Here is a 101,588-nt window from a genome sequence, read left to right on the forward strand (position 1 = left end):
AAAATTCCTGCAGATGCCCATACTTCTGAGCAGTATACATTTTAAACGAGCTTCGATGATTATGGTTCTAAATAATCTGTAGACATCCAGAAGAGGTTTGGCCTTCATAAATTAATGAACCTATCCATCAACTCGATTAACTCAGGGTGCTGCTTAGAGTAATTTCTGTCACCTGGAAATCCCCAACTATTCCGCTCTTCTGTTTTAGAAGACACCCATTGCGAGATGTGTGGAGAGGTGCTCTCCAGGGCACCAGAGAAAAGTTCCAGAGGGGAAGCCGGTTTGCTGCTATGGTTGTGATCGTTGTCCAGAAGGGACTTTTTCTAGCCAAGCAGGTAACTGATGGTTTGAGAGTCATATTAAAGAACATCATTTCTGGGACAATAGTGGAATAAGGAGAGGGCAGATCATGGATTAGGGGCAGAGTCAGAAATTTTCACTAGGAATAACATTAGATTTTGGTTTGCATACCTCTATGGTTTTCCTGCAAAAATGTTCAATTTAGATCCTCCTCCTTATCTGTAAATCTTTAATACTTATGTGCAAGAACGTCATGTTCTCATTGGCTCAGCTTAGCAGCTTTCTATGTTTCCATCTTTAGTCATTTTGGCTGTTTTATCTGAAGCTGTTTGGGCAGAATGCTGATCTCGGTAGGTGTAGTCGTCCATCTAACAATCAGGGCATGATACCCCAATGCCAAACAGATTGTCTTTTTTGCTATATTGTCTTCTCTCTCCCAGTCTGTGTAACAAGAACTGTGCTGAGGGGATAGTTCATATTCTGAAGAAAATGGCAGCTACTGATTGACATTCATTCATTGTGGGCTGAACTGGCCACTACATAATGAACATCTGAGTCATGTTTGAGATACTTCAGTAGCTGTTATTCATTCCAGATGCAGTTCACTGTGTCCCATGCCCTGATGATCAATACCCGAACAAGAACCAAGACCAGTGTATCTTCAAGAAGATCCACTTCTTGTCATATCAAGAGACACTGGGGTTCATTTTAGCTGCTTTAGCTCTTTTCCTCTCTGTGATCACATCTCTAGTGCTGGCAACCTTCATTAAACACCGTGACACTCCAGTCGTCAAGGCCAACAACCGAAATCTCACCCATGTCCTCCTCATCTCCCTCCTGCTCTGCTTCCTCTGCTCCTTCCTGTTCATCGGCCGTCCAAGGAATGTTACCTGTCTTCTCCGACAAGCTACATTTGGCATAATCTTCTCTGTTGCCGTTTCTTCTGTGTTGGCAAAAACTGTCATGGTGGTTCTGGCCTTCATGGCCACCAAGCCAGGAAACATGGCAAGAAAATTATTGAAGAGACAGTTAACAGACTCCATTGTCCTGGCCTGCCCCTTCATCCAAGCTGTAATCTGTGCTGTCTGGCTAGTAACCTCACCCCCATTCCCAAATGTGGACTTCCATTCCCTGCCCAGAGATATTCTAGTGGAATGTAATGAAGGCTCAGTCACCATGTTTTACATTGTCCTGGGCTATATGGGTTCCCTGGCCCTTAGTAGCTTCACAGTGGCTTTTCTAGCGAGGAAGCTGCCTGACAGCTTTAATGAAGCCAAGTTTATCACCTTCAGCATGCTGGTGTTTTGCAGTGTTTGGGTCTCCTTTGTGCCCACCTACCTGAGCACCAAGGGGAAGTCCATGGTGGCGGTGGAGATCTTTTCCATCTTGGCCTCCAGTGCTGGTCTGCTGGTCTGCATCTTTCTCCCCAAATGCTACATTATTGTGCTGAAGCCAAATCTGAACACCAAGGATAATTTAAGAAGGAAACAAGATTATGGAATCTAACACTTTGGTGCATGCCATGCTAGTCTAGTTTTTAGCATAATACAGCATAATATATTAGCATAATTTATCAGCCTCCCTATTTAGGGAGGCTGATAAAACTACTCAAAATTTTATGTGCTGAGTTATTTGTTAAACAACAGGGCTCTTTCCATACCAGGGCTATTGCCCACTTACTGTTTCACAGTAAACAGGAAGCGGAATTAAAATGGTTGTCTGTATAGCACTATATTCCCCACAGAAATCTTGCAATTTTTGAACGATTTTAAAATGGTGCTCATGTAGTATCAGGAACTAGTTTTATATATGACACATAGGAGCTACAATAAAATCTTGCAGTACATCTCCTGCCAGCCAGTCATGCCCTCTTCTGGGACACTGTATAAATTAAATGAAGCTTGATTCCACTGTAAAGTGAGCATTCCATTCCCCCCATGACAGACCGTTTTCAAGTTTTCTCCTCCAACTGACACGGTATTCTCTAACTATTGAGTATTCTCAATTCTTCTCAGCGAGTAGTTTTTGTGGGGAGGTAGATTTTATTATTTATTTATTTAATTAATTTGAGGGTACTTCTGCAAACCTCAGATTTCCCTTGAGCATGCTTTCTTGATTTCTGTTGGCACTCACTACCATCTGAGCTCACTATCAGAGGGAGTGATAGTTGCAGAAAGGAGATATTATGCTAAATTATGGGAAATATCAGCTACCCCCATATTTGAAGGGTGGAAATATAAAATGTATGCATATGGTATCATGGCAAAACTGGCGTATTAGGTTGAGAGAAGGGACTACAGTATTACTTCAAACTCAGGGATCATATATTGAATATTAGGAAAATAAAAACCCAATTTTATTCATATCTATGAAGAGAGCTTTGGCTATTGGACAGTATAATTAATTAATTAATTAATTAATGTCCCATTGAGTTCCATGTGGTTTGTTCCCAAGTAAGTGGATATAGCATTGCTGCTTAAGTACAACTAAATAATATCTTTCAATTATAGTATGCCTTGCATAAGATAAATAAAATATCTCTAATTCTAATATTCCTTTTGCAGTATATTTTCCTCTTTCTTTTAACTGCCAGAATTATTCTCTTTATTTTAATTGCCTTTCCTTTTTTCAATTCTCCCCCCACTGCCATTCAATTTGCCCTTGCTATACATTTTGGCCACGAGATGGCAGTGAAAAAGACAGAAACAAGAACCTAACAGAAGCAATCTTCTTGCACTGGAAATCTTCTTGCACAACAATCTTCTTGCACAGGTTAACAAACACATCGTGGTCTTCATACAGCGGGCTAGGGTTGGGGCTGTGACTGTTTGCAGGGATGGAATGACCTTTTTAAGAACAGACAAAGCAGGTTTATACTGAATCGGAATGTGGTCCACCTCCAAGGTTTCAGATGGGGGTCTTTCTCAGTCCTATGTGAAGATACTGGGCATTGAACACTGATACTTTCCATGCAAAAAACATCCTCTACACTGACCTGCAGTCCTTCCCTAAATCACCTTGAAGTCACCTTTCCCCTCTAACTTTTTAAACTGCCCAGAGGGCTTCAGCTGTGGGGCGCTAAAATAGACATGATGATGAGGATGTTGAGGATGATCTGGTTTCTGTATATTCTCTTCTGCTTCATGCCCCGTATTAATGGCAATCACAGGGAGAAGTGCCAGATTCTTCCTAACCAAGCCACAGGACAAAACAAGGGATTTGCAGGTGCACGCTTGTGTCTGTTTAGTCCTTTCCCCCCCATGAGTCTGTCACAGGCTATTGTGGGATTTCAAGACAGTTGTCCCAGAATATCTGACACCCTTGAATAGTAGCACAGGGGATTCAGTCAAGCCACTCGGTGAGGCTGAGTGTTGAGGAATCCAGTCCGCCTCTTCTTCGACAGAGAGATGTTAACTTTTTTGCTCACATTGTTGAAAGTGAGGGTAGAGATATGATGGAAAATCTCAAAAATATGCTCAGGGGAAGCTGCCCAGTCAGTCCATGTTAAGGCACAAAAAAGGGGCCTTTGCTGCCCTAACTCATGTGAGGAGATATGTCAGAGCGACCACCACCATGCCACCAGGAGACATGTCACTGTCTATTCACAACTGTTCAGTCTAAAGAATTCAAGCTAAACTTTCCTCCTTGTTACCCTTGTGTACTGGTTTGCTACTGAAAATTGTCAGCAAAAAAGCACCTGTTTTTGTTTTTGTTTTGCTGCCTCTGCAACTTTCGTTTAAAAGATGAACGTATAATTTTTGGATCTTGATGCATTTTAAAGTCTTATAAACTACCACGTGAAGGCAATGTGCCCTGAAAGTGGGTTTAAAAAATAAACAAAACACCATTAAAATAAAATAAAGCAAACCAAACAAACAATTTGAGCACAGTTCTCCAGAACTCCTGGTTCCCCAGATTATGTTAGCTTACAGCTCCCAGCTTTCTTTGGGTGTTTCCAAATGAAGGGCTCCTAGAGCTACTGATCAAAAGACGTTGTGTAACTATTCTGACTTTTCCTCCGCAGATTATTTGTTGAAACCTGTGAGAAACCATGGGAAGGTTATAAGTTTAAGACATTGAGCAGGCGGTTGGACTCGATGGTCTTATAAGGCCCCTTCCAACCCTACTATTCTATGATTCTATGATCTCCCACCCCCGGCATGTCTATATAAATCTGCCAATTTGAAGTCAACATTTCATGCATCTGATGCAGCGAATGGTGTCCACAAAAGCTTATGCCTATTGTCTTTAAGGTGTCACAAGACTTTTGATTGTTTTAGCAAGAAGAGTTATGCAGCCAGTAAGTAACACTATACCTGCACCAAGATTCTGACCCTCAATTAGGTAATACCCACACACCCTTGAGTATATATTCCCATCCAGAAGGGCTAGAATCTTTATTATTATATTTAAATCCCAAAACGGAGATTCTTAGGAAGCTGGATTCAGTGTCCAGCACCACATATCTTTGCTTTTTCTGCACTGCCATGGAACTATGGCATACACTTATGAAAACACAGGAAGCTGCCTTATTATGCTGGAAGGTTCCCACCCAGCAGTCAGCCTCCAGCACCTTCTGCTCCTATTGCAAGCCCAGTGAAATGGGCTCTGGGCTTTAAGCTGTTATACCAACCTGCCTGACCATTTTGTCAACTCTCTGCACACACCTCCACCCAAGGCAAGGGTCATTCCCAGCCAAAAAGCCCTATAAAACCCCCAGGCTTGCTGCTCAGACTGAAGAACTCATGCACACTCCTGCTCTCTTCCCAGATTGCTGCCTTGACTCTTGACCGCTGCCTAGCACCTGCCTCCACCGTTCTGACCCCTGCTTGCCACTCTGAAGCTCTGGATTTATGGTAGGGATGTTGGAAGAATCCAGTTGGGGGGTGGAGTTCTACGAGCTTTCGTTGGCTCCCCCCCCCCCGACTCTGTTGCGTCTTCCGCCAGCTGGCCCAACTCAGTGCACAACGAGTCAGACCAGCTGGTGGAATTTCTGTAAATATTTCTTTTTTGCGTAAAAAGACATATGCACAAATTACAGCTGCAAATTGCATAATTTGCGCAAATTATGGTCATAAATTGTGTAATTTACGGCTGCAATTTGTGCACATTATGCAAATTGGTGCGATTTGCGGCTGTAATTTGCGCAAATCTCTATTTGCGCAAATCACAACTGAGACAAAAACATGTGTAAAAACTCCCCGGAACTTGGAGAAACTGTGTGGGTCCATTCACAAAAACAAGCCAAATCAGGCACGCCACACAACTCTGGCGAGCCCCAAAAGGACTGGATTTCCTGGTGATGGACATCCCTAATTTATGGGTAGGGATGTATGAATCCCTTACCTGGCTCCGCACAGGCCGCAGGGGCATCTGTGGGGGGGGAGGCACTCTGTCCCTCCCCCTGGAATCCTCCCCATTTGTGTCCTTGCTAGCAGCCTTGATAGGCTACGTAAATACTTACGTAGTATTTACTCCTGCTCTTTGCCGTGATAGGCTACGTAAATATTTACGTAGCCTATCACAGCAAAGAGCAGGGATGCAAATGGCGGGCGCTACACCATTTGCGCCCCTGCTCTTTGCCGTGATAGGCTACGTGTTAGGGTAGACACTGAGCCCATAGAATCCCAGAGTAGTTCTGATTCTGAGGAAGAGCAGACGCTCCTGGGAGAGGAACGCGCTCCGCTTTCCCAGGGCCCACAGCTGGCGGAGATTCCTCCCACTAACATTCCTAGACTTGAAAGCAGTCCAGGGAGTGACAGAGCAGAGATAGCAGACTTAGTGGATGCGCGGCGCAGACGCAGAGAGCGGCGCCAAATGGAGAGCGTGGAAAGGAGGCGTAGCGCCTGGTTGGCGCTCAAAGAACGGTTGTGCCCAGAGAAGCCAAGGGAAAAGGGGAGGGATTCTCCCTAGTCCTTATATTCAGGGGTCTGCCAGTAACTGCCTTTCAAACGGGGACCAACTGTTCTAACTTAGGGCATAGGGATGCTGCTGCTCAGATCTAGTTGCTACCTGTAGAGCTGTTAAGTTGTAAAAGAAGAATAAAGCTTTGAAAAGAATCCCTTTGTCTGTGTCTGGACTTGGCTACTGGATTAGACTGAGGGAGCCCTCCAAGGAGCCCTTAACACTACGTATTTACGTAGCCTATCACGGTAAAGGCAGCCACACAAATGGTGTAGTGGCCGCCATTTGCGTGGCTGCCTTTATAGTGATAGGCTACATAAATACTTACGTAGCCTATGACAGAAAGAGCAGCGGCACAAACGGCGTAGCGGCTGCCGTTTGCGTCCCTGCTCTTTGCCGTGATAGGCTACGTAAATACCTACGTAGCCTATCACGGCAGCCTGGCTGGACGCAAATGGTGGCAGCTACGGCCACCCAGGGAGGATTCCGGGGGGAGGGACGGAGCGCCTCCCCCCCATCATGGAAGCCCCACAATGGAACAAGGTAAGGGATTCGTACATCCCTAAAAATGAGTCAAAGGTCGATATCGCCACCTCAGCACATTCCATGCTAACGAGCTCTGACTCTTATCAGGGCCTAGGATGCGCCTGAGAAGTGAGGCTCTGTTGATGCTAAGCTACAGGTGTCTGTGCTAGGAAAGTTTGGATTGTTTTCCTTCTGAACGAGCACTGTTAGTCTATGCTGGGAAAGTTGCAGATGAACGCTAATTAACACTTGCTGCTGTCATGCTGCCTCACTGCTGACATGTATGGTATAAGACCCATTTCACCCCATGGCTCTGGGTTCAGAGAAGCTGTCTGATCTAACCACTGGGTATGCCTGTGCGCTGTAAGTACTCAATAAAGTCTCCTTGTAAGCAAACCTGGATCTGGCTTTTCATTATCTTGGCACCTCCAAACCCTAGCAGCCCACAGCCAGGGCAATACAGCTTGCCACCTCTGTAGCCTGGCAAAACAACCCATGAACAACCCACAGTCTTGGTTCACACGTAACATCAACCCATGCTTTAAATAGCCCAGAGTTCAAAACCCAACAGCAAACCATGAGTTCTCTTTCTAGGTTTTTCCAAGTTAAAAACACACACACACACCATGGTTTGTTAGTGTGCCATTGGGTTTGCACAACACAACCCAGAATTCAACAATCCATACCATGGGGTAGCGTTATGTGTGAGCCTAGCCACTAGTCAGACTATTAGTATATCTACGCAGGATTGTCTACTCTGATTAGGGATGGGCGAAAGTCCCTTACCTGTCCTCGAAGCTTGCTTCACGGTGGGGGGGAGGCACTTCGCTTCTCCCCCCGAAGTTCATGCGAGGGGGGGAGGCGCCTCGCCTGGCTGAAATTCAGGCCGGGGAGGAGGCGCCCCATCCCTCGCCAGCGAAACTCAGGCCGGGTAGAAGCGCCCCGTCTACCCGGCCGCGAAAAAAAAAGTAAAACAGAAAACAAAAAAACACCCCCGTGATAGGCTACGTAACGATTTACGTAGCCTATCACGGCTAGATCTGCAAAGTCAGCCGTGACAGGCTACATAAATCGTCACATAGCCTATCACGGGTGACTTTGAAAAAAAAAAGCGCGTACGCAAATGGCGGCCCCCATAGGGCGCCGCCATTTGCATTCCTTATTTGGTCCCTGTAGTCTAGGTAAAGATTTACGTAGACTACGGTGAAAATAAAGGCAACGCTATTTGCGTTGCCCTTATTTTCGCCGTAGTCTACGTAAATCTTTACGTAGACTACAGGGACCAAATAAGGAATGCAAATGGCGGCGCCCTATGGGGGCCGCCATTTGCGTACGCGCTTTTTTTTTTCAAAGTCACCCGTGATAGGCTACGTGACGATTAACGTAGCCTATCACGGCTGACTTTGCAGATCTAGCCGTGCTAGGCTACGTTAATCGTTACGTAGCCTATCACAGGGTTTTGTGTTTTTTTTTAACTTCACTTGTAATGGCGGTGGCGGCAGCCGGTCGAAAGACCGGCTGCCGCCCCTGCTCCTGACGAAAACCCGCCGAACCGCCGCCGGGATCCGCCGCCGGGAGGGACATTCGTCAAAGGTAAGTCCCATCCCGGGGGGGGGCGGGGGGGCAGAGAATTTCACCGCCGATTTCAGGAGGCCAAATGCGTTGGCACTCGGCCCCCCGAAGTTTCAGGAAGAAATTCTCCCCCAGAATTCGTAAAGGGCTGCGAAAAGGGCTGCGAAAGATCCTGGGGAGACTTTTGCAATCAGAGTCTCTGATTGCTAAAGTCTCCCCAGGATCTTTCGCAGCCCTTTAACAGATGCCATGGACTGAACTTTGCATTTTTTGCATGCAAACCATGTCCTCAGCCATTTAGCTAGGGCTTTTCCCATTCTCAGCAAAGAAGTGTGGTATGCCAGAAGTGTCATTATTAGGAAAACGCTTGCTGGTTTGTTAGCTTCATCGTCATGTGAGGCCTCATTTCAGCATCTGTTTTTCATGGCACGTACAGTATGTCTGAAACAACCAACAGCTGAGTCATCACTAGCCAGCCACAACATAAACTTGGCACTGTATCAAAAATGTCTAGGCAGTTTTTCATTGCCCCATTCGCACAAGGGAACATGCGCGCACACACTTTATTTGCTTTCAGGGTTGGTTATCACGAGGAGACCAAAGAGAGCACAAAGACCAAACATGCAAACCTAGCTGATGCGTGCCATCAATGTTCTTAAGAAGCATTTATGTACCTACCAATATCTGAAACTCTTAGGCTGAAGTCCTATGCATCCTCACCAGGAAGTAAGTCCCAGTGAACTCAAGAGAACTTACTTCCAAGAAGATAAGCACATGATTGTGCAGTAGCCTAGAAACATAATTATAGAGCCTAGGTATTTGAAATATGCACTCAGACTTGCTGTAACCCATGCTGAAAATTCAAACCAATAGAACGACTTAATAATTATTCAAACCACATTCCTAAAGGAATGTCAAAAGCATTTCACAACGGCCTATGTTAAGCCTCAGCGCCAGAGCAAAGTTCTTTCTTGCATGCTCTGTATTCAGTATTATGATTTACTACAGTATAAACTATCAGTTGTACGTGAACCTGAATATACACTCTTGCTTAAGAATGTGAGAATGCCTTGCTGGAATGAATCAAGGCCCATCTAGTCCAGCATTTGGTGAAAGGAGGAGGTACAAAGAAGACAGACCACAATATACCTTCTGTCTATCTCTGTCTTACAGGGTTAATCAGAGCTGGCTTAGGGCATCTGATTCCCCCCACCCCAAAGCCTTATGCAGATTTTACGTTAACGGATGGAAGATTAGGAGGTTCACTACCATTAGTTTGCAATAAGAATAAGACACTGAATGTGCTCATGAAGGCATTGTTGCTTTGGTTGTTGTAGAACTCAATCCAGGTGGCTACGGGCTCAAACAATGCCCCAGTTTAAAGCTTATTTATGGCTCCTTGCTTTAATGTGTATCAGACTGCTACACCCCTGAAACTGGGATCACATAATGGTATGAATTTGCTCTGCAGGCTGGTTTGGCACAAGAGATGTTGAACAGCAATCTCTTTAGGGATTTTCTCAAGTTCCTTGTTCTAAGAAGGTAGCAAAAAAGCCCCTTCAATGCTACACACGAAGGCACGATACAGAAACTGCTGGAAAATACCTAAACTGGCCAAACCTGCTCATCTAAGTTAAATAATAAAACGTCTCGTGTTTCATTACTTTGGATCTCACTGCAAGCAAAGCAAGGTTAATGGATCTTGCTGCCAGCAAAGCAAAGCCAGGGCAGATCATTTTTTTTTTTTTTTAAAGAAAGGTAGGATTAGGAGGTGGGTGAAATAAGGTGAAAGAGGACTCCAAATGACTCAGTGTTCTGCAAAATCAAGTGCTGTGTCCCATGTGCAGCAGGGTGCAATCGAAGTGCTATCTCCACCAAACAGTTCATTGCCACCACAGATGCAGGACAGAAACAATACCACACCACTTTTAGTTCCGCACACAGAAGACTAAACACTACCATGAAAAAAAAAATCAAGCACACATTAAATTAGGGATGTACGAAACACTTACCTTGCTCCGTCCCGGGGCATCCGTGGTGGGGGGGAGGTGCTCCGTCCCTCCCCCTGGAATCCTCCCTGGCCGGCTCCGCAGAGCCGCCGGCTGGGGCTGGCCGCAGCCGGAGTTCCGGCCGCTGCCGGGCTGCTGCGGCTGCAAATGGCGGCTGTCATAGAGGCCGCCATTTGCGTCCTTGCAGTAAGCCATGATAGGCTACATAAGTATTCACATAGCCTATCATGGCAAAAGGCAGGGACGCAAATGGCGGCCGCTACGCCATTTGCGTGGCTGCCTTTTGCCGTGATAGGCTACATAAATACTTATGTAGCCTATCACGGCAAAGAGCAGGGGCGCAACTGGCATAGCAGCCGCTGTTTGCGCCCCTGCTCTTTGCCGTGATAGGCCACATAAATATTTACGTAGCCTATCACAAACAAAGGCAGTCGCCGGAGCTGCTGCATCCACCACCAGGTATGCTCCGTCCAGGGGGGATTCCGCGGGATGGCGGCAGGAGGGAAGCCGTTCTGCCACGGATTCCAGGGGGCTAGATTCCAGAGAATCCGACCTCGCTGGAGTCTGTGGCGGAATTCTCTAACATCCCTAATTAAACTAAGAAACTTGGTGACTGTGTAGTCACAGAAAGCAGTAGCTATCTTCCACTAACAATGTACTTTTTTCAAGGCTTGAAAAGGTACTTCCTAACATTATGATCAATTCAGCAATGGAGGTTCTTTGGGTCTTTATAACTGGAAAGTTTTATTTAGCCTGTTTTATTTGGAGGATATCTCATATTGGGATGTAGACTGTACTAAATGGTCCATTGCTCAGCTAAATGATATGGAATAATTAACAGTTTCAACATATGAATGACCTAGTGCAAATATTCCATTATTATAATGGGCTTTTTTTGAAGATAAATGTTTAGGCATGCATAATCGAGTCAGAACGCATTCCTGTTATAGCTCCTAGTCAAATGCTCACACCATGGGCATCTATTTGTTTTTATAGCACTCCCCAGTGCAATTGTGAGTTGCAATAACAGAGCAATAGGGCGCACTTCCATTTTCCTAATGTGGATCAACCAACAATAACAGAGATTAAATGGGATCAGCTAATTGTTCCCTAGCCAAAAAGGAGAGGATAACAATAAAACACATTTGATGTCCCCCCCACCTCTACCCCAACACGGAAGCACAATTCTGCAGAATGAGAACAGCAAAATTATGCACACAATACAGCAAATGACTGGACAGGAGATCGCATGAATAAAAGTGATCAGTGAGGAAGTCAACATAAAAAAATTCCACTTTATGCTCTGCAGAAAAAGCGAGAACAGGCCAGGCTTAAATATATTTACTCAGGACTATTTATTTATTGTATGGCGCAATTACATCGCATTACAATAAAAACATAGAGCATAATAAATATGAAATGTAAAATATAAAATGTAGACAGGAATATTACAAACATATGTCTAGGTTACAGATATAGTTTTTTACTTCAGTTGTCACAGCCAGGAAATCGGCAAAGTCTCCACTGTAGGCTCGGTTTCGACACTCTTTCGCTATATGTTGGATAGTTTGTTTTTCAGCTCCACAATCACAATTTGATTATGTTGCTTTGCCCCATTTGTAAAGGGCATCTGCACATCTACCATGACCCGTGCGAATTCGGTTTAAGGTTGTCCATATCGCACAGGGCTGGTCAAATCCAGGTGGTTTTTCAAAGATGCAGGGCAAGCTTCGGCATTGTGGAGGACAGTTTCCTAGCCAATGTTGTTTCCACGTGTTGTGGATATTGAAATCATCTTCTAGAAGAGCTTTAGCAATAGAAATGGCTGGATGTCTCGATCTTAACCTGTTTTGCTCCAAGTAGGTTACGTCATTTAATATTGGTAGCTGGAGATTGCAGTATTCTTGAAGAAGGGCACTCTTTCGTCTTGCATCTGGAGGTAGTGAATGGCTCAAAACAGGCAGCCAGTATGTGGGAGTAGATCGTATCGTCCCACTAACAATAAGCATTGACTCATGCAGTTGTGTATAGTCCGCAGTCCGCACGTGAGAAAGCCACACTGGGGCACAGTACTCTGCTGCTGAGTAAACCAGACTGAGTGCGGTTGTTCTCAACATATCCGCTGTTGAGCCCCAGCGAGTGCCGCATAGTTTGTGCAGAATGTTATTTCTACTTCTCAGTTTGGCAGCAGTCTTCATCAAGTGTTCTTTATAGGAAAGTGTCCTATCCGGTGTGACCCCAAGATATTTGGGGTGCATGTTGTGATTGAGCCGGTTTCCCCTAAATTGAACATTGAGCTCTCTGCCTGCTTCCACAAAGGTGGAAACACGTTACTTCCGTCTTTGTTGGATTGGACTGTAACCTCCACTTACAGAAATATTTATCCAGTATATCTAGATCAGAAGTGAGGACATCTTCAGTTGTCTCAAAGGATTTATGTTGTGTGGCTATAGCCCAATCATCCGCGTAGCCAAACTTCCTCGATTTTGTGTGTGGTATGTCAGCTATGTATAGATTGAAAAGGAGAGGTGCAAGAAGCGAGCCTTGTGGTAGTCCATTGTTTAAAATCCCATTCAGTGGGAATGTGTTCAGTGAGACTTACTTCTGAATAAGAACATCGAGAGTTCAATCATAGGTTTTTTTAAAAAACTACCAAAAAGGGATAAAACCTTAATCTTAAGCTGAACCTACACACAGCAGTTATACCGTTATCATACCATTATCATAACTACTGGTACACATGACACCAATGGGCACCAATAGTTATGATAACAGTATAACTGCTATGTGTAAATTCAGGTCTTCTGTGCAAAACAAAACATTAGGAAGGATCCAGGGCAAGGTCTCCTGCAGCCCTGCATCTTTATGTCCCCTTGGGTCTTTCTTCTGTGTACAATTGGTTCAGTAGTTGAATCGAATTGCATGTGTACAATTCCATGCAGAATTGGGCTCAATAATGAACTTAGGATGAGTGTGTGTGTGTGTGTGTGTTAATACAAGCCCTTGTGGATTCAAAGCCTCCCGCACTCTGTCTATGCCAAGTCACCTTTTTACCTCTCCTGATGTCGTTCTAATGCCACAGAGGTATGGGATGTACAAGTTTGCACAGGGGTTGGGAAGGGGGACCCAAAGTCAGAGGGTGGACCTCTCTCTCTACCCCCAGAGTGGGAAATCCAAACAGTCCTATGACCCAGGGGTGATAGGACTGCAGGCTTATTCCAGACTGCATTTGGTACTTTAAAAAAACTTTACCTACTACTGAGTGTGTATGTGTGTTTAAGTGTATTTCCATGTGTTTTGTAGTCTTGTGAACTGCATTGTGAGGGCAGAGATTCTTGAAAGGCAGCTTAAAGGTCTTTTAAATAATAAATTTAAGGTATATGGCTGCCCACCAACAAATATTCTCTGTATAGCTTTCAGAGCAAAACCAAACAAACCACAGTGTTAAAAATACAGAATACAATAACGAAAAATAATAAAAACCAGTACAAATGCAGTATAAAACTTTCCTTCTAGCACAGACAGAATGAAACAAATAGCAGCTCAGATTAAAAAAAACACACACATTAAAATAATGAAAGCCAAAAGTTTGTTTAAAACACAAGTTAATATAAATGGCCTGGCAAATAAAAAGGATTATGGTTAATAATAAAATAATAATGATAAATAGCAATGATTATATATCAATATGCTGCTTTTTTACTATTTGTTCTCCAGACTACACCCCTCCATAAAACATGCCTAGTTATTTCATACCGAAAGAAAACATAATTGAGCCTTTGCCTTCATGTTTTTATTATTATTAATAATGTACTATATTATTAGTAGTAATAATAATAGTGAGTCAATGGGGCTAGGAGGAGGTGTAGACAGATGGGGCCTGTGTCATGCAGGTTTTTTGAGGATGAAGATGGGCAGGGCCCTTTTGTGGGGCAAGTGAGAGGTTTGGGGGCATTGTTGTGGTAATTGTATGTGGGGAGACTGATTCCATGGGCCTGCATGTTTGTGTGTGTGTGTGTGTGTGTATTATATATGTAATATATGCTATATCTATATAACATATATATACTTTATGTATATATATTAATGTAATATACATATATATGCTATATCTATATATTATAACACATATATACTTTATGTATATATATTAATGTAATATACATTATATATATGCTATATCTGTATATTATAAATGATTTATGTATATATATTAATGTAATATACATTATATATATATGCTATATCTATAATAACATATACTTTATAATAAATATGTTATAATATATAGATATAGCATATATTTATATAATGTATATTACATTAATATAGCAGAAAGCGAAGAGGATCTAAAGAGCCTCTTGTTGAGGGTGAAAGAGGAGAGTGCAAAAGCTGGTTTGAAACTCAACATTAAAAAAACGAAGATCATGGCATCTGGCCCCATCACTTCCTGGCATATGGAAGGGGAAGAAATGGAAGCAGTGACAGATTTTACTTTTTTGGGCTCCAAGATCACCGCAGACGGTGACTGTAGCCATTAAATTAAAAGACGCTTGCTCCTTGGGAGGAAAGCTATGGCAAACCTAGACAGCATAGTAAGAAGCAGAGACGTCACCTTGCCGACAAAGGTCCGCATAATCAAAGCTATGGTTTTCCCAGTAGCAACGTATGGCTGTGAGAGCTGGACTATAAGGAAGGCTGAGCGCCGAAGAATGGATGCTTTCGAACTGTGGTGCTGGAGAAGACTCTTACGCGTCCCCTGGACTGCAAGGAGGTCCAATCAGTCCATCCTCAAGGAAATCAACCCTGAGTGCTCATTGGAAGGACAGATACTGAAGCTGAAGCGCAACTATTTTGGCCACCTAATGCGAAGAGAAAACTCCCTGGAAACGACACTGATGCTGAGAAGGACTGAAGGCAAAAGGAGAAGGGGACGGCAGAGGATGAGATGGCTGGATAGCATCCCCGATGCAACGAATATGGACTTGAGCACGCCCCGGGAGAGAGTGCAAGACAGGAAGGCCTGGCGTGCTGTGGTCCATGGGGTCACGAAGAATCGGTCACGACTGAACGACTGAACAACAACAAAGATACTTTATGTATATATATTGTAATATGCATATATATGCCATATCTATAATATATATATATATACTTTATGTATATATATTAATGTAATATATATATATGCCATATCTATAATATACATACTTTATGTATATATATTAATGTAATATACATATATATGCCATATCTATATATTATAACATACATATATTCTTTGTGTGTATGCATTAATGTAATTTAATATATATTATATATATATATACACACACACACACACAGAGTGCGGGGCGAGGGGAACCAGCATAGGAGTATTTCCCCAGGCTGGGGCTACGTTTATTATCTATTTGTACTCCTGTATTCCGTGAGGCCTGTGCACTTGTGCGTGGGGACTGCTGCGTTCGCCTCCCCCCACAACCAGCCGTTTCTCTCCCCACACGTCTGAACCCACCCCCTTCTCTCCCCTAACCGCTCGCGCATGCGCTTTACCTCAGGTAGCGGAGGCGTTCCCCCGCCCCCTTCATCTTGCTCGCCCCTCGCTACCAACGGCTTCTTTCCAGATAGCCAATCCTCCGAACCAATCGAGCCCCTACGCTTCTTTCCCTTCAGCCAATGAGAAAAAGGCTTCGGGCTTGGCCTGGTTCCGCCCTCCCTCCCGTGTTTTGGGTTTTTTTTGGTGTTGCTCAATTAAATCCCTTCGGGGAACGGCCAAGCGGCGCGCACGCGCCGTCTTAACCCGCCCCCTCTCTTTCCATCGCCGCGGCCCGTCAGCCAATCAGAGACGGCCTCCCCGCTGCAAGGTGAGGGGGTGGGGAGAGAAAATATTGTTTACCGCAAAGAGAGAAGGAGGGAGAAGAAATGGTAAAGGCGGAGGAGGAGTGGGCGTGGCCTTGACCTTATAGGGGGGAGGACTGGGCGTGACCGTAGCCTCGTACGCGGCGAAGTGGGTGTGGCCTCAGCTCAACCGGAGGAAAGCGGGCGCGCGCTTGCCCTTCTACGCACGGAGTCCGCGCCGTTCTACGCCAAGGGTGGGCGGGGCCTCCCTCCCCTTCCATATAAAGGCGGGCGGCGCGCGGCGCCTTCCGCCATTTTGTGCAGCAGTGAGGAGACGAAGGACGGGGGGAGTCGCCGCGAGAGACAGCCGAGCAGGAGGGGGCCGGGAGGAGGGGGCTTAGACCCGACCGGGGGTTCGGCGACCAGGGGGCGGCCCGGATGGTGAAATCCTCCCTGCAGCGGATCCTCAACAGTCACTGCTTTGCCCGCGAGAAGGAAGGAAATAAAAAGACGCACGTCGCCGCCATGCCCGCCCTGCCCGCCAACGCCGCTTTGAGGAGGTGAGGAGAGGGCGAACCGAGAAGCCGCCAGCGCCTCAGGCGCTGCGGCCTAGCTGCGCGGCTCCGCCCCGCCAGCGCCACCCCCGGCGCGAGAGGCGAGGGGGCGGGGCTGCCGGTGGCCACGCCCACGCAGCATTTTCGGGGAGGGGGCTCCCCAGGCCGAAGCGGGCCAAGGGGGAAAGAGAGACTCCCCTGTGCTCGCTTAGTCCAGGCTTGGCACCGTTTCTCTCCGCTTGCCCAAATCGGGTTATTGGCGATCCGGAGGTTTTGGATTAGAGATCCCGTCATCCTCAGTCAGCATGGTTGGGTTATGGGCACTGTCATCCAAAACAGCTGGAGGGCGCCCGGTTGCCTACCCTTGACCTCAGGCAGCGGTCTCCTCCACCCTAGCGCCCTCCGAATGTGGTATTGGACTACAACTCCCATCATACATAACCAGCATGGCTATTGCCATGCTGGCTGGGCAACGATAGGGGGTTGTAGTCGTAACACATCTGGAGGGCGGTGGGGTTGGGGGAAGGCTGGAGTCGGTATATCGCCCTCCCCTCAATATGTAAAGTATATATATCCTGCTTTTCAGGTGGAAGGGGTGTCAAGAAAGCGGTCCCTGCCCTCAGGCTTACGTTCTAAGCAAACGTGACAAAAGGAAAAGAGAGATGCGGAAGGAAAAGGGGGGGAAAGCATACTCGAGCACCAGTTCTTAATGCTTTGTGTAGGTTTTCATTCTTTCCTGGGATTGTGTGCCTGATAGCTAAATTCTGGCCAGGGTGGAGGAAAAGGAGGTGGGTTTGAGTCTAATGCATTTATTCCCCCCACCTTCCAGTAGTTATATATCATTAGGATGTGTATGTCATTAGGAGGGCTATATGGGGCAGGCGAGAAAAATAATTTGGATTTTTCCGTAATGAGTAGAAGTGGGACTTGCTTTGCCCCCCTCCCACACCTATTTTATTAATACAGAGGTCACAGACATCTATTTATGGGGTGATGGTAAAAGAATGAGTAATCCACCTATGCCCGGTAGGGAAAAATAATCAGAATCTGACATTTTCTTACCTTCCCGTGATCCCAAATATAGCCGTTAGGCACCACCTAAGGAAGAATGAGATTCTACCCCATCTTGTTAGGAAAATTCAATTTTGTTTTTTCCTTCATTTCCTGGACAGAATTTAGTCATTAGGTGCCTACCACCCAAGTAATGAGATCTTAGACAAAAAAAGTTTGATGGAGGGCGCCTGTTCATGAGAGAACTCAAATTTGCTGCTTGCTTTATCTGTCTGGATAAAATGGCTATTCAGAACCCCTAGCATCTGGAAAAAAGAGATTCTGGTTTGGGGGGGGTTGTGTGTGGTAGAAAGTGAGGCTAATATGGACTTGAGCATGCTCCGGGAGAGAGTGCAGGACAAGAAGGCCTGGCGTGCTATGGTCGATGGGGTCACGAAGAGTTGGACACGACTGAACCACAAGAAAGTGAGCCTCCATTAATCAGGGAAAACTCAAAACTATGCTGATGTCCAAAGACACACACCTGCTGTAAAGAATTTGGCTATTAAAGTACCCACCATCCAGAAAAAAATGAGATCATTCTCTGTGTAAATGAGGTGGGAGTGATAAGAATGAGACCCACTACTGTTCATTGGAGAAATTCACATTTGCTGCTGCTTCCTTCTCCTCCCAAAGTATTAAAAAAAGAGGCTATTGGATGCCTAACATCAACTAAGAAAGAGGGATGTGTTAGATTGAGGCCTCCCTCTGGTTGTTAGGGAAAAATGAACATTATCCCTTCTCTCCCATCTAAAAGATCTGGTCACTAGGCATCCAACACTTGGGAAAGAATGGGGTCCCATTTAAGTGTATGTATGTGTATATACTTGTATGTATGGAAGGAGGGAGTAAGAAAACAGGGGACATTTGTTCTGTAGTGAAAAGCCTCTGCCATCTCCCAGGGAAGAATGAAGTATTTCTTGACAGTTCAGAGGGGGGAGAATGCAAGACCCATCTGATCATGGGGGGGGGGATGCATTTCTCTCCCCACCGCCTTTTCCAAACAGACATGAACTTACCCACCACCCAGGAAAGAACACAATTCTACATGCGGGAGGTGGGGGAAGAGTTCAGTATACAGAATCTCCTTCTTTCCCCTGATCTAAATTAGAAAGAGACCCTTTATTCATTAAGAGAAAGGCCTCTCTTCCTCCCCCGCCCCAAGCCAGTGGGACATGTGTATATTTAGGTACCCACCACCAGAGAATGAAGGCTTACTAAGTAGATATTGCAAGGAGAGGGAAGAGAGAAACACATACAGCACATCTATTCATGAGAGGAAATTGACAGCTGCTTCACCTCCCTGCCAAAATGGAACCCACACACATTAGGCACCCAGGAAAGATAGAGGCACTATTTGATATATGGGGGGGGGGATTCATTATGAAGGAGCTCCCTGTTCTCTCCTAATCCAAAGCGTTAATATCTGAGGACAGCTTTTCGTGAAGAAAAAATACTCTTCCCTGTTGGGATAAATACAAATAAGGCATCATTCATCCTTGGAAAGAAGGAATGCTAAAAAAAAAAAAATTGGTGGAGGTGGGGGAGCACAATAATGCACCTTCTCCCTCTCAGCTTGTAAGTTGAAATCTTTGGTTGGTGACTGGGGCAATGGGAGTTCCTTTTGTGGGGAAATTTGCCCTTGATGAGATGAATGCACCCATATTATCCCATTGCAGAGTATGTATCCAACCAAGGATATGTTTTCTACAGTAAAAGAAAATTCAGTGAATTCCCACTAAACCCTGTCTCCCTGGTGTGAGCTATAACTACACTTAAATAACTCCTGAAGTGGTTACATAACACGCTGGGCATTAGGCTCCCAAGTATTAATATATTTTGTGGGAAGGGAGACATACCTCTGAGCAATGTATTGTATACACCCTGTAGATTAACCACATTGAATGCTGCTTTACTGGCTGGAGGGAGTAAGCTTGGTCCTGAAACATTTCTCACCGCCGCACCTCTTGCCGCTCTGTTGAAGGAAAGAGTTCAGTATGTGAGGGTTAGCAGGCAATGCATTATTTTAAAATGTGTATTGCTTCTTGGATGGAAACCAAGGTGGTTAATACCACTAATGTTTCCAAACCTTCAGCCTATAAAAGTTTAAAACAGACAAGGCAAGGTTGTTGTACCTCCCCTCCCACCAGTTGGTCTCATGCAAATAACCACATCAACTTGTTAGGCTTGTGGCCTATCTGTGGGTGGGTGAGGAGCAGAGCATGAGCTCGCAGATGTTGTTGCTTGCAGAACCTCAGCTGGCACGAGGGAAGGCCTTAGGAGAGTCTGGGGTGCAGGCAATATTAAAACACAGGGAGGGGTGCAGGGAGCAACACCTCTTTCGCAACAAGAGTGCTCTGGCTTCCTTATTTCCGCCAGATTAGAAGAAGCGCATAACCTTGGGTATGGTTGAGAGGTAGCTGGCCATCTTGAGGAGGGAGCTGCATGTTGGGGGAATTTCCTAACTTTTGAGCTGTGGCTGCACAACACTAAACTTCCTCTTTCACTCTTGAGGAGACATGACTGGACCCATGGCCTTATCTGCAGCAGCTTCACTGACATCTGCTTCCCCTTTTTCAAAGCTGGTGCCTAATCTTTTGCCTGGTAATACATAAGGCTTAGGCTTCATTGGTGCAGTATAGGCAGGTGTTTGTACCTAGAAAAGACAGATGCTTCAAGGAAAGATTTGGGAATAGCAGTAGGTATCTCGGGTCCAAGACAGTGCTGAAGAGGGCTTGGCTGGATCCCTTTGAGAGCTGAATCCAACCTAGTCCTCCCTCACTTGGCCTTGCTGTTTTTCCTTAGCTCAGACATGACTGTCAGAAACTTAGCTCTTTTGCTGCCTTTCATCTCCATTTTTTCTCGCAAGTGCAGTGGTAAAGTTCCAGCTGATCTAGGAAGGGGCTTTTTTTTAACCTTTCTGGCACTGAGGATGTGGTTACCTTGTTTAACCAGGCCAGGATGGGGAATTGGTCTGACATAAGCTGTAAGCAGAGGCTCACCCACTTCTGGATGTAATGGTTCTCTTTGAAGCAGTGGTTCCCAACCTTAGTTCCCCAAAAGTTGTTCTGTAACTCCTATCATCCCCAGTCATCAGTCATGGCCAATACTCAGGGTTGATGGGGATTGTAGTCCAGCAACAGAAACAGTGGGTTTCTGAGGTTGGGAACCGCTTCTGTGGAGAGATGGCTGTCCCTACATAATGATGGACGGGTCTTATTCTTGCCCTCGTAGGTGTCTGGTTCTGGACTATAGTGCATGGGGGAGGGGCAGGTATGCACACTGAGGCAAAGGTTGATTTCTTCCTTGGGGAGTTGTTGTGTGATGATGACTCCCGAGACATCCTGCCAACATAGAAGTGTTTGAATTGACTGAAGGGGTAGAAGTGTTTGAATTGACTGAAGTATCCAACGGAATGGCAATTGGCCAATAATAGCTCCCAATAGCCTAATCACCCCACTTTTTTTGGCGTAGTCTGTGGCAGATGGGGTGGGCAATCGGGGCTAGTCAGGTCCTCCCTTCTCACAGGGATTAGTTGGGCCTTTGTGCTCCAGACCCACTCTGGATCTTCCAACTAGGTGTGGATAGAGCAAGGAGGGAAGTTTCTCTGGCGGTGGGTACAAGAATCCCCTGTAAACTTCTCCTGACATGTTAGAGAATCCTGCAAGCTTCACTTGAGCAAAGTCATCCAATAACCTGTATATGAAAAGCAGTGATTTAAATAATGCCAATAGGCATATTCGGAGAGGTACGTAATGAAGTACCACCATGTGTCTTATAAAAGAATTCAGTTAGAGCCACTGAAATGGCCTCCAAGCATAATCCAGCATTCTTTGCGGGAATTACAATAGCTAACAGATGCCTGGAGATCCACTGGAAATGGCAACTGGTCCACCAGTGCGGACTGTGTCTAATAAACATAATCTTTAAATGAGCAGAGCGTGTAACAGGGCAGGTAACCATTGCAGCATGTGTGTGTGTGTGTGGGGGGGGAGTTTAGGCCTGTTTAGTTTACAATGGAAAACATTCTGGTAATGAATGAGTGATAAAATCCTTCCAGTGCTTTAAAAACATCCCTCATCTCCCAGCATTATAAAACCTGCAGTGGTTATTCACCAGAGAAGGTGCAAATAGCAAAGGAACTCAAATTCTTGACAATATGTGGGAAAGGGGTTTCTGAGTGACAGATAAAACCTGTTTAAAAGATCTTGAAACAAGACGCAAACTAGTGTAAACATGATGAAGCGTTTTCTGGGTGTCTCAGTGCCTCACGGACAAACTACAGCATAAATTGGGGGTATTTGATTGTTTTTAGTAGTCCATGAACTTAACAGTAGTGACAGAAAGGGGAGAAAAGCAACCAGTTCGTTACGCAATTATTTCAGGACTGCTCGGTTCACTGATACTGGGCGCTGAAGGTTTAGTGGGGTAACATTTTGGCTGTTCAAAATGGTGGATGATGATTTTGACTGTTTATACCATTTTGCAAATGGCTGCTGGCAGGATGGTTGTGAGAATTTCCCTGAGGGAGACCTTGATCTGCTGCATCTGCTGTGGTGACGCAACCAGAGTGAAGGATGGTGCAGAGGGGAGGGGCTAACTGGGACAGCGATCTTTTGAGAAAGATCTCATTCAGTTAAGCTGGCTTGGTGTTTCCATAAAACCACTTCTGTGTACATTGACGCTGCATGGTATTTATTTCAACAGGCAGAGCATTTAAATGGAGGAATTGCAGCTGTCACATTCACAAATAGCTGTGAGGTTTTTTTTTTTCAGATGTAACTAGTGTTAGTTTTTCAACATGAATATGCAGGCTCAAATATCAATATTCTCTAATATTGAAAGCAGCGGGTTTGCAAGTCCGAGTGCTTTTACGTGTCTAGTAGAAACAATATAGCTTCTGGAATGGGGAAGAGGCTTATGTCTTTATGGCAACTAACGGGGAAATTGTGGGAGCTTCCAGTTCAATAAAATGCAGATGCAGAATGGAGTGTCTGTGTGCCGGTGTGACATTAGAGCATTAGTTAAAAGTCCCAAAGGGAAGCCAGTTCTCCTCTGGCACTTAGTGTTGTGAGGCTGAAGCTTATTAGTAAACACTTTAAAAAAAAATAAAATGAGCTTGTTGTCCAGTCTTAGGCCTGATGCTACTTTCCATGAGAAATAAAATCTGCTTTTGCCAGCTATTAATTGGTGTGAACAAAATTGGCTGAATTGTAATAGTGGTGTTTGTATATGTTGTAACAGAAGGTAGGAGCAAAAGTTGATTTCTCTCCTTACTTACACTTTCCAGTAGTATAATCAATGTGTGGCTGCCTTTCTCTTCCTCCCCTAGCATTCTGTAAGTGTGTACATGTGTGAGAAAGTTTGCTTTTTTTCCCCTTCTCCCTCCCAATCCTCCTTCCTTTTGTGTCGTGTCTTTTAGATTGTAACCCTGAGGGCAGGGACTGTCATATAATTAAACTTGGTGAGCCACTATATGAGAGCCTTTTGGGGCTGGAGTATGGAGCAAAAATGCCATGAATGAATGGATAAATCACCTCTTGTGCATATTCACCCCTCACTATTGCTGTGTTTTGTTTTCTCAGTTCCAGGGTGTCCTTCAGTTGTTGTAGTAACCTCGGTCCGGGGCCTCGGTGGTGCTCCTGATGCCCCTCACCCACCCCTGAAGATCCCAGGTGGGCGAGGGAATAGTCAGAGGGATCACAATCTTTCAGCTAACTTATTTTATTCGGTAAGTATGTGCCGCCTTGGAAGTAAGGTTAATGCAGGATGCACTGTTGAGTGCTTGACATTGGGGGGGGGGGGGGACAGACATCCATGCCATCAGGTAACATCTGAATCGCACCTACCCCAAATAGTAAATCTGGAGTGAGTGTGCAACTTGAGAACTATGAGGTTGTACTACTGGGGGAAGAACTTGGCCCATGCACCCTTCAGTCAGTGCATTTATAAATCAGTGCAGCCTTAAATAGTTTCAAATCTGCTCTTCTTTCCTAGGATAATCGGCTGAATGTAACAGAGGAAATAACGTCAAACAACAGGACGAGGATCCTGAATGTCCAGTCCAGGCTGACGGATGCTAAGCACATCAATTGGAGAACTGTGTTGAACAACAACAACTTGTACATCGAAATTCCCAATGGCTGTCTGCCTGAAGGGAGCAAAGACAGGTAGGCCAAAAACGGGTGAACACGTCTCATTTCCTCTTGTATTGAAACCAGGTAAGGACATCATCAGCAAATGTAAAGCTTCAGCTGAGTCATGTTCTTGACTATCATTTTTGCATTAGTCTTTCATCCAGAGCTGCAGATTATTTTACATCACGGTCCTAGATGTAGCGTTACAGTGCCATGTGTGGTCTGTGTCTTGTATTCATTGTGTAAAATCCACAGCCCCACTGCCCCTCTTCTCTCCCCCATCCCCATATCAGCCTTTGCTATACCTGGAGGGGAAGCAGAGCCTTGTCTGTCTCAAAACTGTCGGGGACTAAAGAGAACTAATTTGTGAAATTCACTGGCACAACGTGGCTACTAACTTGGCTAGCTTTAACGCAGGGGTGCAGAACCTCAGGCCCAAGGGCCAAATCTGGCCTGCTTAGAGACCCAATCCAGTCCTCTGGGGGTTCCTCAGATGGCCACATCCTCTCCACACACACACACACCTCTATCATAGAATCATAGAATAGTAGGCTTGGAAGGGGCCTACAAGGCCATCGAGTCCAATCCCCTGCTCAGTGCAGGAATCCCAAGTCAGAGCATCCCTGACGGATGGCTGCCCAGCCTTGTCTTGAACACCTCCAGTGTGGGAGAGCCCACCACCTCCCTAGGTCATGGGTTCCATTTTCGTATTGCTCTAACAGTCAGGATGTTTTTCCTGATGTTCAGCCGGAATCTGGCTTCCTGTCACTTCAGCCCATTCTTCCGTATCCTGCACTCTGGGATGATTGAGAAGAGATCCTGGCCTTCCTGTCTGTGACAACCTTTCAAGTCCTTGAAGAGCACTATCATATCTCCCCTCAGTCTTCTCTTCTCAAGGCTAAACATGCCCAGTTCTTTCAGTCTCTCTTGATAGGGCTTTGTTTCCAGTCCTCTGATCATCTTTGTTGCCCTCCTCTGAACCCTCTCCAGCTTGTCTGCATCCTTCTTAAAGTGCAGTGCCCAGAACTGGACACAGTACTCCAGATGAAGCCTAACCAATGCTGAGTGGAGGGGAACTAATACTTCCTGGGATTTGGAAGCTATGCTTCTGTTAATGCAGCCCAAAATAGCATTTGCCTTTTTTGCAGCCACATCACATTGTTGGCTCATATTCAGCTTGTGAGCGACAACAATTCCAAGATCCTTCTCGCTTGTAGTGTTGTTGAGCCACGTATCCTCCATCTTGTAACTGTGCATTTGGTTTCTTTTTCCTAGGTGCAGAAATTGGCATTTATCCCTATTAAACGTCATTCTGTTGTTTTCTGCCCAGTGCTCCAGTCTATCCAGATCACTTTGAATTTTGTTTCTGTCTTCCAAAGTATTAGCTATCTCGCCCAATTTTGTGTCATCTGCAAATCATTTTGTGGTTTCCTGACTTTAGTGCACTTCTCCATTCTGAAAGGTTGAAATGCCTCTCTTAACGCTTAGTTACTGGCAGTAAGATCTTTAAGCAAAAATGAGCTGATATTTTTGGTGTTTTGGCCCTGCCCTCCCCTGAAACCTGGCCCTGAAGAGGTTCTGTGAAATGCAATTCAGCCCTTTGGCTGAAAGGTTCAACACCCCTGCTTTAAAGAGACTGAGCAGAGGCTCCTGGAGGAGGAATGTTCTGCTGATGACTATGAGCCATGCTGTCTAAATTGAACCTTCAGGTGCAGGGGCAGCATACCACCACATGCCAGTTGCTAAGAAGCAACAGCGAGAGAGAGAGAGACTGCTTTCTGGCCCTGCTTTTGGGCTTCCTAGAGCATCTAGTTGTCTACTGCAGGAAGCTTGATGCTAGACTAATTGACTGGATTCAGACAACATGATAACCCACACTCAAGGGTGGAGTATGGGTTGTCATTGAACCGTCAGTGGTTGTGTTGTCTGAACCCATCTGTGCTAACAAACCATGTTAGCCACAAACGACCCAGGAAGGGAACCCACGGTTGGTTGTTGGGTTGTGAACTGTGGGTGGTAACCATGGTTTGTTATTGCAGCTGGTTCAGACAACGCAATAACCCATAGTCCAATGACAACCCATACTCCACCCTTGAGTGCGGGTTATCATGTTGTCTGAACCCAACCATTATGTCTTTGGTTTGAGCCAGCAAGGCACTTAAATTTTAAGTTCATTGCTGGTGATGCAGCAGGAATAGATGGAGTCTTCAAATACCAGTTTTTGTACACGGGGAAACAGGAATTTCTTCAGTCTTACAAAGGCAGAAATCGCATCAGAACATTTCTGTTCTTCTCCCCGCCCCGGAAAAGGAAAGAACTGTGCTGAATGGAAAAGCAAAGTAGCATAGCACGGGTTCTTTATGTTAACTGTCTGCATTTTAATTCTCAAATCCAGAACTCACCAGTTGGATTAAGAGGTTGTAGGTGGGGTATTGGGGGTACATGCCAGATCAGTTAGGTGGCCAGTTCAACCCAGAAGAGTATTAAGTTATAAATGGCAGCAACAACGAAAGGGCACAACTTCTGCTTCGGTGGCTGCAGATCGGATTGAATAACCTGCAGTTGCGCTTGCTGCCGGTAGTTCCCTTTTCCCCATATTTCCTCCATCCAAATACAAACCACAGCAATTTGAATACTTCTGTGGGGAGAGCAAAGGGGTCTCACTAACTTCCTGTTCTTAGTTTTGCAGTTCTTCTTGAGTTTGCTGAAGAACAACTTCAGGTAGACCATGTGTTCATTTGCTTCCACAAGAACAGAGATGACAGAGGTAAGGGAGGCTATATGACCTGCTGGTTTGGGCACTGTACTCTTAAGGGTTGAGGGATGAGCTGTGTGCTTAATTGTGTCTTGCGGCTGTGTTGTGGATCTTGAGGAACTTGTACTAAACCTCTTCTCTTTCTGGCAGCTTCACTGCTCCGTACTTTCAGCTTCTTGGGCTTTGAGATTGTGAGACCAGGACATCCCCTTGTCCCCAAGAGACCTGATGCTTGCTTTATGGCCTACACGTTTGAACGAGACTCTTCTGAAGAAGACTAGATTGCAGTGTTTGCCTTGTAGAGCTTTGTTCTTTGTCAAAGATGAATTGGTAGAAATTTTGTCAACATCTTAATACAAATGCATATGCACGCACACATAAATGACTTGTTCTTTCTACAAATTATTGTGACAGGCTGCTCCAGTGGTGGGGGAGATGTTGAAAATTTCCTACTTTTGTCATCTTTTTTTCCCCCTGGATTTGTCCGCATGTTGTGATTGTGCAAAAATAAATGCTCATTCCAAATTAGCAGTATATTTCCTGGAAGTTTAATATTGTGTGTTTGTGATACTGAAGTATTTGCTTTAATTCTAAATAAAAGTTTATATTTTACTTTATTGCTGGTTTTAATGTTTAAACAATTGCATATCCCAGGATCAGTATAGCTCCTAATCTCACCTGGGGTATTGACTTTTATCCTCTAAACATGGGGTTTGTCATCCAACTACACATGGGAGTAATAGAGTTTTGAAAACTGTCCAGCTAATATAAAACGAGGAACTATGGCAGGGATTTGTTTAACAACAGAAGGGGCAGGGGGGTGAGGAGCACAGGACCCTCTCCCTCACATCCAGTAGCAGAAGTAAGATCAGCTGGGAGAACCCTGGAAGGGCAAAGCTACAGGGAGGTAAGTGGTGGTGGGTTAAGAAAGAAAAAAGCCCTGCAACTCCCAGCAGCTGGCTGGGGAATGCTGGGAATTGTAGGACTTATTTCTGTCTAAACATCCATAGGATTGCGCTCTTAAGTCAAGCATCCATCTCTCTCTCTCTCTCTCTCTCTCTCTCTCACACACACACACACACACACACACACACACACCCCTTCTCCATTTCTATGCTGTAGAGGCTACATGATTGGGGTACTTCTGGATTTAAAAAACCAGCTTGCGCCATTACATCTATATGGCCTCTCTGTGAAAGCATGAGCCAATTCAAGGTTTGATATCCCTTGGACTTGTCTTTGTCACAAGGCTGCAGCCTCTTCCAAGGCAGATGGGTCTTTAAAAGCACTGTGAATCGGTTTCTACAGATAACTTTCCAGAGGCCTCCAAGGAAAGATTAGTGGTTTCTTTTTTAACCACTGTAAAAGGGTGCAAAAAGCATGTGCCAATCTCTTGTCTGGCATTTGCGTTGCTACAGAGGTCAAAGTTTTCTCCCAGTTCTCCATTCTCTGCATTATTCTCATGGCAGTGGACTACCTTTCCTGTGTGTCCTCCCCCTTCTTTGCCAAGTACTTACTGCTTCGCTAGACCTCCATTCCTTTCATAGGCATGCTGTTTGATACGAGAGCAATGCAGCCAATTGGCAGAGACCTCACCATCACAAAGTCCTTTCATCTGTTACTGAATAAATCACTCTTCAATAGCTTGGTGCCCTCCCAACTGTTTTGGACTTCCAACACCCATTTGCCCCAGCCTGCACGCTTGATAGCTGTGGGTAATGAGAGTTGAGAGGGTTCCACGCTTAAAGGCAGCCTAGAAATATTTTTACATAAGAGTTACAGTCCAAAGCATCCCGTGGGCACCAGGTTGGGGAAGGCAAATATACATGGAGTGCTTTGTTTAAGTGCAGTCAAATGCTGTGTGGCTGATAAGTGCAAACCAGTGGTTTCTATGTAGCACTATGTGAACTTGACTTCTGGTCGTTAGACTTTTACTTCTAACATTGCATCCAGCAGAAAGTGCTTTTTGCCATGAGCTTAGTAGCAGCCACAGATACCCCCTGCAAGGCAAGCCTCGATTCACTTTGCAGCATGGGTAATAAGTAACCTATGACAGGTTTTCCTGGGCTGATGCCCTGAGGAAGGGTGAAGGGAGGGCCGCTTATCCAAGAAAAATGGTTGATAAGGTAAGAATCCTGAGATAGAACAGCCTTCCTCATCCTGGTGCCCTCCAGATGTGCTGGACTACAACTCCCAGCATGCACTTGGGAGGGTGCATGCTGGAGGGCACCAGGTTGGGTGAGGCTGTCATAGTGTGATATGTACCCTCTGCTGATGGTGGCTGCTACTAGTTTTGGAAACTCCAGCAAGGAGCTAACAAGCCCAGCAATGAATGGATTCATATTTCTGCTCGCAGAATGTATGGGGGAAACATTAAAAAAAATTAGACTGATCAGAGGTGGCACAATCCCTTCTACTACCTGAGGCCTCTGCCACTTCATTCTGTTTGTGTGCATTTGTTCCTCTTCAGCTCCTCCCTTCTGGTTTTCTGTTGCCATTTTACACTGTAAGCTCCTAGGAGGCAGGGACCTGAGCCTTTTACTTACGAAATTTTAAAGTACCATATATAAAATGGTGCTGTAAGACCAAAAAGGAAAGCAGGCCCAACAATCTTGTGTTTGGGGAGAGCAGAGGAGGGGTTGCTTCCATTAGCTGTCCCTCCTGCCGTGTCAAAGCAGTGGGGAGGAGATGCCAGGAGTGGGTGGTGCAGGCTAAAACATCTGGAGGCCAACAACTCCCATGATCCTTTGCCATTTGGCTACACTTGCTAGGACTGATGGGAGTTGTGGCCCTCAAGATGTGTTGTCCAAAAGCTTCCCACCCCTGACTTCCAATTTCTACTAGCGTATTTCCTTTTATACAACTGGTTTTACTTGCTGCATGAATACACTGGCTCTGTGGTTTAATAAATACCAAGACTTTTCCCCTTCTGAAAACAGGAAGGGGCAGGTGAGCTGTGGACGTGGGCATTTGCATCTGAGGCCAACATTCTGCAATGCTTGCGTTTCAAAACTGCATTTTAATCCCTTTCCATGCCGTCCCTCCAAAAGCGTTACAACATGTACAAAGAACATGAAGGCAAGTGTGCATAGAGCTGTGCCCAAATGGCCTCTCAAAATTCTCCAGCTTCTTTGCGGGCAGAGAAACTGGGGGGACAATTTCACCGAATCTCTCCTGAAAGGGAGGAGTAATTCTCCCAACAGTTTCTCACAGACAGGGCTCACTATAGGCAGGGGTTGTAGCACAGCTTTTCTCCTCAGGGTTTTTGGTTTCTTGCACTGCTGCTGTAGGTGGCAACAGCATCAACTGTGTTGAGGCTTCCACTTTTTTGAGCCAGGATTTTGAATTTCTTTTGGTGGTATGTTTGAGCTTACCTAATCACTGCAAGATGGCCGAGGGCACTGGGTGTGTTTTCTCCCTCTATTACATCATCTTTCTATTGCTCTGCAGCCTCCCAGGCCACCCGCGCTTCCTTAACTGAAAAGCCTCCATGAGAGGAATTGCCTCATGATGTCTTCCTCATGTTGGCTTTAAGTGAAGTGCGGGAAGCCACGGAGGGTGCAGGCTGCCCCAGAGATTATTGTACAATGACGGGACACTCGTGCGCACTCCTCAGCCACCTCCTAAGTAAGGTAAGCACAAGAACCTCAAACCCAACCCATGAGAATGTCTCCTCCTTTGAATTTCTTTTCAAAAACAATTTCTATCAAATGGAACAAGAATGGTCGGAAAAAATGTGGGAGAAATTTTCGGCAGAGCGATAAGTGTGCAATACCTCTGGCATGCATTGATACCCCCCTCCCCAATTATTTAAAATATTTCTACCTAGCCCATCCCTTTGCTACTTAGCACCAGAGCTACCATAACAATGCATGTGAAGATGTATCCTAGGCTCACATTCATTTCTCCCTTGCACCACCCCCATGTGATCTCGTGAAGCAAGGTTTCTAACCAAAGTTTTTGCTGCCTTGAAGACGCCCGTTGAGGGATAACGTCTTTACTCGGTGTCCTCGCTCACAGTCTTGCGAATGAAGCTTCCCTTGCACTGAGCACAAGCTCACTCTGAGGGCTGGTTCATAGGTTCTCCCTGATCCTGTGTTTTGTTGTAGGGCTGCTAAACATGGACTTCTCTCTCAGATTTTCTGTACGTAATTCCCAGGAAAAAGACCTTCTCGCCCATGGAGTCGTCCCTTCCACCATCCGGAGGGGTCTGTAAGAAAGTAAACCCAAACTCTCATTTTCAAAATTCGTTTGTTAGAGAATCACTCTGATGTGGTGGTGAAGAGTATTAGGCTAGAATTGGGGAGACTCACGTTCAAATCCCCCAGCCGGCCATGAGATTTATTGGGTGAACTTGGGCTAGTCACTGCCTATCAGCCTAGCCTAACCTACTCTACAGGACTGTTGTGAAAATAAAATGGGGGGGGGGAATCTTGTACACAGCATTTGGGCTCCTTGGAGAAAAGGAGAGTAAAAAATGTTAAAAGTTTTTATTGCAAAAGTACCATCAATGTGCCTGGTGCTTTTTGGAATTCAAGAGCAGAAGGAGTCTTTGCTCCAAGGAGCTTGCAATGAAAATTAAAAATCCCTTCTTGTAGAAAACTAGCATTTCTGGGCTATAACCCTTTTCCCTGACATGCTGGTCATTTTATGTGCAGGGATTTTTTATTTTTTGGCATGTATGCTGGAGCATTGTGCCATGTCAGTCCCTCCAGGCAACCTGAAGTGGTATAGTCTAGATAGGTCAACCACCGCAGTGGAAACTAGGTCTAAAATGGATAGGGTTTCTTGGGTGTGTGGTGGTGATCGTGGTTATCTTGACAGCTAAATCAGATTAAAGCCTACTTCCCCGAAAGAGCATTATCTATCTAGATCGATATCTAGATCGATAATGCAAAACCAGATAGGCATATTTAATAGAATTGCTGAACAGCTCTCACTGTTAGCAAGTTTCTGCTAATGTTTAGCCGAAATGTGCTTCCCTGCCATCTGCACCTGCCCTCTAGAACAACAGGGAACAAGCTTCCATCTGTATATATCAGCCCTTCAGATATCTGAAGACCACTGTCATATTTAACATAAAAGTGGTTCATAATCTGATATATGTATATACACAGAGATTTAAACCACTGTTTCAGTTTATTTGGAGAAAATAAACATGCAAATATATGCCTGTATAATATTTTGCATAATAACTATCTGTCCACACATACACACCCTGAACACTATAAATGTGTCAAACTCCCATCTTAACACTACTCATTTTAAGCTGATGGTCACATTTACACTAGCAGAAGACATTGATTTTCCTCTAGCCCAGTCCCATTGTATGGCCATTTCTCTCCCCCCGCCCCCTGCCGCATCGTCACAGGATGTAGTAGTGAGACCAGCACCAAAGCCTTTCTTACCTTCCATCAAGAGATCTATCACATCACCCACATTGAAGCTGAGCTCGTCCACATCCTGCCCAAGATACTGGTACAGAGCATGGCAGCGTGGTCCAGATCTCTTGGGCTGTGGTTTGGGCCGCCCCACAGCTGGAAGCGGCCTTTGGCCAATGCTTCTCTTCCGTTGTGTCCTGCCGCGTTGGAGGCAAAAGCAAGTCAGCGTGGAGTTCTGTGAAACTCTTAAATCCAGGGAGTGTTCCCATAATTCTCTGGCTGCATGTAAGCAGGTTATCACACTACGGGCGGGGGGGGGGGGATTGCATGAGGCACAGAATTTCTTGAGAATCTCTGTTGGGGTGGGGGGTAAACAAAACTGCAAGTTTCTAGCCTTTATGGCTGAAAAGATAAGTTTGAGATTTGCAGGCATGTTGGCTGTGCCTGCTGACATTATAGCATCTAGAGAATTGGCAGAAGGTTTCTACTGGTTTGGTGGAGTGGGGTATGGTGGGATGAGGCAGGAAGAGCTTCAGTGCTTCACACCTCAATCTATGCTATCCCACAGCTAGCAAAACCAGAGTCCAATTACGCAAAGCAGCGCACAGTGAGGGATAAATTATGCAAATGGAAGGCTTGCACAACTTTGTATATGCAAGTTACAAAATTCAAGGATTTCCTGACACGGAATGTGGGATGCATGTGCACAGATTTTTAATCTTTTCAGCAGTCTTCTTTGGGCAATCACACATGGGACAAACATGTCGGCCTCCTTTGAAGTGGCAGGTGCCACATCAAAGGCAAAGGTGGGCGAGAACAACCTTTCAGTTTATTTTTGGTAAGAATTTACCAAAATTTGCAAATTTCTTGATATTTGGGATGGAATCAGATGAAAACAGTTGAATGTGGGAGGAACCAAAACAGATGGATTCATCCATCCTTCGAGGGCTTAGCTCTTAAAAGCCTGTGTTTGATTCCCTGTGTATTCAGCCACCTTAGTCCTTGCTTAATTAGAGTTGCTACTTTTTTTTTTTTCTGACGGGCTCATCAGCTATATGGCAGGCAAGAACCTCATGGTCCATGTGGGAACAGCTGTACCTATAGAATTTGACAGTGCAGATAGGTGAGAATTTCATTTCCGTTCATTTTTAGTAAGAATTTACCTAAATTGGGGAGAGAAATAACTTAAGGGTTTTAAAAAAAAAAATGGAATGTGGGAGAAAGCGAAATGGACAGATTTTCTCATCCCTACTCTTGGGTTTGGATCCAAATTTACGCTGGATCAACCGTGCTGATGGAAGTGACTTCCCCACCCCTCCTTCCCACAGCAGCTCCTTCAACCCCCTGAAAATGCTACACAGCCAGCCAGAAGGGGTGGCTAAATAGGTGAGCTGTGGTGTGGAGGGGAAGGCGCCCTCCCCAAAATCAGGCAGAAGGACCTTCTGCAAAGCGGAGCCCTTCCTCTCGCGGAAGGCAGATTTTGGATCCAATCTTTAGTAAGTACTGTGCCGACAGATCTACAGGGACCCCAATTTCGTAGCGACAGTGGTATTTTCCCTGCAGGGAAGAGCTGTTGTCTTTCTGGAGAAAACATGGAACCCTTCAAAACAGCAACTTTCATTGTGAAGGAACACACCCCATGAAAATGCGGTCCCACCTTACAACATCGTCTAGCTGATCCTTAGCACCACTGGAGTTAAAATTGCCTCTTTCACATACCCTGCCATGCCCTGGTCTGGGACATTCAGGAATTCCATGTTGTGGTCAGACGGTACCCGTGCCTTTGCCCGCCGGGTCATTCCTTGTTTGGGGAGAGCAGCGGCCGGTGGCCCTTGTCCCGGTCTTCTTGGAGAAGTGTACGTCTGATCCTGCGGCCTGTTGCGAGGAAACTGTGCAGCCCCGTTCCTGCAGCTGCCTGAAGGAGATCTCCCTAAAAAGGAGGTGTTACAACAGTCTTATAAATACATCCACAACATTTAATAGTAGTTATTCCCTACCTACGTGCCTGCAGTAGATCCTTAACACACCACAGGCGAATTAAGAGTAGATGAGGGTGCATTTCAAGGGGTGTCTGATTAAGCCCTAACAACGATGTGTCACATTTAATATTTTGTGTATTTGGACAAATTTCTACACATAATGAGATTGGTTTGAGCCATGTACCTTGTAAGGTATTTGGGGAAGTGCACTAAAGCCCCCAAGTTGCTTACAAAAAGTCGTCTTTCCTGAATATCCAGACAAAGGACTATTCATTGCAATGCAATGGTTAAAATTTAGTTAGGTTAATTGTTTATTGTGTTGCCAGATCTACTAAGCTCTGTTACATAACATCCAGAAGGCAAACAGAGTTCAAAATCACAATCAGCTTTTTCCTCACCCCAGAAAGGGAAGGCGAGATTCAAATATATACGAGTTTTCATATGAATCAGTTTTCTTTTTTTGGCTGAAATGTTTGGTGTTTTATTGTTACTATTTTTAAAAACAAGTCTTTTTGGAGCCCTTCACTGTTAGCTCGGGCCTTTTTTAAGCTTCTGTAGAAATCTGAACTTTCATTAAAAGAAGAACAGGTTTCTAGACCTTGTGGAGAAAGAATACAGGCCATGCCTGTTGAAATTTCCAACTAGCACATGCGGGATTATCCTACTGTACGTCTTCACGACTATGCAGAGTAGGCTAAGGTTGAGAGTTTGTGTGTGACCAGCTCAGGGACTCCCAAGTGAGCAAATGGATTAACCCAATACGCTTTGATCCTTGTCCAGTACTCCATTCACTACACTGTACGTAGGTGCTTACAGATTCTTCACTCACATTGTCAAGCCTTTGATGCCCTTTTGCTCTACTTCGTACTTTTCTTAAAATACACTCACAAGCTTCGTGTGCCTCCCTACCTCTTGGAGCTGGCGGGGCAGCCCGCGATGGTGCTGTCTTCTTGTGGTAACCTTTGCTTTGTTGAATCCCTTTCCTGGTGGGCTCTGTAAGAAAAAGAGAAATCAGCACGAGTGAGAAAGATGAAGACAGAATTCATTACATGGCATTCGGACACTTTTTTCAGCAAATTGGAAAACTGGTGCTTACCTTTAAAGCCCTAAACCCATAAACTTTTAATGGATTTTATAAATGTAGTCATTTGGAAGACTTGTATTTGGTAGGTTTGACCATTCCAAGACGACAAGCTTTTCCAGAGATACCATCAAGTCCCTGATAATCAGAGATCTTCAGTATTTTTCAAGCAGCAGCTTGGCTCCAGACACCATCACCAAGGCTTGTCTCCCCTCTTTCCTCCTCCTCACCACAGTCAAGTGGCGTTGCTATGCACCGGACTCAGGTGGGTAGCTTTTCTGGCCTCTCCAAGCAAGGCCCCATCAGCCAGTCATCAAGTCATCAGGCAAGCGAACTCTGTGAGGTTTTCTTGGTCCTTGGATTCAGACGGATCTTTTTTTTTCTCCGTACCGATAGAATGCGCTGCTCAACTCAGTGCTGCAAAATCTCCCACATTGTGCTCCCTCTCTCTCTCTCTCTCTCTCTCATTTACATTTACATTTAGTTTCCCCTGCATCTCCAGCACCTGCACAGCGCCACCACTGCAGCCGGCCCAGCCGCTCACGTTGCTCCTTGCCTCTGGGACTCCTTCCAGTACCACAGCTAATTGGCCGACTGCAGGTTTCCTGGCTCCCGACCCGCAAAGCCGCCTCTGGTAGCCCAGACTGCAGCAACCAGCCCACCGCTAAAGCGAACAACCAGGCAAAGCGAGAGAGCCCCTGGTGAGAGGGAGCAGCAAATGCAAAAAGACAGAGAGAGAGAGAGAGAGAGAGAATGAGAGAGAGGGGCAGACAGCTGCACTTGAAGTGACTGGGAGAAGCCAGTATCTCTTGGGTCTTGCAGGGAAGAACGCTGTTGCTGATCATACATAGCTGATCAACAGCTATGTATTTGTCTATCTGGAGAAACTGAAGATCTGATAACACTGTTTGCGGGTGCATCCATTCTATGCATTATCTCATTCAAAATTTCTTGGGGACATTATATCTGGCTGGGTTGCATGCATCCTGATCGTGTCCTAAGAAACACATGCCATTTGCTGTCCGATCAAGATGACCCAGTCGGTTGCTCTGTTTTGCTCTAGCGCACGGTGGGCGACGTGTTGCCCTCCAGATGTTCATTCATTCGTTATATGTCTAGACAGCCCCATAGCTGAAGCTCTCTGGGCAGTTCACAAAGATTAAAAACCATTAAGATACATTATACAAAGTGCCAAACCATTTACATAAAAACATATAGACAGACAGCACATATACAGACAACATACATCTAAAAACAATTATTTTAAACAATCAACCAAAGATAATAGAGATACATTTTTCTCCCTCTCTCAGAATACTAGAACCCAGTGGGGTCATCCCATGAAGCTGATGGGTGGGAGATTCAGGGCAGATCAAAGGAAGGGCTTCTTCACACAGCCCAGAGTTAAACTATGGAATTCGCCACCACAGGATGTAGCGATGGCCACCCGTTTGGATGGCTTTAAAAGGGGGCTGGACAAATTCCTGGAGGAAAAGGCTATCCATGGCTACTGGTCCTGATGGCGATGTGCTACCTCTAGTACCAGAGGCAGCGTGCCTATGTATGCCAGTTGCTGGGGAACATGGGCGGGAGGGTGCTGTTGCACTCTTGTCCTGCTTGTGGGTCTCCCATCGACAGCTGGTCGGCCACTGTGTGAACAGAACGCTGGACTGGATGGACCCTTGGTCTGATCCAGCAGGGCTCTTATGTTCTTAATCCAAGACCTGATTTAAAAACTTATTATATGCTTTGCCGTACTACTCCCGTGACCTCCCACTATTGGCTTTGCTGACTCAAGTTGCTCACTCCTGCTCTAGCCGCTTGAGAAATTCATGTAAAACTTTAGCTGATAATTGGAATGATTCTTCAGTATAAAGGTTTAGGTGTATTTTAGTTCGGATTCATTACATTTCCTTTTCAGTTGTCCAGTTGTCCCACTGTTTTATTTTTGTTATATGCTTTGTAACGTTGTACAGGCCTTTGGCTTGTAAACAAACAACTACTTGTAAAGCCAGTTTGGGATCCCAATATTTGCAGGAGTGCTTTCTCCTGTCCCACTCAGGGAAGGTGAGGGAGGAGAGAAGCAGGCCACGGACTGAAAAATACTCCCCCTACCCCAGCTGGTCAGATTCTGGGAAGTGTGTGTGTGTGAATGAGGAAACAGGCCTTCATGCTATGACTTTATTCAGTGGCCCCACCTACTGCTGACATCCCCCCCCCCCGACATCCCTTCTGGGTGGCCATTTGGCTCTTGGGCCAAAAATATTTCCCAGCCCCTCTCTTACAGGAATGAATAAATACATTAAAAATTAATAAATAGCAAGTCCCTAGTTGGCTGAATAAGATTTCCAAGGGGAGAGGTGACCAGGAATGACAGCCACTATTTAGACTTCCCACAGTGCCCTTCATCACCACTGTATCATTGGCATTGTGGGAAATTAAGATGGCAACACCCAGAACCAACTTCCCAGGGCTGATCAGAGCACTGCTGTTGCCCGCTGATGCCACTGTTGCCATGTGGGCCCATCAGGAGGGGAGCCACTTCACCAAGGTCCCCTTCAAACCTGGAACCGCCCCCCACCGGCCTCTCCCAAACGTGCCCCCAAAGCCTGATGCTTACTGGAGTTCTTGGGGAGTCCGCTCCCGATGCTGACGCTTAGCATTTTCCCTCCTGCTTTGAGGACGGCCACGTTGCCCTGACCGCGCATAAACATCACCGTCCGGGTGCCGCCCCCACCCCAGCCTTCTTTTTTCACACGGAATTGTAGTCTGAGGTGACAAAGAAGAGGGAATCCATCAGGTTTATAATGGTTATGGTTTGCTAAGGCTACAATTGGGAAAACATTGAACATGCACCTCTTCTTTTAAATTTGCAAATGCAGCAATAACAAAACAAAAAAACCCCCAAAACCCTCCCCCCCACACACACACACAAAAGGGGGGAACCACAAAAGAAGGTTAAAAGAAAAAAGAGCATATCATAAAACATATCCATACATCACTCCCTACCCATGAGTACTCTGTTTAATTTATGTTACATAAATGAGAACTTGACAATCATAATCATTTACATCACCCTTGATATTAAAAAAAAAAGTAAAGCAGGGAGGAGTGAAAGGATTTAACACCTCCATTTCAAATATATGTTCATATAACATGCACCTCAAATAACAACAGATTTTGGAGGGTGGGATGCACATTTGAAACACCTCCCTTATGGGGAAAAAAAAAAAAAAGCTACAGCAGAGTTCCTCAACCTGGGACCTTCCAGATATGTTGGACTACAGCTCCCAGCATGCCCCAGCCACCACCATTATCATTATGATTATATGCCATCTTTCAGGATACAAAACCTACCAAGACATCTTACAAGGCATGGCCATTGTCTCTGTGGGCTGGGAATTATGGGAGTTGGAGTCTGGAAGCCACCAAGTTGGGGAAGGCTCTGCTAAAGCATTTGGGGGCTTTGAGGTTCAGAAAAAAAGACAGTTAAGGGAGGAGATGTTTGCAGCAGTTCAAACATAAAGTGGTAGGGTGCTGTGGGGAGAACGGACAGATGTTTTCCTCCCTCTCTCTTTGTACTGGAACTCAGAAACTGATGGGCAGTCAAGTCAGCCCAGGCAGGACTTCATGGAAAACACTGCAAAGCGATGTGGTAAGGCCTGCTGGCTTCAATGGTTTTAAAATGGTGGAACATTCAGGACAGACAAAAGGGAGTTCTTCACACAGCAGATAATTCAGCAACCCACTACTGCCAGATTTAGCGATGGTCGCCAATTTGGATGGCTTTAAAAGAGGATTGGACAAATTCATGGTGGAGAAGGCTATCAATTGGTACTAGTCTTGATGGCTGTAAGCCACCTCCAGTATCAGGAGCAGTATGCCTATGTTCACCAGTTGCTGGGGAACATGGGTGGGAGGGTGCTGTTGCATTCAAGTCCTGCTCAACTCGTGAGCCTCCTGTTAGGGCATTTGGCTGGCCACAGCAAGAACAGAATGCTGGTGGATAGCAATACAACAACTGGGATTGGCTAACTGGTGATAATAAAGAATATATACAAGAATATCTGATAATACTATTTTATCTGTGCAAGCTAAAAAATCCTTTCATCTGTTTAAACCTTGCAGTATCCTTTGTAATTGCAAGGAACTTGGCCTGTAAATTGTGTCTGTATATATAAGCTCTCTTCCTTTCTGATATACCTTTTACATACTAGACCATTTCTTATGTGCTAGACCACTAAAGATGTTGTGTCGAAACGCGCTTGGTTTTTGTTCTACTTCGTACAGGTTACTTCTGATATTGTAGAACATTATAGCACAATAGTATTGTACCTTCCTCTATTGTTTAATATATGTTTTTGCCTTGCACAGATAAAATTATATTAGCAGATATCCTTGTATATATTCTTTATTATCACCAAGTAGCCCACCCCAGTTGCTGTATACTGTTCAGGGTTGGGATACATTCCCTCCTTCGTTTGGTCTGCTTGCTGGACTGGATAGGCCTTTGGTCCGATCCAGCATTGCTCTTCTGCAGTTCTTATAGCGGAGGAGACAAATTCAGGGGGAAGGTGAAGAAGTCCATCCATGAGTGTTGGCCACAACTGCTAAATGGAACCTCCACATCCTGAGGCCATCTTCCTCTGGGGACAAGCCATGCAGAAGACTAAAGAGTGACAGCCAGGGAAGGCATTTGCCATTGGACCCTGCCTGGGGGTTTCCCATAGACATCTGGCCAGCCACTGTCAGAAAAAGGATGCACTCTGGTCCCAGCACGGCTATTCTTATGTTAGGTGCATTGGTGGTTGTTACTCGGTTGCTTCACTTAATTTGCAGCTTGTCCCCAGATCATCCCAAGCCAAGGGGGAAAGTATTTCTCTAAGCTTAATGGCCATGCAGGGAGAGATAGGGAGGAGGTATTGCCAGCATGTGAGGAGGGGAGAGTCAGCCCTTCTGTCTGTCCCCAGCTGCAATCCCCCTTGAGAAATCGCCCTCTGTGTGGCAATTGAGCTAAGAATGGTTGCTGATTACTGTCAGGAATTTCTGCACCTTAGACCACCTCTAACTCCTAAAGCAACGCTGCTTCATCTTTTTGAACCAAATAATCCTGGGTTCCTGCATAAAGATCTTCTTAAGCAATTGCCTACAGCTGCAAAGTTACGTATAGCATGTAATTGGAACCAACTAAAGAGCAGTGATTGAGAAAACTGGGGAGGCCATGCATATGGATAAACTCACTTGGCAAGGGCAGCGAGCAAGGAATCCTAACGCGAATGATATTATGGCACCATGGTTTCCATTGATTTCCTGTGTTGAAGCTCTTCAAACTTTTGAAAAAATTCCAACCAAGTACAGTTGCCTATATTTTTTTCTGATTAATACATACAAAGTGACACACATTTGCACATGCTCCTTTAATATGGTGTACGACTTTTTACTTTCATTAGGTAAGTCCCTAGTTGGCTGAATAAGATTTCCAAGGGGAGAGGTGACCAGGAATGACAGCCACTATTTAGACTTCCCACAGTGCCCTTCATCACCACTGTATCATGGCATTGTGGGAAATTAAGATGGCAGTGATTAAGAAAACTGGGGAGGCCATGCATATGGATAAACTCACTTGGCAAGGGCAACGAGCAAGGAATCCTAACGTGAATGATATTATGGCACCATGGTTTCCATTGATTTCCTGTGTTGAAGCTCTTCAAACTTTTGAAAAAATTCCAACCAAGTACAGTTGCCTATATATTTTTTTCTGATTAATACATACAAAGTGACACACATTTGCACATGCTCCTTTAATATGGTGTACGACTTTTTACTTTCATTAGGTACCGAGCTCCTATTTAGGCCCTTTTTACTGCAGATGTTCCATAAGCAGATCAGTTATATAGACTAAGATTTATAATGAGTGAATTCCTTTGTTTCTCTAGTGGTTTTGATTTATTATCATGTACGTTCTTCTTTCTGTTGCCTTAATTTTGTTAACTTTATTTCAAAATAAAATAAAATTTCATGATTAAAAAAGGGAAAGAAAAAAAACCCTTCCTTTGGCACTGATAGATACTCAGGGCTCTGGGGAATAGATTTGTGTCTGAGCCTCCATGGGCCCAGCCCTAACAATGCTCCCTCTTGTTAGAGCCTTCCAGTACAAAGGCAGTCTACCTCTGAATACCAGGTGCTGGAGAGGGTGAGAGACACAGTACACAGAAAGGCTGTTTCTTTCAAGCCCTGTTTGTGAGCTTCCCAGAGGCATTTGGTTGAATCCCCTTGGGAAAAGGATCCCTGTGCTAGATGGATCGGTGCCCTGATCCAGCAGGGCTATTTTTAGAGGATTTGCTAAATCAAATTCAGTCCCCATGACTGTGATGCTACATGAAGTTTATGGCTTTTAACCGAATCCTTAGTTTCGTCATTCTAACTCCCCACACACACACAAAAACCCCAGGTTTCTAGTCCTTAAGGTTATTGTACAAAACACCATGGAAATTTAGCGGTGCGCTTACATGTCGTCGAAAGTGAGCAGGAGTTTGCTCCGCGTCACCTCCTCGTAGCGCTTGCACAGAAGGCTGATGAGTTCCGTCTTGAAGATGGATTCCAGGAACGTATCTGCCTCGGCTTCATGCAGGATGAAGAAGTCGTCCTGTCTTGTGCTGTAGAAGGGGCCCCAAAAGAAAAAAAGCCAGAGAAAAGAAGGGACCGTCAGTCCCACTTGACAGAGATAGTGCAAAAACTGGCAGAGACATACAGATCCCCCAGTACCCTGGGCAGAATAATGTGGAGTGGAGGAAAACTTAAGTAGGATGCATAAGCGACTTAGGCATCATAGGGCCAAATTGGACTTGATGTTAAGGACACAGGCCTATTATTATGTATTTAATTAATATCCTGGCTTTCCACCCAAAAATGGTGCTCAAGGCAGCTAACAATAAAATCTAGATGAAACACAAAATCTTAATTAAAATATAACATAACAAAGGAATTAAAAACCCAACCATAAAAGAAGTAAATGGCACCAACCAATTAAACCTCCCTTTAGCAACAGGTCAGCTTACAACGCCAAGGCTTCTCTGAATAAAAAGGTGTTTGCTTGCCGATGGAAGGATAACAGAGAACAGGCCAACCTAGCCTCCCTCAGCAGGGAGTTCCAGAGCCTGGGTGCAGTCACCGAGAAGGCCCTGTCTCGAGTCCCCACTAGACACACCTCTGCTGGAGGCAGGACCGAGAGAAGGGCGTCTCCCGAAGATCTTAAAAAGCTGGGCAGGCTTGTTTGGGAGAAGGGGGTCCCTGGGAGGGTGGCTTAGGGGCCACCGAATTTAGCAGTTCTCTGCCTATGGGCAGAAAAGGAAGTCTGCCTTCACAAGCCTCCCCATAGTCGGCACGGAAACCTTCAACAGCTTTGGAAAATCCTTCTTTGGGAGCATTATATACAACACATACAAGGAACGGGATAATCGTACTCTGAAACATAATGAAACAAAATGCAGACTCTTACTAAACAGCACTAAACAGGAAGGATTTTCCCAAACGCGTTGGGCCTACCATTAAATCTTTTCTAGCCTTTGCAGTTTCCTTCCTCCTTTTCCCCTCTTTCTCACCTGGCCATCCTAATTCTGGTTCAGCCTTTCCCAACCTGGCGGCTTCCACACATATTGGACTACAACTCCCATCAACCCCACACAGCTGGCTAGGAGTGATGGGATTTGTGGTCTGACATGCCAGGAGGCTGCCCAGTTGGGAGTGGCCATGCTACTTGATACCAGATTCCAGAAGAACATGCTGAGCCCGCGGACCTTGCAAAGGCGGTACCAGCAATAAATGGTACAAAAGAGGTGTAGAGCACAGAAACCTGGCGGAATCCAAGAATAAGGATCACCTGAGGGACACTCTGTTGACTGCCTGGACCTCCACTTTCTTCTTCAGCACCTCCCGGATTTGGCCTTTTTCAGGACCTTTTTTCACCTTCTCTCGCCCAATCAGATAGAAGTATTTGGGAGTCAAGATGAAGTCACGCTTGACTGGCTGAGGAGGAGGAAGAGAAGGAAGAGGTTGCATTTCAAGACATAAACGAGGACATCCATGGACAATGGAATCACCCTGGACTGAACGGTTTTACATGTCCTCTTCCCTTCTTAAGATGGGAATGGGTATTACTTTGTTTACTTCAAAGCGTAGCAAGCCAGCCTGGAAGCCCCTGGACGTCTGCCCCATAGGCCTCCTTTCGTGGCACCCCTACCACCTAGAAGATGCCAGCATGCGTTTGGTGGTGGGTGGCTAGGGAGATTGCCAGCTAGCCAACAGGCATGCAAGATTCAGAACATCCAAATATAAGGGCAACCAAATGACCAGGGAGACGAAGCGCCTTCTTTATGGGAAACGTTTAACGTGTCTGGGGCAAGAAAAATAACTAAGGGGTAGCCATAGGTGAATGGACTTTGTCATAAGTCGTCATGAGGGCTGTCCTCTGTTGGAAGCAGGATGCTGGGCTTAGGTGGACTTTTGTTCTGATCCAGCAGAGCTCTCCTTGTGTTCTGAACGGTCTGCCTAAGACAGAGGCCTGGAAAAATCCCTAATCCTACACAGCTCCATGCCAATATTTACTGAAATGGAAACACCATTGGGGTTTTCGATTGGAGAATTGTAGCATTGGAAGGGAGTTTGGAGGTCATTTAGTCCAACCTCCTGTTCAGTGCAAGATGCAACTACAACATCCCTGACAGATGGCCACCCAACCTCTGCTTAAATTCCTCTAGTGAAGGAGAACCCATGACTTCCAAAGAGGCCTGGTCCACTGTCAAACAGCCCTCGCTGTTAAGAATTTTCTCCTAATGTTTTGCCAAAATCTGCTTCCCTGCAATTTCCTTCTGGTTCTAGTCCTGCCCTCAACAAAGAACAATTCTGCTCCATCTTCTGTGTGGCAGCCCTTCAGATCTTGGAAGACCGCCATCATTTCTCCCCTTAATCTTCTCTCTCCAGACTAAGCATACCCAGCTCTAGGAACTGTTCCTGATAGGATTATACCTTACATGACCTTCTAGGTAGCAGCATCCTCATATAAGGGGTGGGGTGGTGTCCAGTGTAACATAGTGGCCAAGAAACTCAGCGGAGAGCCAGAATGTGCCCAGTTCAAATCTGGTCTCTGCTAGGTGGTTCTTAAGGCTTCATCACACGGAGCTTTTTTCCTGCGATTGAGATTGCTCCTTCACGGACATGATTTACAGGCTCCTGCACTAAATGCCCGTTGTTCCATTTTTAAATAGATCGCAAATAATGAGCTATCAAATTACCCCGTTGTGTTCCACTTGAGTTTTTCCCGTGAAAAGAGTTAAAGCAGCAAGAAGAGGAGCGAGATCCGTGAAAGATAATGGAAGACTCAGACATGGGGAGAAGGGGTTGGGGAGGAAGCACGTGTAAAGGGAGTCAGTGATGAGATGATCCTGCATTTAAAACGGAAGCAGAAAGCCTCATTTTAAATGCAGGATTTTAGGCTGGTATAGAAATGCCCTTGGGCAAGCAGTTCTCTCTAAGCCTCAGTCTTTCCCACTGTAAAATGGGGATAATAATGCTAGCCAGCCTTACACAGCAGTTGCAAAAGAAAAAGAAAAAAGAACGAGATAATTTTTAGGCAACCCTTTGAACAGGCCAGTGTTCTCAACAAATACCAAAGTATTGTTATTCCAGGTTTGGAAGGCAGGGTGGAAAGAACCAGCTGTGTTCAAAGAGCTGCCCTCGGATATGGCCCTCCATTTGGAAGATAAATCCCGGCTTTACCTTAAACCGCCTGTCGTATTTGGTGACTGAGTCGGCAAAATCGATCCTCTCCCTCTTGCCCAAGAACTGGCGTAGCTCTGGTTTGTCCTCCATGCCCAGGTAATCGCCCACAAAGTTTCGGTTGATGCTGTTCCGTCGCCTCTCTTTGAAGTTGTACAGGATGTGGGATGCTACATGGAGGGTTGCAGGTGGAAGAGAGAAATTAGTGGGCATACGAGCATGGCTTGCATTGAACAAAACGGCCAAGCCGCTAGTCCTTAAGGTTGCCTGCTTACTTCATATTCCCAATTGGTTTGAAAGCAACTGGGCAGCGGGCAACGTCTGGATGGGAATTTTGGGCACAGCTAGCCTTAGGATCTCTATAGCCTACAGTGTGGTTTCCTGCTCCTCTCCTTCCCCCCCAACCCCCCCAACCCCAGACCTCCTGCAGTGCTGAGAGCAGTTGGGTTTGTTCTGCCTTGCTCCTGCCAGTGTTACAGAACACAAAGAAATAGACTGGACAAACTCTGTCTGAAACTCTATGCTGTACCTGCATTTTTATGCAAGAATATTGTGAGTAAACCATTTTAGCTTGTCTTCAAAAAAGACGGGTGTAGTCTCTTTTTCAGCCTTGTGTGCATGTGGGACTGGTAAACGCCCATTCTGTTCTGCCTTTTGTTTTGTTTTTCTCTGCTAAACTGCCTTTATAACAGGAGGCATCATTGCCAAATAATGCCCATTACCTTCCTCTCGCATCTGCTCGTACTTCCGGATGGCAATGTGGCGGCGCCATGCTTTCTGGATGACCCGGGCATATCCGTCAAACTTCCGTTCCCGCATCTCCTCCAGAAGGAAGAGCTGGGGGGGAGGGGGGAGGAATGAAATGAGTGTGGGAAGAGGAGTTCTGCACATCTCTTTCCTTCAGACTCTTCCCACCCCATGTCTCTTTTTAGGAAAAAAGGAAGTTGCCTTCCATTGTTCCGTCTAACTCAGTTGGCCTAGTGAGTATTGACAAGATGGAGGTGGAGACTTCTGAATCAGGGTGAAGAAGTCAATGGGAATTCTTTTAAAACTCTGTAGTCCAACCTACCTGGTTTACTCAACCACACACCTGAAATTTCAAGTGAACCTGAGGCAAAATAAATGCTCACCGACTCTGGGTTCTTGACAAAAACCTTTGTGCGGCCCATCTGATACTGGTCCACGTCCATGTTGACAGACCTCAGCAGGTGCTGGACCCCTTGGCGCTCGTCTCCTCGCCACCTCGGCCAGGTCTCCGGGGTCAGAATGGCATACCTGGAGAAAGGGGCAGATACCGTGGCTCAGGCAACAACTCCAAAGTGTTGCTGAAATCCGGGCTGGGGGAGGATTCAGAGAGGAATAGAGGACAAGGCTTTTAAAAGTAACTGGAGGAGTGCATGGATCTAAATGTAACCCTTTCCCATGGTGTCAGAAGTGTCTCTCTCATTTTAAACAGGCCCTAAATGTTTAATTTTTTTAACCTAAGAGGTGTTAAATGCTGTTCCTTTCCCCGCCAAAGCACCCCTCTTTCAAAGAGGGGATACAGACCAGGCTGTGGACCCATGCCTGCCCATTGATGCACTGGGGCAGGCCTGATATTATTCTTTCTCTTTCTTTCTTTCTTTCTTTCTTTCTTTCTTTCTTTCTTGCCATTAGTGCACGTGGCACTGTACATAATAAACAGTAAAGCAACAAATCCCTGCCCCAAAGGCTTACATTCTAATAAAATCATAAAATAAAGCCAAAAGGAAAGGAAGGGAATGCACGTGTCACCATGGTGAGCTCTCTGCTGTGTTATGTTCCTGTGAGGGCAGAGACCATTGTGACACAGGCATGGAGCATGTGTAGTTTAAAGGCCTCACACAATGGCCTCGGGCAACCTGGTGCTCTCTAGATGTGTCGCACTAGAACACCCATTATCCCTGGCCATCGTCCATGCCTGCTGAGGCTGATAGGAGTTGTTGTCCAAAAAATCTGGAGGGCACCAGGTTGGGGAAGACTGGCCTGGAAGGTGGCATGGTTCAGGACAGGGGTGGGGAACTGTTCAGCCCCTGGGGGCCAGATTGCTTTCTGGCTCAATCCTCAGGGGCCAGATCGTGCTGAGGGGCATACTCTTCCTGTCTAAGCCCCACCCCTTCACCTGAAGCCCCACCCCTTCACATCATAGGAGGTGTTTTTCCATGCAGAGAGAAGCGGGAGCCATCTCCAAGAATTGAAACTCCGCAAAGAGATTGCGAGGACATCGCTTGCTCTGTGCCTCCTTCGCCTTCTGATGAAGGAGCAGCAGGGCCTGAGCCACCGCTCAGTCGCTCTCCTGCGCTTTCTCCCGGGAGGGTCCTCAGGAAGCGGATGCCCTGTGAGCTGGAGAGGGCAGCCAGCTTGGCAGGCCAACTTGGCTCATGACTTCCTTGCTTAGGACAAGGGGGTCTTCAGATTTCCTATGGTGCTGAGCTGGGATGGCTGGAGATGACAAGGATTTAAGTGGGGAACTAAAAAACCAAATACGCTTCCCTCCAGCTGAGCCTTGGGGACAGAGGAGTGAAAGAAAGATGCCACAACAAAAGAACGACTAGGGCTGAGTCATCCTGAACTTCACTGGGCTACACAGCCCAGTGTTCACTATGCCCCCCTGGCGACCACAGAGGGATCCTTACCGTTGCAGGAATTTCTGGAACAATCTGCGATATGCAAAGCCGGCTCGCCGGACTCGGATGTTCTCCTTCAAGCCCAGGTACTCCACTTGATGCTTCACCCTACAAGAGCCATGCACAACTCAGAGCAAGGACGTGCAAGTCCAATCTACACGGTTGCATCTGCTTTACACTGTCCTGGCTACCACACAAAGAATCCTGAATCCTACCCACCCATCTCGCACTCCCTACAGAACTACCATTCCCAGGTTCCCCAGGAAAAAGGGACAACTGTTAAACCAGTTTAAGTGTCTAGCATAGGAAAGGAAGAATGAGGAACCTTTGCCCCTCTGGGGGTTGCTGGACTACAATTCTTATCAGCCCCATACAACATGCCTATGATCAGGAGATGGGAGTTGTAGTCTGACAGCAGCTAGAGGGCCACTGATTTCCCACTCTGCTGAACCTGTATTTTTTTAAAAATTCCTTCCCATTATCACTGCACTTTACTTGTTGTCACACTTCAGTCTTCCCAGTTCTGATAGACAACTGTGAAAACAGGTACGACAACAGGAAAAAGTTCCCTGCCAAAATGATCCCTCTGAGCCACTTTGCTCAGAGGAGCAGAGAAGCCCCTCGGCTGGCTAGATTGGTGTCCCATCTCCTTCCTCACCCATTACACAAACTCCTTCTGAATGTTGAAGCTTCCCACGATGATCTACTGCTCTTTCTTCCTTCCCTTGTTTCCCATTACGCACTTGCCGTGACCTTCTCCTCTGATTTTTCAGCCCACCAAAGGGCTCCCCCATTCCTAAATGACTCCTCCCATTTCTCTCTTGCTGCCCCTTATGCCTGGAGCCCCCTTCCCAAATTCCTTAGACCTCAAGCTCTCTAAATGTCTCTCCCTATTCTCTCTTGCTGCCCAGGACACCTATGTGATGCACTCTCTGTCTCTCTCTCTGTGTGTCTCTGTCTCTCTCTCTCTCTCTCTCCCAAATCCCTCCTCAAAACCCTAACGTCTTGAGCTTCATCCTTTACATCTCACCCCCTACCAAAACTGAACCAAACTAACTGCTTTTGTTCACATTCCGCTCTTTCCACCCCAGTATCTTCTTCCCATCTCCTCTCTCTGTTGTGGGATCCCTGCCCCATAGACCTTACAGTCTAAATTTTGACAGTGAGGGTAGATGACAGAGAAGAGAGGGGAAGAGCTGAAGAGGTGAGGGCAAACTTCTATAAATATGAGTCACATTGACATTAACGTCCTTCAAGAAATATTAAGCATCGCTCTTGGCTCCAAGTTTTGATGGAGGTTTGTGCCTGTCTGCCTGTCTCTTTCTCTCTTACCTACTCTCCTCCCAATCTCGGGGCTGTTTGGTCTCGTTGGGTTTAATGCAACGGATGTAGTGGGGCGTACACTTCATCAGTGTGTTCACCAGATCGTTGGCCTGTTTCTGTTTGGGAAAATGCAAGATTTTGGGTTTTACCCAGTGTGCCACTTGAAAACCACCATCACACCATCTTTTGCTCTAGTCACCAACAGTGAAACACCTTCAGAAAACTTGAGAGCTGCCAAAATTTTCCTCGTCCAATTTTCTCACTGGAGTTTGGTATTCTGGATTAGCTGGCCATTCCCTCCCCATAACCTCAAAATGTAACACATGGATTAGGCATCCTTTGTCCTGGTCTTCCAGATTTCTGAATTTCATAGTGAAGTGTGCACGCACTGTTTACTGAAGTATAATTCATATGATCATGCCACAAAGATTGCTTTTTGTGTGATCTTTTACCAGTGCTCATCAGTAAAAACATTGGTAAAAACGCTGCACCTAAAGCAATCTTGATGCATTTAGGAGAATGCCTTTGGCATAGAAACAGTGGGAGAGAAATGCCAAAAGTTGCATCAATATTTCTCTTTGTAGGTTTATTTTTTTAAAATCCACATGCTCAGCAGTAACACAAAGATGGGGCAAAGAAGATGAAAGTTGGAGCAAAATGGCAGATGCTTGCATTCCTAGTGTTTTCCCAGTATGTAGTGTTTTACCAGTGCTCAGGAAGACAATGCATGTACTGGTAAAAACACAACACCAAAAGCAAAGCAATCTTGATGCAACCACGGGTATGCCTTTGGCATAAACAGGCAGGAGATAAATACCAAAACAACAGAACACCTGCAATTTCATCAAGATTGCTCTTTTGGTAGTTTTTTTTTAAAAAAATCAGTGCACACACACTCATTGGTAATGCAGAGATGGGGAAAAGAAGATACAACTACCTGAAAACTGTGGCAAAACTGCACATGCTCCCAATTGTGGGGGGGTTTTCAAACAAATTCTCTTTTTGGAATTCGGGTGTGTTGGAATTCAGAGCAGAGCAAAGTGGGGAAATAGTAAAGGAATGGAACAGGGGAGACCCATTTGTTCTCCGCAGAAAAGAGAGGCCAGTGCTTTTTAAAGAGTGTGTTTCAAGGAGCCCTAGGGTCCCCTGAAGTTTATCAGGGCTTCCTAAATGAGAAAGTCAGTATCATAGAGCCACAGGATTTTAGAGTCGGATCTTATAGGTCATTTGGTGAACCCCCTGCTCGGTGCAGGAATCTAACTACATCATTCCTGACAGATGCTGTCCAGTCTCTGTTTAAATACCTTCTGGAAAGGAGACCTCACCACCTCCTGACTGAGGCAGCCTGTTACACTGTCAAACTGTTCGTACCATTAGGAAGTTTCTCATAACGCTTAGACAAATCCGCTTCCCTGAAAATTTCCACCCTTGGTTCAAGTCCTGCCTCTGGGAGCAACACAGAAAACATTTGCTCCACTTTCATCCTTCAGACACTTGGTCACTGCTCTCTTGTCTCCCCTCAATCTTCTCTTCTCCAAGCTAGACATAACTAGCTCTTTCAACTGTTCCTTGTAGGACTTGGTTTCTTAGACCACTCATCCTCCTTGGTCACCCTCTTCTGGACATGCTCCAGTTTGTAAACGTCCTTCTAAAAACATGGTGCCTAGAGCCACATTGGACTAGGTAGGTTTGAACATAAGAACAGCCATACTGGATCAGACCAAGGGTCCATCTTGTCCAGCATTCTGTTCACACAGTCGCCAACCAGCTGTCAACCGGGAACCCACAAGCAAGGCATGAGTGCAACAACACCCTCCCACCCAGAAGAAGAAGAACTTCCTTTTGGCTGTCCTGAATCTCCCACCAATGAGCTTCATAGGATGACCCTGGGTTCTAGTATTTTGAGAGAGAGAGAGAGAAAACGTCTCCCTATCCACATTCTCCACACCACGCATAATTTTGTAGACCTCTATCATGTCTCCCCTTACCCTCCTTTTTTTCCAAGCTAAACAATCTCAGCTGTTGTAACCTTCTCTCATAGGGGAGATGCTCCAGAGCCAGACCCTTCATCATTTTAGTTGCCCTAGGGTTGGACTAGAAGATCTCCACAGACCTTTCCAACTCCAAAACCCTATGGTTCTATGGCATTGATTTTCTCATTTGGGCAACCCATGATAAGTTTCAAGGATGCTGTCCAGATGCATCCTGACCACTGCAGAATAGAGTGGGGCTACTCTCGCCACCTGGACTTTGTTAATGCAGCCTATGATAGCACTGTTGTGTCCAGTAATGGTGGCCAAGATTCACTAAAGAAAACCTTGCCAGATGTCCACCTTTGACCAATTGTCTTCACCATTATTCATCCAAGGAAAATATTGGGTGTGTCATATAGGCCATCATTTCAATTCACATTGGGGAAGGGGAGATCAGTTGGGTCATCTGCATTTTCAGTACTGTCATGCTTTATTGATGGCATTATTTCCCTCACAGGCTTCCTAGCTGATGGTGGTGGGAAAAGAAATGAATAAATCGAACCCAAATGGAAGGTTACCTTGATTTTGGACCCAGCTGTGGTGGGCCGTCCTTTTTTGTCCGCATCAAGTTTTTCTGGGAAAAGCATCCGGATGAAAGTGCTGAGAAACAAAGAGGAAAACCTTGACACAGTGGCATAAAGGCATGAAACACCCAGCCTCCTATTCGAAGAGAGAACTGGAATTCCAGAGAAGAACACTGAAGAGCCCTGATGGATCAGATAGATGGACTTTGCACCATCGGCCAGCCAGATTATTCTGGGAACCTTCCAAGAAGCATCCCAACCCCTGTTGTTGGTCTAGCAGCATGTTGCATTCCATGGTAAGACTCATTCATTCATTCATTCATTCACAACAATTAAAACCATAAAATGCAAAACAATAAAAAAACAAACAATAAAGTACATTGTAACAGTTTAAACATTTAAAACTACAGTATAAAAATACAAATAACCAAACAGAAACTATCAGCAGGGCACAAAAATGTAAAATACCACATATAAAACAAAATGAAAAACTAAAATGCCTGCAAGAATTAAAAAAAAAACACTAAAACTAAAATGCCTGCAAGAATTTTTAAAAAAACAACACTAAAACTAAAATGCCTGCAAGAATTAAAAAAAAACACTAAAACTAAAATGCCTGCAAGAATTTAATAAAACCCTAAAACTAAAATGCCTGCAAGAATTTAATAAAACCCTAAAACTAAAATGCCTGCAAGAAATTTTTTTTAAAAAAACTAAAATGCCTGCAAGAACTTAAAAAAACAATAACAAACCTAAAATGCCTGTGAGAATTTTCACCTCGTGCTAACACGAATATGAAGGACTATGGAGCTTCCAATTATCATCATCATCATCATCATCTCCTCTATACTGCCCCATAACCAAAGCTACCATGGCTAATACCTGTTGAAAGATCTAATCTGCATATATTTGACAAAAGCCCCTCCTCTATCAGACCAAGAAGATCCATCTAGTCCAGAGCTGGGCACCTGAGGCCCTCTTGAGCAGCCTTCCCCAAGTTGGCACCCTCCAGATGTGTTAGACTATGATTCCCATCATTCTTGTGGCTGGGGATGGAAGGAGTCATAGTCTAACACATCTGCAGGGTGCCAACTTGGGGAAGGCTGCTCTAGATGTTGCTGGACTACAGATCCCATCATCCCTGGCCATTGGCCACACTGACTGGGGCCGATGGAAGTTGGAGCCCAACAACATCTGTATGGCCACCAGTTCTCCAGCCTACATCTAGTCCAACATCCTGTTTCCAGCCATAGTTAACAACATGCTTCTGGGAGCAGGGCATGAAGGGGCAAAGACTCTGGCCAACTGGGATGGGGGGGTGTAAGTGGGGGGGGACACTCACAATTCGCTGCTCTGCATCAGCTCTATCAAGTCAGTGAAAAGCACATCCCGATTTCTTTCGCAAAAGCCGCTCACATCGTAGGACACCTGAAAGTGGGATTGGCCAATGGTTAGTCTTTTAGTCCTGTTGCTAAAATCATATTATTTCCGGTAATATTTCAGGCATCTGAGAAGATAGTAAACTCCAGATACTATTGGGCTCTCCAGTCACCACGTTGTGCCCAGACCGGCTGAAATCTCTTCCAGACATTGCCCCATCCTGATTCCTGCCATTCCATTGCACTGCACCAGAGAAAGAAATGGGGCAGCAGCGCTCTTCAACATTCATTCATTCGACTTGTACCCCACCTTTCTACCAAAAATGGCACTGAAATGGCACTTTCAGAAAGTGATGAGGTTGCTTCCCCCCCCCGCCCTGCTCTTCCCTCCCTGTCCCCTTTCCCTTGTGAGTTGTGTCTTTTAGATTAGAAGCCCAAGGACAGAAGCTATGTTTTTCATTGCTAATCTCGTGTGGGGCACTCTGGGAGCCTTTTTGGCTGAAGGGCAGGGTAAAAATGCTTTAAAAAATAATAAATTAATTAAATTTTAAAAAATAATTATTCCTCTAGGTAAGGGGGGGAGAAGTGTTTGGTCTGCGGACAGGAGGTTCCCCATCCCTGCTCTCTGTCCATCCCTGTGATCCTGAAAAAGCTCTCCCAACATGCCAGATTTTGCCTTGGTTCCTCTCCGCATATGCTCATGTGTGTGTGTGTCTCAGCTCTGCCTCCTCCTGGCTTCACCCTTTATTGTTGATTAAGGTGTTGGTATTTTAATTTTTGTCCACAAAAAGTTGGCATCCCAAGAGAAAGAGGACAGAGTAGGACAACAAGCGAGGGCGACCTATTCTGCCACTCAGGGCTCCAGAGACCTTTCCAGCGTAGTGGTGGATGATGAATCCCGAACTGGAGCCGTTGAAATGTTCATGGGTGCCCACCGCTGACTGGAGCTTTTGCAGCAGCGTCTGATCCGCCCCCTCACCCTTGGCGTATACTGTGGCACAAACATCATCCAAGACGCTCATGATGCCTGGAGGATTCTGGGAGAGACAAAAAGTGAAGGGCGAAAAGGTGGCATAACTATTCCATTCATGACTGCTGGGTTCCTCAGGCCTGGATGGGGGCTCATTTGGCTCATTTTTACAAAATGATCACTATCAGTAATGAATGGATACGAATCTCGAACTTTGATAATTTCTCCAGTTTGAAGTTCACTTCATCCTGAACTTTGAGAATTTTGTTTTTAAAAGTTCAAACAAAAATTCATAAGCATTTTTGTGAACATTTCTCTTAATGCATGCATTTTTTGGCCTAACATACACATCTTTTGCAAGCAATTTCCCTAATATAATGTGTCCTTGAATGATATTCTCCCTAATATTCACATTTTAATGCCTGGTTTTAACTGAACAACTCCGTTGCAAAATTTGGAGGACTGAGAATTTCAAGGATAACTGAGTCAGTGGTGTAGCGTTAAATTTAGACAGTCATCATGGCAGCCTCCATTGCGACACCGCCCCCCCGCCCAGGAAAGCCCCAAAATGCAGGCTGCTGTGTTGGTCCATATCTACAAACCAGTTCTAGCAGTGTTCATCTCCACCAAGAGTAGGTCTTTTGGTAAAACAAATGGGTGCCCATTTAAGGCCAAGCCACCCCAAAATATTTTGCATCACAACAGGGAACAATATATTGTTGGTGAGAAAATTCATTTCCCCCCAGCTAATGTGAGGATTGCAGCTAAGCTTAGAGGGAACAGGGAAGTCTGAGGGGGCTGGCAGATGACCTCAGCATCCCTGCTAATAAAAAAAAGTGCTGGTGCTGTGCTCCTGTGAGCCCTGCCTCCACTACACTACTGAACTGAATTTCAGTTCATGAAGTTGTTTGAAAATGCAGTGTTGGGAAATGTTTGCATTAAAAGTCGAACTGAACACATTCCTCCCCCATCTCTAGTCACCGCACAGTCCCGCATGACTGAACTGAGGCCTGCCTTTGCTTCTTCCTTTAAATTAATTATGTTTGCAGTGGCTGAAGCCAGGTCTGGGAGCCACCATTTAAAATTTCCCAGAGTACCCCTGAAAATTGAACTAGTGGCTTCCAGCGACTGTACTTGGCTGAGGGTCCTCTCAGCACCCCTGCCCCATCCTTTCCATTTAATTCATCTTCAGTAAACTAGCTCCACTCTCATACACCCCGCAGTTCAACTGGCTGTATTATGTTTATGTTTATTTTTTTCTATTGCAACGCTCCCATTCAGCGCCTCACTTACCAGCTTGTTTTCGATGAGATCGCATACCACTTTGTTGTTGAAATATTCAATTGGGGTCCACTTGATCCCCTCTTGCACATACTCTTCCTAAGTCAAAAGTCAAAAAGAATGAGCTGAAAATGTGGTTTAGAAAAGAAGGATGAATGATGAGAAAATACAGGAAGACAGAAAAATAGTGGAAGGAAAGAGGGAAGAAAAAGGAAGAACGGGATCCTGACCTTTAAATTTGAGGGGAAAGTTAAGGACCATGTCTGTTGCAGCAAATACAATGGATCTATGGATTGCTCATACGAAGTTGCCTTACACCGAGATTTGTTTCAAATAAGCCAGTGTGGTGTAGTAGTTAGAGTGTTGGCCTGGGACTCAGGAGATCCAGGTTCTAGTCCCCACTTGGCCATGAAGCTCATTGCGTGACGGTGAGTGACTTTGGGCCACTCACTGACTCTCAGCCTAACCTACTTCACAGGGTTGTTGTTGGGAGGATAAAATGGAGAGGAGGAGGACCATGTAAACTGTCTTTGGGTTGCTTGCAAGAGGGAGAAAGGCAGCTTATAAATAGAGGAAGAAGAAGGAGGAGGAAGAGATAAATATTGCCAATTAAAGGCACAATCCCATGCATGTTTAGATAGAAAAAAAAGTCCTACAATTCTCAGCAGTGATGGCTGGGGAATGCTGGGAGTTGTAGACCTTTCTTCTGTCTAAACATGCATGGGATCAGGCCATTCATCCACCTTGTCCAGTGTTGTCTACTGAAACTGGCAATGGCTCCCAGGGTCTCCGGCAGATAAAGGGCTTCCCCATCCTTTTAGCTGGTATTGAACCTGCTACCTGAGCCTTTTAGCTGATATTTGAACCTTCTGCATGCCAGGCATGTGCTCTGTCACTCACCTATGGCCCTTCCCCTAAAGACCAAATACGTTTCCAGTCCTCATGCTTCTAAATAAAGGGCGGATTTCAACAGGAAGCTGAACAGACTGTCAGGGTGCTACTTGACAGTTGTCAACTGAAGATGCTGAGGACTGAAGCTGGGACTTTCACCATGCAAAGCAGGCGCTAATCTGCTCAGTTGAGGACCACCCCTCAAACGTCTGTACTCTTCACAGCTCTTGTGGGTCGCAGTGGAATATTTACGCCCACCCGCACCAGAGCAGCATAATGCTGCAGTTTTGATTAGCGATGGGAAGGGAAAGATCCCATTGAACCACCCACCCCGGTCCCCAAAGGAAAGACTCAGTGCTCCATCACACACTGTAAGCTGGTCTCACCTGCTCTGCTTTGAGGGTGAGCTCGATGAAGATTTGTTGAAGTTTTTCATTCACAAAGTTAATGCAGAATTGCTCAAAGCCATTTCTCTGAACGGTGGGGAGAGGGAAAAGAGAGATTAAAAAAAAATAAAGATGCGGTTATTAGGGATGCTGGCAGAATTCGTTCTTTGCGAATTCCGACATGAACTGACCTGCATCATGTGCACTAACGTGGATTGGAACATAATTATCTGTCGGATTTCGCACGTCTCCTAATTTCATGATGTGTCTTGCAACTCAAAAACGTATCAAACTACATTTTAAAATGTGTGCCCTTAAAAACAAGCAAACATTGAAATAAAGTATGTCTGGAGATGCAAATTTTGTGAGGAAATACATCCACAGATATGTATTTAAATATGTCTTTAAATGTGAATTTTGGTGGGATTTTTAAAATTATTTTTTAAGGAAAAGCACAGATTAATGTGGAAGCTGAACAGAATGGCATTATGAATGGACACATGCAAAAGTGACTGGAAGTAAGCTGATCCTTCTATCCCTAATGGTTAATCAAGATGCCCCTCAAATCACCATACACATCGAGACCAGAGACACGTTCACTTTGAGCCATGGCAATGTCTTGTACCAAAGCCAAAGTGGGCAATAGGGTGCAATCCCAACCAGTGATGTTCTGAAGGGGAAATTTTTCCAGTGCTTAATTCAGGGGCGCAGAATGGTTTGTGTGTGTGTGTGTAGGGGGGGATATTGCCCCCCCAGGCTGTCTGTGGGCCAGCTTGTGTTAGTGGCCAACACACCAACTGACATTACACCAACTAACAGCATTTTGTCCATATTACTTGTCCCCGTGCTGGGAGAGGCAGAGTGTTCAGAGTGTCTGAACAGCTCCCTTCCAGTACTGACTGAGCCCCCTGCATTGTGCACCATCCCCATGTGGGCAGAGTGCATTTTTACCTGGACAATCATCTATTTCTCAAAAACGCCAAAAACATCCAGTGGACAAGCATAGCATAGCATGCCCAGTTCTTTGGGTGTGTTATAATTAACATATCAACAGTTTTGAGTGCCTTTATCCCTCACCCTTGGATTTAAACAAACCATGTAAGTACAGGCTTTAAGTTTGACAGTGTGTTCCAATAAAAAACAAATCTCCACATAAAACTCTAAATTTGTTTGGATGTAACATATAACATTAAGTGGGGTTGGACTCGACGGTCTTATAGGCCCCTTCCAACCCCCTATTCTATGACTATTCTGTGAAGTGCTCTTCATTCCTAATCAAACACTGCACTTCAAACGTTTATGACTATTGGTACATAAAATTAACATGGGGTATTCCTTTCAGCTTTGATTACTAAATATGTCAAATAAACATGCTGACTCAGATCATGCTCAGTTTAGATCACCCACTGGAACATTTTCTGGATTTTTTTCTGGTTCAAAATTCACTGGCCCCATATCAAAGCCTACCTGGAATATTTCAAAACCATAAATATCCAGTACACCAACACTGTATTCCTCGTATGGCTTCTGCATGGCCCTGTTGATGGACTAGAGATGAAGGGAGACTGGTTAGCAGCAAACAAGGCAGAAAGTTCATTATCAGCTGCTGCATGAGTGTTGGCATTCAAATAATCATAGAGTTGGAAGTGATAAACATGATCATTTTGTCCAACCCTTTGAAAAAGAACCCCCCTGCCATCTCACTTCAGTTCTGGTATTCAAAGAACAAGAGAATTGGAAGGGATAAACAGACCACCAGCTTGTTCGACAGTCTCCAGTAAGTCCAATTCTTATAAGTCCCATATTTAGTGTTCAAAGAAGCATAGAGTTGGAATGATAAATGGGCCACCATCTTGTTAAACCTCCAATAAGTCCCATCCTTCCAATTTGGTATTCAAAGAGCCATAGAATTGGAAGTTATAAATGGGCTCCCACCAAAGGAAATGAGGCAGGTGGCTACAACATAGAAGGCCTTCTCCACTGTGGCGCCCCATTTATGGAATGCCCTCCCTAATGGGGCCTATGCTGTTATCTTTTCAGCACCAGGTGAAGACATTTCTCTTCCCCAAGTGTTTTTGAGTTTAGGATTTAGATCTTATTGCTCCTTTCATGTATTTCACATTGTATTCTTCCTGTGCTATTTGCTGTTGTTGTATTGTGTTTTTATCTCTTAGCTTCATGTAATCTACCCACGGAACTGCTGTCATTACTTGGATTAACCATAACAAACAAACAATATTGGGGAACATGGGTGGGAGGGTGCTGTTGCACTCATGTCGTGCTTGTGGGTTTCCCATGGGCAGCTAGTTGGCCACTGTATAAAGAGAATACTGGACTGGATGAACCCTTGGTCCGATCCAGCATGGCTCTTTTGTTCTTAACACTCTCTCAGTAATAAGCCCCATCCTTCCATATTTGGTATTCAAAGAATAAATGGACTATTGTCTTGTTAAATTCTCTCTAATAAGTACCGTCCCTCTAATTTGGTGTTGAAAGAGCCATAGAGTTGGAAGTGATTAAACAGGCCACCATCTTGTTCAACAATTTCCAGGAAGTCCAAACCCTTTGTCTGATATGGTATTCAAAGAACCATAGGCCTGGAATCAATAAACAAGCTGTCACACTGTCCAGCTGTATTTAGAAAGGTTCCTGCCCCACAGATCTGCTAGAACAGAACAAAGCCACTCACCTCCACCAGAAAGTCAAAGACACGGGAGTACAGACCCTTGGCAAGGGCATCACGGGTATAGGAAGCTTGTTCTACATTGAGTGTCACGTTGATCGACTCTGATTGGCCGCCCCACTTGCTGTCCATTTTTCTACTGGTGAGCTTCTCATTCAGACGGTCCTTGTCAATACCCAACAAGTAGGCCGGAAAGGCAAGCACTGGGATGAGAGAGGGGAACACGACTCCATTGGTGTCTCCAGACAGCACAGTGGAATGTTTGGAATTGCCAGACTTATTGTCATCTATAACATTTGCGTGCATCCAACTTCCTCCAGGAAGTTCAGGACAAAACATCCTTGTGGGGTAGGTTAGGATGGGCCCCAGATCAGTGAACAGCCCAAGCTTTGGGGGCTGAACAAGATAGTTCAACCCAGCTCTTTCTGGCCTAAATCCAGCACTCTACCTACTTCACAATGCAGGGTATCATTTCAAGTGAGATGAGAATCTAGAATCCAGAGGCAGTGTGGCACAGTAGTTAGAGTAGTGGACAAGGATCATAGACACCTGAAACTAAATTCAGCTCTCCAGCTGAAAGGGGTTCAATGCCCCTGCTATAAATTCTGTGCAGGTTTGCAAAATTTGGGGATGATATTTTTACTCCCAGTTAGATTAAGGATAGACAAATCTGTGAGTTTCACTTTCTCCTGCATTCAGCTAGTGTTTTGTTGTTGTTGTTGTTGTTGTTTTTAAAGCTTAAGTTCTTTCAATCCCAAATATGAAGAAATCTGCAATTTTTTTGGTAAATTCTTCTAAAAAATGAAGCTAAATTTTCATCCACCCATTGTTTGTGGGATAGCTCAAAGCGATTACTCACAATCTGGGCTTTCCACCTGGGCATAGTTGCCATGTTCCTGGAAGCTGATGTTGCCAAGATGAAGAATGCCTGCTATGATCTGTAGGACAAGCTGCTTATCATGACCTGTGATGCCAATCACGTCCATGGCATTCTGTGGAGCACAGCCCAGGGCAAACAAAGAAGAATTGAGAAAGAGAGAGAGTTAGAGATGTGCATACAAGGAAAACTAGAGTTTGGCAAAGTTCTCCAAATTCCACTTGGAAGCTCGTTCCGTCTTGTGTCCACATCACTTTATGGTGTTTGCTTTTTTTCTTTTCGCATGAAAATGTGTGTGTATTTTTGTGCATATTTTCGAAAATGTGCACATCTTTGAAAGGCACACATTCTTCTGCCATTGATCAAAGTGTGTGTGCACGTGCATTTTCAAAAGTCTGCATTCTTTTTCCTCTTGCATTTCCCAAATGTACACCTGCTGTCAAAACATATTTTGGTCCATGAAACACATTACAAGCTCGTAAATGTATGGACTTCAGCTACAGATTATGTCTGAGTCCATGTTCAGACATAATCTGGAAGATGTGAATTAGGTAAATCCCGATTTCTTTAATTAAAAAAAAACACCCTGAAATGAATTTCTCATACATCCGTAGAGAGAATACATTTACTGGAGCATGTATTTCAGGTGCAAGCAATGCTTGATCTTACTGCCGATTATGGCCACTCACCATGGCCTCGTGGAAGTCGCTCCGATCGTCCGTGCCATCCACTTTGTATGTATCTGATTGGCTCAGGTAATAGTAATAGTCTGGGGTCATAATCCCCAGGTTATGTTTCTGATCTTGAGAAGCACCCTCTATGAGCTGTGAAAGCAAGAAGTGGGGAAGAAGTTGCACAATGACACAAACACTTGGCACACTGGCAGTGGGTCTCCTGATCATCCCAAAGGGTCCCTTACTGTGAAAGGGTGTGCTGGAAAGATAATATTATTTGCACACCGACTGTCATGGCTGCACTTGCTATTGCTGGCCCATAGTGGTGCATTGTGCATGTCATGTACATAAGCATTCCCATGATGACACCATATGTACCATCAGCTCCCTTACCTGGTAATAGATGTGGAAGTTTCTCTCGCTCTCATTCTGGCTCACTACCCGGGATTTTTCCAGCAGGAAGTTGGAGATCTTCCCTCCATCGGGCTCACCCCCGCGACTGAACTGGATCTCAAAGTATTTTCCCTAGCGGGAGACACAGCACATTGGGCAGGCAAATCGGAAAGACAGCTTTAACAGCCCAAGGGGTTAGAATGCAGGAATCAAGAATGGACACCTCAGGATCTCCTGGCTGGAGGCCTTCAGGGTGCCCTTCTTGGAGCATACAATCTTAGGATGGCCTGGCATCTTATTGTATCATGTAGTCATAAGAACATCAGAACATCAGAAAAGCCCTGCTGGATCAGACCAAAGGTCCATTCTCATCCAGCGTTCTGTTCACACAATGGCCAACCACCTGTTGACCAGGAACCCACAAGCAGGACACGAGTGCAACAGCACCCTCCCACCCATCTTCCCCAGCAACAGGGGGACATAGGCTTACTGCCTCTGGTACTGGAGGTAGCACAGAGCCATCAGGACCAGTAGCCATTGATAGCCTTCTCCTCCAGGAATTTGTCCAACCCGCTTGTAAAGCCATCCAAGTTGGCGGCCATCACTACGTCTCGTGGAAGTGAATTCCATAGTTTAACTCTGGGCTGTGTGAATAAGTCCTTCCTTTGATCTGTCCTGAATCTCCCACTGTTCAGCTTCATACTAGGTGATCCTAGTATTAGCAGAGAGGGAGAAATAGGTCTCCCCATCCACTTTCTCCACAGCAGGCATACTTTTGTCCTTTCTGTTTGAAGGCTTGCCCAGTCAAATTGCAAGTTAAAGATAATTTTTTCTATGAAATCCTTTGCCCTGAGATCTATTGATGTAGGGCAGCTTTGAAATATTTTAGTAAAGAAAGAAGCTGGAGAAGACTTACAAATCTGCTGGAGTTGTTGTTTCTGACAGTCTTGGCATTGCCAAAGGCTTCAAGCAATGGATTAGACTGGAGAATGATGTCTTTAACATGCTAAAGAGAAGAGAAACCCAGGGAAGTTTACAGGATAGAGCCAGGTGGAAGTGAGGAAGAGGAAGAAGAAGAAGACATTTATTTTTTTCCTCTTTCAAGGAGCCTGAGGCATCTTATGTGATTCTCTTCCTCTCCCTTTTCTCCTCACAACAACCCTGTGAGGCAGGTTAGGCTGAGAGTCCATGATTGGCCCCAAGTCACCCACTGAGCTTCATGGCCAAGTGGGGAATAGAACCCAGATCATTCTAGTCCCAGTCCAACACTCTAACCACTACACCACACTGGTTATTTTGAGATGCCTGATCACCCCTGCCAGTGCCCCCGTGTCCTGGGCAGGGTCTACCTGATGCCTGTCCCGTTCTCCCCTCATTTAAAAGAAATTCAGGCCCTGCATTCCAACCAGTTCCAGCTGGCTGAATCCAACTCCTCTTCTGATTTCCCACAATGCACTGACTTGGAGCTGTTCTGGGGCATTGTGGGAAATTAAAAGGTTGGCTAGAATGAGTCACCCTGCATTGCTTAGAGGGCTGCCACCATGGCCAGCAAAGCCCAGCAGGACCCACTGACGGGGGGGGGGGTGCTATCACAGGACACTTCACCCAGGGCTCCCTCAGTCCTGGAGCCAGCCCTGCACCTGAGTCATCACCCATCTCTTCAGCATCCCCCGTGCTGTCATGTAATCATCAAAATACATCTTCCTGTAAGGTCTGAACCTCCTTTTGAAAGGAAGGGAGTTCTTCAAGTTAAAACAGGGGTGCTGAATCCCCAGCCCATGGGTCTCATCCTCTGAGCTCCCCAATCTGGCCAGTGGAGTCTCCTGGGGTCCTATCACGAAAAGAGCAGGGACGCAAATGGCGTCCGCTATGCCAGATGCCATTTGCGTCTGCAGACTGGCAGCGGATGGCTGCAGACTCAGCGGACGGACACAGACCCAGCCAGCGGCAGGTAGGATCCATCCGGGCGAACTTCACAGGGTGGCAGATGGGGGTTGGTCCGTTCTGCCATGGACTCTGGGGGGCTGGATTCTAAAGAATCCATCCTCATTGGAGTCCGTGGCGGAATTCTCCACCATCCCTACCTGGATGGGGCTCAGCAGGCTCTGGTGTAAAAAGCGTCTTCCTTGCCTAGTGCTGGAAACAGTGCTATTCCTTCAGCTCCTCATGCCTGGTATCTTGTTTCCCTGACCCTTACTCATGTTTGGGTAGACCCTTACTCTATTTATCAACCTTTGAACTAGGGATGTTGTGAGCATTTGGTTGGGGCTCAAGGCCTGGCCATTTCTCACTGGCTCAGCCCCCTGGGCACCAGTCTGCAGATCCCTGTGCTTGCCTACTCTAAATAGACCATTTACACCTGCAATCTTGTGTATATGGGCTGCTTTACAGCCGCCGTTTGCATAAAATCAAAATGGCCCTTTACAAAAAAGGCCAAGCTGCCATTTTGCGTAAAATGGTGGCTCAGCAAGGGACTGGGAGGACGCGTGCCACCCAGCAGCTCACTGCATGCGGCAAGCAGTGTCAAGCAGCCGGCAGTGGTCTAGTGAGTGGAGCGAGGCAGGCTGGGGCGAGTCCATCCATCCGTACTTTGGACTTCTGCCTGATGCTGCCTTCTGGACTTTGGTTCTGCTTGACTGATATCCTGTGTGTTTGACCTTGGCTGCTCTTCTGATGTCACTCTGGAAAAGCCTTGTTTGCCCACTTAAACTGTGCTTGAGTTTTGCTTGCTTGACTTTTCTACTGTAATCAGCTCTGTGTTTTGCATAGCAAAGAACTGAAACTAGTTAGAGCAGGTGTATTTCCCTGTAGTGGGCTTCCATAATTTAGAGGTGCCGAGATAATGATAAGCCAGATCCAGGTTTGCTTACAAGGAGACTTCATTGAGGACTTACAGTGCACAGGCGCACCCAATGGTTGGATCAGGCAGCTTCTCTGAACCCAGAGCCATGGGGTAAGATGGGTCTTATACCATACATGTCAGCAGTGAGGCAGCATGACGGCAGCAAGCATTAATTAGCATTCATCGGCAACTTTCCCAGCATAGCCTAACAGTGCTCGTTCAGAAGGAAAACAATCCGAACTTTCCCAGCACAGACACCTGTAGCTTAGCATCAACAGAGCCTCACTTCTCAGGCACATCCTAGGCCCTGATAAGAGTCAGAGCTTGTTAGCATGGAATGTGCTGAGGCTGCGCTATCGACCTTTGACTCATCTCACAAGCTCAGAGGCCCACTAGCAAGGAAATTGCACTTAATATCAAACCAAAGCAGAAAGCATTATGGACTTCTAAGTCTCTCTAAATCTACTGGTTACTCAGGTTACAGGCCCAAGGCCTAACAGCGGAACAGTTGTGGGAAATTAAAAGAGCAGTCTGTTTTTTAAACAACAACCACCACCACCAAATTCTTATGTTTTTAGGATTAGAACTATACACGTGAAATGAGTTACTCTGCACTAGCCTTCCCCAATAGGGTGCCTTCCAAATGCTTTGGACTATAATGCCCATCATCCTCATGGTGGCTGGAGATGATAAGGTTTGTAGTCCCACACAGCTGGAAGACTGCCCTGCACCCAGCTCTGTGTTCATGATTCTTCGAAAAGATGCTTCTCCTCTCTGCCTCTCTGAAGGGAAAAGCATAAAAACAAACACGGAACCAGGACATGGTTAGCAAGAGGAAGAAACAGGTGCTTTGCCACTGAGACATACCTGTACTTTTTCGCCACCCCCGGACACTTTGGAAATATATCCCATGATGTATTTTGCTGCCACTGTTTTCCCAGCGCCACTTTCGCCACTGAAAAGACACATGTGTGATGGGGTCAGGGGAGTGAAACAGGATGAACTTAGAAAGGACAGTGATGTGTAATCACAGCTAGGGTGCCCCTGTCTTGCTCCACAGGGCCCCAATCCTCAGAGAGACTACAACAGTCTGGCTGATTTGGGACAACAGGTTATTTGGACAATACTTCCTGCTCCCTCCAATGCCTCTGCCCACTCCATGGATTTCCATAGATCTCCAGAACCCTTAAATGCCTCCACCCATTCTCCCTTGCTGCCCGTTATGCCTGGAGCCCCCTCCCCAATCTCTCTAGCTCTCCAGTTCTCCCACATGGCTCTCCCCGTTCGCCCTTGATGCCTCTTATGCCTGCAGCCCCTTCCCAAACACCTACTGATCTCCCACTCCCTTAAACAACTCTGCCAGCTCTCCTTTGCTGCACCTTATGCCTGGAGCACTTTGCTGCCTCCCCACCCACCCAAAAACATAGGTCAGGAGTATTGAACCTCTTTCAGCCCGAGGGCCAAATTCCATTCTGGAGAAGCCTTTGGGGGCCACATTCCAGGGGTGGGCAGGGCCAAAGGCAAAAGGGGTGGGGCCAAAATACCAGTTTATTTTAGCTTGAAGCTCTTACTACCATCATTCCCCCTTGAATGCCAGTTTTTGGTAGAAAGGCAGGGTACAAATCAAATAAAGCCAGAAAACCACCAGACCTCTTTCCCACCCCTGCTGTAGAACCAAGACATCTCCAGGATGTGTGTGTGTGTGTGGAGTAATGGGGAATGCTTCAGCAGTTGAATGTCTGCCTGCTGTGTTAAAGGGATAGGAGCCCCACCAGAAATGGCCATTGCCTCTCTCTCTCTCTTTTTAGGGAGGGAAAGGGGCATGTGTGAACAGGGCAAAAAAGTTAACTTAAGCCAGCTGGTGGGCAGGGGAGGACATATTATGGAGCTTTACAAGCATAAAAGGGGAAGTTGCTTCATTATCCTGCAACCTGTCTGTTGCAATGATTTCATCAGGGGGTTGGGTAAAACTAAAAAGTATATGAAGTCTGGATTCTGTGTTGAATATGGTTGCTGTCTTTTTCTGACAGGACTCCATTATTATTATTATTATTATTATTATTATTATTATTATTATTATTATTGATTTACATACCACTTTCCACAGATTTATTAAGAGGTGATTTTTTTTAACAAGGCAAAATATGCAGCAGCTTTCTCCCTTGCTGCAGCCCAAGCAAAACCAACACTTCTCCATGCGGTGAGTGAGGCTGGAGAGCTTCTGTTATAAGGAAATTGTGTGTATATGTGTGTATGTGTATGTATGTACAACCCTCATGTTGAGTTTCCAGTTTTGGTTCCTTTAATTCAATATTTATTAAGGAAGTGTCAACGTAAATTTAAAAAAGTTCTATCCATTTACAATGGCCTTCCCCAACCTGTTACCCTCCCAGATGTGTTCGACTACGACTCCTGTCGCCCCTCAGGCAGTGTGTGCTGTGCTGGCCAGGGATTATGGGGATTGTAGTCCAACACATCTAGAGGGGACCAAGTTTGGGGAAGGCTGATTTACAAGATAGAGAAAAAGTCAGAAGGTTGTATATTGTCATGAAAACACTCCTTCCAAAAGTTAATAAACATCGACCCTTTTTCTATAAAATAGCCCATTCGTGGTTTATGTTGACAGACTTCTTATAAAGCCAGTGAATTTTTAATCAAGGCACGTTTCCAGCTCTTTTTTAAATCAGATCCTACTGATCTCCAGTGTCAAACAATACACATCCTCACTGCTATGCATAAGTTTAAGTATAAGTTATATTCTATTCTCCCTTTTACATGGCAGAGTTCAACTGTTTTAAGATCCGGAGACACCTGATGCCCTGTTATCCACTGGATCATGAACAGGCTTTTATGTCAAAGTTGCCTAATATTTGAGCAAGATCAAAATATACAAAAGAGGTAAGCTTTTGGAAATTGACACTGGAAACGCACATCTCAGGAAGAATTTCCAGTCATTTAATAGGCCAGGGATAGTCTACTGGTGTTTCATCAGTGTTAATGGTTATGAGATTGTCTCCTGATGTCCGGGTCTCTCTCTTGTGTTTTGGAATGAGACACCCCACCCTAGTTTGGAGAAGGTGACATCCTTCCAGCTCAGAGGCAATTATATGTGCATCCCTAGAAGTTAGATCTTGAACGTTGGAGGTATTCTGGGCCACACCAGGTCAGTAGAGCTCCTTGTATATGTTAGATTCTTTATTACATTTATATAGATGCATGTAAATGCAATGCAAAATATGTAGATTGTGAGGTACTCAAATAGGCACAGCACCACTGTCTGAGAACATATGAAGAGCGCTGCTGGATCAGACCAAGGATCCATCTCATCCAGCATTCTGTTCACACAGTGGCTAACCAGCTGCTGACCAGGAACCCACAAACAGGACACGAGTGAAACAGCACCCGCCCACCGATGTTCCCCAGCAACTGGTGTACAGAGGCACACTGCCTCTGATACTGGAGATGGCATACAGCCATCAGGACTAGTAGCCACTGATGATAGCCTTCTCCTCCAGGAATTTCTCCAGTCCCGTTTTAAAGCCCTCCAAATGGGTGGCCATCACTACATCTTGAGGTAGTGAATTCCATTTTTAACTCTGGGCTGTGTGAAGGAGTCCTTCCTTTTATCTGTCCTGAATCTCCCACCCATCAGTGCCATGGGGTGACCCCCCTAGATTCTAGTATTGGGAGAGAGGGCAAAGCATCTTCAGGAAGGGGTGCTTTGCAGCAACGAAATGTTTGGGGAGGGCTGCTTAACCCTTTACCCACCCATATTCTTTTCTCATAGGAACACTGGAAGCTGCATTATGCCAAGTTAGACCCATTGGTCTACCTGGCTCACTACTATCTACAATGACTTGGGGCAGCTAGGAGAAGGGCCTCATGTGGAGATGCCAGCACTGAACCTCGAACCTTTTGCACTCAAAATATGCACTCTGTCACTGACCTGTGGCCTAAAATAATGTAAGTTTCTAGTCCTCATGGTTCTGAATGTAAAAGGAAGCTACCCTTTGGCTCACCGAGCTCAGTACTGTGTACATTGAGTGGCAATGGCTCATCAGGGTCTCAGGCAGGGTCTAAATAAAGGGCCAATTCAGGTCAGAAGGTGCTTTACACCTTATCAGAGCTTTGGTACAATTAGATTAATCTTGCCTGCACTGATAGGCAACGGCTCTCCAGGTTTTAAGACCCAGATCTTTCCCAGCCCTACCTGGAGATGCAGGGATCAAATCTAGACTGGAACCTTCTGCATGCAAAGCAGGTGTTCTATCAGTACTACTGAGCCACGGCCCTTCCCTTCTCCAGCACCTCACCCAAACTGCTTTTCCCCTCCCTGGTTTCCAGAGGTGCAAGGGTTTTTCCTTATATGTGACAGGATGAGCTTAGGGCATGTGCATGTAAGTGCCTGATGTGCATGAACATGAAATAGAAGTGTGCAAGGATCTAGGATCCAACTTTCACTTCTGGATTATGTTGGAAGGTATTCAATGGACTGGTTGTGTTTCTCTCCTGCCCATATGCCAAGGAAATTGCAGAAGCATAAAGTATCCCCACCCAACCCTCACCACCATTTTAACCACCTCACAATGACCTTGCGAGGTAGGTGAAGTTGAGAGAGGGTGACAGACCCAAACTCACATGGTGAGCTTCATAACTGAGTGGGGATCTTGAACATAGGTCACTCTCATAGAATCATAGGGTGGGAAGGGGCCTACAAGACCATCGAGTCCAACCCCCTGCTCAATGCAGGAAGTCTGATTCCCAGGCGGTATCCCATCCAAGTACTAACCAGGGCTGACCCTACTTAGCTTCTGAGATCAGACGAAATCAGGCACATCCAGCTCTTTGTTTTTCCTATCATTATCATGATCATTAATATGGTTATGTGGATTCTGTACTCCCATTGTTAGGCACCCTTGATCTAACAGTCACTTGATTCCTTCCTTCCATTTTATCCTCACAACAGCCCTGTGAGGTAGGTTAGGCTGAGAGTCAGGGACTGTCCCAAAGTCACCCAGCGAGCTTCATGGTCAAGTGGGGACTAGAACCTGGATCTCCCATGTCCTAGTCCAATACTCATCACATTGGCTCTCCAAGTTCTATGATTTTAATGTTTTATATATTTTATATTGTTTTATTGTATGTGTCTTGGTTTTAATTTTTGTGAGCCACCCAGAGGGCTTCAGCTATTGGGTGGTATAGAAATGAAATAAATTAATAAATAAATAAAATAAGTTCTAGCCTTGGGGTTTCCAACAAGGTGCCTCTCTTGGCACCAGCCACGCTCCCCACCCCTCCTGATTTTTATTTTATCTTTTGAGATTTGGGGGGGAAGGCTGGCAAGCTGTAAAATGAAGTGCTGCCCTTCTTCAGTGCCATCTTTATTTGGGTTCCAAAGAGTGATTTTGTGTTCTGAAGTTCTGTCCCCACCTCTGCCTTGGACTTAGGTTCTTTGGCAAGTTAGTTTTCTCTTAGTCTCAACAGTTTGGCTACTGGGAAATGAATGGCTTCTAACCAGCCACAAGCACTATGGCAGCCACTTTATGAATGGACAAGCTCTGCCCCCATGGCAGCCATTTTGTGGCAGCATCCAATGTGCCCCTTGTCTCAAAAAGGTTGGGGACCCCTGCCCTCCTAGCCCAAGATTCCAACCACATACACCAGGATACCCAGCTCTTGGATTCTGATGTTTACCTGATGATAACACACTGGTTCTCCCCATCGATCAGCATGTTGCGGTACATGTTGTCAGTCAGTGCATAGATGTGCGGTGGATTTTCGTACTGAGCCTAGAACATAAACCAGAGGCATAAAGTCAGGGCTATAAAACAAAACAAAAAGATATTTGAAATTCTGCTCCCAAGGAACTGAATTCTCCCGCCTGTGTTAAGGCTTATCATAGAATAGTATAGTAGGGTTGGAAGGGGCCTACAAGGCCATCGAGTCCAACCCCCAATGGCTTGCACTCCTAGACCCATTTACACTGGGTCTATTGAACACAATAAGCCTTACTCCTGAATTAAGCGTGCACAGAATTACACTGTAAACAATGAAAGTTGGCATCTTTTTGTTACATCACATAATTTCTTATGTGGTATATGCATGGTACTTGTATTGGAAATAAGCACATATTCTTCCCCTGTTCAGTCATTTCCCTCAATTCCTGTGCTGTGTGTGGGTCTGTTTTTAGATAGTAATCCTTTTGGGGCAGGGACCTGTTCCCTCATGCATCGTAAAGCACTATGCACATAAATAATAATTTACTCTACAATGTGTTTTCCGTCCAACCTGCCATATCCTCTTTTGTTCATACTCCCTTCTATTCTCCTCCCATTAATTTTTCTGTGCCCCCTCCCACCCCTCAGCATTCAATGACCACTAAGCATGCTAACTTCTCATTAGGCTGTTTCCTGCTCCCACCCCACTTTTAGGGGGGGGGGGGGTTCCTAATGGTTTTTGTATTTCTGCAAATATAAGCCTACTAATAACCTTCCTCTGGTGGGTGAGTGGTACCATTTTGACTACGGAAGCAATGGTACTCACCACCTGAACATCAGAAATAAAACGAATAATTTGTGCAGATTTTGCTAGAGGTGGGAGGGGCAAGGCCACTGAAGACAGCCTCCCAACCACTAAGAATCATATTCAGCCATCCTTCTGGTTTCTCAGATTTCAACCAGCATCACCCCCACACAGCTTATCTTTGCAACCTTAATGGCTAGAAAGAGAAACATAGCGTTGGTTTTAAAAAAACAAATAGCTGGGGTTCTCAGTCATCTGAACCGTTCTGTAAACTTGCTAATAAATCAGCAAAACAAAGTTGGAGAGTGGGAGATTTCATGCAACTATTTCTCCCCAAATTGCTGGGTTAATGGGGCTTGCTCCCAGGTAAGTGGAAACCTATCTGTACACTATGTACATCATCTAAGGGCCTCCTTTCCTCCGAGGGAGGCTTGGAAGGGAGAGGTCCTTTTCAGTGATGACCCCCCAGTTGTCTCCCCAGTGTGGCCCACCTGTCATCAACATTGTTATCTTCTCAATGCCAGGTTAAGACCTTCCTTTCCTCTCAGGCATTTGGAAGCATATGATGAGGTTTTAATCAAATCCTGGATTTTTCTTACTGATGATTATTTGTTTTAGATCTATGTGTGTCTCTGTGCATGCTGTCTGTTTATATGTTCGTATGTAAAAAAAAAATATAACATATTTTAAGGGTTTTAATCTTTGTAAACCTCCCAGAGAGCTTTGGCTATTGGGCTGTATAGAAAGGTAATGAATGAATTTCATGAATTTTGGCCAAATCACTATTTCATGCCAGCCAGGTACATATGTCTGTGTGGAAGGAAGAAATGTAATGAATGAATTTCATGAATTTTGGTCAAATCATTGTTTCTCGCCAGCCTGGTATATACGTCTGTGTGGAAGGAAGAGTCTTAGGAATTGAGTGATGCGAGAACAGAACTTATCAGCCACATCTCTAATGTTCCTTACCGCTCCTTGGTATAGTTCAACTTCTCGGTCTGTGAAGTAAGGCATTTGTTTGAAGGGGTTGACAGAGATGAGAACTGGGCCAATATAGGTCTGAGCATCGCTTGTTAAGGTCCAGATGGAGGAACAATAACAAAAATCACCTTTGATTCCTTTGGCTGAAAGCCTGAAACACATTCTTAACTCCGATAAAGAGCATTCACACACCTCAAAAACAAGGACAACTGGACTTTTGCCAGCTTGGCTTCCCAGGGCTTATTCAAAGTGGAAGGAGAGAGTAAAACAAATATGCTCTTCAATCAGCACCAAATATGTATTATTTTATGTAAAATATTCTGCAAGCATTCAAGGAAGCTTAAAATGATGACATGAAAAAATAAAGCATAATATGTACGTTCAGGATGAAATGCCCAGGTGCCTTGCTGACAGGCTGGGCTCCATTTTGCATCCTCCACAGTGTGTTGTTCCATGTCACTGTGGAGAGAAAATGGCAGCCACCCCCTCCCCGCCCCCAAATGGTGGAGAACATTCAGAGAAAAATCTGCAAAGTGACCTTTATTTCTGTGTGTGTGGAAGGGGGCAGGGGAGAAAGAAGAATCAGGAAAATTTATCAGAAAAACGCCTTCTGAGAAATTTCAGTTCAGTTCTAGAACTTAGAAATATGTATTCTTTTATTAGTGGTAGACAGGACTCCCTAAGTTGAGAGAGAGGGCCATTCCACCAGCCCTGCTGAAATATTACTTGCTTTTCCCCTCTTCCCTCCCCATACCTTTTTCTTTTTCTGTTGTGACTTTTTACATTCTACGCCTGTGGACAGAGACTGTCTAGTTTTCATTGACTGAATGCAAGCTGTTCCCAGAGACCTTTTGGCTGAAGAGCAGGATAAAAAATGCTTTAAATAAAAACAATAAAATAATACATTAATGAGAATTCTAGCTTCTGGACCTGAGAGATGCTCCACACATAACAGGATGGCAATTGTGAAAATGGAGGAGCTGAAGACATTGAGCCAGAGATCATTTAGAGACGGGTATTTTTTTCTCAACTTTCTGCCACAATATGCTCCAGTACTCCCTGGACACTCCCTGGTAACCCCTCTCTAGTAAATCATGGCCCCTCTGATGTGACAGACGATGGGAGAGTAAATAATGACTGGAGAAGCTCTCCTGACCTTCTCTGACCTTCTGAGATTCTCTCTCCAGCCTTTGCAATGCAATTCCCATCAGATTTGGTGAGAAGCTGACACTCTCCAGCTAAAGGCAAGGAATAGGGCATAAATGACATTAAGTGGTGTTAGATTCAGGACAATCAAGGACTTTTTCACACAACGCACTGTTAACAGAGCAACTTCACTGCCACAACAAGGTGTAACAATTTCCAGAAGACTAGTCTGTTGCAGCAAAAACAGTGGCACCTTAAAGACTAACAAATTGTCCGTCTGTCTGTTTTTGTTTGTTTGTTTGTTTATATCAGTCCTGGATGTGTCTTCAGTTATGACTGTTCATAGCTGTTTTTAGTTACATCATTGCATGTTGTTTGCATATATGGTCTGTGTGCTTTTATGTAAATGGATTTTAAACTTTGCATATTGTATTTTAATGTTTTCACTTCTGTAAACCACCCAGAGCTTCAACTATGGGGTGGTATAGAATGGAGGAGGAGGAGGAGGAGGTTTTTATTGTCTTGTAGACCCAAAGACTGGTTCCCAAGGTGGTTCCCAATTCAAAGTGTAAAAACAATTTAAATCATAAAACAATAGTCATCTAACATAATACACAGACAAAACAGTGGCAGTTAAAATTGCCCGCTAGGGGGATATTGGGCTCACCATGCCTCCCAACATGCATGGCGGTGTCTGGGTCTCCTGAACATGTGCAAAACCTCAGTGGAGGCTCAGGTTTCAGTGGGTCTGTCAATCTGCTCTGGTTTTCAGTCAGAACCAGTCAGAACTCTCAAGGAGCTACCCTAAGTGCTGATCTCTATGGGCTCTAACCCTTTAGAGTTCTGACTGGTTCTGACTGAAAATTAGAGTGGATCCACAGCCCCACTGAAATAGGAACCACCAGCCTCCCCTGCATGACACCACATTTTGTTTGAGAAATGGGTGGCTGCTTAGGTGCCCAGGGCAAATGGAAAAAAAGTCTGTTTATCCTCTGCCTGTGCAGACCACCCAACCAGCATTCCTCCATGTCTGCCCAGAGCACAGCAGAAGGCAGCACAGTAGAGCAGTAAAGGCAAGAGATGCACAGAGCGAGAGGTCAGGGGAAGTGCAGGGGATGGGGAGAAGCCCATGTGGGGTTGGCTTCTGGGTGTGTATGTTTCTTCTGTGTCAGTGAGGTGGCTGTGTGCATGTATCTGTGTGAGGCCAGCTGATTGAATCCAGACCACACACCAGCAGAAGACAGTTTTCTGAATATGTTTTTGCAGGTATTTTAAAGTGTTTTTTTACTACTTTTTGGATCTTTTTTGTTTTGCCTTTTAAAACACATGCGTGTGCACACAGGCAGACAGACATACACACACACACACATGCACACACTTTGTTTTTGTGATGGCAAGCTTCTTGGTTAAATCCACCTCCAAAACCTTTCCTATTACCCTGCCTCCAAACACTCGGCTTTGCAGGTATGTGCTCTCATGCTTCCTCCTGCATAATTCAGTTCACCTTACTTATGAGTAGTCATTGATCAGCTGGATTCTTACACTGTGCAGCCTCTCAGTGTTACTTCTGAGTATGTTTGCAGATGGGTGGCTGTGGGGTTGTTCATTAAAAGAGGCAGATTTCAGATGCTCTCAGAATCTGCTGCTGGGTTCCAAAGAGAATTTTCCTGTGTGGCTCTGAGGATATCAGCATCATTATTACCATTATTATCATTATTGTTGGTGTGTGTGTGTGTGTGTGTGTGTGTGTGTATTTCTTTGCAATCATGATCTTAAAGTCGCATGATTATCTGTGCAATGGGAGTTGATCCTGGAACAGGGCAACATGACTCCAAAGAAGTGCTTTTCTATGGATGTGTGATCCCCCCACCAGCTGACACTGCACTCATGATCTTAAAGTCAGTTTCCTTATTTGTATGATGGGGGTTGTTGCTGGAACAAAACAAAAAAAGTGGCTCCAAAGGAGTGAATTTGTACTGGTTGTTGTTACAACCAGAAAAGGGGTAAATTTTGGATGCTCCAAGAATTTGCTGCTGGGTTCCAAATAATGCCTTTCTCTGTGGCTCTGAGGATAGCGTTGTTGTTGTTGTTGTTGTTGTTGTATGTGTGGTTGGATTCTCCACCCCCACTGTTTTGCACTCTTGATCTTACAGTCACTTGATTGCTTCTGCAATGGGAGTTGTTGCTGGAACAAGAGAATGTGGGTGTCTCCCCCCTGCTCTGCACTTATGATATTAAAGTCCATGTGCCTCAGTTTCCCTTTTCTGTGGTATGGGCTGCTGGCTGCTGGTGATTCAAAAACTGCTCTGCCTCTGGTGACCGTGTCCTCCACACCACCAGTTCTTGTGCACACCAGCTGGCACCGTGTAGAAGCACTTAAAAATTACAAATCGTCACCCTTGGTTATTTCTTGTGATTTTGGTTGGACCATGAAATGAAAATTGAAAATGCACTTAGTGAATTACATAACCTAACTCTATGCACATGGAGAAAGAAGGGGAGAGAGTAAGGAAACAAGAGAGAGAAGTGAAGGAAGAAAACGTATATTCATAGGAGACAAAGCTATTAGATGTTTTACTATGAGATGCAGTGAGGGTTGCTAGGTTTGATGGCTTTAAAACAGGGATGTTGAACCTCTTTTAACCCAAGGTCCAATTTCCATTCAGAAACTCTTCTGGGCAGCATTCCAGGGGTGGTTGTGACCAAAGGCAAAAGGGGCGGGGCCCAAAGTTCCTGCTTAGCCAGTCACTAAGACTTAGGAGAGGCATTTTAACCCTTTAGGATGGGGAAAAACTGCACAACAGCTGGAAAACCTCCAAATGATCAGCGGTTGGGGGAACAGGAGCGGGGCCATAAGATCTGGCCATCTGGGGAGCCTCAGAAGGACCGGATTTGACTCCGGGCCTGAGATATTGCATCCCTGCTTTAAAAAGAGATTTGACAAATTACAGGAAATGGAGGGGCCTACTGATGGCTATTTGACATGACAGATCCCCTATATTCAGAGGCAGTCTGTTTTAGAGCTGTGCACAAATGGCCTTGTGAAATTCTCCACCCTATTAGTGGGCAGAGAAATGGGGGGGGGGGATTTCACCAAATTTCTCCAATGGGAGGAGAAATTCTCCAACAGTTTCATGTAGGACTCACAATTGGCAGGGGTTGTTGTAGGACAACTTCTTTCTTTTTCCCTAAGGGTTTTTCTGTGTTTTTCTGCTGCCACCGTAAGTGTGGAGGCTTCCACTTTCCTGCACCTTTCTCTGGGCATTTTATAATTTATTTTGGTGGTGTTTTTGAGCTTTCCTAACCACTGTGATGTGGTGAAGGGTGCTGTGTGTGCATTTTCTTTCTATTACACATCTCCCAATTGCTCTGCAGCCTCCCAGGCTGCCTGCACTTGTTGATCTAAAAAAGCCCTACGGGAGGAATTATTTTATTATGTCTTCCCCTGGGCTTTAATTGAAATGTGGGGAGCTGAGGGGGCTACAGGCTGCCACAGAGATGATTGTGCAATGAAAGACAGGCCACTCATGCACACTCCTCAGCCACCTCCTAAGTCAGGTAAGCACAAGAACCCTGAACCCAACCCATGAGAATTTCTCCAAAATTTCTCCTCCTTTGAATTTCTTTTCAAAAGCAAATTCTTTTCTATCAAGTTGAATGAGAGTGGTTGAAAAAAAAATATGGGAGACATTTTTGGCACAGCACTAGTCTATTTCTTTTGCTGGGTACTCCTGAGGGCATCTGGTTGGCCATTGTGTCTGTGGGAAGCAGAATGGTGGACTAGCGGGATTGTGGTTTGATGTTCTTATCTACAGAATGTTGGGCATTAGGGGGCAATCCTGACCTTCAGCACCTGTCTCATTTGAAGACATAAAAATCTGGAGGAGAATCCTTTTCTTTCCGTGCCTCCTGCCAAAATAGGTGAAGAAGTTAAAACACAAAAAAACAAAAAACAGCATTTAGGCCTTCTGGTAAAATGTGGGTGGGAATCCTGTTGACTCATGCCTGAATACAGAAGTATTTACACAACAGAAGCAAAAGATAGGGGGTGTTTTTTAAAAAAACTCTTTTTAAGAAAGGAGGACAGGTTTCCGGTTGTGTGTGTTTGTGTTGTTCCATGAAGCAAAAAAGCCCAGCAGATCTGAACCAGTCACATCCCATCAGAGCCAAACGTGATGTAGGTTTTAACTGAAAACCCCAAACCAACTACCTTGCAAGGTCCTGAGATGCCAGACCTTATCTGTGGGCAGCTTCACATGCAATGTGGGTTCCCACAGCAAAAGGAATATTTTTGGACAGCCCTTCGCAGTGCCATCGTCAGGTTTGGAGGGCCCTTGGGCAAGACACCCTCAATGGGGCCCCTTCCTCGGTGAGTCTGTCTTCTCACTGCCATTGTCCTCAGCTGCTATTGCTCCTCACCCTCTTCCCCATCATTGCTACCACTTGCTTGCTTGCCAGGCAGAGAGCCAATGAAGATGTAGGCCGTGGCGTCTCCTGCTTTTCCTTCTCGCCACCGCCGTTGTTTGGGCATAAGCAACAGGCGGGTGAACAAGCTGGTTGCTGTGGTGAAGAGGAGCAGCAACTCCAGGGGGCTCTTGCCAGTGGGCCCCTGCTGGGGCGTGGGCCCTTGGCACCAACCCTTCCCTTTCACACAAGATGCCTTGACACACAAAGCCGCTTGCTGTCTTCATTTTCCCCAGAATGCCTCTGGGCACAACAACGTTAGAGGTAAAGAAGCAACTCTGTCCCTGCATGTAGGGCTCCTCTCAAAAAGAACAGGATCAGGGTGAGAGAAAAAGCTAGAAACCTTCTTTTGGCAATGAAGAATCCATGCGCCATCGAGAGATGGGTGGATGCGGGATGTATGACCTAGGGAGAGGCATGTCCCCCTCCCCTTTGGGCCATTTTCCCCATTAAAAACACCGACCCCATCCAAAGCATCAGTTCACCCCCATGGGGCAAAATATTCATGAGTTCTTTGTGAGGCAAATACAAACTGGAAGGGAAGGGGGCAATTTCAATCAGAGAAAGATTTAACCTCCTTTCCCTGTCCTCATCCAAATTCCACCCCTCCATATGGTGCTTGAAATACAGGTGGAAGCAGACCTGGAATGGCCAGGAAAATGCCAGGGCCCCTGGGCCCACCTGGAGAGCCCACTGGGGCAGACGCTGGTCACTTAATAATCACTTCCCCCCTTTTCTCACACGGCATGGCGTGAAGAGCTGGCCAACATTGCAGCTGCCCGGAATCTTCCTTTCCCCAGAATGTATCTGGGTCTTCTGTGTGAGGGCCCAGAGGCATTATGGGGAAGATGGAGGGCAGCTGCGACCAAGGCAGGCGCTTCGCTTCGTGGCGTGCCACAGCCTGCCATTTAGAAAAAGAAGGAAGGAAGGAAGGAAAGAAGGAAGGAAGGAAGGAAGGACGGTCTCATAAGCTGAAGCACCTTGGAGAGCTCCTTTAGAGTTCGGACTGGTTCCGTCTGAAACCCAGAGCAGATTCATCACCCCTCTGACATCGGAGCCACCAGCCCCTGCTGGATAAAGGTTTTGTCACAAGGGCTTAAGCACCAAGGAGGCTGGCATGCTAGAGCTCCTGCAGAGGACTGCTGTAACCAAAAGGCCCTTGTGGATGTACTCCTTTCTGTGGCTTCCTGTTCCTGCCCTTTCTGAGCATATAAAGAGCGCTAAGAGTGACAAGACACAGCAGCACCACATATAGTAAATGGCCAGTGGGGAGAGTGGGGAGGAGGAGGAACCGCCCCCTCAGAGAGGTGGGGGAGCTACCAAAGGCACCCTACCTAAGGACCCTCCAAAACATGGGGCTGGAACTGCTTAGCACTCAGCCGGGGCTGCCAAATTTGGAGATAATGTAGTCAGAGGAAGAGAGAAACAAGTCCATGGCCACAAACCACAAGATTTTTTTTTAAAAGCGGAAGCCCATATTGCGGGGGGGGGGGGCAGTGACATATGCAAGATTTAGGCTATTCATGTCTGGCTGAGAACATGCTGCTTTTTGCAGCCTCCTGAAAATGAGAACTTGAACCCATCGGTCAGGACTGCAGGGGAAAGGAAAAGTGTACCAGAAAACTTGGTTATTCAGGCAGGCATTTGGGGTGGGTTAGGGTATTTTTAAATAATGTTTTAATGTATAATTTTACTGTTTTAAATTGTACCATTGTACATCGCCCAGAGTGGCCGACTGACCAGCCAGATGGGCTAAATAAATAAATAAATAAATGGAGGAAAGCAAAAGACCCCTCCCAGATCAGATGAAAAATCCAGCCCTCCATTGGCAGCAGGGATCAGCCCAGGTGCTTCTAGGAAGCCTACAAGAGAGTGTCACGATTTCAGACTTTCCCTGCCATTTCTTCTCCAGCATTTGGCAATGACACTGGTGCAGCAGCAAATTTTGACCTGCAGACAGTCATCATGACAGCCCCCCTTAGCCCCCAAGGAGAGTCCAAAAATTCAGGCAGCTGTGTTGATTCGTATCAGCAAACTAGTTCTAGCAGTTTTCATCTCTACCAGGAGCTGGCCCTTTGGAAAGCGAATGGGTCTGAATTTCCTATTCAGGATCAAGCCCTCACAAAAATACTTTGCATCACAACAGAGAACAATATATTGTTCTTAAGAATTTTCCTTCCCCGCAGCTGCTTTCCCCCATCTAATTCTTCCCAACAACTTTTTCCCCATCTAATTCCTTTTCCCCAGCTACTTTCCCCCATCTAATTCCTTTCCCCCAGTTACTTTCCCCCCATCTAATTCCCTTTTCCCCAGCTACTTTCCCCCCATCTAATTCTTTTCCCCCAGTTACTTTTCTGTCAGGGTGGACACGGAGCCCACAGAACCTCAGAGCAGTTCTGATTCTCAGGAGGAGCAGCCGTCCGTGGGAGAGGAGTGCGCTCATCCATTCCAGGCCCTGCAGCTGGCAGAGATTCCTCCTGCCGGCATTCCAGACATAGATAGCAGTCCTGGGAGTGAAAGAGCATGGGAGGAGGGCTGGCTGGATGCTCGATGCAGACGCAGGGAGCGACGAGCTATGGAGGGCGCGGAAAGGAGGCGTAGCGCCTGTTTGGCACGCAAGCAACAGTCGTGTCTAGAGGACCCAAGGGAAAAGGGGAGGGACTCTCCCTAGCCCATAAGTTCAGGGTCTGCAAATGATTCTCGTTCAAACGGGGACCAACTGTTTCCAACCCGGGGCATAGATTACTCTGCTGTTCATAGCTTAGTCGCTGGTGATAGAGTTATTAAGTTGTAAAAAGAATAAAGCCTTGAAAAGAATCCTTTGTCTGTGTCTGGAGTTGGCTACTGGAGTAGACTGAAAGAGGCCAGCTAGGGCCTCCTGACATTTTCAACCATCTAATTCCTTTCCCCAGCTACTTTCTCCCCTCTAATTCCTTTTACCCCAGCTTCTGTGAGGGTTGCAGCCAAGCTCAGAGGGAACAAGGAAGTCTCTGAGGGGGTTACCAGGGGATGTCAACATCCCTGCTAATCAAAAAGTCTCAGTGCTGCACCCTTGCGAGCCCTGCCTCCACTGCACCCCGGGGCAATAATTGGCATGTGAAGGTTCCAATGAGCTATTGTGGCAAACAGTCATTGGTAAAGCTCTTCCACTACACATCTGTCTGATCTGAGCCATCTGTGTTAGAGGCTTTCATCAGGTCTTATGGCAGTGAGTTCCACAATCTGATCGAATGTTGGATAAAGATGGGATATTCCCTATGACAGTCCAAAGCCAACTGTCAATTCATTTCATAGGGAGGCATCTCGCCTCCCTCCTATGAGTTCTAGTATCATGAGAGAGGTAGGAGAAAATAATCTGTCCATACCATTTATAATTTTATAAACCAGGGATGTAAAACGTCAGATCTGGGGCCAAATTCAGCTCTCCAGTGTCCCCTCAATGGTCACACCTCCTTCCTGTGTCCCATCCTCTTTCCTCCAATTATTTGGTGGGTTTTGTGCTGTCCCCCCTCCCAGTCTAAAAGGGTGAAATGCCTTTCCCAAGAGTTAGTTACTGGCAGTAAGAGATTTAAGCTAAAATAGGCTGGGATTTTTAGCCCCACTGATTTTGCCTTTGGCTCCACCCCTTTTGCCTTCCTCTCTGCCCACCACTGGAATGTGGCCTGAGGGCCTCTCCAAAATGGAATTTGGCCCTCAGGCCAAAAGAGGTTCAACACCCCTGTTGTAAACTTTGGGCTCATACAACCAGAATTGGATGACCTTTCTTTGCATAACCCTACCTCTCTTGTCCAGATTCTGGTGAGGACAGCTAATAGTTAGCTGCTAAATAGTTAGCAGCTAATTTATTTAAGTATTTATTAAAAACATTTCTTGGCCACCTTTCAGGGCAGAATCCCTCCCAAGGTGACTTACAGCCAGAAAATACATAAAAGTTATGATACCAGGATGTCCTTCAAACATCACTGTCAAGAAATTCCTCGGTATCCTTCAGCCATTTGTTCTCTCTCGGCCTCAGTGTTCCACATCTATAATATGGGGATAATACTGGCTGCCTTATAGCTAGGAATGTTGGAGAAATCCACAACAGAATCAAATGAGTTCAGAGTTCTGTGAATCTGACCTGTGGAATCTTTAGTGGACCGGCTATTCCCGAGTCACACAGATGCCACGGACTTGCATAAAAGAGTTTGGTGGGGGGTTTTTACTTTCTGGAATTCTACACAAATTTGTTGTAGAAAAATATGTAGAACAAACAAACACTAGCTGAAAATGTACATTTCCTCCATAGGCTAAAACATGAAAATGCATGTTCAGGGGGGACTTGCATATTTGGGGGAGATTTGCACATTTTCACAAATGGGAATTTTTGCAAGTGCGAATGAATGCAGACAAACTGGAGAGGGTTCAGAGGAGGGCAACAAAGATGAACAGGGGACTGGAAACAAAGCCCTATGAGGAGAGACTGGAAGAACTGGGCATGTTTTGCCTTGAGAAGAGAAGACTGAGGAGAGATAGGATAGCACTCTTCAAGGACTTGAAAGGCTGTCACAGAGAGGAAGGCCAGGATCTCTTCTCGATCATCCCAGAGTGCAGGACACGGAAGAATGGGCTCAAGTTGCAGGAAGCCAGATTCCAGCTGAACATCAGGAAAAAAATTCCTGACCGTTAGAGCAATACGACAATGGAACCAATTACCCAGGGAGGTGGTGGGCTCTCCCACGCTGGAGGCATTCAAGACAAGGCTGGACGGCCATCTGTCAGGGATGCTCTGACCTGGATTCCTGCATTGAGCAGGGGTTGGACTCGATGGCCTTGTAGGCCCCTTCCAACCCTACTATTCTATGATTCTATGAATTTGCAGAAATTCTAGAAACTGGGAAAAATCCAGTTCCGTCAATGAGCAGATGACGAAACGAAAGGCACCTGACAGTCTGTGAAACACAAACAGAACGGATTTCACAAAATCAGTATATCCCTACTTACACCACTGTGATAAGAATTGATAATATATTTTTTCCCCTGCTTACCATTCTCTCCTCCTGTTGCCTGTTTTGTGTTGCCTTTTAGATGATAAGTCTGAGAGCTTCAGCTATAGGATGACTCATGAATCGAATGAACAGACAGACAGACAGACAGACAGTCTCTTGGGGAAGGGAGCTAACTTCCACCCTTTTTTTATTATTCTGTGCAGTGCAATATGCACTGATGGTGCTATATCAATCAACTGATAAATCCAGTGCATCCTCCTCACACCATATGTACAAAACTAGATGCCTGGGTCTTTGGTCACAGCTTAGTATGACCAGGAACATGAAACCCAGGGAGGGGCTATGCAGATGAAGAAGCAGGACTGTGCAAAAAAGGAACTCACCCAGTTTACCAGCAAGATTCTATAGGTAATTATCCAAGGAATCATCAATGGTTTCAATGAGAAGTCATATCCAAACATATTTTTTAATATACCACTGAACCTTTTTCTAGGCGTGTGTTGTGCATTTGACTAGTCAAAGACATTTTGGTCAATGGATGGGTCAAATATTCTTGTCAAATAAAGCTCAAGGATTTTTAAATCATACAGTTCATGACAAAAAGATACACAGTGCAATTCTATGCATGTCTGCTCAGAAGTAATTCCCATGGGGATTACTCCCAGTTTAGTGTGTACAGGACTGCATCAACAGGGTTGAGGTTTATCACAATTTACTACTATTCCTATTATTATTATTATTATTATTATTGCTATTGTTGTATATCATTTAATATAATAACATCCCTAAGCAGTTTACATACAAAAAATATAGACGCATAGATTTTGAAGTGGTCTTGGAGTTCATCTAGTCCAACCTCCTGCTGAATGCAGGCTCTGCAATGCAGGATCCAACCACTAAATAAACTATTTATTTATTACTTCTCTATCCCACTTTTCTTCCATCATGGAACTCAAGGTGGTTGCATGGGGTTCCCAGGTGGTCTCCCCTCCAAGCACTGCCTTCAGACTATGCCCCGGATATGCCCTAAATGCCCTATCCCTGACAGATGGCTATCCAGCCTCTGCTTAAACACCTCCAGCCCCCGAGGCAGTTTGTTCTACTGCCAAACAGCCCTACCTTTAGGACATTTTGCTGAATGTTTAGCCAAAGTCTGCTTCCCCGCAAATTCCATTGGTTCTCGTTCTGCTTTCTGGAGCCAGAGGGAACAAGTCTGCTTCATCTTTGGCCTTTCAGATGTTTGAAGACCACTGTCATACCTTTCTTTAGGGCACAACCGTATTGGATCCATCCCTGCTACTTGTAATCCACTGAAACTGGAGGCTTACTAGTTTCCAGTGCAGAGCGGGAGGTGCAGTGGAGGTGATCCTTGCTTCCTCTGTGCCTGCCAGTTGGCAATTTAGCTAGATGAGCTTTTTTGTACATCTAGCTAAGGCGTCGCAGAGGGGAAGGGATAGAGGCTGGGGAGGCCTCTGTATAGGGCATAAGCCAGCCTCCCCAGTCCCTCCACCCACCCACAGAACCGCCCCTTTCCCCTCTTCTCCAAGGTTGCTTTTATGATCCTGGAGAGGCAGCTGGCACGGTTCTCTCTGCACTGGCTCGGAGGGGGAGGGGGAGGGAGCTCGGATTCCTGGCTCCGAAGTCGGAGCACTGTCTCCAACCGTGGATCCAGAAATCCGAAATATCGTATGCCCCCCCCCCCAGACTCTGTCTAGGGCCCATAGGATTGCTCCCTTGATCTTCTCTAGGTCAAAGATACCCAGCTTTTTCTACCATTCCTCATGGGACCTGGTTGTGATTAATTAACTGTTATTCTGAAACAATGATATTTACTTTTTTTAAAAGGTAATGAATTATTATAACTTTTAACCTTTTCAGGGGGGGCCTTCTTTAAATGTGAATGATTCACAGAATAGGTCTTTTCTTTGTCTCTTATGTTAGAACACCAAGTTCAGTGTACAATTGTTTATAATAATAATAATAATAATAATAATAATAGATGATGATAATGCAAAGTTGAAGCAACTGATAAAAATACTACCACCAAATGCTAGTTTTTAAAGGCACTTATGGTCAGCTGGCAGCAGGTGAATTCTTTAAGCATCACCAGCACCTTGGTTTCATGGAACATTTGACCATGGCCAAAAAAACAGGTGGTCAGTTGACCACTGCAGCAAATATGAGACATGATGGTAGGCGATATTTAAGCAGAAGGTGCATGGCCATCTGTCAGGGATTGAAGATCCTGCACTGAATAAGGGGTTCGACTAGATGATCTCTGAGGTGACTTCCAAGTCTAAAATTCCATGAAAAATTGGCTTATTTATGGGTTGGATCCAGAATCTGCCTCCCTCAAGAGGAAGAGCTCTGCTTGTGGAAGATCCCTTTGCCCAACTTGGGGGGATCCTCACCACACACACACAGCTCATGCCATTCAACAGGGTCTCCTGACTCTTTGTGTAGGATTTTCAGGGGGCTGAGGTGCTGCCATGGGAAGGGAGGGGCGTGCAAGTCCTCTTCCACCAGCACAATTGATCCAGCATAAATCTGGACCCAAAGCTACATCTCCAACATAGCCCCTGCTCAATTCCCCTACATTTTCAGAAGCCTTGGTGGCATATATTCCCATTTCTCTAATATTTTATAAAAGCTTTCCCTAGACAGGACAATATATTGACCTACCTCACAAGGTTGTCGTAAGGATGGCAGAGATGTTGTACAAAAAATGGTTTTGGATTCTCAAACATGCTTAGGACTTTATTTTTCATCTATTCCCACCCCCCACCCCTCTTTTAAAAAAGGATACAAAGATATAATCGTCCATGAAACGCTTCCTTAGGTTTTCAACAATGGCATCTTCGTTGATTTTGGAGAGGAGGACCATGTCATCCACTCCACTCTGTTTGACATTGTGACTCTGCCAGTGGAATCGCTCTTTGCTGCCCTGGTGGGGTGAGTTGAGAGAGAGAGAATGAGTCCATCAGAAGTTAATCCTGAGTCAGATTAGTGATACAATAAGTATTTATTCCTTGTAGCCATAGGGCCAGCCTTGCCCAATCCAGCAGATGTTTTGGCCTACAACTCCCATCAGCCAAAGCCAGCACGGCCAGTGGTCAAGGATGATGGGAGTTGCAGGCCAAAACATCTTCAGGGTTCCAAGACAGGGAAGACTGACCCTTAACAATCCCAGCTGTTGTAACTTTCCCTCATAGGGGAGATGCTCCAGCCTCTTGATCATTTTAGTTGCCCTTTTCTGCACTTTTTCCAACCCTACAATATCTTTTTTTAGGTGCAGTGATCAGAACTGTATGCACTATTCCAAGTGTGGTCACACCATAGATTGGTATAAGGGTAGTATGATATTGGCAGTTTTATTTTCAGTTCCTTTTTTTAATTATGCCTAACATGCAGTTTGCCTTTTTTTTTTTACAGCGGCCGCACACTGGGCTGACATCTTCACTGAGCTGCCCACCACAACCCCAAGATCTCTTTCTTGGTCAATCGCTGCTAGTTCAGATCCCATCAGCTTATACTTGAAGTTGGGATTTTTTGCCCCAGTGTGCAAAGTTTCCCAATTTAAGTTTCCCAGTTTCTCATATGAGACATAGGTAAAACAAATCATTCCCAGTAACTGTTCTTGAATCTTGACTTGGCTAGCTCAGGTTAATGGACTCCCTTTACAACCGAGACTTGGTTCAAAATGCTACCTTTAATTTTCATAGCTGATGTTAAACTCATACTCCTCCAAAAATAAGTACACCACAGTATCCTGTGTTGACCAGCTGGTCATTGAGATGCATATTAAGAAAGCAGTTTCATTCTGAGAGAGGCACAAAATGGGCAAAAGAACAAATAATGTGTTATGTTATCTATTATTATTATTATTATTATTATTAATTAGATTTATTAGCCACCCATCTGGCCAGCTACCCGGCCACTCTAGGCGGCATACAATACAAATAACAACATTGCATGGCGGAGGTCACTAGGGAGGGAATTCCACAGAGTGGGGGCCACCACAGAAAAGGCCCTCTCCCTGGTCCTCATCAGCCTAGCTGTCCCAGTTGATGGTACAGACAGAAGGCCTTCCAAGGCCAATATCTATGCAGTCACCTTCACAGAAACGTGATCTATCCATCGTAGTGGGAGCGAGGGAACCCTTTTCCTGTCAAGGTCCACATTACCTCAGCCAGAACGTCTCAGGGGAGGGGTCTGCATTCTAGCAGGGGCATGGCCAGAACCAAAGCATGGGTGGGACCAAAGCCAACAGTAGGTGGAGTTACAGATGTGACTCTGATCTTTCTTCTGTACAAATGGGGGTGAGGGGAGACATTAGCATTCAGGTCTTCCCCTTCTCCAACTTGTACAAGATTCCGTCTATCACTTTTGCTGTTGGGGGCTGGAGCAGGATGGAGTAAATAATAGAATACTAGAGTTGGCCTCATAGAGTTGGAAGCCCCCTTAGAGGTCACCTAAATCCAACCCCCTGCACAGTACAGATTCTGCAATGCAGGATGCAACCACAGCACCCCTGACAGATAACTATCCAGCTTCTGCTTAAATACTTCCAGAGAAGGAGAGCTCACCACTTCCCAAGGCAGCTTGATCCATTATCTTACAGTTCTCATGGCTAGAAAGTTTCTCCTAATGTTTAGCCAGAATCAACTTCTCTGCCATTTCCACCCATTGGTTCTAATCCTGTCCTCTGGAGCAACAGAGAGGAAGTCTCCTCCATCTTCTGTACATTTTCTGGCTGGCACTCTATGGACATTCTTCCTCAGACCCCATCCACCAGTCGAGCAGAAAGATTTTTTTTTTTTATCAACGGGTCTGGGGAGGAACTACCAGCAAAGAAACAGACCAAGAGAGGGCAGGGGAACACACCGGGGTGAGGGTGTGGGAATACTGAAAACCAACTGGTAGTCATCTTGTCAACTGGCACTTTCAGTGACATTGAACTGAGCATTTTGAAAAAAGCTTTCTTCTTCTTGTTGTTCCCACAGGGAGGCATGACTCTTAAATCCATGATTGAGTTACAGCAACTATTTAGAAAGATGAGGGCAGCTGATTTCTTTAGAGACAGGGACATATCATCACATATGGAGGAGAGCAGTGGAAATTCAAACCTAAATCTGTTTTCAACCCTCCCTCTGGCAATAGTAGAATACAAGTCTTGGGGAAATAATTCTTGATGAGTAGGGGTGTGCGCACCCACCCTGTCCAGGTTCTCCAGATGCCCGCCCAGCCCCTGCTCTGCTCGCCAGTCCCCAGACTGCGCTCAAGCCCCTCCCGTGCTCGGCAAGCAGCCAGCCTCCACTTTTTTAAAAGTTACCGTTTTAAAAATAAAATAAAATGGAGATCACAAAAATGCGCATATCTGCATATGTGCAAAAATGTGCATTTTGGCAAATGTGCATATCCGTGTATGCAAAACTGCACATTTTTGAAAGATGCACATTTTCATATATGCGAATATGTGCATTCACAAATGCACATTTTCGTGCATACACAGATATGCACATTCACAAAAATGATGCACTTACGGCATGAGCAAATATGCGTATTTTTGCAATCGCCATTTTATTTCTCAAAAAATGGCGACCATGAAACTCGATGAGGCTGCCAGGGTGAGTGCAGGCCATTCACTGAGCATGGGCAGGGGGCAAGCAGGGGCTTGGAGAGCAGGGCTTGGGGGTGCAGGTAGCGTCATTTCTGCCAGATTTCCAGATGGAATTGGGTGCCCGCACCATCGCTATTGATGAGATACAAGAGATGGATAAGAAGAATGCAAGGGTCTGGCACAATTTAAACAGACAAGAGACCAAAGCCTTAATCAATCTGAGAAGGGGGAAGGAGGCAATTTTCACAGGAAATGCAGTGGTCATCAGAGACATACAAATGCATCTCACAGAGGCACGCAGACAACTAGAAATCGCAACACACTATGCTAGATGCAAGTGAGATCCATCGGAGAGGGTGAAAAAGGAAATAGTCCAGATACTAGATGAGTGACCACTGGAGGGTTTCCTTGACAGAAAAACGTATGAATTTTTACTAGAATCAGAAGGCAGAACACTGGTGCTTTATCTTCTACTTAAGATCCACAAAAAGACTGTACCAATACCAGGCCGCCCAATTATCTTGGAACATCAATCCGTATTAGAACCCCTATCAGAATATGTAGATTATTTTCTTAAGACATGTATTCCCCAGATACAAACATACATTAAAGATATGGGCCACTTTTTCAACTTCTTGAATACAGTGACCCTAGATGATGAAGAAGCTTGGATGGTCACCATGGATGCAGTGTCATTATTCACCAACATATCCCAGGAGCAGGCCATAGAAATTATAAAACTGACCTTATATAAGAGAGAGGATCCATTTTGGCCACCAGCTAGCTTCATATGTTCTCTAGCAGAATTGGCTTTGAAGAAAAATGTTTTTCAATTCCAGCAGGAGTATATCTGGCAGATATTGGACACAGCTACGGTTTGCAAATTTGCCCCTGAGCTGGCCAATTTTTTCATAGATTGGTTTGAACAATGACATATTTTGAATGATGAAAACAATTTTCTCAAACACATTCATGTATATAAGAGGTACTTGGATGAAATTTTTCTGAGTTGGAAAGGATCAGAGAAAAAAGCCCTATTAGAATGTTGGGATTACATCAATGGCAAGCATGAGACCATCAAATTTGATATCAGCTACGACAGGCATGAAATACATTTCTTGGAAGTCAGAATATTGAAAAATGACAAATCAGTGAACACCAATGTCTTCAGGAAATCAACAGATGCAAATTCCTTTTTTTAGCTTAGGACAGCTTCCATCCAGGACACATTAAGACAAATTTGCCATACTCTCAATTAGTGAGGCTAAGAAGAAGCTGCAGCACTGTGACAGATTTCTGTAGACAAGCCAAAATATTAATGGGGCAGTTTGAGAGCAGGGGTTATCCAAAAAGAATTTTGAAACAAGCCAAGTACAAGGCTAAGGGTATGTGGGCAGGTGGGACCTGCAGCCTGAGAGAGAGAGAGAGAGAGAGAGAGAGAGAGAGAGAGCGCTGTATGGTGATTCCTCTTATGCATGATGTCTGTAACAGCCAAGTCCAACAGATAATACTGAAGCACTGGCATCTATTATCTGTAATCCCAAATGTAAAGAAAAATTTCTCTTCTCATACAAATGGGCATCAAACTTGAGGGGCATGTTATATAGTTGTTTAAAGAAACAAAAGGGCTGTCAGTGGTTGAGTGTGGGTTGTTGTTGAACCAAGGGTTAGCCGCATGTTGTCTGAAACCAGGACATTTTCTGCAGGGTGGATTGTTAGCCATGCAGTTGGCTTGTTAACCACTCTGAACAACCCAAAAACAAACCATGGGTCCTCAAGGTGGCTTGTTCATAGGGATGTACGAATCCCTTACCTGGCTCCGCGCAGAGGCATCCGCAGTGGGGGGGAGGCGCTCCGTCCCTCCCCCCGGAATCCTGCCCGGCCGGCTCTGCTCCGTCCGTGGGCAAACTGTCGTAGCTGCGGCCATTTGCGTCCCTGTATTGAGCCATGATAGGCTATGTAAATATTTACGTAGCCTATCACGGCAGGGGGGGGGAAAAACCAGCGTACGCAAATGCCGGTAGCCGCCGCCATTTGTGTACGCTGGAGTTTCTCCCCCCCCCTTGCCGTGATAGGCTACGTAAATGCTTACGTAGCCTATCACGGCCTCCGCAGGGACGCAAATGGTGTCCCTGCATTAGCCGTGATAGGCTATGTAAGTATTTACATAGCCTATCACAGCTAGGAAGAGGAGGAAGCGAATGGCGGCCAGGACGGCCGCCATTCGCAAAGCAACATGGACGGGAGCAGGTAAGTGCTCCGTTTTGCATGCCTTTCGTGGGGTGGGGGCGGCGGGGACTTTGTCCCACGCGCCTTTTGTGGGGGGGGGGCTTCATTCCGCGACAGATTTCAGGGGGAAGAATGCACTGGCATTTGGCCTCACTGAGATCCGTCATGGAATTCTCTGACATCCCTACTTGTTTGAGAGAGAGAGAAAAAGCCACAGTACATGGTGAACAAGCCACCCTGTGGAAAATGTCCCGGGTTCAGACAGCACGTTCAGCAACAACCCACAGTTCAATAACAACCCACACTCAACCACTGAGCATGGGTTAGTGCATTGTGCAAACCCAGTGTGTTGTGTGTGAACAGCCCCAAAGTGTCTTTATTCCATTGGGGGGGGGGTGCTTTAAATAAAATCAGTGGTAATTGTCCATGTAGCCCCTGCAATGTGTGCAGCAACTGGGTTAAGGTAAAGGAGTTTGTTAATCCTATAGATAACAGAGAATATGTCCTGAGAAATTTGTTTAACTGTCACATGAAAGGTGTAATCAATACTATACAAGGTCCTTCCAATCTCTTTTATGTCAGGATGAGGACAAGAATGGGCAAAACAAGAATAGGTGAACACAGCAGATGCATTAGAAATAAAAGACTGGTTAAACATTTTGTGGACTGTGGACATAGTGAGAAAGACCTGAAATTTTGGACCCTCAAAAAAAGTAATCAGATCCAGCATACAACTAAAAGCCAAATTAAAAAGGAGAGAGATATTTTGGATTCATTCCCTGCAAACACTGGTTCCCACAGGCCTCAATGAAGAGCTTAATTGGACTCCTATATTGTAATACCCATTCACATTTTTGATAGCTACACTTTTCTGTTTCGTAATATTTTTTAAGCCTCTGCGTTTTCCATTGCTATTTACCATATAGGTTAGAAATTAGAATCCAGATGTCCAATTGCACTAGCACTGAGTCTCAGCACAAAACAGATGAGGCTAACTATACCAGCTTCCATATACACCTGATGGAATGTATGGAACCTTACTCACTTTCTCAGAGTTTTGACATTTGGTATAAGTCCAACACTTCCAGACTGATCAATCACACACACACGGCCTGAAACTACTGCAGGCTAGCAGAGGGAGCCAGTGTGGTCTGGTGGCGAGAGTGCTGGACTGGGAGCCGGGAGATCCGGGTTCTAGTCCCCACTCAGCCATGGAAGCTCCCTGGGTGACTTTGGGCCAGTCACAGACTCTCAGCCCAACCCACCTCACAGGGTTGTTGTTGTGAGGAGGAGGATAATGTCAGCTGCCTTGGGTTCCTTGCAAGAGGAAAAAAGGCAGGATATAAATGCAATACATAAATAAATAACAGAGGAGAAGGATATGGGGTTTTTTTCCAGTCCACTTTGCTAAACTTATTTTGGCAACTATATTAATCAAGTAACGGGTGAGTTTTGAAATCATTTGGAGGTGGGACAATTGCTACATGGCAAGGTACGGTATATATTTGTTTATGGCCCATTTGCAGTTTTTAAAGGTTTGTTTCTCTCTCCCTCCCTCTCCCCCCTCTCATAGTGTCATATGTATCCTTTTATATTAGTGTAACATTTTAAAATAATAGTTTTTAGGTTTTATAATTCTGTTTTTATTTTATATATTGTGACACACATGTTTTGGATACAATGTTTTTTTAAAAAAAATATTTGCACTTTTTAACATTAAATCATTTTAGTTGTGTAGATTTTTGCACCTTAACTTTTTTTTTTTTTTGGTCAACAACCATTAAATTCAGGGTCCAAAAATATTTAACTGCACCGCTGTCTCTGTAAATAATGTAGGTGTGATGCCACAATTCTGCTACAATAAGTTATCAACCATTCAGTGGCGGCTGGGGGCTGCAATTTTGGTGGGGATTTGCATCCATTCTGGGTTTCAGTCAGAACCAGCCAGAACTCTAAAGGTGCTATCCAAGGTGCTGAACCGAGCTGCAATATGTGAAATATACCCACTCCCAACTTCAAAATGTAGCTTCCAGAGGCCCCAGGGACAGAGTTGAACCCTGAAGGGTAACACTTGCAACTCACACTAACAAAACTTTAACATGGTATCCCATAGAGGAAAAAAAAAGGACAAATATCATAGGTGGCATTAGGTCAGGGCTTTAGGGCCCACCTCAGAAGACTGAGCAAAGGGGGACCAAACACACTAGGGCTGGGTTACCCCATTTTGAAGTATGTGAATTACCACCTTCATTACCACCTTCACACACATACACACACACACACACACACACACACTGGTAAGGCCATTATATCCAGGGTCTAAAATGACCTAATCGCACCGCTGAATAAAAGAGGGATAGCGAATTCCCAGGGATAGGCCAAAAAAGAGGGACCCATCCCTGGTAAACAGGGACAATCAGGGCATATGAAACCCAGCTCCTAAACTCATAGACCTGGTTTGCATGTAGGGATGTTGGAGACATCTGCAACAGAACCAAATGAGTTTGATTTTCATGAATCCGACTGGCAGATTCCACAGCAGACCGGCTTTCCCCCTCTTGGGTGGACTGTGCCAGCTTGCGGACTGATTTTGCTCAAATTTTGTCTTAGAAAAATATGAAAAAAAAGGGGCCAGAATTGTGAATTTCCCCTATAAGCTAAAGTGTGAAAATGCGCCTTTGGAGGAAATTTGTGCATTTTTGCATGCAACTGTGCATTTGCACAAATGCACATTTGTGCAAATTTGGGGGGGGGGGATCCAGAATCACTGATAGCCGATTCTGTGGATGGGTGGATGGTGGAACTAAAGGTGCCTGACAATCCACGAAACACAGACGGAACAGAGTTTTACACAATCGAAACATCCCTATTCACACGTAACGAGAAGCCAGGATCAGTTTCCCTGTGGGACTTCTCGTTGTGGCCATTTTGGATATTTGAGCCATGGCGGGCACATGCTGTAGCTTGCCGCTGCATGCAAACCCTGCAGGGTGGGTTGATGGTGTGCTCAACAAGCCACCCACTACTGTAAAGCAGCCCATGGGTTCTAGTGGCTTGTCAGTCAGGCCAAAAGAATTTCCCTGCTTCACTTAAACCTGGTTTGATTCCTCTCTGAGCAGGAACCATTTGCGAATTGTCATCTATATCCTTTAACTCTTGCATGATGTACGAGCTCCTTCCTCTGAGGTTTTGCACTGTGGCCTGAAAAACTTCAGTTAAAAGGAAGGGGAAAAGGGGAACTGGGGTGTGTGAGAGAGAGGTTTGGGGCTTGAGAAAGCTGTCTGTGCATTTCCCGGGACAAAGTTTCAAAAAGGTTGCAGGGAAGGGACAGCCTGACATCCAACCTCAAGCAATAAATTCCCAAATGGTGTTGTGCAACAAGTAATTCAATCATCAGAATGGTGTGACACTCACTCCCCACCTTTTGCCAAAAAGAAATCATCTGCAGAGAAGGCCTCAAAATGCAACTCTGTATGAGCCACTGCTCCGGGTTTTGCTTCCTTTGAACCAGGATGCACTTCCCACCACTAGCTAGCTCCATCTGGGGGATAAGCAGTTTCCTGTCTCACACGTGAGCTGCAGTGTCAGGAAGGAGAAGCGTTAGTTGTGGTTCAAATAGACAGATATGAAGAAATGATTAAGGGCCTAGCCCACACGAGGTGGCAAACCTGGCTCAGAGCTGTACCACTTCAGAGGCAAGTGGGGTGGGTGGGTCACGTGACTGAACACTCCTCTATAGAATATAGTATAATATACTATACTCTATATAGTAGTAGAAATAGTAATAAATAATAATACCAGTCCATCCATGCACACAGAAAAATAGCATGCCTAGGAGCAGGGTGGCAGCCTCTATTCCTAATTGGCAGACTCATTTTCTATGTGCAGAGAAGTGTGGCTTTGCCTTTGCTTTATGTGAAGGGACAGCATTCCATTCCATGAGCCCTCTTCTACAGTTTGAAGTGGTACAGTCAGTTCCAGTTCCAGGTTTTGGGGGCCCTTGGGCAAGATACCCTCAATGGCCCCCCTCCCTCAGCGAATCTACCTAGTCATCACCATTGTCACCAGCTACTGTTGCTCTTTATCCTCTCTCTCATCATGGCTACCATTTGCTTTCTTGACAGGCAGAGAGCCAATGGGCAAGCAAGCTATGGCATCTCCTGCTCCTCCTTCTCACCACCGCCATGGTCTGGGCCAGAGTGAGAGGAAAAGAAGAGGGACCTAGTGACTAAGCAGGTTGCAAGGATGAAGAGGAGGAGGAAGTCCGAGGGGCTTTTGTCAATGGGCCCAGCTGAAGTGTGGGCCCTTGGCAGGTGCCCAACCATGCCTACCCTTGACACCAGCTGTGGGTACACCTCAGACATAGATTGACCACCTCAGGGAGGACCGAATTCTCAACAGAACCTTTGGGGAAAGTACCAGAAAAAATACCACCATTTCTGACAGTGTTCATTTTTGACAGGACTTTGGCATATGTGTGAAGTCCGATGCTCTCTGTGGATGCGTTTTAGCTTTTAGAGAAGTAGGGGTTTTTACTACATTTTTAGCTGCTGCTATTTTTAATGCTGATTGTTGTTTCATGCTTGCCCAAACCAGTGGTAAAGTGGAAACAGGGCTCACAGCGATGCAGTGATGGCAGATTTGGATTAGCACGGACGCTGACATCATCCGCTACTTCCAGCTCTGCAGCATTCTCTGCTCCCTCTGAGCTTAGCTGCAATCTTCACAGTAGTTGGGAGGTGGAGGGGTCAGGATGGATTCTCCCAGAAGCAATACATTTTTTTCCTGCTGCAATGCAGGTTCTTTGGGTGGCTTGGTCTGGAATGGGCCATTGAGACCTGCTTAATTAAGACCAGAGACCTGTTCCTGGAGGAGATGAAAACTGTTAGAACTAGTTTGTTGATATGGATTGACAGTGCTGCCTGCATTTTTGGACTCACATTTGGGGTGTGGTCGTGGGAGACTGTCATGATGAACACCTGCATTTCAAAATGTACCACTACACCGTTGACACAAAGTATACAATCTTTTTTCATAGGCCTGCTCCAACTGGCCCTGCCAAGTGAAATCAGGAGGGTGGCTACTAGGGAGCATGGTGGCCTTATGTCTCCTATCACAATGGGCAGTCCTCTATTTGAAGAGCCGTCACAGGATTTTCCTTTATTTTGAAAACCTGTCCCCCATTTCAAGACAAAGAATTATCCGAAGGAAGAGCTGTGCCTTGAAATTTTCCATAAAAGCACCTAAACAACAAACTGAGCATTGGGGACAGGTGGTCACCTGGTCACAGCCTTCCGACGACAGTGAGATGCACTGCATTTCCATTGAAATTATAATAATAGTTCCTAATTTGCAGCTATGCATATAAATTGGCCTATGCGAATTTGTCCCGTTTCGGTGAGGCACGTCCTCTGTTTTGGCGATTCATAAGCGGTTACCCTAGTAGGGAGAGGACTGACAGTGATGGCACTCCAGCTGTGGAACAGCCTCCCCAGATAGGCTTGCCTGGTGCCTTCATTGTGGTATTTTTGGCTCCAGATCAAGCAATTCCCCTGCCCACAACGGGCCTTTTAAATGGTGATTTTAAAACTTGGGCTCTCTGTATATATGATTTGTAACTTGTTATGTGCTGCTAAACTGGTTCCCCCTCCCGTTTCTGCTGAAAAAAATGATGCATTTTACTGTTTTGAAATTGTATTTTAAGAGGCCAGGTAGAGGGGCAGCAGAGACAAACAACAGGCAGTGGCTTTTTCTCCATCATGAACTCTTCTTCACTGGAGGTATTCAAGCAGAGGCTTAACTAATTTCCAGTTTCTGCATCTGTAGAATGGAAAAAATGCCTTTCCTCCCAACAAGTGCAAGGACCAGCAACATGTATGTGAGCTACATGTCAGTGGAGAGGGGAGCTTTGCCCCCTCACCCTCCTTTAGCGGCACCTTCGCCTGACACAACCTCGATCCGTGTTTCCAAGCAGTACAAGTTGGGCGTGATGGCTAACAAAACAGGATGCCAAGACTTTACCTCTCTCCCCCACACCCTGAAGGGACTTACCATAGTCTTCCTCCTGTCTTCTCTCCAGCTTGGCCGAGAACACACCACCACTAAGATGGGTCAATCACCAGTTTGAGTCACTGAGATCTTCCAGTGGACATGGCTGTGTTGCCGGCAAGGGAGATGTCTCTGTGTAACTTTTTCTCTTTTTTTAGCAGCAGTGGTGACAGGCAGAACAGTGTTAGGCGAGTTCCTCTGTCTTCCCCCGCCCTTGACTCATCTCTCCCTCACTTCCTCTTTCAGACATCAGTTGATGGGGGTAGGTGGAAAGGACATGGGAGCGGCCTCTCTAGAGTCAAAGTGAGGCTGAACCCACGATATTAGAACACCTCTCTTGACCGTGGTCTGGAACTAGGGGTTTCCGGTACGGGTGGGGGTGGGGGGGAGGCGATCCATCCCTCCCCCCTGGAATCCGTCCAGGCTGGCTCTGCTCCACGGGGATCCTGCGGAGCTGGCCACCAGGTACACATCGCTGATGATACAGCCGGCCACCATTGCCGTGCCATATCGCTTCACTGGGCTAACTAATTCCGGATGCAAATGGTGTCCACTACACCATTTGCAGCCGTAAAGCTTTAAGGCCACAAAAGGCATAGCGGATGCTATTTGTGTCCAGAGTTAGTTAGGCCAGTGAAGCAATACGGCACGGCAATGGCGGCTGGCCGTAGCGCCAACCATGCGGATCTAGCACCCAGCTCTGCAGGATCGACGTGCGGAGCGGAGCCAGCCCGGACAGATTCTGGGGCAGGCAGAGGTGAGTGCTCCGTTCCACCACAGGCCCCAAAGGGGCTGGATTCTTGGAATCCGGCCTCATTGGGGTCCGTGGCAGAATTCTCCACCATCCCTATCTGGAACAGTGACATATTTACACATTTTTTAGTTATTGGTTCGAGAATGAGCATTGAACAAACAAAACAAACCACACTGATGTGTTGGCACAAGGCTATGTCTCCAGCCAATCACAATGAACCACCAAGTCATAAAATTAATATCTGCACGTTTTTGAAGTTGTCCAAATTTCTGTCCTCTTAAAAACTGAGGGGAAGCTACAGGTAGGACAAACATTTGCTGCTTTTAAGTGTTCAGGGTTCAGTCTCCTCTAATTAAATTGCATAAATTAAAACGCACACACAATTCGAACTGTATTGTACTTCAGATGATGAAGCACCTGGTGGATGGCGCTCATTGGCTGAGTGAGAGTGAAGTCATGGGATGTTCAGTTGTTCATGGAACTCAACAGTCACAGTCCAACTTCTGTGAGGGAAGGTTGGCAGTTTGGCTGGGTCTAAAATAAATCTCACATAGGGGGCTGGCTGTGGACTGGGAGGAGGCCCTAGTCTAAGAGACAAGGAGGCAAGAATGAGGGAGAAAGGATTGCCAGAGGAGAGAGAAGGTGCCTACGGCTAGGCTTAGCATCTAGACAGGAGTATCCTGCCAGTTAGGGATTCACCCATCACTTCCAACATTGTGAGCTTGCAACACTAAAGAAGGCAAAATGGGCCAAGAATCAGTGGCTGGACTGGGGAGCTAAATTTCACTTTTTGATTTGAACTTGATTGGTCAGTTGCACGTTTTCTCTTTGGAATCATAGAACTGTAGAGTTGGAAGATGTCCTAGAGGCCATCTAGTCCAACCCCCTGCTCAGTGCAGGAATTCTGCATCCCTGACAGATAGCTGTCCAGCCTCTGCTTAAATACCTCCAGCAAAGGAGAACCCATATGTCCCAAGGCAGCTTGTGCCATTGCTGAACAGCTCTTACTGTTAGGAAGTTTCTCTCAATGTTTAGCCAAAACCTACTTCCCTGGAATTTCCACCCATTGGTTCTAGTCCCGCCCTGTGGAGCAACAGAGACTAACCTGCTCTATCTTCCCCATGACAGCCTTTCAGATATTTGATGACTGCTATCACATCTCCACTTAATCTGTTCTTCTCCAGGCCAAACTTAGCCAGCTCTTAGTTGTTGTGGTTGTTTTGTTTGTTTAATTTCTATACTGCCCAATAGCCGAAGCTCTCTGGGTGATTCACAAAAATTAAAACCAAAAAGCACAGGATAGTTTCAACCATTTCTCATAGGACATGGTTTCCAGACCACTTCTCACCATACTGGTCACCCTAGACAGATGTCCATGACCTTCTTAAAAGAAATGGCCACGGTTCAATCTTAAGCATTTGAATTATTTTGATTTCATCCATGGCTCACAGTACTTCTGAGTCATCAGAGATGTTTAGTATCAAGCGGAGCCTTTTTCCTTTCTTTATCATGTGCATAATCATGCTTGAGCTTTCCATGGTCAAATGAAAGTACTTCTTCAGAAACTCCAAAATGGGCTGGTAGGTAGTCCTTTATTATAAAAATCATGCTGTAATTTCTCTCTCTCTCTCTCTCTCTCTCTCTCTCTCATCTTGGAAATAGGATTTTTAAACAATTTCTATAATAACAATAATAATATTAATACAATATATCTGTATATATTTATATATGAAATTGTGAAAACCATCCTTGCCCACAAGCGTCAGAACAGGACACTCTCTCTGAGCAGGGGGGAGGGGGGGATCCCAAACCTCATCTATATCATCTGTCACTAGCAAACCAGTACAATTCTATTGGGAGATGACAAGCAGATCTCTGTTTGCTTGTACACAACAAACCAATGCAGCTGTGTACGGTATCACAGTGACAACGGCCACCAAAATTTCGACTGTTGTAAAATCCAAAGTACATTTGAATGTGAGGAGTTTCTCCCCAGGCCAAACATCTGGGGAAAGAAATGAGAAGTCAAATGGTTTTCAATAAAACTAACAACATTCTCTGGAAACGTGTGTGTGTTTCCTTTCCACACTTTTCTAGATGGTTGCTGGGTCTTACCTAAAGGAAAAATCTACTGGATTTGGGTGTTCTACTTAGGCAAAATTTCAAGGGAAGCCAAAAAAATGTTCCAGCAAGATGAGCAAAATTCTATATAAGCTCTAGACCAATCTGGTGCCCTCGGATGTTTGGAACCAGAACTCCCAGCACCTTCCCGCCAGCATGGCTGGTTGGGGATCTTGGGCATTGTAGTCCAACCCAACTGGGGGGTGCTAAACTAGGGAAGACTGCCCTAGACTTATGAGCAGGTGGGGTACATTCTAGAGGGAGGGAGAAGTGGTACTGATCTCTACGGGGGACTTTTCCAGGTAAGATCCAAGAAACAGGTCATAAACACATCAACCCTATTCCGTTCCTTTATTATTCTGCCAATTCACTCCGCACTGAATTCCACTCCTCCTTAATTCTGGTTCAGCTGGAAGAATAGTAAAACTTTATTCTAGAACTGGAACATGCGGATTCCTGTTGCGCTCTTTTTTGATATACGTGTCTTTCCTTCCTGCTCTACACAGTGGTGCTGTCATAGCAGGATTTGGGAGCCTCACTTTGCAGAATGGGCAGGAGGGCTCCCACACAGCAGGGCTGGCTTATTAGATTTTGAAGTAAAGTCATACACATTACCTTCTAAAGAGCTGGCCCCCCACCCCAAAACCATTATGACCAGAGTCTAAAGTGATCTAACTGCACCACTGCCTCTACATTTCCAATGTGCAGATGGGTGCATTGCTAAAATACTGCAAAAAAAGCATCCAGTCATCCATATGATTGTAGCAAGATTCTGTTTGTGCAGCATTTCGATGTGAATCAGTAAAACACTGCACAAGAAATATTAATACAAATGTTCATGCAACAATGGCAAGATGGTTCTGGGGGTTTTTTAACAGTGCTTTATCAATGCACGTATATGAACAGTGATAATGCAGAGTGGGGAACAAGACATGGAGGAACTAAAGCAACTGAAAGCCTTAGGTATTTTCACAAAGCTTGCAAGTTAAAGAGCATCTACCTCAGTATGAGTTTCTCTCAGTTTCTCAGTTTCCAATCTTGAATCCTGTTCATCTTGAATTTTGAATTTTTAAAAAAGTTCACATGAAAATTCGTGAACAATTTTTTGCATAGCTATCCTAATACATGCAATTTTGAATGCATTGTTTCCTAATATGCAATTTTTTGCAAGCAATATTCCTAACGCAATGCATTTTAATATTATTTCCCCTCATATATGCATTTTGTATGATTTTTTTAAATTTGAGAATGCCATGTAAAATTCAGAGAAGTGCAAATTTCAAAGGATAAGTGAATTTTGGTTCACATATTGGTTTGAAAGTGTAAAATTAGGTACATGCTGAATATTTTCTCCCGTATTCCTAGTTGGATCTTCCCTGGGAAAGTTACAGAAATGGCAAAGCATTTGACACAGTATTTTCACAGGTACACACTTGTAAGACCACTTCAAAAAGTCATTCCCCAACATTAAAAATAAAAAAAAAACCTAATATCACATCTGAATCAACAATGAACCTTCCAGGGTAGAAAAAAATCCATCTTATTACTTAGAAATAAAATAAAGCTAGAGATGTTACAATGAAAGGATAGCACCAATTTGTTATTCATAGCCACACATTCAATTGCTGCGGGTTCGAGGGGGGAAGGGAGGGGCCATCAAAATATGCACCTTCAAAAATATTTTTAAAAGCTAAATTTGACACAAGGCCCAGCACCAGCAAATGCATTGACACAAAAATTAAAAACCAACATTGTCCTGTCCCTCCCCAGAGCTGCAATTTGGCTGCTAACAGCCATGTTCCATTCATGAGTGGCCTCGGGAGAATTTGTATTCAGATTTGGAGGAAACTACTAATATATCCTCATGCTTATCTTTTGAGAACATAAAAACCTCAACTGCCCTGAAGATGCACAAGAAAATCCACTTGGAACACAGAAGGATACCAAGTCAAACTATTGGTCCATTTAGTATTGTCTTCTATGTTTCCTCGTAGTGGCTTCCAAGGGTTCAAGGCCATGGTTTTTTTCCTACTTGGGGATGTCAGAAATTGAACCCAGAACCTTCTGCATGGAAAGCAAGGGCTCTACCACTGTGGTCTCTCTCCTAAAGGTCAAGTAAGAGTCTAATGTTTCTGGATAAACCGTTGATTGACATAGGAATCTAGGAAGCTGCTTCCTGTTGGGTCAGATCATTGGTCTATCTGTTTATGTTGATGGGCAGCAGCTCTGCCTCTCTGGGGCTACAGATATGGGTCTTTCTGACCCCTTCTGGAAATGCCAGGGGTTGAACGTGGAGCCTTCTGTATGCAAAGCAGGGGGCTCTTCCCCTGAGCTACAGCCCCGCCTTTTGTTTGTGTCTTTGCTTCTCTTAGAAAGCCTTAAAAATGCACACACAAAATTAATTTTATGGGATTTCCCACGTGTGTGTGTGTGTGTATGTGTGTGTGTGTGTGTGTATGTATGTATGTGTGTGTGTGTGTGTGTATATATATATATATATATATATATATATATATATATATATATATACATACATACATATATATATACACATCTGACTTATATTCTACTCTCATTCCTCTGCCACCCAGTTGCAGCTTTGGGATGCTCTGTTCTATCCCGTCTTCCCCTTGTGAATCCAAATTCCCTTACCATGCCTCCTCCGTAGCACCGTCAAAGGCTGGCCTGCAATGGCCCCATTGAGTGTGGGGAAATTCCAGGCATCACCTTTAGGGAAAAAATACAGAGGATGATGATGGGGCTCTGGTGACTTGAATTGACTCCTCCCACCCCGTTGGGTGATGGGGGGGATACCACGGTGGCAGGGCTGGCAGCCAGTGATCGTGGTACCCAGCTGTGCTACTAAAATAAATAAGAACATCAGAGTTTCAAGTAATGCACTCAGCTGTGCCTCACCCATCTCCCTTGCCCTGCCTCTGCCCATGGCACAATACT

At 45.3% G+C, this 101,588-nt stretch overlaps 2 protein-coding genes across 5 annotated transcripts; one reads left to right on the forward strand and one right to left on the reverse strand.

Annotated features, from left to right (window-relative positions):
* The first annotated feature begins 16,458 nt into the window (after positions 1-16,458).
* Positions 16,459-27,256, forward strand: LOC146333677 (ornithine decarboxylase antizyme 1-like). The gene is given in 6 exon segments (XM_084825531.1): positions 16,459-16,708; positions 23,338-23,395; positions 23,397-23,483; positions 23,750-23,922; positions 26,571-26,656; positions 26,795-27,256. Coding segments are annotated over 6 exon segments (657 nt in total). The 5' UTR covers positions 16,459-16,586; the 3' UTR covers positions 26,926-27,256.
* Positions 27,124-95,942, reverse strand: MYO1F (myosin IF). 4 transcript variants are annotated; one of them, XM_084825526.1, is made up of 28 exons: positions 95,762-95,942; positions 84,668-84,805; positions 71,252-71,341; positions 69,455-69,549; positions 64,628-64,715; positions 61,835-61,924; positions 60,919-61,050; positions 60,541-60,675; positions 59,834-59,966; positions 58,981-59,177; positions 57,759-57,839; positions 56,292-56,378; positions 55,027-55,113; positions 53,633-53,800; positions 52,727-52,812; positions 51,379-51,460; positions 48,837-48,943; positions 47,514-47,612; positions 45,990-46,134; positions 45,582-45,696; positions 44,860-45,029; positions 42,965-43,110; positions 41,595-41,741; positions 37,706-37,854; positions 34,914-34,997; positions 33,745-33,955; positions 32,053-32,222; positions 27,124-30,854 (listed from the first exon to the last, which is right to left on the reverse strand). In XM_084825526.1, the coding sequence occupies exons 1-28, from the start codon at positions 95,762-95,764 to the stop codon at positions 30,778-30,780; spliced, it is 3,312 nt and encodes a 1,103-aa protein (XP_084681652.1). In that variant the 5' UTR covers positions 95,765-95,942; the 3' UTR covers positions 27,124-30,777. The 4 variants fall into 4 exon arrangements, 3 of the variants coding, with proteins under 3 accessions (XP_084681652.1, XP_084681653.1, XP_084681654.1); XM_084825527.1 differs by lacking the exons at positions 71,252-71,341; positions 84,668-84,805; positions 95,762-95,942 and adding an exon at positions 83,121-83,378; XM_084825528.1 differs by lacking the exons at positions 71,252-71,341; positions 84,668-84,805; positions 95,762-95,942 and adding an exon at positions 82,981-83,103.
* Positions 95,943-101,588: the final 5,646 nt, after the last annotated feature.

Source organism: Heloderma suspectum, chromosome Z, assembly GCF_057233095.1.
Source record: "Heloderma suspectum isolate Gila_16-S chromosome Z, 16-S_ref, whole genome shotgun sequence".
Lineage (NCBI taxonomy): Eukaryota > Metazoa > Chordata > Lepidosauria > Squamata > Helodermatidae > Heloderma > Heloderma suspectum.

Excerpts from the sequence above, each read along its gene's own strand:
- MYO1F (XM_084825526.1), bottom strand. Across the intron at positions 61,051-61,834 it reads ACAACAACTCCAGCAGATTT|GGAAAATACTTTGAGATCCA; the intron begins GTAAGTCTTCTC and ends GTCTCCCGCTAG. Across the intron at positions 56,379-57,758 it reads ATGGTTTTGAAATATTCCAG|AGAAATGGCTTTGAGCAATT; the intron begins GTAGGCTTTGAT and ends CCCACCGTTCAG.